This window comes from Pygocentrus nattereri, chromosome 10 (genome assembly GCF_015220715.1).
Source record: "Pygocentrus nattereri isolate fPygNat1 chromosome 10, fPygNat1.pri, whole genome shotgun sequence".
NCBI lineage: Eukaryota > Metazoa > Chordata > Actinopteri > Characiformes > Serrasalmidae > Pygocentrus > Pygocentrus nattereri.
In genome coordinates this window covers 15770114-15914292 of record NC_051220.1, presented here as the reverse complement: position 1 = coordinate 15914292, position 144179 = coordinate 15770114, and the positions used below count along the sequence as shown (strand labels likewise).

General features: G+C 38.9%; 6 protein-coding genes across 11 annotated transcripts in view; 3 read left to right on the top strand and 3 right to left on the bottom strand.

Moving 5' to 3' along the window:
• mis18bp1 (MIS18 binding protein 1) overlaps positions 1-9856 on the bottom strand; it is a 12609-nt gene extending 2753 nt beyond the window's left edge. The window contains exons 1-14 of the mRNA XM_017684734.2: positions 9666-9856; positions 8023-8620; positions 7720-7833; positions 5875-5991; positions 5451-5770; positions 5149-5225; positions 4816-4937; positions 4641-4731; positions 4407-4516; positions 4033-4202; positions 3804-3885; positions 2705-3704; positions 1798-1967; positions 236-375 (exon numbers count right to left, since the gene is read on the bottom strand). Coding sequence (XP_017540223.1) covers positions 236-375; positions 1798-1967; positions 2705-3704; positions 3804-3885; positions 4033-4202; positions 4407-4516; positions 4641-4731; positions 4816-4937; positions 5149-5225; positions 5451-5770; positions 5875-5991; positions 7720-7833; positions 8023-8596 — 3087 coding nt within the window. The 5' untranslated portion in view covers positions 8597-8620; positions 9666-9856. The remainder of the gene's footprint in view (positions 1-235; positions 376-1797; positions 1968-2704; positions 3705-3803; positions 3886-4032; positions 4203-4406; positions 4517-4640; positions 4732-4815; positions 4938-5148; positions 5226-5450; positions 5771-5874; positions 5992-7719; positions 7834-8022; positions 8621-9665) is intronic.
• Positions 9857-10575: 719 nt separating this feature from the next.
• im:7136021 lies at positions 10576-15730 on the top strand. 3 transcript variants are annotated; one of them, XM_017684717.1, is made up of 4 exons: positions 10576-10657; positions 11372-11575; positions 14755-14971; positions 15059-15730. In XM_017684717.1, the coding sequence occupies exons 2-4, from the start codon at positions 11425-11427 to the stop codon at positions 15318-15320; spliced, it is 630 nt and encodes a 209-aa protein (XP_017540206.1). In that variant the 5' UTR covers positions 10576-10657; positions 11372-11424; the 3' UTR covers positions 15321-15730. The 3 variants fall into 3 exon arrangements, with proteins under 3 accessions (XP_017540206.1, XP_017540208.1, XP_017540207.1); XM_017684719.1 differs by lacking the exon at positions 10576-10657 and adding an exon at positions 10664-10923; XM_017684718.2 differs by lacking the exon at positions 10576-10657 and adding an exon at positions 10664-11082.
• A 16372-nt stretch (positions 15731-32102) lies between these two features.
• On the top strand, positions 32103-40993 carry slc25a47b (solute carrier family 25 member 47b). Its single transcript, XM_017713843.1, has 6 exons — positions 32103-32358; positions 33083-33126; positions 33212-33283; positions 33359-33541; positions 34280-34544; positions 39391-40993. Exons 1-6 carry the CDS (start codon positions 32322-32324, stop codon positions 39681-39683), a joined length of 894 nt encoding a protein of 297 aa, XP_017569332.1. The 5' UTR covers positions 32103-32321; the 3' UTR covers positions 39684-40993.
• A 1414-nt stretch (positions 40994-42407) lies between these two features.
• On the bottom strand, positions 42408-47258 carry wars1 (tryptophanyl-tRNA synthetase 1). Of its 4 annotated transcripts, none has more exons than XM_017713837.2 (11): positions 47222-47258; positions 46726-46847; positions 46340-46550; positions 46053-46161; positions 45839-45958; positions 45449-45631; positions 45022-45122; positions 44803-44915; positions 43491-43664; positions 42909-43049; positions 42408-42775 (listed from the first exon to the last, which is right to left on the bottom strand). In XM_017713837.2, exons 2-11 carry the CDS (start codon positions 46837-46839, stop codon positions 42617-42619), a joined length of 1425 nt encoding a protein of 474 aa, XP_017569326.1. In that variant the 5' UTR covers positions 46840-46847; positions 47222-47258; the 3' UTR covers positions 42408-42616. The 4 variants fall into 4 exon arrangements, with proteins under 4 accessions (XP_017569326.1, XP_017569329.1, XP_017569328.1 ...); XM_017713840.2 differs by lacking the exon at positions 47222-47258 and adding an exon at positions 47067-47191; XM_017713839.2 differs by lacking the exon at positions 47222-47258 and adding an exon at positions 47054-47177.
• Positions 47259-52839: 5581 nt separating this feature from the next.
• On the top strand, positions 52840-74863 carry wdr25 (WD repeat domain 25). The gene is made up of 6 exons (XM_017713842.2): positions 52840-53804; positions 61755-61902; positions 69471-69601; positions 71960-72130; positions 73343-73483; positions 74022-74863. Exons 1-6 carry the CDS (start codon positions 53202-53204, stop codon positions 74241-74243), a joined length of 1416 nt encoding a protein of 471 aa, XP_017569331.1. The 5' UTR covers positions 52840-53201; the 3' UTR covers positions 74244-74863.
• Positions 74864-75394: 531 nt separating this feature from the next.
• On the bottom strand, positions 75395-119366 carry LOC108437015 (brain-enriched guanylate kinase-associated protein). The gene is made up of 7 exons (XM_017713836.2): positions 117950-119366; positions 112482-112510; positions 99140-99301; positions 93024-93090; positions 80014-80121; positions 78360-78443; positions 75395-78006 (listed from the first exon to the last, which is right to left on the bottom strand). Exons 1-7 carry the CDS (start codon positions 119354-119356, stop codon positions 76609-76611), a joined length of 3255 nt encoding a protein of 1084 aa, XP_017569325.2. The 5' UTR covers positions 119357-119366; the 3' UTR covers positions 75395-76608.
• Between the last annotated feature and the right edge of the window lie 24813 nt (positions 119367-144179).

Here is a 144179-nt window from a genome sequence, read left to right as displayed (position 1 = left end):
AACGTAGCAAGAAATGGTAAAAATGCATTATAAATGCTTTTAGGTCACTTACTACCCCACTCCCCCAGCCCCTCACTAATATATGAAGAAGGTTTGAAGATATTAAAACAGGCATTACTGCCTATCCTTAATGTGTGTTTGTTACACATCAGCTGTTATTCAAACCTTTTCTTGTTAAAAATCAATATAGCATTTTGGAATGAAACTGAAAACCAGGAGAGCATGGTCTATTCACCTTGATTTGTTTACTGCACATTGGTGAGCCAGCAAAGACATCATCATGATCATCTTTGGACATGTTATCCAAGAACTCCCACATCTGTTTCTTTCTCTTTAGTGTTCCAACCTTTGCAGTGATTTGAGCCGTTTCCTCTCCTGTAAACAAAGTGAGATACATTTATCCATCCATCCATCATCTTCCACTTCTCCGGGGTTCGGGTTGCGGGGGCAGCATCTTAAGCAATGAGGCCCAGTAGGACTCCTTCTTCAGCTTGACAGCATCTCTCACCTGGGGTGTCCACCACCGGGTTCGAGGATTACCAACCCGACAGCCACCTACTATCTTGCGGCCACAGCTACAGTCAGCCGCTTCAACAATGGAGGAGCGGAACATAGCCCATTCTGAGTCAATGTCCCCCACCTCCCCCGATACCTGGTCAAAGTTCTGACGGAGTTTTGAGTTGAAGATCAATCTGACAGGTTCTCACTATACGTTTGGGTTTACCCAGTCTGACCGGCATCTTCCCCCACCACCATCAGGTGGTGATCAGTTGACAGCTCAGCTCCTCTCTTTACCCAAGTGCCCAAAACACATGGCCGCAAGTCTGATGACACGACTACAAAGTCAATCATTGAACTGCGGCCTAGGGTGTCTTGGTGCCATGTGCACTTATGGACATCCTTGTGTTCAAACGTGGTGTTCGTGATGGACAAACTGTGGTTTGCACAGAAGTCCAAAAACTGAACACCACTCTAGTTCAGATCAGAGAGGCCATTCCTCCCAATCACACCCCTCCAGGTCACACTGCCATTGCCCACGTGAGCGTTGAAGTCCCCCAGTAGGACAATAGAGTCTCCAGGAGGAGCACTTTCAAGCATCCTTCCCAAGGACTCTAAGATGGCTGGGTACTCTGAACTGCTGTTCGGTGCATAAGCACAGACAGCAGTCAGGACCCGTTCCCCAACCCGAAGGTATAGGGAAGCTACCCTCTCGTCCACCGGAGAAAACCCCAACATACAGGCACAGAGTCGAGGGGCTATGAGAAAGCCCACACCTGCCCGCCGGTTTCCGCAAAGCACTGAACCGCTACTACTGCCCCTCCCATTGGTGGTGGGTCGATGGGAGTGGGGACTCATGTAACCCCTTCGGGCTGGGCCCGGCCGGGCTCCATGAGTTAACGCCCGGCTACCAGACACTCGCTGGCAAGCCCCTCCCCCAGGCCTGGCTCCAGGGTGGGGCCCCGGTAACCCTGATCCAGGCAGGGTACACAAGTCCCGTTCTTTCATTATTTTCATAGGGGAATTTTGGATCACTCTTTGTCTGACCTGTCACCTAGGACCAATTTGCCATGGGAGACCCTACCAGGAGCTTTGCTCCAGACAACATGATGCTCCTAGGATCATTCAGGCACGCAAACCCCTCCACCACGATAAGGTGCTGATCCATGGAGAGAGATACATTTATAACAGCATATACAATATTACACACAGGGTATTAGAAAGTCTAACAAGCATGTATACTACTATGTAATTGAACAACAACAATGACAACAGTATTATTATTAGTCAAATAATGACCTGGTTCATGTGGTTTAGGAGCCTTTTCCTTCTGTTTTCTTCTTGGTCTTGCATGAGTTTGGTAATGTGCAGTGTACTGTTCCTGACACTCCTCAGCTGAGCGGGTGCCAACTACTAATGCAACATTTACCCAGTAGCCACTCTTGTGCTTGGGTAAGGAATTTACAGCCCTGGAGAGAAAGATAAACACGCTTAGTTTCAAGCTTCTTAGATGTACAGTATTTGCCTCTTCCCTATTTCTTCTACTTCTTCTACCCCCAATTGCTCCCCGGGCGGCGTGGATAGGGCTGCCCACTGGCTCCGGGCAAGTGTGCTCACTGCCCCCTAGTGTGTGTGTGGCTAGTAAATGCAGGAATATTCAGTAAATGTAATGATCATTTAAAATTTAATTGAATGACATGAAACATTTTAAATGTGACAAATATAGGAGAAATAGTGTGAGAGGCCAATACTTTTTCACAGCACTGAACTCCTGACCGATGAGTCTATTTATAAATTCTTTGATGTATAAAAGAATATATATAATTCTTGATCCTATTTGATCTTGTCAAAAGACGGAACAGTTGGCTGACTGAGCTTACATATAGCATACATTCTGAAACATTCCTTCATTTTAAGTGTGTGATTTCAACATGAGGGTCTGACCACTTCAGCCACTAAATCATAAATGCTTATTTCAGTTTCACTGGAAAGTGGATTCAAAATTGGAAAGTGGCTCTGTACTGCATGGCACTCATTTTTATGCATTATGTGCATCTTCGGATAAATAAAACTTTGACAGCCTTATCTTTTCAATACAGTACTAAATGCCTGTACTGATCTATCATTATAAATATAGACAACATATGTCTCTAATGGACATATTAGACAAAGGGAATGACATGTAACTAACCATAAACTGACTTACTCATGAAGTTTTTGAAGTTCTTTCTCTGACCATTTTCCACCTGGCGCATCTTCCTCACTCTCACTGCGTTTTCTGGTTTGCCTATTCTTTTTGTTTCCTGCTTTGCCTCTCACTGATGCCTTCTGTTTCTTACCAGAGTTAATAGGCACAGTTGGTTGAGTATCATCCACCTCCTTTGACTGCTCAGAACGTGTGCTGTCTGGTGAAGTCAGTTCATTTGTGTACCTTTCAGAAGCTCCTGAAACGTTTCTCTGTCTTGTCATGGATGGTGTCTTTTTTTTGTCTCGTCTTCCCAGTTCTGAAAGGACAGCGTCAACATCTGCATTCAAAATGTAAGAATCAAATTTCTGTGTAACTCTTCGTTTACGAGTACTTTTTTCAAAATTTCTTATTTTTTCTTGCTGTATTTGTAAGCCAGGACCCTCTGCCTCCGAAGTGGAAGGTTTAGGCAGAACCTGTTTGCCTTTACGGCCTGCTTTTGGTGCTTTTTGAACATCAGGAGGAGTGAATGCATCATTTGAAATTGCGCTATTCCGGACTCTGGAACGTGTGCGAGATTTGCCATCATCAGAGTCAGAGAATGGAGCTGAGAGTAGCTCACTCTGAATTACTCTCTTGAGAGGCTTCCTTATAAGCCTGGTTTGCTGTCCGTTCTTACAGCCTTGGAGTGGACCATCTTCGGCCGATGACTGAGTATGCAGACCAAGCACAGAACCCACCGCAGATGTTCCTGAGTCAATCTCAGCGACTTCACATTCTGAGCGAGTAGAATTTCTTCCTCTAGAATAGGACCGACCTCTCCTCAAATATATCTTGTCGGGCTGTGTCTGCTGAGTAGTGGGCTGTGTTACTGCATGGTCAGAATTGGAGTTAGCATCCAAGGATCTCTCCTGTGAACCATTCTTCAAGGTTTTGTTTCCCTGAAGGGTCTTTTGACACTTAGAACGCTGTTTGACACGTCTCTTTGGTGCCAACATATCTTCTTCACTAGCATGTGCATCTGTAGGGAAGGGGAAAATGTTGGTTGACTCAATATCATAACACTGTTATCATCATCACATTATATATGATATGTGGCATTTTAAAGGATTAAAGTTACCTTCAGCTGAAGCTTTGGACACACCTGGCTTGTCTTTTGAATTTGTCTGTGACTTTGCAATTACCACCGTGTTTTTTTTTGGCTGAAAAAAACAAACAAACAAAAAAAAAAACATACAAATTATAATACCAGAAAAATAGTATCACTTTCCAAATGTCAGTGAATTGGATTTTAAAACAAACAACCCAAAAACAAAAAAGGCCATTTTAGAATGACAATCATTCACTACCGTTAATAAAATGGAGGCTGTTGCATAATCCTCATGGATAGTTACATTCATATCAGAGTCTACAATAATCCTCCCTCCTCTCCAGTAGTCCAGAGGAGGCTTGATAAGTCGTCCACTGCGGGAAACCATTGCACTATAAGGTCGGACACTGCCAGTAGGACTAACAAAAGCTGCAACAAAGATCATTTTAGCATTTTTGATTAAATTCATGAAAAATTATAGATTCACAATCCATTTTTACATTTAATTTATCCTCTTCTGTATTCAAGACAATGTAAAAATGGAATTTTTAAATTAGGTTTGCACTGAAAAACTTGTTTATTAAAAGGATAAAAATCATTCCAAGCTGACCTTCTTTCAGTCAAAATACTCACAGGTTACAGAGTCCATAGCCTTCGGAGGTTTGGAAATTTGTTTTTTTGAGGGCCATTTCTTTGGTTGTTCGCAAGGTGCAGAGTTGATCCTCTTTCGACTTTTTTCAGACCTGAAATGAACCATCTATAATGTATTACTTAAGCAGTCATTTTGCAACAAACAAGCCTCCCAAAAACTTCACGAGAAAATGCAAAGAGAACATAGAGACAACACAAAATTCATAATGAACATACCCTTCCCGGTCAGCCAGAAATGTATTCAAGTATTCCTTCCACATTTCCGGAAACCCAAAATGAAACTTCCTCAAAAACCACAAAGGAAAAGCTGCAAAGAAAATTAGATTAAGAAAGCACTGAGTTATAGAATAAATTCAGCCTTAATACAGCTTAATATAGCAGTTGCACTTACAGGAGTTGTGGTAATGTGACATCTTTCCAATAAGAACGTAAGTACTGCCAGATGCAGTTTTAACCACATTACTCGAAACTCGTTCAGTGATGCAGCTACTGTGCCAAGGTATCTTGTTGTCTCTATGTAGAAAATATGTAAACAAAGTCTAAGGAAAATATAGCTGGACACAATTTTACCTTCACAGATTCATTTGCAATTAAGTAGAAACAACTACTTAAAGTCTATAAATTTCATACACAAACATAAGCATGCACTTTCTCATTTTCATGACCTTATTTGCTTAGGATGAGATGCATGACAGAATATCTTCTACAAGATTAATTAACTTACAAGCGAACACCATCAACAACAAGATCTTTGTTTTGTTGCAGCTTCAAGATCCATTCTCTTAAATGAATCCCCTCTACCTAAAAATCCAGGAGAAAGAATTGTGCACTGTGATGAAACGAGTAGGAACTAGATAACAATTATAATTACTGCATTTCATAAAATGCTTATTTTCATATTTTGAGCATTACATCACAACCAGAGCCATCTTTGACTGCCAAGTTTGTCTTGGATTAAAAACCAATAAACTGGATTAGATGTCATCCAAATGCCAATCAAAGAAGAGGTTGATGCTCATTACTCACTTCAGTGTTCCTTGCATCTTGACCTTTATCCATTTCTTCCGTTTTGTTCTGTTGTTTGGACTTCAAGACCGCAGCTTGCTTTCGAGGTATCAGGATGCGAGGAGAAAGTTGTAGGAGAGAATCGTCCATTACTCTATGAAAGGCCTGAGGGGGTGGTCCACCTTGGATACCAGCTGCATGTTTGGGTCTTTGTGGCTCTGTCTGACTGGCGTGGCACAGAACTTGGGTGCAGCCATCATTCACTGTACCACTCTCGTCCACCTCAGCTTCATCTTCTAGATCATCTTTTAAACTCATATCACTAAATACACCTCGACAGCCTACAATTCAGCAAGATTGAGAAGCATGACTGATAATGTTAATGGAATAATTTAGTTTTCATTCTTTATTCCAAACAATAATGTATTTGTTTCAAATAAGTTACCTTTGTTTCTGACATGCTGTGATTTGCAAACACGATTCATAACTTGCAGCTGCTTCAACTGTCCCAATGGAGCAGATAACTCTTCAGAAGACATGCACTCCAGCAAAACATAAGGCTCTGGAAAATACAGTAAGCATTATTTACTGATGATTTCATAAATTTTAAATTATATGAAACAGTCACAAAAGCAAGTACAGTACAACAAAACAATACAGACAAAACAGTGAGCCAAATGATGGCTTGACTTAAGTATAAATATTGATTCTGGAAGTAGGGGTGGGTGATATTGCAAAAATATATGACAATACTTCAAGACAGTGTCATGACACGATATTAGGCCTGGATAATAAATAACTAGCATATTTTCTAGTTAAAACTTTGTTTCGATTGCATCATTTTTACTCAGACAGTAAATTACCTGCAGCAGAGACAAGGGGAATTTACTATACAGCAGCCTAGCAGCTTTAGAAGATCCCTTAATAACCCAGTGTTTTAAAAGTAAAAGGGGATAAAACATTTTATGCACATATTATTTATTATAACATTACTTTTTCTGATCCTGTAGACAACCACACATCTCTCCAAGGAATGTGAACCCGAAATTCGCAACATGAATACAAGATATTTAAACGGTAAATCGGTCCAGAAACTGCAAATATCACCTGTTACCCATCGCCATCAATCACTGACGATATGCAATTACAGTTATTACTATAACACAAAAATGGTTTTATAATAAAGATTTTTGCCAATTCGATTGAATACATTCTGATTACAGAATAAGACAGAGTTGTTTATATGCTCACTCTATACAACAATCTAATAGGAAATCTTCGTTTACATGCTCACTACAAGTAATCCTATCCAAAATGATGCTTATGTGAAGAGTACCACTTAGAGTGAATGTTACCATGACAACGAACATCATGTGAGATGAGTTTTCAGTTGGCACTCAGAAAAATGTACGCCACATACTAAAGAAGAGTGAGAGGATGTTAGGTGGACACTTAAATCAACTGAGCTATTAGTTGGATTATTAACAGTTTATTGCATGTATTACTGCATATGAACGTGGCTAGTGTTTTTCAAGTATTGATGATATCCATGATATGCTCTGAAAAGCGAATGATGACATAATTGCCCACTTTTACCTGAAAAGACAACATACAAATCATTCTGAAAAGTACAGTGAGTGCCTCCTTCTGGAAGGCTGACTGGCTCATAACCAAATATCCTCTTCACCATTTACCAAATTAAAATGCATTCAATAATATGTAAAAATGCTTAGCGAATACAGATGAATTATGCACAATTTGTCAAAAAAATACTGCCAGCAAAAAAATAAATGATTCTGACTAACCGGACACAAGTTTGGAGGGATATAATTAAAAATGGCAATACCAGCTATAAGAATTGCACTTGTTTTGCCACTATTCTACTGGCTAACCCAGAAGAAGAATAAGTGCAAGAAATTTGTTTCTTTAATTCTAGATTCAGGAGTTTTACATCTTTACTATCTTTGGATTTCACAGTCTCTTATTGTGATGCTACAATGCCACACAAATCTGAGCAGCAGTTTTGAAATAAGTGAGCTCTAAAGAGCATATCTTAATACATACATGGCTTTGCACATAGACATATTTAACCATGTGTGATTATCATATGACCTTATATAAACTGAAATCCAGCAGTTAACCAGTGATCATGGGCTAATAGAATATCATACTAAACGATACAGCATGCAGAGCTGAAACTAAAAACCTTTACAACATGCACACATTCCCTTGCCTCACTGTCCTTCCTAAGCTTATTACTAAAGAACAGTCATAACGATCATACACATACCTCTGTTTAGATCCTTGGAAGTCCTTACGTTGTTCATCTCCATCTTCTTCTGCCGTGTTTTCATTTGTGTGAATACCTCCTCAGCAGGCATCCTCTCCAGCAGAATAACTGGCTCTGATAAAAAACCAAAATAAATGAATACATAAATAAATAAATAAAAACACATACAGATAGAACTGACAAATTAATCACAACCTGTGCGGTTATTAAAAAAGAACAATCATCAGGCTTAAAGGCTTCTCTAATAGACATATTAGACAAAGGGAATGACATGTAACTAATCATAAAATGAATCAGCATTACCTTTCCCTTCTCGATCTTCATCCACATTTATGCCAGGGTCTGCAGTTGGTGGCAGGTCTCCTACTTGCCAAGTCATCTTCTGGGACTTAGGAGGCGAAAGTGTGAGCACATATGTTTCTTGGCCTTCCTGGACGGTATCTTCAACTTGTGACTGCTGCATCTTCAGGTGGAGCGAGTTGTTTTTATCCATCTGTACGTTTTGTTCATCTTCCTTGCGCTCCCTGAGGTTCTGCAGCTGAACCTTTGCCTTTAGCCTAGCAAACACTTTGGCTGGTGTGTCAGTGAGCAGTCTGGGTGCAGGAACAGATGCTGCTTGGTGCTCTTCCATTGTAGCGTTGATGCTGCTCAGATCGCATGTAATGTGTGGACCAGACTCCACTGCATGCTGCACTGTCGAGTTCAGTACTAAGGTGGCCCGAGGTCTAGTTCTGCCTGTTGGCACAGTGATATCTGACATTGGGGCCACAATGTGATCATGGCCCGTCCTTGCAGACTGTCGGACAGGAGTGCCGTGATAAACTTCTGGTGGTGAATGATACATCTGCTTGGATGTAAAGTGGCCAAACCCAATCATTCAGAGTTCTATAATTCATCAGTCCTGCCAAAAGGTTGAGAACAGAAAAAGCAGAATTAAGGGGCCATTTTTCAATTTAGAGGCCATGTACGGTATAGATCAGAGGTCTTCAAAATTTGGACCATGATCAGGTACAGTCTGTACAAAATGAAAATACGTATTTCACCATTGCTACATCTGTTAAGAACACGCCTACTTACCTATTCATTCTAGCTTGCTAATTCTTTATATGAATTATCCCTAAAAAAAAAAACTGAACCAAGTGCTGCATAACTCATACTGGTTTGCTCGACTGATACATTTTGGTGTCTAGCCCAGGAGCTAGCAGTTAGGATTGGAGTATGGCAGATGCATGGTGGGTATTGTAGTGAGAGAAAGGTGATTGAGAACTCATACAGATTCACACTAAGTTTACTTAGTCTTACACAGCTAGATAGAAGGTTGAAAAATAAACACATGCATAAGCAACTGTAAAATTAAGTTGAGCTATTCACACATCTAAGACAATAAAATTCAGCTAGTTAATATAAATAACTACTTAACTATCTACCTTCAGCAAGTATCTTGTTACCTCAAGTAACGTTAGCTTAGCTAACTGAACTTGTAGGCCTGGCTATATTTTATGTTTACGGGAAAATGAGCTAACGTTAGGTTAACTTGGCTAACGTTACGGGAATCCCCACCACACTGTCATCTGTGCTGAGAAAAAAAAAACAGGACAAACTCTATTCAGAACAATATAAACTATACAAATGAGACACAATCACATTAATTCAGCTGTTTAAATCCTCAGCTACTTTGTGCTTCTGCAAACCTTTTGCACTAACGTTAAAGTTACTAAAATGTATTACGACGCTGGAAGCCATATAGGTTTAGCTAGCTAACTAGCTACCTAACGTTAACATTAGTTAAATGTTGTCACTGGACAGCAAGGAGTCGATCACATTATCACAACACAACGAAGCAAAAAATGGTCGAAAAATAACTACAAAGTCGACCATTGCAGATTTAAGTTTAACAGTCGACGCCGTTAGCCAACTGGTTAAAAACATCCACACAGTAAACTTACCCTTTCAGCCTAACGGACGCTTACTACAAAAAACAAATCCAGCTGGGATACGTGTTAGTTACCTCTATACTGTAAAATAAGCGACTGCGAAACATTTGTTAATGTTTTAATAAAACGGTGACAGAATTTCCTCCGAATTGCAGCGGCTCCACTCTCTACTCGGTCATCTCACGGAGACCGCGTCGTTTGAATTTTCCCCACCACGTACTGGTGACGTCATCTCCGCTGCTGAGGAAGGAGAAATGTTTTCATGATTCAGTTTTACTGAATCGATTCTTTTGAAACGCGTTTTAATGAAATGAATGTCCAACTCTATCAAAAGAAGTTCTTAAAGGGCTTTGAAATTGAATTTTCCAGACTTTATTGAAAATAATTTGATGCGGTGTGTAAATATTGTTAACGCTTTAAATAAAATTCTCCCGCTCCAGTCTATACGGTCTGGACAGAGAAACTAAGGCGCAACAACCCATTTTAAATAGAGTTTTTGTGATGTGGAAAAAACAACAAATTTACATATCTGCTTATTTAGCCTACAGCAGTTTACGGTAAAGATATAAAGAATATTTCAGCACGAACTACTTTTTGAGTGAGGCACAACACAGGATAGCCAAACAGAACAGGAGTTATTTACATATAAAAGAGTTTAAGGCATAGTTTATGGGACCCAGAGAAGACGGAATATTATTATTTACCATTACATTTTGGTACAGTAATCCTCAAAAAAGTTATTAGTGGAGCTCAGACAAAAAAAAAGTAAATTCAAGAAAAGGGGATGTGTCCTTTAAATGTGTACAGCATAGTATTTTAGGCGGCTCATTTTCAATTCCAAAAATGTTATTCGAACTTCATTAACTTACCGTATATGTAAACCCTGCTTACATGTTACAAAAACCTCAATGTAGATGGACACGTGAGTCGTTTGGACGGATTCGTCGAAAAGATCCGGTTCTAAAGAACGAATCGTTCACGAGTCGGACATAGCTGTTCGCGAGGTGTGTGTCTCTGCTTGTGCACATTTGTTAGCGTTGTCAGAGGATTCTATGAAGGCAAACTGAATATAGTTTTAAACTCGTTTGGAAATGTTTTACATGAAGAAGCTGGCGTGTTTAGCTAGCTACAGACTGTAATCTGGAGAAAAACATGGCAGTCACTGGGCTGGTGACCATTAGTTTTTACATGAATGTGTTAATGAGAAATGTCCTGTGAAATATTCTACATCAGATTCTGCAGGATTGTTAGCATCTTTGTGCTCTTGGGTGTGAGTAGAATCTGTTCTTACATCAGAACAAATTCCAAATAAGAAGATTCTAGTAAACCTCAGAATCTTTGTGAAAACTGCATAAGTGGGATTTAAGAAGAAATTTCCTCTTAAGAACGGTTGGTGAATGAGGCCCTTTGGCAACATGTTTGTTTTCAGGTAGGGAGGTGTTGTTTTCTATTACCCAGTGTTGTTATCACATTGCTGAGATGTCGTTTCAAGCAGAACTGCTATTATTGTGGGAGCTCTGAGACTGGCAATTTAAAGGTCATTCAGTCCAGACATTTGTAAAAACTACGGACATAGAAAATTAGTGCTGGGTAAAGCTAATCCAGCTCAAATATGGCTTTAGAAACATTTTCATTCAGCAATGGTTATGGGATTTATAATAGCTGATAATATTTTATATGAATCTGACTTGTACGTAACTGAGTTCTTCTGACCACAGGTGAGCCAGTGTGTGGAGCTCTAGGCCTGACCAGTCTGGAGCTGCTGAACTACATGGACCCCATGCTCTCTCCAGTAGCCCTGCAAGGCCTACCCTCCCTCAAAAGTTTGACTCAGTATAGAGGCTGGACTCTAGATTCAAGCCTGTGTCACCTCAAAACATGGCTGTCAATGCTGCCACTCCTCTCAGAGCTCAGCATTTCTTGTGAGTATTAGGATAACAGACACCAGCAATAATGTTTTACATATAGATGTGAGAAAAAATGTTTGCGATCCTTTGGAATTAGCAGGATTTACGCATAAAAGGCTCAAATGTCAGAGCACTGTAAAGCACAGCTTGTTTATTAAATAAGACAATTTTCCCTAAACCCCAGATGTAGTCAGTTGGCCAAGATATTGGGTGTCTTTAGTGTAGTTTTGTACTGGAGCTCCATTTTAGGTAACAAGTAATGGAAGTGAAAATCTTTTGGGGTGACAAGTGCTCACTGTCCATTTTATATGTACCATATAGGTGTACTTTGTAGTGCTGCAGTTACAGACTGTCTTTTTCTCTGCATAATTTGTCAGCCCCTGTTCAGTGTTAAGGACCCTTACGGGACTGCCACAGAACAGGTATTATTTGGGTAGTGGATTGCTCCCTGCACTGCAGTAACACTGACATAGTAGTTTTATGTTAGGCCTGAAACATACTTCATGCAAGGATGCGAACGTAGACACTTCATACTACGCAGACGGGGTTTCACACGTAGTTGCATTTAAAAATGTGTCAAGACGCATTTCATAACACGATGCAAGTGCGAGCTGCATTCTGAGCGTTATAGCAAGGGGCGCTAAACAACAGCCAAGCCTGACCATGCGGTCTTGTACCCCCAGCATGCTTTCTCAACTGCCGTAGCAGGCGAGCAGTTGAGTCTCATGCAATCATAAAAATATGATTACTATCGCATTTCCAATCCAAGAGAAGTTGTAAAGCAGTTACTGTCCATGTTTAGTTGTTGAGACTGTTGGAATAACAGTAGATCCTGCTCTGATTTCTACTCTATTTCCCCCTTCAGTACTGAGTGTTTTCACCTCCACAGCACTATAATAACACAAGAGTTTGTACAGAAGGACAGAGCTTTGGCATTCGCATTCGCATCCTTGTGTAAAGTATGTTTTGGGCCTTAGTGTGTGTTGCACTGCTACAAGTACATCACACACAGCGGTGTTGCTGGGGTTTTAAAAACTGCGTACATATTGTCCCCTCTATTAGATACACCTAACTTGCATTTATACAGTAGCAGCAAAAAAAGGGTTATTCTGTTGTTACGGTGTCAAGCATGTAACAATAAAAGAACTCTTTTTGGTGCTGTATAGAACCATTTTCAACAAGGTTCTAAATAGAACCATATGTAACACATCAAATTGCAGATTCATTTCACCATGCCACTCCATAGAACCATATAAAACTCATGGTTCTAAATAGGCCCATTGCCTTCACTAAAGAACCCCTGAAAAACCATGTTTTAAGCGTGTAGCTCCATGGTATTTGGACCTGATAAAATAGACAGTGTGTTTACATGCAAAGATTTTTGCCAATCCGATTTAATACAGTCGGATTACAGATTCAGACTGAGGTGTTTATTCTCACTCTGCTCAACAATCTGATGAAAATCTTCGTTTACACGCTCACTACAAGTAATCCGATGCAAAATGACGAGCATGCGTGGAGCAGCTCTGAGAGTAAACGTTACCATGACAGCGAACATCACGTGAGGTCCAGTCGGCGCGAGATGAGTTTCCAGTTGGCGCGCTTGTGTTTTTAATGGCTTTAAACTGATGTCAGACTCAGAAAAACGTCGTTCACATATACTTATAAAGGAAGACGTCGTGCTCTGAGACACATAAGCTGGACGTCCGTCCCACCGCCGTCTTTTAAAGCTCAGAGTATGAACCTTCTGCTCCGGATTTTTCCGCTCTTTACACGGATATTATTCTTCTATTTAACGGATTATTTAGAGGTTTACCCACCTCGTTCAATCGGATAGAAATTGTATTCCGATTGGCCTCAATCAGATTAGTCTATTCCGATTGAGGTGTTTACGTGGATGTATTCTACTCCGATTGATCTATTAGTCGGATTATTAACGGATTATCAGGCTTCATGTAAACGTGGCTAGTGAGTGTAGCTACAAGGAAAGTGTACCAAATAAAGCATGCAGTGAGCGTAGCTTCTAAATTTCATGGAACATGTCTTAGCTGATCAACTTCATTTGGGTTAAGAGAAAATATACTCAGATTGGATTTTTATAATAACCTTTCCAGGTTCTTCAACAGTAAACAAAATCTACACAGTTATAAAGTATAAGTATGATATACTTGGAACATTACTCAAGGAAGAGTACATGTGTAGTGTATTGGAAAACTACTTAAGTTACTTTTTTGTATGTCCGCAGTAACAATCTGCAAATGTTTCTACATCAGCTACATCCGTGTAATAAATCTGTACAGACAAAACTAAGGTAAATAATGGTATTAAGTGAAAAAAACGTCCTGAGATTAATCAGAGTAGGAACATTTATGCATCATTCTGTGAACTGTGCCAAGAACAAAATTTACAATAATGTACATGAATTTCAGTTAGTTGACTCCATATGGCTTCCTAGTTTATCTGTTTCCGACAAAGTAGTTTAGGATCCCTGAAAGGCCGTGCAGAGTTGCCAGCGTTGGCTGTACCCTGGTGTGTCTGAAGGTTCTTTATTAATGTGAAGTGAGCTCTGTTTAGCCTGTGTACAGCGTGCACACGACAAACCCCTCACAGCCTGATCAGATTAGGCCTTTAAACTCCTGAATGATAATCCAATGGAATTAACACCTGCATTAAACTGGATTTACTGTACATGGCCCTCACAGCGATTAAACCAGGTTATATTTTAAATGGGTAAACTGTAAAAGTATGGGGTGACAACAATTCAACTAGTAGCTAGTTGACTGGTACTTGTCATAAAATAAACACATCAGATTTTATGGTTATTAAATAGATACATAATAAAAGTAAGAATAAAATAGAAAACACTGTACCTGCTTAGCTAGGATTAGCTAGCTAGGCATTTGGTCCCTCATGCTGGATTTGAATCTTTTAAATTTAACCATGTTTTCTTCAAATTGGTTTATGAATGATATGCTCCTAATTTATTTATATTCTGTAACATTAAAAATTAGTAGTGCAGTAAACATTTAATTATAAATGAACTCAAGTATGAGTAAATGTACTACGATTTTATTTTTTCATTTTCAAAAAGTACCATTAGAGGGGAAATGTACTCAGGTGTTACGTCTCGGTACGTCTTGTTTTGCAACCTAATATTTCTTTTGCATTTTTACAAGGTTGTTTGTGTTTTCCAGTGGGGTATCAACTTGGTGCCAATGCTAACTCGGTGCCTGGAACAGTGCAGAGCTTGTCGCTTAAAGGAATGGTGGGGGAGCTGAAGGCCTTGAGGGAAATGGCACAACAGGTGCCTGATCTCTTTTACCTTCACTTGGACCTGTGTGGCCATGAAAGGCACAGCTTTATTGCTGAGGTTCCTCAGCTTTTCCCTAAGCTTCAGAGCCTGAAAATGAGGTGAGAGCTTCATCTTCAGTAATAGAATTCAAATCTGTCATGTATGTTATATAAATGCTGAATCTTTTTATGCTTTTGTTCTTTTAGACACCACAGTGTTCCTGAAACAGAGTTTCTTCAGCTTGCACAGATGTCCTATCTTAAGCACATAATGGTTTTAGATGCTCACAATTTGAGCCCCAATTCAGCTCTAATGGATCTGGCTCACAAACTGCACATCCAGACCAACAACAGAGACCATGTGATTCATTCCTCAGAAGCAAAGGATCGAAATGTTTGCTTTTGTGCTTATGAAATTGGGCCTGTACTGCCCTGTAACTTGGACAATGAATTCTTAATTATTCACTGACCAAATGTCTGGTTTGTAGTATTTTACTGTGGTTGCAGATAGGGGTGGGAATCTCTAAGCACCTCACATTTCGATTGATTGAGGGCTGCAATGCGATTATAATACAATTACTGATGCATCTTTTTTTACATACAGGATTTCTTTTTTTTCTCACTGTGTGACAACTTGGAACTTTTGAAGCACAGTGTTTGTATTGATCCACAATGAATTTACCTTTTTTTTAACATCTTTTATTAATAATTTAAACAGAAGTCATGTGGCAAGTCAACTGAAAGGCTCTCATTCACTGCTCTTGCTTGGACCACATGAGACGCAGGCTGCCACTCATCTGCGATTAAATGCCCAGTTACGATGAAATAAGATCTTGTGGCAATGGGTATCCATGCAGCACATTACAGCTATCCTACTTATTTTCTTCAGTGATTCTATAACTTCAGTTTTGGTCTCGTTGTACAGAGTATGTTGTAGAATGATCGAGTGATGGTTTAATTCTATAAAGTGTCTTTATTTAGCAGAACAATAGTAACAAGGCTGGCATGGCATGGGCATAACACACGGTGCACTGAGCTCGCGGTTTTTATCTACCATAAAGCAGTCTAGCGCCTTAAAGCAATACAGTGTCGTAAAGTTGTAGTACACGGTAACAGCTCACAGTGCGCTCTTACTCAAAGCTATATATATATATATATATATATATATATATATATATATATATATATATATATATATATATATATATATATATGATATGACGTGTCGCTGTGTAAGCAAAATGTCTTTGCGACAGGATGCTAAATCTCAGCATAGTGCGAAAGCTGCAGTTCTCAAAGACTAAGTACGAATGCAAATCCTTGGCAATAAAAGTTGTGATAGAGTTTGTACAACCCCAATTCCAATGAAGTTGGGACATTGCGTAAAACATGAATAAAAAGAGAATACAATGATTTGCAAATCCTTTTCAACCTACATTCAACTGAATACACTACAAAGACAATATATTTATATGTTCAAACAGATAAACGTTATTGTTTTTTTCAAATATTCACTCATTTTGAATTTGATGTCTGCAACACGTTCCAAAGAAGTTGGGACAGGGGCATGTTTACCACTGTATTACATCACCTTTCCTTTTAACAACAGTCAATAAACGTTTGGGAATTGAGGACTCGAATTGTTGAAGCTTTGTAGGTGGAATTCTTTCCCATTCTTGCTTGATGTACAACTTCAGTTGCTCAACAGTCCGGGGTCTCCGTTGTCGTATTTTGTGCTTCATAATGCGCCACACATTTTCAATGGGAGACAGATCTGGACTTCAGGCAGGCCAGTCTAGGACCTGTACTCTTTTACTACGAAGCCACGCTGTTGTAACATGTGCAGAATGTGGCTTGGCATTGTCTTGCTGAAATAAGCAGGGACATCCCTGAAAAAGACGTTGCTTGGATGGCAGCACATGTTGCTCCAAAACCTGTATGTACCTTTCAGCATTAATGGTGCCTTCACAGATGTGTAAGTTACCCATACCATGGGCACTAACACACCCCCATACCATCAGAGATGCTGGATTTTGAACTTTGTGCTGATAACAATCCGGACAGTCCTTTTCCTCTTTGGCCCGGAGGACACGACATCCATGATTTCCAAAAACAATTTGAAATGTGGACTCGTCAGACCACAGGACACTTTTCCAATTTGTGTCAGTCCATCTCAGATGAGCTCAGGCCCAGAGAAGCAGGCAGCATTTCTAGGTGTTGTTGATATATGGCTTTCGCTTTGCATGGCAGAGTTTTAACTTGCACTTGTAGACGGAGCGACAAACTGTGTTCACTGACGATCTTTTTCTGAAGTGTTCCTGAGCTCATGTGGTAATATCTGTTACAGAATGATGTTGGTTTTTAATGCAGTGTTGCCTGAGTAATCGAAGGTCATGGGCATTCAGTGTTGGTTTTCTGCCTTGCCGCTTACTTGCAGAGATTTCTCCAGATTCTCTGAATCTTTTGATGATATTATGGACTGTAGATGATGAAATCCCTAAGTTCCTTGCAATTATATGTTGAGAAACATTGTTCTTAAACTGTTGGACTATTTGCTCACGCAGTTGTTCACAAAGTGGTGAACCTCGCCCCGTCCTTGCTTGTGAATGACTGAGCCTTTCAGGTATGCTCCCTTTATACCCAATCATGACACTAACCTGTTTCCAATTGACCTGTTCACCTGTGGAATCTTCCAAACAGGTGTTTTTTGAGCATTCCTCAACTTTCCCAGTCTTTTGTTGCCCCGTCCCAACTTATTTGGAACGTGTTGCAGGCATCAAATTCAAAATTAGTGAATATTTGCAAAAAACAACAAAGTTTATCCGTTTGAAAATTAAATATCTTGTCTTTGTAGTGTGTTCAGTTGAATATAGGTTGAAAAGGATTTGCAAATCACCGTATTAGGTTTTTATTTATGTTTTACACAATGTCCCAACTTCATTGGAATTGGGGTTATAAATAAAGGTTTCATACCGTAAACTATATTATTCAGTACAGGGCTTTAAGTTTTTCTCACACTGACTATTTTCTTGATTTGCAAATATTGTAGTTCCTTAAAGAAATATCAGGTTAATTTAATTTCTTTGGCTAATAATACAACTTTTTTTCAATAGGAGTTACATAGGCAATTGTGCAGTGGTGCAAAGAAGTTAGCACGAATGTTCATCCCAACAGGTGTATGAAGCTCTGGACCACACTTAGGCCTAGACTGCCCAAATTTAGCTCTGAACAGGTGCGTCTTTGGTAACTCTCCTGCTGCAGTTCACCATAAGTACATTTTCCTTTTTTACTCATGTATAATTTAATTGAATGTTTTCATTTATTTACGTACTTTTTAGATTGATGAGCTGTATGAAAAAATTCAGACAGCTTTGTGCTTGGACAAAAAAGACCTCAGAAGTGTTGACTTTATTCTAGATGTTATGCTGCCAGAGGTAGGAAGTTCAATAATTACAGCATGTCTCATTTACAAAATCTAATATTTACACTGCTAAATACAGAGGTGGACGAAGTACACAAATCATGTACTTGAGTTAAAGTAGAGATACCCATGGTAAAATATTACTCCAGTGAAAGTAGAAGTCCTTACTCTAGACCTCAACTTGAGTAAAAGTACAGAAGTATTTGCCTTCAAATGTACTTAAGTATCGAAAGTAAAAGTACTAAAAGACTCTAATGTCCTGTTATCATTTTTATAATTTCTCAAAATGTAGTGGAGTAAAAAGTAAGATATTTGACTTTGAAATGTAGTAGAGTTGAAAGTAAAAAGTCACCCAAAATGGAAAAACTTAAGTAAAGTACAGATACATGAAAAAACTACTTAAGAACAATAACGAATTACATTTACTTAGTTACTGTCCACCACTGGCTAAATATAATGTTAAACTGCTAATAATTTTATTTCTAAACCACTACAGGTGTCTCTAGAGATACTGCGGGAACATGAAGGCTTTCACCGATACCAAGGAGAGATGTCTCTTGCTATTTCAGGTGTCATTATTTGAAGAAGAAAGCCAAAGGGTAGCTTTATATAAGGTGATTCAAAAGTCACAGGACACTGTTTTATTTTATTACATTTTTTATGCTGTCACAAGCCTCCATGATGCAGTGCTGAAGGTGATATTTGTTGCAGAATTTCTCAGCATACACAATTTGTTTGAGATTACCCCAGAGATAAAAGTCGATAACAAAATAAAAAATAACATAAAACGTGTCCTGTTACTTTTGACTCACCCTGTACAGTGTGCACATATGACTGTAATTATTATTTGAGGCATTTTATTTCATTATGCTGCATTCTGAAGTAGTATTCACCTTTTATTTGTTATATTTTAATATTTTTATTTATTGATTTTTCTGAAGTTGGCTTATAAAGTGTGTAATATGTTCAAGTGAACAATTTAATGTTAAATAAATAGCTCATAGTGCAAAGGTTGTTTGATATTTTAATGCTTAGCACACAACATTAATACTAAAAAGTCCATCTTACCTTTCAGAAGGCAAAATAAATGTCACTGTTTACTCAGCTCCAATCATAGGGAATATTAGGATCTCATTCAGCCAGATAACTTATGCTCAAAGTTCAACTGTAAAATAGGAATATTCCTCAGCTCTTCTCAAATTATCAGGGTTAACCTTCAGCCTAAATTATCTGGCTAAACTGAAACATACTGCTAAATACCCCTGCTCCCCTTCCTGCTCTGTATGGTTTTCCCTACTCTTATACACACCTGACCTATATCTTTCACTAAAAATCTCAAGTTTCTTAAGCTAAAACTGTGCATCTACAGGGCAAAGTGTCAAAGCCTGTCCATTGTCTATGTTCCTTTTAGGGTCGCCATAAGTGCAGAACATTCATAACTAACTACATTGTGCACACACTCGGGCCGCTGTTCGTCTGTGTGTGCTGGTCTATAAGCTGTGTGTCCCCTAAGCTGCTCTGTGTACCGGCAGATTGGCCGCTGTCCCGCTGTGTACCGGCACAGTGGCTGCTGTCCCACTGTGTGTTCCGGTATGGAAGCCACTGTCCCGTACTTCTGGCATTGCTGTGAGGAACTGTATTGGCCATTAAAATATCCCGCCACTCTGTTATGACGCAATAGAGGATGACGTTTTTAACGTTTTAAACGTACTGGGCTCACTAAGTATTTCTGCTACTTAACCTTTTAACGCCGAGCGAATCATATTTGATACAGGTGTTTTTGAGACCTCTACATCATCAGTATGATAACTTCTTTTCTTAAAAACTTGATGTATAAAATCAGCTACATGTCTTCTGCCCCCTGGTGGATTATCTGTGCACTCTTTGCACCAATGGACCTTAAATTGAGGCATCCAAGATGGCTGTTGTCAAAGAAATGACCTACCTGTGGTTTTTCATGGACATTCTTACCAATTTTGTAAAGATAAGGTAAGAAAAACACTCAAATTGTTACTGATACTTCAATAGTAATATTTTCTGATTGGATTATTTTCTTATGATTACTTAATATTTCATAATTTATTTTATTATAAAATAGTGTTGAAAATGTGTGTGTCAAATTATATACAGCAGGTATATAAGGTCATTTATCTGTAAATCATCATTTTATTGCATTTCATGCATTATGCATTGCAAAAAGCAGCATATACACTTTTGGTTATTTAAGTAAACTAATTAAAGGTTTACATGACATAATTAGATATATTTAGAGTAGAAACTGAAATATTTATAGCCTACATTGTATTTTTTTATAAATGCAACCTGCTGTATCATGGTGTTTGATGAGTAGTTGGATGATGCCATGGCTCGCTTGCTAATAATTGTCTTTTGCTTCTTGATTTTCACTAAAAAATGACTAATTCAGAGAAATTACACCATAATTTGTTTTGATGTGTATTTTTACACAGTATCATTGGAAAAAAACTATTTGAACCTCCAGCCACTGAATTTGATGAATGTGTTGAGGAAGACTCAGAAGACAGGCTTGACTAGACACCATACATATACTTCAAAAGTTTTGTGACTGACGAAATGCTACAGGAAATTGCAGAACAAACTTATACAGGGTACAGGAAGCAAAGTCAGTGAACACAACTGCCAAAGAAATTGAACAAATTCTGTGTACATGCACATAGGATTAGTACAGATGCCCAATGTACGAGCCTATTGGGAGATGGTGGGTTGGTGGGTTTGTCATTGCTGCACACCTGAACTTTGATCAAACCCATGCTTTATTTCAAGTTTTTTTGGAGATCAAGATGTTTTTTGTTTTTTTTGAAGATCCCAATTGTTCTTTTCTAAGTTTGAAATTACCTGAGTAAAGATTTAAAGGAAACTCAGTTCTTTATGTTTTTGTTTGTTTAACAAAAAAAAGCTGTGAGCAATAAATTGCAAAAAAAAGTCTGCATGTATCAAATGTGTTACAAAACAAAACTCCTGGACCACCTTAAATTTAGCCGCTGTTACATAAGCAAGGAAAGCCTTTTTTTCATAGAAAGCTGCAAAGCATGTTACTTGTTCTCATAGATATACATATGACATGAAGTAAAAAAGAAAACGAGTTATACTGATGGGTATTGCCCACATGGTGAAAAGAATGCCTTTAAAAGCAAAATCAGTCTAACTGTCACTTGAACATGAGGTGGCTATGGGCGAACTATGACTTTCTTATCCACTACGAAAACTGGAAGTGAATATAAATTCTGCATATTAGGAAGTGAATAACCCGCATCGGCCAGCAGGCAGCAGTATAAGACCGCAAACAACATATGAGACCTTCTATTGCATGTACAGACTACATTCAAGGTCTACTGACATAATGACACTTAATTTTGAACCAATGTTATTTTTATTTCAAAGTAAAGGTTTGGTTCAAAATCTGATTGCAACTTCCCATATTGGTTAGTTTCTGACATGAGATAAAACCAAGGGTTCTCAGAGATTTGTATACACTGGCTGAAGCTGGAGGCCTGTAGAGGTCTTGTAAAGTAATTCACTAGAATATATAATCAAGTACATGTAGACTTCCTATTAACTGTCTTAGGCCTTCTGCTTAGTCCCATAGGATGAACGTCTTTTCACTGTATCCATAGTTTAGTTTCAAAATAAAGGTTTGGTGGAAAAGCTTTGAGTTACTGGAAAGGCAGCAAGGCCTCAACTCCAGTCACTTTCCTGGACCAGCCCTGCTTAGCTTGATAGATCAATCCAGCCCAAGGGCTCCCAACCCCATAGAGCCACTGGGTGAAGTGAGCTTCCAGTATTGGCCATTTAAAGTATCCCACAACTCTAGTAGGACTTAGCTGACTTCTTTTTTTTTTTAGTTTTTAATTGTAAGTCAAAGTAAAGGTTAGGTTCATCACCTGACTGGAATTTCTAATGTCAGTTAGTTTTCAATACAAGCCCTGACCAAGTCCCACATTGCTTAGATTCTTACATGAGAAGAGATCAAGGGTTCTCATAGAGTTAAGTTATCCAGCAAGCTCAACACAATCTACAACAAATCCTAATCACCAAACAACAAACAAAGATTCAAACAACAGTTCTGCCAACATACATCAAACAAAGACCTGTGAAAACAAAGGGCAAACACAGGGCTTAAATACTTCACTGGGAAGACGAGGGACAGGTGAAAACAATCAGGGTCACAAAACAAGGGGGCTGGATCAAAACAAACGCACATGGAAGACCAAAACAAAAAGCACACGGAGTGGGGGGAGCCAATCGTGACAGTTGGAAATACTAAAACAAGACATGCACAGGTTTGTAGCTTCATGTTCTATTTGCAATTAATTTAAAACCCCCAAAACCTTACAAGCTTTGAAACTCATACCCCACCTGAACGCCCTTGGTCCCATATTGCTATATATTTCGTCACTGATCTCCCTTTTGAAGGTTTCACCACAATACTTCTTTACTTCTATCACTTCTCTCAAGGAGTAAAATTTGTCCAATATGCAGCACATCCTACAGCTTTTCAGACAGTGGAGACCATATTTACATATTTTCTGACACTATGGAATGCCTGAAGACATATTATCTGACAGAGATGTGCAGTTTACTTCTAAATTATGATCCGGTTTCTTTTAACTCCTGGGTTTTAACATTAGTTCAACCTCTGGTTACCACCCATTTTTAATCTGACTGGTCTATGTTCCTGATTTGGGCAGAGATGGCTCAGAACTCCTTGATTAGTGCATCAACAGGACTGACAGCAATCCCCATTAATTTTTTACTATGTAAGCAAATTTGCAGGCACCTCCAAGTTCCAAGTACATTCTAGTGTCCAAAACTCCTTTACACAAACAATCGAGGGCTATTCCTGGGCAAGAGGATTCATCTACGTCATTTACACAAACAACCCAAGACCAGTCCTTGGTGAGAGGATTTATCAACTTCATTTATATGACTATAACCTATTTTAGTCATTTGAAAGTAGTACTTTTTGAGGAAACTCTCATTAAAACTCCACATTAGGCTGCATTTAACAACAGCAGATGGAGCAATGTCTGTAATGGCTTGGCTGGTTGGTGCTTATTTTTGCATATAATTCTTAAAATATGCTCACAGAAGATTTCACAATGAACCGTTTTGTTCCGTTTGCCAATCACAAACTTAATCGACGGAACATGAAAAACAGTGTAGCTCAGTTAGACTGTTCAAAATGCAAACATAATGAGTCTAAAAGTTAACAAAAACTCTTTCAGATTACTGTATTAGTGAAGATAAATTAACTGAACAAAAACATGACAAACTGAGACACAAAACAAAAATAAAAATCAAGTGTTAGCACAACTTTTTCTTCTGTTACATCTGTCTTTTCCCCTTTAGATAGCTATGAATTTGACTCAGGTATGCTGTTGACTCAGGGTGAGTCTGGCTGCCTCACGTCAGCCATGGGTATATGGGCCAAATAAATGTACCAGATGCTCACCTTACAAGGGCACCATGACACCCCTGCCGGCATTTCAATGTTTATTTATGGTTGAGTTAATGTTGTGAATCAAGATTGAATCAAGTTTTAGTTTTGGTTCATTTTTCAAAAGTGAATTAACCTGTGTGGACAAACCTGAACAATCCATAGTCTGGTGCAGTTCTAAGAGTTTTAATGTGCATTATCATTTATTAACCCAGTATGTAACATACTGCTTTATAAGTCACAGATTCTTAACGCTCACCTCTTGTACTTGTACATCATACTTGTATGCATGCATGAATTTCAATGACAACATAAGAAATCATTTGGAAACAATTGCTTTAATAATACATTGTCTGCAGACACATGATTCTGATCACATATAAAAGTCAATCGCTACAGACCTCCAAACTTCATGTGGCCTTCAGATTAGCTCAAGAACAGCGGATAGAGCATCATGGGTTTCCATGGCCGAGCAGATGCATCCAAGCCTTACATCACCAAGTGCAATGCAAAGTGTCGAATGCAGTGATGTAAAGCACGACCACTGGACTCTAGAGCAGTGGTGACATGTTCTCTGGAGCGAAGAATCATGCTTCTCCTTCTTCCAATCTGATGGACGAGTCTAGCTTTGGTGGGTGACAGAACAGTACTTGTCTGACTGCATTGTGCCCAGTTTGGTGGAGGGGGGGTCCAGTGAAAGGAACTCTTAAGCTTCAGCAGACCAAGAGATTTTGGACAATTTCAATCTCTCAACTTTGTGGGAACAGTTTGGGGATGGCCCCTTCCTGTTCCAGCATATCTGTGTACCATAGCAAGGTCCATAAAGACATGGATGAGCAATTTAGTGTGGAAGAACTTGACTGGCCTGCACAGAGTCCTGACCTCAACCTGATAGAACACCTTTGGGATGAATTAGCCAGGCCTTCTCGTCCAACATCAGTGTCTGACCTCACAAATGCGCTTCTGGATGAACAGTCAAAAATTCCCATAAACACACTCCTAAATGTTGTGGAAAGCCTTACCAGAAAAGTTGAAGCTGTTACAGCTGCAAAGGGTGGGCTGACATCATATTAAACCCTTTGAATTAAGAATGGGATGTAACTCAAGTTCATATGCATGTGAAGGCAGATGAGCGAATACTTTTGGAAATATAGTGTATTTGTATTTATAATCACAGTTGGTTTCCTTATACATTTAATCTGCAGCAACTCGCAAAGCTGAAGTCGCTTCTCGTTCAAATTATCCCGGAACAAGACAATTGAAACAGGCATTGAAGCAGGAGAATGAGAAGCAGCTTCAGCCAAGTAACTTGGGAAGAAGTTTCCTGAGATGCGAGAGAAGCGGCTAGAGCCGAGCTAAAAGGTTAAAGCAGAGAAAAGTAAGTCTGTGTTTGTGTTTATATTTTTAGCTTGAACTCAGACATACGTAGAGCCAAGATGGCAAAATGGGTATAAAATGCTATGCCTCCCAAGCTGTGTTTTATTGAAAGGACAAAATGGCTCTTAACATTTCGTTTGCAACCCCTAAGCTAAGCTTACTATAGTTAGGGCTGGTCAGCGCGTGCCTGTTTGCTCAAACTGTCCACAGCTCAGTCATTACTGCATAATTGCCACCAGCCTGGTTAACAGCTGTGTTCTGTGGTTCACATTTCACGCGGATTGCCTGAAGCCTATATAGATATATTGTTTTGCTCTTCTATTGCAGCATTGGTGCAGAAAAAGGAGTGGAAAACATGCATATGGGCAGATGCTTTTTTACTGGACAGCAAAGAGAAGGAAGGAAGGAAGGAAATAGGAAATGCCCAGCCCAGGGCTACCAACATGAAATATGGTGAGGGAGTATTGTGGGAGGACACTACACACACACTGAGCGTGGACAAGCCCCCACACAAAGCCCACCCTACACAATTTAACAAACAGCTACTTCACTACTCCACTCCCTTAAAAATATGAAGAAAAGTAAAAATCTAAGACACTTATAAGGCAGTGGTTATGGGTTATTTTCAGTGTTTTTTTAGCAGCTTCCAAAAGCTGCAATTATATCTGGAACAAAAGCATGGCTAGTCCTTGCTGAAATGCTGTTCTAGCAATATTGACCATACTTTCTGTAATGGTGCTCATGGGGTCTTAATGAACCTGATGAAAGTTATAGTTCACATGAAATAATACCAGATACCACCAAATCAGAGCCTGTGCAGAACCTCAAAAATCTTATGAGCTTGTCTTCATCAAGTTCTCGAATATATCTTTTCAAGTGTTTGGCAACCTCTGCTTGCTTTGACGTAATTTATGTTGAAAACGTTTTTCGCCACTTTTTTGGCATCGGTTTTAGGTCACTGTATTTTTTGGTCAGTTTCTTACAACTGAGAGTCATCTGTAGCTATGTTATCACTCTTCATCATGCCTGAGAAAAGGTACTTTCAGAGTTGTTTCATGGGTACACCGTTCATAGAATTTTGCCCAGAAGGAGCAGTAATCATCCCTACAGAACTATTTTATGGCAAAGTTAGTAACGACATTTGAGTCCCACTGTGGTGTATCTTCTTGTTTTGGAAGGGGCACAAGTTTTATTTAAAAATTTAAACCAAATACCTACCTAATGAATCCATATCCAAATAGCTCAATATTCAATTTTCTAGCATCTATGGATTTTGACCAATTTACTGTTTTGAATTTACACAAGCAGAAATTAAATGTGGTTAACTACATGTTTAAAATTCACTTTACCATTACCATTTATTATATTTGTACAGTCTGATTGCTCTGTGCTGTTTGACTATATCATCCATTATAATCATAGCAGTGTTAACGTCATAACACAGCCAATTTGCACTGTATTGAAAATTTTCATATACATGACTTCATGTTGCCTGCTGGGAAACTCAGACCACTTGAAAACAGAATTAGAGTAGGGAAATTTTAACGCCGGGGAGCGAGGAGGCGGATTCATACGCTGAGATAAGCGACTTTAATTGAGGGCAAATCCAGGGTCGCGGTCATGACAGCCCAGATTCATATATCCAACACGAATAGCATGAGAGTCAGACACAACAAAACCTCAAAACAGACAAACAGTTCCAACAGAACAAACAGTACATCCAACAAGCATACATGCAGCAATAATACATCCAGGAGCACAAGGAGGAGTGGGAGGAGCCAAGCGTGACAGAAATCATAATATTCTGCTTGACTTGCAATTCCCCACCCCTGCAACAGACTTCTGACATAAATTGTCATTTTGTAGTCTGTCATGCCCATATTAGGAATTATGGCTTTAGGCTGGATCAGCACTAAATCTGCACTAATGTGCCCTATTAAACAAGAATGTTCCAAACCCGATACAGCCCAATGCATTTTAGACCTTACATTTCCAATTTGGATGAATGACGACATAACTTCAGTGGTATTGTGCATTCATGCCAATGTCAGTTCCCATGTCTTTTTTGGGATGTTTTGTGGGGCCTGTTTATACATTTATAACACATTTACTGTTTTCGCAGTTTTCAACATTGTTTCTAAAAACAATATACAGGTGTGTATTTTATTGAACATTAAATATATTAATCAGAAAAAAGAGCTTGAACATGACTTTTACTTTTTTATATAACAAAAACAATTAAAAATGCCTAAGTATTACTTTTCTTTTTAATTAATGAGTTAACACCGGTTGCAGAGGGGACTATTACTGTAGTCCAGTGGTTATAAAACTTTTGTTTATTGCCCTTTTGCAAGACTTATTCAAACATGTACACCTGGAATAGCACATTAAGCTATGTGGACGAAAAAGAAACACAGGTTTGCTCCACTGAGGCATTAGATAAACAAGGAAGACCAAATCAGTTGTCACTTAATTAATCCTTTTAACTGAAGTCTAAGGGTGTATCTATTATTCATAGACATACATTAATTGAAAGTTACAGAAAATTTCCTCAAGCAAAGGTCCGAAACATTATAATGTTTATTTATATATGTGTATTATTATGATTCAGTGCCATACCGAAGTAGCCGCTAAAGTGGTACCTTAAAGGCAAAAAAACATATGCCAATCAAAATAGTAGCAACCTGACGAAATTAAATAATTCTCCATAGTTTATTGGTTATAGGTCCAGGTCCACACAGGACAGCATCTGGGTCTGGACCGCGGTCTGCCTATTAGAGACCTCTGTCAAATGATAATGAATATTAAACAGCTGAGATTTACTTGTTGCCATGTTACGACTGACTGCATATTAAACAAATAATTAACAGTGTTTTCTTGAACTTTCTTTTTAGTTTCTGTTTACCCTGAATTATTTTCTAAACGGTACTGCTGTCTGTTTCACACATGCGCAGACTGAGAAATCCAAAAGAAATCCGGAGTATATATACACTGAGAGATCTGTTTACTGAGTTAAAATCCAGCTCTCTTTATCAGATTTCTTAATCAGATTTACGGACCTTATTCCAATACAAGAAACCCAGAGCTTAACTATTATCCGATTACTCAGGTGCATGTAAACACGTTGATCGGTATACTGACAAAATATAATTTTTTGCAGTTATTGGATTATTAAGTGCATGTAATTGCACTTTTACATGCACTCAATAATCCAATCATAACAGGATTTATACAGATATCTGATTATATCAGCCATCACATTTGTGGATTTTATGACATTTTGCTGTAAAGGTTTGGAAAATAAGTAAAGTTATTTGTAAACAGAAACTAAAAAGTTCATGAAAAACTGCTAATTATTTGTTTAATACATGTTCAATTTAAACTTGGCAACAAGCAAATCCCAGCTGTTCAAAAAAACACAAGTATCTTTTTATAATCATTTTCATTTGAACACAGCAGCTGCCCTTTACATTGTGTCAAAAATGAATGATGAATAGACTGATAGAAATACTCTAGAAGGCATTGGAATAAAATCTCTTTATATTAACTTACATAAAAGGTAAAGAATGCTTTTGTGTTTGAACTGAACTTCTGTGGCCAAATACTTTTGAAAATCATGTGATATTGAAAAATCCCTGTTTAATTTTAAGAACATTTTGAATGTAACCTCTTAGCTACATGCAGTACATCAAAGAATGGCTTTCACATTTCTCCCGCAATGCACACATAAACCACAGCGCATAAACAGCACAACACAATAACAAACTGTTGAGTATCTTTAGTCAAAAGAGCCAAAGAGTTTCAATGTGTGCTTTTTAAGTTCATTGTAAAAAGACAACTGTCAGATCATTATTTAGACAAAATGCAATGTGAAGATCAGTGTGTTGATGGTTTGATTAGGCCAGGTTTGATAAAAAGTGTCTTGAGTGGCATTATATTAAGTTTCTTGCTAAACATTTTAGAAGGTTAACAGGTTTCTGTAGAAATTTTGCAATGATGGAATAAAAGTGCAAGCTATTACAATGTGGTGCTTCCTTGAATGTGATCTCAAGACTGCTAAATACTGGATGGACTGGTACATGCATCTATGTGACATTGTCAGCAACCCAAATAATAGATTTTTTAAAAATTTAGAGCACCGTAATAGGGACTTCTGTATAATTACCTGTATTTTCAGATAGCCTTATGGTTGCTTACTGGTAGGTCAGGGAGCTGGACTAGAAAGATTTGGGCAGTATAAAATACACCCATATACAGTGGTGTGAAAAAGTGTTTGCCCCCTTCCTCATTTCCTGTTTTTTTGCATGTTTGTCACACTTAAGTGTTTCGGAACATCAAACCAATTTAAACAATAGTCAAGGACAACACAAGTAAACACAAAATGCAATTTGTAAATGAAGGTGTTTATTATTAAAGGAGAAAAAAAATCCAAACCATCATGGCCCTGTGTGAAAAAGCGATTGCCCCCTAAACCTAATAACTGGTTGGGCCACCCTTAGCAGCAACAACTGCAACCAAGCGTTTGTGATAACTTGTCTTTTACAGTGTTCTGGAGGAATTTTGGCCCACTCATCTTTGCAGAATTGTTCTAATTCAGTTACATTAGAGGGTTTTCGAGCATGAACGGCCTTTTTAAGGTCATACCACAACATCTCAATAGGATTCAGGTCAGGACTTTGGCTAGGCCACTCCAAAGTCTTCATTTTGTTTTTCTTCAGCCATTCAGTGGTGGACTTGCTGGTGTGTTTAGGATCATTGTCCTGCTGCAGAACCCAAGTTCGTTTCAGCTTGAGTTCATGAATAGAGGGTCGGACATTCTCCTTCAGGATCTTTTGGTAGACAGCAGAATTCATAGTTCCATTTATCACAGCAAGTCTTCCAGGTCCTGACGCAGCAAAACAGCCCCAGACCATCACACTACCACCACCATATTTTACTGTTGGTATAATGTTCTTTTTCTGAAATGCAGTGTTCCTTTTATGCCAGATGTAATGGGACACACACCTTCCAAAGAGTTCCACTTTTGTCTCATCGGTCCACAGAATGTTTTCCCAAAAGTGTTGGGGATCATCAAGATGTGTTTTGGAAAAATTGAGACGAGCTTTAATGTTCTTTTTGCTCAGCAGTGGTTTTCTTCTTGGAACTCTGCCATGCAGGCCATTTTTGCCCAGTCTTTTTCTGATGGTGGAGGCATGAACGCTGACCTTAACTGGGGCAAGTGAGGCCTGCAGTTCTTTGGACATTGTTGTGGGGTCTTTTGTGACCTCTTGGATGAGTCGTCGCTGCACTCTTGGGGTAATTTTGGGCGGCCGGCCACTCCTGGGAAGGTTCACCACTGTTCCATGTCTTCGCCATTTGTGGATAATGGCTCTCACTGTGGTTCGCTGGATTCCCAAAGCTTTGGAAATGGCTTTATAACCCTTTCCAGACTGATAGATCTCAATTACTTTCTTTCTCAATTGTTCCTGAATTTCTTTGGAACTCGGCATGATGTGTAGCTTTTAAGGATCTTTTGGTGGACTTTACTGTGTCAGGCAGCTCCTATTTAAGTGATGTCTTGATTGAGAACAGGTGTGGCAATAATCAGGCCTGGGTGTGGCTAGAGAAATTGAACTCAGGTGTTAAAAACCACAGTTATAGTATGTTTTAACGAGGGGGGCAATCACTTTTTCACACAGGGCCATGATGGTTTTTAATTTTTTTTCTCCTTTAATAATAAACACCATTTACAAATTGCATTTTGTGTTTACTTGTGTTGTCCTTGACTATTGTTTAAATTGGTTTGATGTTCCGAAACACTTAAGTGTGACAAACATGCAAAAAAACAGGAAATGAGGAAGGGGGCAAACACTTTTTCACACAACTGTAGCTAAATGGTCAAACTGAATAACTGTTTTTCTATTTCAGTTATACAGCATAGACCCAGCAACAACTGCAGTATTTTTTAAACTACTCCTCATAGAAATCAACTGCTATTCAGAGAAAATGTGTTTGGTAGTTCCACCTGTATCAGAGGAGGAATGTGGCAGCTGGCAGCCTTCCAGGCAGTGGTGGAGTCAGTGGTATTGGATACAACTAAATAAGAATAAAATTGTCTTCAGTGCAGGTTAAACCAGAATAATCAACTGAGATGTGTAAGATTTCCCCTTCTTATTTTTCATTACAGATCACATCCAAATCAAACCAGTCATCCAAAGCTGGACAATGATGACACTGTGATGCACCAGTTTAATCATCTTAAATACTCCTGAATTTAATTATTTTAATCCATGCTTAGATCATTTAAAATAAAAGTATATCTTAAATAAATCACATAACCTGTAAACGAACTGTTACAATACATTACATAGGATGAAGCTTTGTCTTTGTAAGTTTCATTTTCTTTACCATTTATTAACCATAAAGAGTTCCACGCAGCTTACAAATGTAGGATTGCAGTTTTTGTAGGTATTGCAGTTACTGGAGATGCATTTACAGCACTGCAAGTAGTGCTTAATTGTTTCAATTGCACTCATTCTGCAAAAGGCGTGGGGCGTGGCTTAGAGGCACGAAAGCTTGTAGAAGTGACACCGCACAACACACTGAAAACACACGCGAAAAACACTGAACGCGTAAAGTTAAAACTAAGTTTGGTTTCGGTTGCGTTCACATTCACAGGTGTGAGTGGGCTTAGAAGCTGTCCTGCAGCCAGCCACCAGAAGGCATTAGAGACGTTTTGGTTTCACTTTTCACCTCATATACGTATCAGAGATCCTCTGATACAGTCCGCGGTACATACTGTTGTCGCATCCGTGTCACACGTTGGTGAGTCGTCAGTGTCAGTGCGGAGACTTCAGTCAGTGCCGAATTCGTGTTTACCACTGATTCACCTGCTACATACGGAACTTGTCTGCGAATCGAGGCGCAGCGCCCTTTTCTTTCCTCCTCCGACTCTGTTTCAGCACGAACAGTAAATTTAGTGACACGTTAAATGAAATCAAGGATCAATGGTCACAGCAGCGCTGCATTAAATACCAGTCGCTTTCACGGCAGCTCCATCTATTGTACCTCTAAGACACCTAGTTGATTTAAACATTAAAGCTAGAACAAAGCAAAAGTAGAGCTATTATGCGAGCTCGTTTTGTCACATCGGAAGACAAATTTTGCTCCAGCGTTAGCTCAGGTTAGTTAGCTGACCTAGTGTGTGGAAAGCAGGGATGCAGCTGGCAGACTTCATCGCCGGCTCTGTTGGAGGTAGCTATCATACACTTAACATGATGTCTATGAAACTATCAAACATTAGTGAGATGAAACGTCCGTCACTGGGACGAATTTGACTGGAAGTAACTAACCTCTATAATCGATCTAAATAACTGTTATGAAGGTCAGTGAATGGTACAATGCGGTGACCGTGACAGTACAGACAGCAGCCAGGTTGAAATACCTTTTAAAAAATAAAAATAATAAGATAAAATAGGGCGAGGTTCCGTCAGCCATGTACAAGGAAAGTAAACGTTCTACGTCACGTAGAAATACACTTCCAAGAAGTCTGGACTGAATTTACTTTTAATTGGATAAATGTAATAAAACGCATTCGTGCTCATGTTTTACAAAACGGCAAAGCCTGAACAGTCCGACTAAATTCGTATTTACACAATGTAAGCTTTTGCACCATACTTTATCACGTTATATTTCTTTTTATCTGTAAAAATAGGTTCAAGGGAGCATACAAACTTTAGTACAATTTATTTTATATTTATCGTCTCCTCATGTCTGCAAAGATAGATTTTTCCAAATGGGTGGACGGCTAGACATAACCTCGGTATTGCAAAGACGGGCCAGTTCAGTCTTATGTGTATAAATATGAATGGGTCAAGTTAATTTTCTCTGTGTTCAGAACATTGCCACAAAATTAAAGCTCTTGTATAGTATATAGGCAAATTGAAAGACTGGTTAACATGTCATTTTTGTTGTCTAGGGGCATTTGGAGTGGCTGTGGGGCATCCTCTTGATACTGTTAAGGTAGAAACTACTCTTCCACATATATACATATGTATTACTGCCTGCTGCTTATTAAAACGAATTGCTAAACTTCTGTATTTCTCAGGTTAAAATGCAGACACAGAGAAAATTCACTGGAGTTTGGCAGTGCATTCGCTCAACCTACAGAACTGAAGGGGTATGTAGCTGGAAAATTATTTGATGTATTTTTTACTGTTGTTCGTTGACCCAAAGCTCATGTTCTTCTTCACAGATGTATGGTTTCTACAAGGGGATGTCCATGCCAATAACGACGGTCTCTGTCAGTTCTTCTGTGGTCTTCGGCACTTATAGAAACGCACTACAAGTCTTCCACCAGCTGAGTTATAAAAGTGCAGATGCACCCAGTGCTAAGTTGCATATCTTTCTGTCGGGCTTAGCTGGAGGAATTGCTCAGGTAAAAGACTCAAGTACATCGACTATAAAAGCAAGGTGTGGATGATGGGGTCCTGGGTGCTAATTAACCTTTTTGACCCCCTGAATGTCACAAAATCAAAATTTAAGGCGTCCCTGAAAAATGAATGCTTAAATATAAACTCAAGGAAAGGTCTTTGTTTAGTCTGCATCATTTGCATTCTTAACTAACTAGAGATGCAGCACTGATCTGCCGCAGGGTGGCCTTGTAGCAGATTGGCTCAGCCAGTTGGTTCTTCATAGCCTAGCAACTGTATCTATGCCCAGGATACCTCTGAAAAACGGTATGCTGTAGCAAATGTGTAAATCTGAAAAACAATTTCCTAAGAGATTGGTGTGAATTGCTACTCATTTCTCAAATCAAAGACAAAAGACATGTAAGACCTTGAGGTGTGAAAGTTCTGCATTACAAAACTAGAAAAGCGCATTTCAAGTTTTAATTTCTGTTATATTCATTCATATTATATTTCAATAATGTTATATATGGTTAATATTCACATGTTTTTGGTCAAGTTTTAGATCTGTACTCACAAATATTTAAGAATTAACTGCATTGTGTACAGTCAATATAATCTTAAATAGCTACTCATTAATTTATATTACCTGTTTGGATCATATTCAAGAAAGAGCCAGAAATACCCGGTTTCTACAATATTGTAATAATGGTTGTTATGGTTAATAACTCTAGTTATTACACCTGAGTTCCCTTTGTTTGTGTAAGGTTTCAGTAATGTCCCCTGCAGACATTGTGAAAGTCCGTCTCCAGTGTCAGACCGAGCCATATGAAGGATCTGACCTCAAAGCCAGGCCAAAGTACAGGGGGCCCATGCACTGCCTTTTCACCATTGCGCGTGAGGAGGGTGTCCTGGGTCTTTACAGGGGAGCTGGTGCTTTAGCATTGCGGGATGGCCCATCCTTTGCCACCTATTTCCTCGTCTATAACACTGTCTGTGAATGGCTGTCTCCAGACAACAACAGTCAAGCAGGTAAAAATCATCCAAACACAGGTATCAAACTCTGTTGGATCTGGACCACAGCTCTGCACCATTTAGCGTTCTAGCTCATTAAAGATGTCTAATCATCAGTGTGCTATGGTGCATGTCGCACAATTTTTAGTTAGCATACTTCACATGTTTGCAGGCTTCCGCTCCTATGGGCTACTCATGATGTGCACTGGCTTTATGGACATAACTATCCATCCATCCATCCATTTTCTAAGCCGCTTCTCCGTCAGGGTCGCGGGGGGATGCTGGAGCCAGTCCATCGCAGGGCAGACAGACACAGACAGATGGACATAACTAGATATTTTAAAAAAAAAGCACATGCTAGCTTTTAGAGATTTTACTGACTTAACATAGGTTCTGTCAGATTTAGGGATAAGTGGTTTGCATGGGAGAAGGGTGGGCCTATGGGGCTTAAGCACCAGATGTTCAGTGACATTAGCACTGCCCTGTTAAGTCTTCTTGAGTTGATTTCATAGGCTGTGTCCAAAACCGCATAAACCGTGGTAGTTATGTGCATAGACATTGTGGGCATAACTAGATATTTGAATAAGAAAGAAAAAAAGTCTGTCGGCAGGTTCAGCTATCAAGCTCTAGGGTTAGAGCTATAGCTGCCTAATGTTACATTAATACAACCCCAATTCGTTGTGTAAAGCATAAATAAAAACAGAATACGATGATTTGCAAATCCTTTTCAACCTATATTCAATTGAATACACTACAAAGATATTTAATGTTCAAACGGATAAACTTTATTGTTTTTTGCAAATATTCACTCATTTTGAATTTGATGCCTGCAACACATTCCAAAGAAGTTGGGACAGGAGCATGTTTACCACTGTGTTACATCAGCTTTCCTTTTAACACTCAATAAGCGTTTGGGAACTGAGGACACTAATTGTTGAAGCTTTGTAGGTGGAATTCTTTCCCATTCTTGCTTGATGTACAACTTCAGTTGCTCAACAGTCCGTGGTCTCTGTTGTCGTATTTTGCACTTCATAACGTGCCACACATTTCCAATGGGAGACAGATCTGGACTGCAGGCAGGCCAGTCTAGTACCCGCACTCTTTTACTACAAAGCCACGCTGTTGTAACATGTGCAGAATGTGGCTTGGCATGGTCTTGCTGAAATAAGCAGGACGTCCCTGAAAAAGACGCTGCTTGGATGGCAGCATATGTTGCTCCAAAACCTGTATGTACCTTTCAGCATTAATGGTGCCTTCACAGATGTGCAAGTTACCCATGCCATGGGCACTAACACACCCCCATACCATCAGAGATGCTGGATTTTGAACTTTGCGCTGATAACAATCCAGACAGTCTTTTTCCTCTTTGGCCCAGAGGACATGACGTCCATGATTTCCAAAAACAATTTGAAATGTGGACTCGTCAGACCACAGGACACTTTTCCACTTTGCTTCAGTCCATCTCAGATGAGCTCGGGCCCAGAGAACCCGGCGGCGTTTCTGGGTGTTGTTGATACGTGGCTTTCGCTTTGCATGGCAGTTTTAACTCGCACTTGTAGATGCGAGATGTAGATGGAGCAATGAACTGTGTTCACTGACGATGGTTTTCTGAAATGTTCCTGAGCCCATGTGGTAATATCCGTTACAGAATGATGTGGGTTTTTAATGCAGTACTGCCTGAGGGTTCGAAGGTCACGGGCATTCAACGTTGGTTTTCTGCCTTGCCGCTCACTTGCAGAGATTTCTCCAGATTCTCAGAATCTTTTGATATTATTGACTGTAGATGATGAAATCCCTAAATTCCTTGCAATTGTATGTTGAGAAACGTTGTTCTTAAACGGTTGGACTATCTGCTCACGCAGTTGTTCCCAAAGTGGTGAACCTTGCCCCATCCTTGCTTGTGAACAACTGAGCCTTTCAGGGATGCTCCCTCTATACCCAATCATGACACTCACCTGTGGAATGTCCCAGACAGGTGTTTTTTGAGCATTCCTCAACTTTCCCAGTCTTTTGTTGCCCCTGTCCCAACTTCTTTGGAATATGTTGCAGGCATCAAATTCAATATGAGTGAATATTTGCAAAAAACAAGAAAATTTATGAAAGTTTATGAAGAAAGTTGAACATTAAATATTTTGTCTTTGTAGTGTATTCAATTTAATATAGGTTGAAAAGGATTTGCAAATCATCGTATTCTGTTTTTGTTTATGTTTTACACAATGTCCCAACTTCATTGGAATTGGGGTTGTAATTAACTAATCAGTTCATGTCAACTCAATGTCAGCTTTTTAGTCAGCTAGCTTGGGATGGGTCGTAAATGTCTTTAGTGGTTAGATGCAATAATTAATCCCTTAACCCTCTAATTACATATAAAACATGTGCTGATGTCAAGAGAATATGATGACTTTGACCTAACCTAGGTTTTGTTAGAGTTAGGGATAAATTGTTTGCATGGGTGGAGACAGAGGTGTTCTTCTAAGGCTTAATCCTTGGATGTCCACTGACCCTAGCACTGCCCCTATTAGCAAGGCCTTCATGAGTTGAATTTAGTGATATAAAAGGAAAAAACACTAATTTCTGCAGAGCTGTGACCCAGGAAGTAGTACACACAGAACTTAGTGCAAACAGAAATTAGCAAAAGAGAAAGAATTGCTAGAGAATCAACTTGCCTGTTCTCAGGACTGGAGGCAAGAATATCATACAAAAGCTGGGTGTACACTACATGACTAACACAATCCTTTTTCAAAAAGATTTTGAAAAACGGAGAGCATGTCAAACTCGCCAATATTACAATATAAAGTAGGCTGAAATTTGACCACATTTGTTTGTAATTTAATGCATGTACAAGAAGCGCAGCGTGAACGAATATGGGGTTAGTAAATGCTGACCTCTAGGAAATGCTCATCCTAGCAACAATGGGAGAATCATTTTAGTACTGACAGTCTGAAGTGAAATTGAAAGCTTTGGTTATTTTTAAGGCACTAAGGTTAAAGAATCACTAATGTACTGGCCAGTAGGGGATCATGGTTCGGTAAGAGTTCAGCATAACGGTGTGTATATTTATATATATTTAGTGATATAAAAGGAAAAAACACTAATTTCTGCAGAGCTGTGACCCAGGAAGTAGTACACACAGAACTTAGTGCAAACAGAAATATATATATACATACACACATCCAGTACATCCAGTGAGCGTCAGTTGTGTGAAAGAAAATGCCTTGTTGATGTGAGAGGTCAGAGAATGGGCAGACAGGTTTGAGATGATAGAAAGGCAACAGGAACTCAAATAACCAACCAGAATCTCCACCTTGTTGAAAGTCTGCCACAAAGAATTAAGGCAGTTCTGAAGGCAAAAGGTGGTCCAACCTTTTACTAGCAAGGTACCTAATAAAGTGGGCGCTGAGTGTGTTTGTGTGTATATATATATATATATATATATATATATATATATATATATATATATATATATATATATATATATGAATGACTATATAGTGACTTTCCCTGTCACAGCTAATTCCACACACTACAAGCTGTGCCAACTGAAGTTGCATACTCAGGTGGGACTATACAACACTAGGTGGAACAAACTGTAACAATAGTATATTGCATTATATATATATATATATATATATATATATATATATATATATATATATATATATATATATACACATATACTCACACACACACACACACATATATATATATGCAATATACTATTGTTACAGTTTGTTCCACCTAGTGCTGTATAGTCCCACCTGAGTATGCAACTTCGGTTGGCACAGCTTGTAGTGTGTGGCATTAGCTGTGACAGGGAAAGTCACTAACGGTAACTCATTTGTTTGCTACTAATTTGTCAGGAACAGAGAAAACAGAAAAATGCGTAAGGCTTCGCGCAGAATCTCTTCACAGGCACAAAAATGCTGTGGATAGGGAGGTCTACTTTCATTTGTTTAATTTCGGCTTGATTTTTAATACCCTATTTTCTTTACCTCGAGAGCTTTCTTCTTAACCTCTCGCTTACTGCTCAAACACCTTCAGCTCACAGCTGATCGGGCGGCAGAGTCGAGACGCGGACTAGGCTGAATCATTCGGCCATCATGCTTGCTCGTTAACGGCTTACAGCTTAAGGTTTCCGGGTGGAACTCGCGTTTGTGAAATTGGTTCCGTAGTACGTTTATCAGTCTGCATGTACCGTGTTTTTCCGTACGACTGCATGAATCGAACTATGACGTAAGTAACGTGACAGTTCGGGGTGAACACGCGGACTGTTACACCGCGACTGGCCGGTGCTCAAAAAGCCAACGCGAGAAAATTAGATTAAGTTTCAAAAATCTAAAATTTGAAAATATCAGAACGCTTCCAGTCACTACTGAGGTGAATGACTGACTTCCCCCTTCTCGCACAACTTGATTATCAGTGCCTTAAGTTAAAAATTAGCTTCTTCTTTTGAAAATTTCTCACACTAGGTCAATCAGAGTTGGAATTAGGCAAATGAAGGTGCTCACTGCCCCCTAGTGTGTGTGTGTTCACTAGTGTGCACGTATGTGGGTGTTTTACTGCACGGATGGGTCAAATGCAGAGGTCTAATTTTGTTTTTTTGATTCAATTCAGTTCAATTCGATTCAAAAGCAACCAGAAAAATGACATTCAACTACCATTCTAGGCTGCTTTTGACAAGATTGTCTTTTTAAAATGTAAATGTTTAAACTTTTAATAACTTGTCTCTGATAAAGCTAGTCATGTAAATACAGTAAGTCTTCAGAGGATTCCAAATATGAATTGTTTGAGAACTTGTGTGTATACATAATTCTTCAAGTATGTGAACACTTTACCTTATTATAATCTTTCACCCCTTTACCAGTTGGAAAAAAGACAGATTGGAAGGTGGTAATGTTTGCTGGAGGATTATCAGGAATGTGCGGCTGGTGCATTGGGACCCCCATGGATGTGATAAAGGCCCGATTACAGACTGATGGCATGGACAAGAGGCGGTACAGAGGACTCTTTCATTGTGTAAGAGAAAGTGTGAGAATCGAGGGACCAGGTGTTCTTTTCAAAGGCCTTGTCCTCAACTGCATACGTGCCTTTCCAGTCAACATGGCCGTTTTCGTCATGTATGAGCTGGTACTCAGTTTGATACGAACAGAGTCATAGGCCATACTTAGGCGTGATAGTCATACAGCATGCATCTGCACTGTATAAATGATGTTAGATTAAAGGCACATATCATGACTTTAGCATCAGGCACCCTAACACTGATAATGTGAAAAGACAAGTTATGCTGCAGAACTAAATTAACTTGAAAGGCTGAATGGTTAAGTATTATGTTTTTATTAGTTAATGATTTGTGGTGACTACCTTACATAGCATATCCTCGCTGTCGCGCGAAAACCTTATATCTCCATTCTTGCCATTTTTTTTTACTTCTTTCATAATGTGACATTTTCAGCTTTGCCGTGTTAGAATTTTATGATGAACAGCCCAACATAAATGATCTAAAATTACTTACATTAGTTACATTATCTTGCATTATAAATTAAGGATGTTTTCCTTCTCTTGCAAAGTTCTTGTTCCAATAGCACCAACATGCTGTATCTAAAGGTACACATTAAAAGTTTGAATTACTGTTTTTTTATGTATGAAGAAAACAATGGGCCTCATTCACAAATAATTTGTTTTTAAAGTGTTTTCTTAAATTTGTTCTTGAGAAAGATGCTAAGAAAAAGTCCTTATTCCTTACCTAAGCAGAAATCCCAAATACGAAAACATTGGTGAATGTCAGAATCTTCATGAAAACTGTGGAAGTAGGCGTTAAGAAGAAATTTTATCTTGAGATCAATTGGTGAATGAGGCCCAATGTGTTATTTACATTCAGTGGCATAATTTTCTGTTTGAAGAGTGTACAGTATGCAGAGTTTGAACATTATTTACTTGATTTTTCCATTCACATGAGACTTAATTTAATTATTTCATTTGGAACAGGCAGATTTGAGGTCAGTGTAGACCACAGGGTGCCAAATCCATGATCCAGGTAATCAAGGCCTTTGGGGGCATCTGCCTGTTTGAGCCAGGTGTGTTAGATCTGAACTCTCCAGGGTGGTAAACCTTCAGGACCAGGATTGAGCATCCTTTGTGTAGATTATTTTTCTTCACATTCAGTACGTAGTATTTAATTTATCATGTTATTTATTTTGAGGAGAGTACTATATGCCACTTTGTGGAAATAAGCTGCTATAGGTTGTGGGATTGTAATTTGAATAATCCATTATCTGGCAAAAGGTGGCCCGTCTAGTTGTCTAGTAGTCACAATTTACGCCTACATGCTAACAGCTGATAATAAAGCAGGTCTTTAGATTTACACTTTAAAAGAGCACAATATCCTGTAGCTCCAGGCTGTTTTTGAAATAGTGCAACAATGGTTTTCAGGTAACTTATGTACTGGAATAAATAATCTAAACATCCTCTCTGATGTTGTACCTTTAATGTTGTGGGTAATAAAACAAATTGAGTAATTTGCTTATGTTTTTTTTTTTTTTTTTTTAATAATTTCCATATTGTATGATCATACTTCCCTTCCTGGCATGTCCATTGTATTATTATACAAGTAAAAGGCATTTCCAAGTATTTGCGTTTCTAACTACAGGTTATTTAATGGTATTTTAAAAGAATCAGAAATATATGCCAGTGTGGAAAGTTCTTTTGTGCCTAGCGCTTATCTGTGTCAAGGTTGGGCTCAAGGGAGCTATCAGAGTCAGGCTCTACTCCAACTCACACCCACACCCACACACATACACATGCCTACGTGAAAACCTACCCACACATAGTCGCCCCTATAATCTATCACTCCAACTGACGACATTGACACTTATTGACGATGAGAGTCTGTCTGGTGGGGGTTATTAGTTAGATTAGGTGTTTCTGTGCCTGGAAGCACAGATCTTTACGATGTTCAAGGCTGTTTCTATCAAGGGAAAAGGGAGATGTCACGTACAACTTTAGGTTCCATTAAGTCTGCACATCCAACGCGCGCACACACACACACACACACACACACACACACACACACACACACACAAGTCTGTACATCTCACACACACACACACACACACCTTTCCATTGATTACACTTCATCTTTAGCTTTAGGTAGTATAAAAATCATGCATTACAATGTTCTTAGGTGTATTACAATGTAAGTTTCCTGAGTGTGCAGTTGGGTCGTTCATCTCTGCAGGCCCTGACGATGAGGCTTGTCTCTCTGGCTAATGCTGATTGGGTGAAGGAGATCACTTCAGATACATAGTGTTGTTATAAATTCTTTTGGTAAAACCTTAAGGTGAGGTCGGACAGGAGCACAGAGAGTGGGGACTTGGAGAGATAAGCGGGAACCCTTTGTCTTGGGAGGTGGGAGAAAGAGCAAACCCGAGTACACACTCAGGTTTACTGGGGTGATGGATGCCCTAAAGGCTCTCAAGCCTAATTTTTCCATTTTATCTCATTTTTCTTAAACTTTTTATATTTAGCATGATTTTTCATATTTTCTTCATCATCATAAAAACTATAAAAGTATTAAAAAATATATATTTTGTCCAGTGTTTTTTTCCCCAATAAACTGGCAAAACTCCTTTTGGACTCAGGTTGTGTTTTTTTTTTTACACCACAACAGACATTTTTTTCCATTTTCACAATCTTACATTCTAAACATGAATGTGACCTCTTGCCCATTTCAGATAAATGTATTAAGTGGATAGTGTCAAGTCAGGTGGAAGTTTTACCGTGTTAAAAAGTGGCAAAGAAATTTCATAACACAGCCATGTCTATTTTGTTAAGACACTTGTTTGTCAGTTCTTCCTTAGTAAACTGGTTAGATACTATGGAAAGTGATGTTATTCACTTGTTTTATTTGACATGTTGAACGACATAATTGTATACAAACAAGTTGATGTCTTTTTAGACTGAGTTTTATCTTCTTCATCAGGGCATGCCTGTCACTAGTCCTTGAGGTTAATGAATTGTGGCCATTTAGGCATTGCATGAGAAGTTAGTACATAATTTAGCAGTCCATTTCCCACCTCTTTCTTTCATTCAAACTAGAAGTGGAAGTCTAGCTTCCGTGGGGTCATAAACTGCATGACAGTCTCATCCGTAACTTGCTTGCGTCTGTTTTGGTGGTCTGCGATCAGAGGCTGAAGGATCTCAATCAGACGCTTCTTTAGTTCACCGGTCAGAAGTGCTCCACTGGTATAATCCTAGAGAGAAAAAAAAAAAGAAGTGTTACAATACCAAAGTGTCTGCTTTCTGGAAAACCATTCTTCATGAAAGAGAGTCCCAAAAAAAGTCCCAATGAAAAAGCACTCAAGAGTGAATGCCTAACAATCAAACCTGTCTAATTTTCTCCAGCTCCTCATCGTCCTCAAGGAAGAAGGTCAGGTACATGAATGACACATCTACATCTGGGTTTCCTCCATAGTTCCTGTGTTCCTCTATAGTGTCCTTTCCACCAGAGAATGCGTGCTTATTGATCTGTGTGAATCAGAGTCATTTTGACATCAACTACTTGAGATCAAAAGGGACAATGTTGTTACTTGGCTTTTTTTTAACATAGCTTACATTTTTTTTTTGTATTTTATACTTTCTAGCATCTAATTGTCTTGTCCTAATTCTATACTCCTAAAAATAACGGTCCCAAATAGGGGACCGGTGCAACAGAATAACCCGTTTAAGTTCCATAAAGAACCATTCAATATATGGTTTGTGATGAAGCATTTTTGTAAAGGAGTGTGAAAAACCTTTTTCAAGTTTAAAGCACCTCCACATATAAAGGCTCTTCACTATTTTTGTTTTTTAATAAAACCAAACATCTACACCAAGAAGGAACCTTTAGTATTAAAAATGTAGACAACCTGTACACAGACACAGTCTAACTGTAATAGTTGCTGGGGTTGTGTGTAGCTAGAAGACTACCTTGTTTTTTATCTGTTTTGGTGTGTCTGTCAGGAAGATGGAGGAGTTAGGATCGCTGGCACTCATCTTGGTCTGAGCTCCTTGCAAAGCAGGGAAAAAGGTGGAGTGTAGCAGAGCAGGTTTGAGGTAGCCTATTCGAGGAGCTACATCTCGTGTCATGCGGAAATAGGGGTCCTGTGACAGGTGAACAAAAACTTACATTATCAATGTAGGCCTATGCACTGGCAATATATTTAATTTGAATTTTTTTTTTTTCCAATCAAAATTTACAGAGTCAAGATACTTTTTAAGATTACTTTTGAGCATAATAAACTTCTGATATTTTAGGTAAAAGTACACAATATGATAAAAAGCAGAATGAATGGTGACAAATTCAAAGATTAAAACTAAAACTCATTTGTACTAAAGCATACATTTTGCTTAATGTGGTCAGCAATGTCATTATCACTTCACATGTAGTCTCAAGACTACAAATCTCTGAAATGATTGCATAGCATCTATATTAAGACTAGCTTGGCAATCACAATCATAAGCAACTATTAAGAAAAAGGGAAAATGGTCAGAGTCTCAGTAAGCATCAGATATATTTCAGCCCACCCTCAAACTACTATGATAGTTAGAATAGAGAAATGCAGATGTCTGCTAGCTGGTGTTTAAATACTGTGCTATAATCTGAAATGGAAGCGGTAGGAGTGATGGCAGTAAGGCGGTGTAATCCATCACTGACCTACTAAGCCAGATAATGTTTGCTGTTCATATTAAGCTGACATTGTTGAGAAACTAAACAGCTTAACACTCGTTACCAGAAAACTAAAATAATCTGTTTTCTTTCTTGTGACTATTACAAAAATTCCGGCCATGCGTTACCAGCTGGTAAAAACAGATAACACGAAACTTTCTCCCACTATCACATAACAGATTTGTGAAATGTTCCACTGTTTGGCAAGTGTTTTGTTCTGACCATAAATGATAGTTTTAAACAGCAATTAAGCACTCAGGAGCAAAAATCACCCTTCAAACTTGATAGAAATAATTATTTGACATTTATCACGATATGGATCAACTGATATTAATTTTTTAGCATGATAAGATCTGACCATATTGCCCAACTCAAACTCACAGCATCATGCAGAACATGCAACCGTTTGCAAAAGTTTGCTTCCTTTTGGACATAAAGTATGAAGTATATACATTAAGTGTTGTAGATAGCCTATCAACAATCAGATAGAAACAAAATTTTGACAGTTGTGGCCAGTTTGCTGTAGCAATATGCACATGGAGTGTCTGAGGCTAAAATTACAAACTCACTGACCTGGTCAATTGCACAGGGGATAAGACACTGCAAATCTTTTCTGTTGTTGAAGATCTGTGGGAACGAACTGCTGAAGGAAGGGGCTGCTTGTATTGCTGGGAAACTGATCTTTCCTGAAGAGAAATGTAAGGCAGCAATTAGCTTGAGACACTGCAAAACTTCAAAAGTCAAAATCTGATTACAGTTATTACAACTTTTAGTACTTGGGTTTGTTCTTACCAATGCAGTCGCTATCTGTGAATCCAAAGATGCCTTTAACTTGGTTAAATGTTACATGCTTCTGTATTTTCACGACATTTTTATAGAATGATGGACTCGTGCTGTAGAGAGACAGAAAGTCAATTTTCAAAGCACTAGAGTGTTCTGATGGCCTTCGTCTGACGAGTATTATTTTAGCTGTAAGCAAGGCTTACACAAGTTATTTCCCATAACGATTTGAGAGAAATCATGTGATTGAATGTTATATTTTGGTTCATAGTTGTTATAACTGTAAGACCACAGAGATATATGCTGCTTATAAAACTAACTTTGTAACTGCAGTAAATGTTGGGTAAAATTCTAACCAAACCACAGCTGTTATTAAAAACTAACCATTTATCAATGTATGTTCTACACTGTCCCAGGCTATAGGGTGTCTGTTCCTTACCCCAAATAGTCTAGGTCAGAAAAGATGAATGTCTTGTTGACATCAAATCCACAAGCAATTATGTCTTTAGCATTCTCCACCGCATAACGATGACACTCCTCCTGCGTCAGATCCTTCCATAGATACTTCTCATCATCAGTCAACTGAATGACCAGAGGTACATCAAACATGTCCTGAAGCCATCTACAGGACATTTAAGATTGACATGCTTTATAAAACATGGTAAATGACTTTCTAATGCTTTCAAGCTTTAGGCCAGCCATAAAAGAGCATTTCTAATGGAAACTTGTAGTCCTGACAGTTAACTACATAGGTATAAATTGCTGTCAGACAATGCACCATCACATCATGTAAGAGCTAATTCCTGTTTAAGACAATGAGCACTCTCACTTGGTGAAGATAAAGGGGATAAGATGGCCAACATGCATGGCTTGTGATGAAGGCCCTCTGCCTGTGTAAAGAAAGAAGGACTTCTTGCTCTCGTAGGCATCTAAGACTTGATGCATGTCTCTGGAAGACAACCATCACAAAAAGATACAATGTAACCCTGCAATAAAGTGGATGCAAATGCAAATTACATCAAAACTACTGCAACAAGGCCAACCTATGTGAGAAGAAGACTCCTCGGCGGAGGAAACGGTGTGGTATCTGACCAGTAAGTCTGCCAATTCTGTCAATCAATTGTTGGTCAATCTTACTGCTTCCAAATCTCACTGTGAACAATGGCAAGAAAAAGCCCGTTTTAAGCTTCTGACTGATAAAAAATATCAACATCAGTAAAGCTAAATATTCTGAATGAACTGATCAACTGCAAGTGTCTGTTTAAAACATACAAAGAACTTGTGAGCAAACAAAACCATTTACACTAGGTAAGTGATGACTACTACCAACCAATAAGCTTGTCGTAATCCACTCCTCTGGCACTGGTGGTAGAGACGTTCCAGGGGTCCACCTGATCATTCCCATCCTCTACAGCAGGTCCGTTACTATTTGAAACTATGATGTCAGTCGGTGGACAACCAGCTTTGTAATCCTGACCTGTGATTTTTTTGTAATCTATTTTCAGCTTCAGCAGCAACTGTACAGCAGCATCAATCTCGGTCTTGAGAAAAATATATAGATTAACTTTGTAATTTCTATCCATCAACCGCACAACTTAACAATTACGTAAAAATTATCCACAAAGTGAAACAGCACAGCACAATTCAGATGGTACAAAAGGGCTCTGATGACCATTAACGTGTCAGTTTTAAAGTGCTTAATGCAACCGTACTTACCTTTGCAGCCTTCTCTGATTTCAGGCCTCGGACCTTCTCTCCTTGTGCACTGAGCATCTCGTAAAGTTCCATGGGAGTCAGATCAGGCGACCCATCTTCCTGACAGTCTGCCATCTTCTAGCCTGAAAACCCAAAAAGCCCGGGGTTATGCTTTATATAAAGAACCTGGCTTTCTGTACACTGTTAGTCTGCTAACGCGAAGGATCTGACAAGTCATGTTATTAACGTTAACGGCCTCCGTTGTCGGAGAGCTTCTGTTTCATTAAGCCACATACCATATGCGAACTGACGTTAGCCTTTATGACGCTAGCGTTCTACTCTTACCGACCTGCTCACATTACCTCGTCACTCGTCGACAATATAACAAGACCAATGACACGGAAATTCGCAGTATTTACACAGCTTGAACACCAGTAAAGCAGCTACCTGCCCACCACTCGGAGGTTGAAAGACTAACTACTTTACTCTCCACTTATTCAGCTTGCATCAGACTTACCAACGGCAGTGTTGCAGAAAAGGATTTCCCCAGCGAAACATTTACAAAACATAGTTCCACACCATGAGGACTACTGAGCACTAGTCTATACACCTCTCAGACACATGTAATATAAACATATATTATATATATACACACACACACCATAATAATTAGATTTTATATACACAAGGTGACATTTCTCAGAAAAATACCTTCATACATGACCTTTGTACGCTCAGATTTATGTCATTTTTACATTCGTGAACTGGTGCCAGCAGCAAAATAAGCAATACTGTAAAGACATTGCTAAAGCTTTTAAATTTTATTTAAATCCCAATGTTTTTTTATTATTATTTTATTCTGGTATGCGAAGGTTGTCATGTATCCTATTATTATATCCGTTTGGATGTATATGGTTATCTGCATTAAGTAAATAAACAATCCCATTCGTAATCACGATAGGAAACTAAATTTTAGCCATTTGGCCACGTTAATGTTTATTACTTAAACATGTGAAATTCAAAAGTAAATTCTGATAAGTATGTGGTCCGACAAGTGAACGCCGCGAGAACCAGAGAACTTGCAGAGAGAACTACCACTCTGCAATGTCTTCCGGTTTTCTCCAACGCTAGAGGGCGCTCCCGAGTGAGTGCAAAATGAACGGGTTGATATGGAGCATTTGAGCAAAATCATAGTTTATAAAAGCTTAAACATTTTTAATGTGAAAATATGCAATTTCCTGAACACCGAATATCATAAAACATTTTAAAACGGCTGTTACATTTTAAGAGCTTTTAAACTCTATACAGCTATAGCGGTTTAAAACGGCGCCTCATGTTTGTCCATGACGTCAGTGAGCGAGAACAGCCAATGAGCTGCTCTGCTCGCCAATCAATCATCACGCTCTAGTAATGCCCGCCTCCTGATGCCCCAAACCCGTTTGCTATAGAAAAAAGTAAATATATAGGTAGTGTATATATATATATATATATATATATATATATATATATATATATATATATATATATATATATATATATATATATATTTTATAACCAAGTTTATTTATTAGTTTTTAATTACAAATACGTTAATACAACTGTAACAATAGCTGAAGCTTCCAAGAACTCCCAGGCCCATCCTTTCCCTGAGAAAATATAACCTAAGAGACAAAAATAAATAAATAAATAAATAAATAACAAATATAATAATAATAATAACTTATCAATTTAAAATAAACAACTAATAGATCAAATACATAAATATGCCTAGTATCTGTGTGCACGGCATTTGTGCCTTACAAATAAAAATTGACAATCCCAGCAGAACATACTTGTTTATACCTATAGTTACATTAATATTTGTCTACATACGATCACACCAATACTATACACACACGGACAGAGAGACAAAACACACAAAATAATAAAAATAATAAAGACATAATAAACAATGATAAAATGATAAAACCAGTATATTTTAGTACATTTCCTAGAAACTAACAGTACAGGAGGGAAGACACCCCTAAGGCATCGTAAAGTTCTCCCAACAATTTGTTTCCAAAATTCCTAGTAACATAACCTGATCATTCTACTGGAGCTTAAAACTTCCGGAACTCAGAGACTCAACATGACTAAGGAAAGTTTGCCATATCAATAAAAATCTCTCTGTTGACCCCTTAACTGTATACCTAATCTTTTCCAAATGAATGAAATACACCATGTCCCTTATCCACTGCGTAAACGTTGGGGGGTTACAGTCTTTCCATTTAACCAAAATTTGACTTCTAGCTACTAATGTGGCAAAAGATAAAAGGTTTAATTTGTTATTGTTTAAAATAAGATTTTGTGTTACCACACCAAATAAAGCAAGGGGGGCTGACAATTCTAGTTGCTTATCAATTACAATGGAAAGCATATCAAATATTGATTGCCAGAAAATTAAAAGTTTAGGGCAATCCCAGAGCATGTGAATCAGAGTGGCTTGGTTCTGCTTACAACGGTCACACTTTGTATCAATATTGGGATTAATATGGGACAACTTAACTTTGGTCCAGTGCAGTCGATGAAAGATTTTAAACTGCATAACTTTATGTCTCATACATATCGAAGATGAATGTATCCCCTTCATCATCCTTGACCAAATGGACACTGTAATTTCTATAGTTAGATCTTTCTCCCATTGATCCTTAAGGGGATTAAGACTTGTCATGCTTTCTGTCATTAATAAAGAATACATGTCCCCTATCCTACCCTTCTTGGATAAAGTGATGTCCTTAATTGAATCTAGAAGTGTATCTTGGGGCTGTGCAGGGAATTGACTTATATTTGAAGATACAAAGCTACGGACCTGTAAATATCTGAAAAAATTTGTCCTGGAAATATTGAATGTCTGAACAATCTGTTCGAAAGATGCGAATGAATCATTTATGAACATATCTTTAAATGAACGGATCCCATGATTAAACCAAATACTGTATGCAGCATCAATCTGGCATGGCAGAAAAACATGATTCTTTACAATGGGGGCGAGCAATGAGAACTTATTAATCTTAAAAGACTGTCTGAATTGTTTCCTAATTTTTAATGAGTGAATAACCACTGGGTTTGAAGTATATTTTGTCACAGGCTCTGAACATGGCAAACTAGAATACAATAAGGCACACAGTGAAGTGTTCTCACAGGACCCTCTTTCCAGTTTTAGCCAATCAGGTGCAGAAACTGTTTCACTTTGTTCCATCCAATACGAAATCATTTTGATATTTGCTGCCCAATAATAAAGCTGAATATTTGGCAGTCCCATTCCACCCTGCTCACAAGGTCTCTGTAATATAGAGGTACGTATACGTGGGTTCTTTTTATTCCAAATAAAAGAGGAGAGCTTTTTATCTAGGGAAATGAAAAAAGTTTTTGTTAAAAAAAACTGGTATGCACTGAAACATATAGAGAAATTTAGGCAAAACGCTCATCTTTATTGTATTTATTCTGCCTGCTAAAGACAGGGGTCGTAAATCCCAGCGATCAAGATCTTCCTTAAGAAAGGATAAAAGGGGGGGAAAGTTTGCTGAAAAAAGTTCTTTAAATTTGTGAGTGACCCAAACACCAGGGTATTTTATTTTTTCCATACACACTTTAAATGGCAGAGTGTAAACAAATGAGGACTCTCTTGCTGCTAAGTTTATGGGCATCAACTCACTTTTTTGTGTGTTTACTCTATACCCTGAGATTTTGCCAAAGTCAGATAGGAGATTAAGTACTACAGGAAGAGATGTGGAAGCGTCAGACAAATAAAGTATCATGTCATCTGCATACAATGAGACTTTGTGTTCCCCTTCTGCCCTCACAATACCCTTAATGTCTTTATTAGTACGTAAAGCTATGGCTAACGGTTCAATTACGATCGCAAAAAGGAGGGGGGACAATAGTGACCCCTGCCTCGTCCCTCGCGATAGTGCAAAATAGGGTGATATATTGTTATTAGTCTGAACTGCTGCCATTGGCGATTTGTAAAGGATCTTTATCCATGATATAACATTTGGCCCGAATCCAAATGCTTCAAGAGTGTAAAATAAATAATCCCACTCCACCCGATCAAAAGCCTTCTCTGCATCTAGAGATATGACCACTTCTGGTTTGTCATGTGGAGAGGGACTATAAATTATATTATACAATCGCCTAATGTTGAAGGTGGAATATCGATTTTTTATGAAACCTGTCTGATCTGGTGAAATTATTATTGGGAGAACAGTTTCAAGGCGAGGGGCAATCATTTTTGCAAATATTTTATTATCTACATTAAGAAGGGAAATAGGACGATAAAAGCCACACTCCTGTTTGTTTTTGCCTTTTTTGTGAATAAGTGATACAGTAGCTTGTCGCATTGTTTCAAGCATTAAACCAACGGATAGAGAGTCATTATACACAGCAGTTAAAAGAGGGGCCAGCTGATTGGAGAATTTCTTAAAGAATTCTGCTGAGTACCCATCTGGGCCAGGGGATTTACCCCCTTGCATACTTCTAATGGCATCCTCGATTTCTCTTATTGTAAACAGAGACTCCAGCTTCCCTCCTACTTTTACATTCTGTGCCATGATTCTAAATAATACACATCACTTCTTAACCCCTTATCATTGTAGAAATAATAAAAAAAACAGTACATAAAATATAATATAAAATATAGAAAAAAATACGTATAAACACTGAAACCCTTGTAACCCCATCATTCCCACTTCCTTCTTACCCATCCTAACAGGGTCGAACCCTCCCCCCACTATATGGTATCCACACAGTGTGCTTGTACTAGGGAAACTATTAAGCCAGAAGCTAAACTCTCCAAAACATGAACTTTTTAGACGTATATCTCAAGTCAAAAATAGGGTTACTTCGTCTCATGAAATATTAACAAACTTTTTCCAAACTATTACGGTTTATAAATTAACTCTGAAGGATTAATAATTTTGTAAATGTTTCAAACCAACAACAAGCCATGCCCAACACCAAAATATACATTACACATATCACACACACCTCATAATTCAGCCGTGTCTCGGCTTTTGTATCAATCATATTATTACTAACTCCGCTCTCATCCCAAACTTACCCCAGCTCGAAAGGTCAAACAATCAAAATAGGCTGGTTAGGAACCATGTCCCGTTAATTAAAGTAGACACATTCAGGCTCTGCATCCCCTTTACATAAGAGGAAACTCCGAACGTGCGGCGGTTGTTTATTTTATAATATCTTGTGCGATGTATTTCTGGGCATAAACTGGCGATGTGAAAGTCTTCTCCACTCCTTTGTAAGTGATGCGAAGCTTTGCCAGATGAAGTATGCCAAAACGAAGTCCCTGGACCTACGTCTGGACCTTCCTACCAGATCCTCACATTTGTCCTCTAAGGTTTGAGCGGGGTTATCGGAATCACCCGAGGCGCGTTAGCTTTAGCAGGCCCAGTCGAAGAAATGGCCACAGCACGCCCTTTAGTGGTCCTGCTGGCCATGATTTGCCTTCCCTTTCGTAAAGTATGCATGTTGGATATAAAGTGAAGAGACTTGTAATATGTATTACGCCCAAATATCACTTAAATGACTAAAAGTTCTGGAGACGTCTGCAAAATGCTACCTACACCATCGCTCGCTCACTGGCGCCCCCATATATATTTTTTTGTGTGAAATCCATCCTTCTAATTTCTAAAATTAAAGAAACGTTCTGGGCGAGTGATTAGAAACTATTTAAACTTTTCGTTTTTAGCCGCTGAGCTCCATTTGCTCCCATTCATTGGGGACTCACTCGCGGGCGCCCTCTGCTGTTTAGTAGTCCTGTTTTTGACATAACGGGGAGAATAAGAAGCGGCCGGGCTCCTCATAAACCGGCTCTGGCGAGAACCGCCGCACTCTCAGCTCCGGACATGACGTTATAGGGTTTGAAAGGCTTAGTCGCGACCGTAAGTTTACACCTGCGCGTGCTTAACCGAAAATGTTTTCTCTCGTCTAATAAGAGTAGTGTAAGTTAGCTAGCGCTAGCTAGCAGATGATCAATGCACCGTTTACTCACGGACTCATGAGAGCTCAAAGTGCAATTAGTTACAGTTACAGTTTTTAAACACGGGCGCCGGAAGCGGGATACCACTGGATGGACAGAAGGTGGCGGTATTGCACTTCTAAACGGTCGTTTGCCACCGCCATACAAGTGAAAGAAGAAGCGCCTCTTCCTCATGACAGAAAACAGCCCGAAGGGTTCAGTACGCAGACAAAGCTTGTAGTGAATCGGCGGAAGTTACGGGACCAATCAAATATGAAGTGCATGCATCGTACGTACTAATTTAGCTTTTTGTGTTTTGTGGATTTTTTTTCTTTCGTGATCTGCCTGCATACTCGACTTAGCACGAGCCAGTGTTTTACTGAACCTCCTTAATTTTCCTTTCCGTACAAAATCAAAGCCACCGTGGTGCGGAATACGTTTTGGTTGTGAAAATCTCCGTCAGAGACACATACGTCGTGTCATGACGTCATTAGTGGATTATGATGATTCTGACAGCGAGGAGTCCTTTCTTGGAAAGACTGACATCGTGCTTGAGAGAGAAGAGGAAAGGCGGTGGCGCACAAGTTTTACATCAGATTCCGACCTCCACTACGACAAGGAACAAACAAAACGCTATACAGCCCCCTCATGTCGTCCTAGAGAACTTCTCTCTTCGAACTGGCATCCTCAAAGAACATCTGAATATACCCAACAACCAATCAGCCCTCCTCTTCCAGCACTACACAATTCAGTGGCTGGGAGTGCAAAAAGACCTCAGCCTACCCCAGACCTCAGTCTGAGACCGTACGTGTCAAAGAGACAGAAAGTGACCACACGGGTTGAGACAGCAGAGCTAAATAATGCAAGTTCATTTAACTCACAGGCCACAAACTTGCATCTTCTCTCAGAGGTGTCAGAGAGGGTACGTCCGTTCCTAGGCAGGAAAGACAAAAGAACAGGGTTGCCTAGATACGTCCAACACCATCTTCAGGCCCACCAGGGTCCAGTCAACACAGTGCAGTGGTGCCCAGTGCCTCATCTCAGCCACCTGCTGCTCTCTGCCTCCATGGACAAGACTTTCAAGGTAAGTTTGACCTCGGTTTGGCCAGTCTGAGTTTAGATGAGGGTTCGTTTTAGCTGCCACAGTTGTCCGTTAAAGAAATAGGAAAGTTTTGCAAGTTAAAATGAGGGTTCCTAGGCTTTGGCTTGGGTGAAGACCTCTAAAAAACCTTTATATTGGTATAACGTTAGTACGTTTACGTTAAGTTGAGGTTATTAAAAAGTTATTGAAACTTGCTCATCTTGCTTTTAAAAATGGTTCTTAAAAGGATTTTACCCCAGGTTCCTTAGAGAACTACACACAGTTTGTCTAGTGCACCCTTTACTTTTAAGAGTATAAAAAGGCTTTAGATTTATGTTCCAGCACGTGATCTTAAATCAGCAGATATGGACCTTCTGCAAATACTTTCCGTAAGATACGGAAAACGTGGAGAGGCCCCATTCAGTTGTTATGCTTCTAAACTGTGGAACTCAATTCCACGTTTTAGTAGTCTGTCCACACTTTTAAAAAACATCTAGAAACAGATCTCTGTAACTTAGCATTTCAAGAAAATTCTGTCTTATGGTATTTCTTTTTTTATTTGATCTGTGTCATTTTCACATGACTCTAAATGAATACTTTTATACGTGTGTGTGTGTGTGTGTGTGTGTGTCTGTCTGTCTGTAAAAATGCAAAAACAAAAACCAGAATTCAAAGATTTGCAAATCTCATAGACCCATATTTATTTTACAATAGAACATAGAACAGATGTTGAAAGTGAGACATTTTACGGTTTCATGAAAAACATTAACTCATTTAGAACATTTAGAAATCGGACAGGGCCATGTCTCCCTTTGTGTAGCAACCCCTCTTCTTTTAACAACAGTCTGTAAATGTCTGGAAAGAAAGGAGACCAAATGCTGGAGTTTTGTGAGCATATGTTGTTCTGAAACCTCTATATACTGTTTGGCATTGAAAACAAGCTGGATGGTCACTTTCCTCAGTCAGCCAGACACAGCATCTGTTTTTGTTTTTTTTTTTTTAAAGAATTGAAAATTTTCATTAATCTGACAACAACATCTGGTATTGACCGTCAGCCTTGTCCCTTGCATACAGGGATTTCTCCTGATTCTCGGAATCTTTTGATAATATTATGCACTGTAGATGATGGGATATCCAAAGTCTTCGCAATTTTATATTGAGAAACATTTTTCTGAAATTGTTCCAAAATTTTAGACCCAGTTTTTCCCAGATTGGTGAACCTCTGCCCATCTTTGCTTCTGTGAAACTCTGCCTCTCTAAAATGGTCTTTTTATAGCTAATCATGTGAGTTAGTTGCAAATTGCTCCTCTAGCTGTTTTTATTAGTATCAATTACTTTTTCCAGCCTTTTGTTGCCCCTGTCCCAACGTTCTTTAGATGGGTTGATGCCATCAAAATCTAAACGAGTTAATGTTTTTCATGAAATGTTAAAATGTCAAACTTTCAACATATGATATGTGTCTGTGTGTCACTATGGGTCTATGAGATTAGGTGATTTTGAACTAAATTGATTAACTAAAGCATCCAATCACATGAAGAAAGTGTATGGCAATCTGTCCCTGGCGCAACTAATTACAGAACACGAATGAACTTGCTTGACGTCACCAAGTCAACATTAAAAGATTTTATTTTGTCCAACTGATCTGATAAAATGACTTCTATAGGTGTATTTCATCCTGGTTTTAGTGACATTAGAAACACTAACATAAAACAAGCAGGCTCTTGGATGGTCATTAGAAGAAATAAAAAAATTTTATGACCAAGACTTTTTGAAATGACCTGGAGCTCTGAGACATTCCTTACACTTCTGAAATCCCAAACATAGCATTAGACCATTTTATTAAAATATTCCTGAAGCAATCAACTCTGAAATATCTTCTTTGCTCTCAATGCAATGAATAAAGCATGGGCCCTCGCAAGAAGATTTCACAACCAAGAGCTCTCTTTTGCCTGGGGTCTGGACATTTATAAGTAACTCTAATATGATCTATACTATTTGCCCTAATAACTGTCTTTAATATAATGTCTTCAAAAAGAACTATAAGAATCAAAGAATATCAACAAAATTGAAAAAGGAAAAAAAGGAATGAAAAAAGAATTCGGCCACAGTGTTCTTGTGGAATAAGGATGTATATCTTCACCACTAAGGTCGATTCGATACACATCTCGATACACTGCCACCGATACGATATAATTGCGATACTCTGAAACCCCTTGTTGATACGATGCGATACAAATCACTCCTGTTCACGATATGATGCGATTCAAAAATGATTTGATAACGATATGACTTAATTATATGAGGATTCGGTTTGATAAGTGATCATTCGATACAGTTAGTTGAGGTTTGAGGATGTATTGGCCTAACCCATCAGTTTTCTTAACTCAATAGCACAATTCTACTTTACTCTCTAACAATTTAAGGGATGTATGCATCTGGTTGTTTTCAATGGAGCAAAACCAATACATAATATAAAAAAATGCATAATTCAGTATATTCAGACAGAGCATTAATTTATTCAACTGAATTATTCAGTTATATTCTCCATCTATATTTATACGAAACGTGGAGTTAGCTGCCCGGGGGCGTGTTTTGCCTAAATAAGCTTGCGATAGACCTGCCACCTCCTTTGCTACTGCTCAGTGTGGCTCGTGTTTCAGCAGGATCCGAAGAAAACGAGGGGGTAGCGGCCGCAGAGATGTCCACACCGTGCCGTCTCTTCATGTGTGTCGCCAGGTTCGTTGTGCTACTAACGTATTTGATAGCCCCACGGCATTGTTTGCAGATTGCGCGCGTCTTGTCAAGTTGACCACCTCGCTTAAAAAACCCGAAATGTTGCCACACGTTTGATTTGTGTGTCTTTAAATATCTCTTTGTCATTGCTAATGCTCTCGTTTCCCTCCATCTTTGTTGTGTACGTCTGCGTGCTTGCGTCAGTACCTGAGGACACGATCGTGCATTTATGTTGCCTCAAAAAAAAGAAATCAATAAAAATAAAAAATATGTTGCCTCAGAAAATACGTTAGAATAAGGAATAGATACTGGAAAACAAAACACCCGATTTAACCATCGTATTTGCCAATGCAAAAAGGCTAGAGGAGATGCACCGTAAATTCGCCCGCAAATTAAACCCGATGCACCTTGAATCTACCGGTGCAGTCGAATCACAGACGTGTGCCGACTCACCGATGTGAATCGGTGAATCTCCCCATCCCTATTGTGGAAGGAAGGAAAAGGCCTTCGCTTTATTGAGCATCAAATGGCAAGATGGTTCCCAGTTAACCACAATGCAAATAACATCTCAAAACATCCCTTTTTGTTCCTCTTTGGTGTGATGAGGTAATGTCCCCACCCTGTTTACACATTATTGTACCATTTCAGTTCACATTATCTCCTTACACCTTCTTTGGTAACCTTTAGAACTAAATACCTAAATGCATATAAACAATAAACAAAAACAGTGAGCACAGGGGTCCCCCCCCTTCTGTACACGCTCTTCACGTATGGCTGTGTGGCCTCCCAGAACGACACCAGCATCATCAAGTTTGCTGATGATACTACAGTAGTTGGCAAATTACTGGTGGGGACGAGACAGAGTACAGGAAGGAGGTGGCTGAGCTGGTGGCCTGGTGTTATGACAACAATCTTTCCTTGAATGCAGAAAAAACCAAAGAAATTATTGTTGATCCAAGGCGGAAACAGGAGTTCCACACACCCCTGTAAGACAGAGATGGAGAGGGTGAAAACCTTCAAATTCCTCAGTATCCACATCAGTGAGGATCTCACCTGGTCTGACAACACACACCTCATCATCAGGAAGTCGCAGTAGCCACTGTACTTTCTAAGAAGTCTGAGGAAATTTGGCATGCCAGGCAAAATTCTCAGCACTACAGGACATTTATCACACCAGGGTCATCAGGAGGGCCCACAACATCATCAGGGACAGTACACACCCCCAGTACAGACTCTTAACACTTCTATCTTCAGGCAGACGTTACAGGAGTGTGAAGTGCAGGACTACAAGACTGACCAACAGTTTCTATTCACAGGCAATCAGGCTGGTGAATGCCTCACTTAATACTCTTCCCCCACACCCACTCTGAACTGGTTTAACCTTGCACTCAATAGCTGCACCTTACCTACACTGTTAGAACAGTTGTTGCTGTTAGAACAAAACTGTTTACATCTATCACCTGCACAGAACAATATTATTTACTGTTGACATCTATCACCTGCACAGAACACTACCGTTTACTGTTTACATCTGTTACTCGATGCACTTTATGAACAGCTCTGCTCTACATATTTGCACATACACTCATGTAACTTTAATTTTATTTCAACTTTGCACATGCTATACATTTTTACTTTTAGCTACTGTTTTAGAGTTATTCTTATATTTTCTTTTTTTTTATTCTAAGATTATATTTGGTGACTGGAGGAACAGCAAAGTAAGAATTTCATTGTACAGTGTAACTGCCTGTTCTGCTGTGCATATGATGATAAAACTCTTGAATCTTAAATGTGATGTCTTTTTTATTTATTTATTTTTTTGGACCCACTCTGGTCTGACTCTTACCAGATTGTTCTCTCCTTGCAGGGCCCTCTTGCGCAACATACGTACAAGCGTGTACCTCAGCTATAACTTAAACTGTCACCTGTTACAGCTCCATTCTGTGGGCCCAGAAACTATTTCCCTGTTATAGTACTACTGCATACAGTCCATAGTCTGCTTCCCTATATTACCTTATTGTGGAGGCTCTCTAGTCAGCCAGTATTTAGTATTAATTACTAATCAGGGAATGTTTTATGAAATCTTTCCCATCAAAGAAATGGTGACAGATCAATGGCTTTAGGCAGCTAAGGAATAAATTTACTTTCTTCATTCGAAAAAGCTATAGCAGCACATTGGCCTCAGTTATTCACAAATTCAACTTCAGTCTCCTTTCAATTCTAGGAGAGAATTAGTCTGCTTAAAAACAAATTAGTACCTATTCCAACCCTTAAACAATCTTAAATAATGATTGTCAGGTTTCTGATCAATTAGAGCGCCATCAATCATACTGTTAGACATGGTCTCTTTATCATTCATCCTTTCTCTCCTCACATAGTAGCTAATTCTCTAAACACCAACACTAAAGAAAAGTACAAGGGGAATAGTTTGGACCTCTGTGTTCTAAACCTTGTGAACCCAATCATTTTTGAACACATGACATATTTTTATCTATAACTCTTATCAAGCAGAATTCCCAGTACCTGAAAAGCAGCACATGTAATTCCACTACACAAAGGAGGCGATTCCTCAGACCTTAATAACTATAGAACCATATTGAAATTGTCATACTTAGCCAACATCTTAATCAATTTAAAGAACTGCATTTCTCCCTGGAAATTCAGTTTTGCCAGATTACCAATCTGACTCTCATCTGAAAAGAAGCGTTGCGTAGTCATTTTCATTGATCCCTCTGAAGCCTTTGATACATTTGATCATTCTCTACTTTTAAAAATTCTACATAATATAGGTTTTGACCATAAAGCTACCAAATGGATTAGAAAGTGTCTCTCCAATAGACAGCAGTGTGTGGTCCAAATTAAATCAGAGCTACTACCAGCAACTATAGGGGTCTCTCAAAATTTGGTCCTCAGACCAGTAGTACTTAATATTTATATTAAAGGCACTGCCGCCTCCATTGTCAGTTGCAAAGTACATTTATATGCTGATAGCACCATTTGAAGCAACTCAGTAATACCAATTACTGTCACGTAAACATGTTAAACTCTTACACTCTAACCACCTTCACTCAGTCTACAGCTGTTTGATTTTAGTCAACTTGTAATTTGATTTTTGGTATGTTATTGTTTTATATTTATCATTATTTTTATTTATTTGATAAGCTTTTACTCTTTGCTTACTGTTATAATTCTGTTATAAAATTGGTATAAAATTTGTTATAAAACCGCCATCTCATTTGTGGAGCCTTGTCTAAATGATTCTAAGCGGTAATCTTTCTAATTTTACTATTTTAGTGATAAATACTACATTGACATCTGTTAACTGTGAGCTGCTCTTTTTTCATTCTATTTTATCTGCTACATTCCATTCCACTCATTCTTCTCTCTCTTCAGTCCATTGCCACACTTTCTGATGCTGTGTCTGTGCCAGGCTTTGTTCAGTAATGGAATTCAGGGAAAAAAAAATAGATCAGACTGTCAGAGAGCTTTAAAGCAGTACTCTACCATTTAGCAGAGGGCAAAAGGAAGAATAAATCATTAGTTAGGCCTCTGCTACAGACCACGCTCTCAGTTTAGTCCCTAAGGGTCTGTTGCAGTGCAGGCTTGTTGTACACTTGAAAGTTCTTTTTCTTAGTATAAAAATTTTCATCTTACTCCAATCTTACTCAAATCCTTTAAATCATGTATTTCACTGTATTGTATAATGGTACAAAGACAACAGATTAACTGTTAAAACAGAGATTTTATTGTTTTTTGAAAAATCGAGGCCCATTTGAATTTGATGGCCACAACGTGTTTCAAAAATGTTGGGCCGAGAGCAACAGAAGACTGATTAAACACCTGGTAGTTAATTGGCAACAGGTCAGTAACATGACTGGGTATAATAGAAGCATCCCAGAGAGGCTGAGTGTTTCAGAAGTAAAGATGAGTGGTAGGGTTCACCACTCTGTGAAAGATTGCACAAGTAAATAGTGCAACAATTCAAGGATAACGTTTCTCAAGGTCACATTTTCCCACTCACCATAAAAACTACTTAAATAGTAAAGTTATTTAAGTTAATCTTAGGAAATAGTTTTCATGTTCTTCACAAACACAAGTGATTGCTTTTAAAATAGTAATTTATTGATACAAAGATGTGTAGGTAATCATACTAGAGTAATGGATATGCAGAGTAAACTAAACATGAGATTCACCTAAAGTCTAACTTTTAATAAAAAGATGAGGGAACAGGGCAGGACCTGAACTTCAGTGCAGGTATTGTGCATAATTTAATTGATTCCTGCAAACCTAACACAATGTGGGAAATTCCCGCAGACATCTAAAGTGATGTTCAAAAATGTTTAGCCAATGTTTGAACCGGTGTGGAATGCAGGATGACTGACCAAATGGACTGACTTCTGCTCTGGACAACACACTTGGCACGCTCTCTCTCCCTCTATCTCTGAGCTTACCAGCACCCCCTGCTGCTGCAGCACCTCTCGCTAATGTTTACAGACAGGTTTCAATGATGTGGACTTGAAGGCATGTAAACATGGACGGCAGGCTAAAGCATAAATGTACATAATCTGAAATGTTGCTATCGAGGTTTAAAGCTGTAGATAAATGGTTAAAGTGATGTCTGATGACTGTGGAGTGTATTAAGGCTGTTTACTGAAATTCACTGGTAGACCATGCCTTAAATTCACTGGTGCCTTAAATCCAATCGAACCTAATTAGGTATAGGTTCTACAATCCTGCAGTTTCATTGTTCTAGGTAGAAAGCTGCTGGATGTGAAACATATTTTTGAGTGTAGAATAATAATTAAAAAGGGAAAGTTTGTGAACTAATTTTAAGTTGGCTTGTCAAAGCCTGCTAATTAGATAGATAGATAGATAGATAGATAGATAGATAGATAGATAGATAGATTCAACCTTATTGTCATTACTCAGTACAAGTACATGGTTGTAAAGTTACATATGTTGTAAAGTTAAACATCGTGAACTGACTTAGTCTCATGGCTGTACAGCGTGTTAAAGCTGTAGTATGTTAAATGCACTGATACCTTGAATCCACTGAAAATGAAGTTCACTGCTGTCTTAAATCTCCTTCCACTGATATCTTAATTGCACTGGTAACTTAATACGCTTAAACCTTATGTTCACTGCTACCTTAAATCCACTACTAACTTAAATTTCTTTCTACCTTAAATCCACAGTTTTTTTTGTTGTTGTTGTTGAAAGGTTTGGGATGGTGCAGCCAGTGGGCGGTGCCTTCGCACTTGTTCTGTACACTGTGGGGCTGTTCGAGATGTTTGTTGGCTGCCATGTGGACGACGCATCTTATCTGGCTCCTTTGATAACATGGCTGCCGTGACCGATGTGGAGACAGGTGTGTTATTATATACTTGCCCACCTAGTGTTGTCTGCTATACAGAGAATCTAGATCAAGATGTTTTTAAATAAATATTAATATATGGGGCCATTGGGAAATTAACATTATCTGCTCTTTTAAGTCAAAAGTAGAATCTGAGTGTCCTGCTTCTTCAGCAGTAATCAGTTATCTTGATACTGCTGGGAGGACCTTATACTGTAGCAGTATTCATAGCTATGTAGTTTCTGTACAGTAAATTATCTTTACGTATGTGATGCAACAAACATGAGCACCATCATCATAATCATTAACTGCTTAGTCCAGATACGGTCGCGGTAGCAGTTGGGAGAGCAGAGAATCCGAAACGACCCTGTCCCCTGCAACTTCCTCCCAAGCCGCTCCCATTCCAACTTGGAGATATAATCCCTCCAGCGGGTCCTCGGACAACCCCGGGGTCTTGACCCAGTAGGCCGTGCCTGGCACACCCCTACCAGCAGGCGTCCAAGGAGCATCTGGATCAGGTGCCCGAACCACCTGGCTGGCTTCTCTTGATGTGGAGGAGTAATGGCTCTACTCTGAGCTCCTTACCCTATCAAATCGAGCGTAGTCCGCCACACTGTGAAGAAAGCTAATCTCACGATCCCTCTTCCCATCACTCATGAACAAGACCTCTAGATACTTAAACACCTGGGGCAAGTCCTTTGACCTTACCTGGAGTGGGCATGCCATCCTTTTCTGGGCTAGAACCATGAACTCGGAGGTGCTGATCTGCATACCAACCACTTCACACTCAGCTGCAAACTGCACCAGTGAGCGCTGGAGGCATCCACGTGATCCAGCCAAGAACAAAATCATCTGCAAATAGCAGAGACTCCACCCTCCGGCCTCCATACATAACACCCTCCTGACCTCAGCTATACCTTGACACCCTGTCCATGAATATCGTGGACAGGAGTGGAGACAAGGCACAACTAGTCCAACACTAACACTGACACAGTCTGACTTAATGCAGAGTAATGCACAGCTCTCACTCTACCATACCTAGAACTATAAATTTATATAATTAGTATTTCAAATAATGAATCTCATGCAACTGGAGATATAAAATTACTTTAAATTAGTACTTTCAATGTTTTTATATTTTAATACAAACCTATTTCTAAAAAAGTTGGCACACTGTGCAAAATGTAAATAAAAATGGAATGCAGTGATGGGCCAATAATTGAAAAAATTATTGTTTTTTGAAAAATATGTGCTATTTTTTGTATATTTTAAATATTTTTAAAAAATTATTTGTCCAGAAAGTGCAAGTCAAACATTGTCCACAATCGGCAAACATTACAAGACATCGGAAAATGCTGTAAGCACTTAATGCTCAGCCTATTGTTTCACCTGTATTTTTCACCCCTGAGGCCTGAAGTTGATCACAGCCGTGCCACAGATCGGAAGACACCAATGACGGCCTTGTGAATATAAACCAAGAGTCAGACTTGCAACAAAATGCCAAACCAGTACCTGTTGTGTTTTTAATGAAATTATTTGGAGTTCATGATGGTATGATGCAGGCTCTATTACCCTCATATGGAATTTACTGTGGTTATTACTGTTTACATCTCATCCACTCATCATTGAGGGCCTTAAACCAGACTGATCATCAGCACGTCTCCTGTCTGACGTTAGGGGAAAACATGCTGGTTCATGTCTACACAAATGTCTAGGAGGTCTACATGAGTGACCACATCTCTCTACTGTGGAAGCCCATCTGTCACTGGATTCATTAAGAAGGGTATAGATGATCTGACTCAAAATAAAGCAAATTCGCACAGTTCTAAACTAAAAGCCATGGATGTACAGTGCAGTGCACAGTCTGAAAAAAGGACATGATGTAGCCTTCAAAGCTGGCAGCAGTAAGCAACCTAAAAGGCTGACATCAGGGCTGCAGCACACAAAAACAGGGCACAAACTGCGCCCTACTTCAACACCAACCAGGTCCTGAAAGCGTGTGCTAGCCAGGTTGCTGCCACCTTTACAGACAACTTCAACATTTCCCTAGCACAGTCTACCTTTCCCACCTGCTTTGAAGCCACAACAATCATTCCAGTCCCAAAGAAACCATCTCATCCATAAACGACTACTACCTCATCGCTCTCATGCCAAAAGCGACAAAGTGCTTCAGGAGACTGATCTTAGCTCACATAAAGTGCAGTCTTCCTAGCCCCCTTTGTTTTGCTTCACACAGACAGAGCTACTGATGCAATGTCCTTGGATTTGCTCGCTGCTTCTAGCCACCTGTAAAGAACGAACACCTATGTCAGAATGTTGTTTATTGACTTCAAGGCTGCCTTAAATACCATCATTCCATCCAGACTTGTCTCCAAGCTAAATATTTTTGGAATAAATCACACACTGTACAGCTGGATCATAGATTTACTCACCTGCACACTTAGCACAGAATGGCCAACAGGGCTGTGTCCTTTAACCAATGCTCTATTCACTGTACACAAGGATGAAGTAATTCTTCTTACTGTGTGGTGCACTGCCAAGAACCTCAATTTTAGCAAAACCAAGGAGTTGATTGTTGAGTTCATGAGTAGAGTGCACACACCACTGCATATTGAATGGATGGATGATGGTGGAAAAAATGAGCAACTTCAGGTTCTTTGGTGTCCACATAGCCGGGGATCTCATCTGGTCACTCAACACATTTTCTTCAAGACCCAACAACACCTCCACTTTTTCCAAAGGCTGAAGTGAGTCAGCTTATACAGGTCCACTAATATGAATTATGCTCCCCCTTTTAGCCCAGAGGGTGTGATGTCCATGATTTCCAAAATTAATTAAAAATTTTGATTTGTCAGACCAAATGTCATTTTTCCATTTCACCTTAGTCCAGCTTAAACAAGCTTGACCCAGAGAAGGTGGCTTCTCTGGTAAGCTCTTTTGATTCCCAATCATATTATTGATCTGTTGCCAATTAATCTAATTACTTGTGCGATTTTTTTTTTTCTTCTCCATAACACAACTTTACCTGTTGTTGGCATCAAATTCAAAATGTGCACATATTTTTTGAAAGAACAACCAATGACCATAACTTTTACTTATTAAACTGTATTCTCTGGCAGATCATCACCAAGAATCTTTTTAATTAACTTGTAAAATGTGCAGTTACTTTTTTAATTTGACAAGAAGATTTACACAACACAATATGCAGCCATTCAGCATTATTGATTGGATATTATTAACTAAATCATAAAAAACAAACAGTGTAACGGGAAGCAAAAAAAAGGAAAGAGAAAAACATCAACAATTCTTCAATAATGCCACTCTTAAAGCACTCTGTGCATTTCATTACATCACTGTTAGGTTCAGTGAACCTTAAATGTTAAAGCAATCAGTTCACATTTTAAATTAAAATGATTATTGTATTAAAGTGGAGCAGATTTCCTGTTTTTACAGAGATTTCAGGCACTCACACGTACATTCTTTCTCTCTGCAAGCACTCACGCATGCCTTTGGTGTATCACTATTTGCATGAGCCAAGACTTAAAACTTATGATAATATTAAACACGGTTGATTTTGTCATAGTGTCTAGATGAGAAAAAGACTGTCATCTTGACCACTTCCAACTAAACGATCCAAATGACACGTGCATGACGCGACTCTAGCAAGATCCTCATGATTTTATTCTGACATTCGATATTTGTGTGCAACAGTGAAATCCCTTGAAAAGTCGTTTGGTGTAAGACCAGCATTAGTTGCAAATTGCTCCTCCTCCTCACTTTCAACATCTGATATGTGTTCTATGTTCTATTTTGAATAAAATATGAGTCAGTGACATTTGCAGATTATTGCATTCTGCTTTTGGTTACATTTTACACAGCGTCCCAACTTTTTTGGAATTGGGGTTGTATATCTACGGCTAGCTAGCAGCTTTAGGTTTCCTTGAATGTCCGTTGCCCTTGTTCTTGGTACATAGCTAACTGCCCTTGTTCTTGGTACATAGCTAACTGCTATCTCCTTGTAAAGGAGAAGGAGAAGCTGTAAAATAGGGACACATGAAGAGACACATGGGAGAGGAGTAGTGCTTGTGTATAATAGCTGTAGCTTTGCAATTATGTTGCCGAGACATCACGCACTGGCCCTGCTGTGAGGGCTGTGCTGCTGGAGTCGTGGGTGTGCATCTGGAGATTCTAACAGCAAGAACCCAAAAAGTTGGTGGTTGTAATTAGGAGTTAAATGGTTTTTTTTTTATTTGTGAGGTGCTGCATATGCTTTATGTATAACTTTAATCTTATATGGAATTATTTTGTGTGCTAAATTACTGGTCAGATGCTTATGTCAATGGAGTATGGGGTGTTATGGCAGTTGGAGGGAGGGCCATTGGGTGCAAGGTGTTATGGTAGTTAGAGGGAGGGCCATTGGGTGCAAGGTGTTATGGTAGTTGGAGGGAAGGCCATTGGGTGCAAGGTGTTATGGCAGTTGGAGGGAGGGCCATTGGGTGCAAGGTGTTATGGTAGTTAGAGGGAGGGCCATTGGGTGCAAGGTGTTATGGTAGTTGGAGGGAAGGCCATTGGGTGCAAGGTGTTACGGTAGTTGGAGGGAGGGCCATTGGGTGCAAGGTGTTATGGTAGTTGGAGGGAGGGCCATTGGGTGCAAGATGTTATGGTAGTTGGAGGGAAGGCCATTGGGTGCAAGGTGTTACGGTAGTTGGAGGGAGGGCCATTGGGTGCAAGGTGTTATGGTAGTTGGAGGGAGGGCCATTGGGTGCATGTTAGTTTCCTTAAACCTGTAGTTTCCTTAACCTTTGGAACTGGGAAGTAAATGGTGTTGTGTAAAATTTTGCAGTATTATACAGTAGAACAAACTTTTAGATTGACTTAAATTTTTTTCCATACTTTTACCTGCTTACTTACTTATTCCTTCATTATTCAGGTGCATTTATAAAATGAAGAAAAATGTATAGATTGTAATGGATAGGTAAAGAAGAATAAAGAGGCTCATTTTTGTCATGAGCATAATTTGTTTAAACATTATTATACCAGTCATAGTTACTATAGTTTTCAATTATAGATTCTATATTTATAGAATTAGTTGATTGGTTGAACCTTTGTCATGTGAAGCATGTTTGTAAGTTGCTTTCCTTGATGAAAACATAATACATCAGTGCATCATCGTAAACAACACCTTTAGCTGATGTCTTTAGTTGCAGTTCATAACTGCAGTTCTACCGTTGAGCATGTTGGGATCTTGCTGTTTTGTTTGTGATATTTATTTACTTTCTGACTGCCAGAAAGCACAGAGGTAGCAAAAAGACAGACTTAAGAGTCAGATTTGATTTATTTAAAGGGCATTACTGACAATGGTGGCTGAACTTTGTTTGATGCTGTTTTTGTGGAGAATAAGGCCATAGTCACAAGGACATTTTGGTCTCTCAAAAGCTGACATTTTACACATTTTGTAGATGCTAATGCTTACAAGAGTTGTGCTTGTCACCAGAGTTGAAATTTTAGGAGAAAACACTGATGTATTGATGTAATCATGTGCCTACCAAGGGGAGGGACTTTAGTGAATCACGTCAGTGTGCAAGATGGTGCAGGAACTAATTGCTGTTATTACCTCATATCCAGTGATGTATAATTCAACTTTGAAGGTCTATAAGGACAATTTATGATTTTGTTTTATTTTTTGCTTTTTTTGGTGAAAAACAGTAGGAACTGGCAGCAGTAGAGAATTTTACAGACTGCTTATGTGCATACCAGGTTAGAGATACGAAGACATTTTTATCCCATATCCTTCATAGTTGAGCTAATTACATTTCTTAATTAAAACATTGGGGAGCTTATTAATTATACAAGGAAATCCTCATCTTCTCTCCAAACTTTAGCCTTTGAGGTGACAGAATTCTCCCTCTTTCTGCACCATCAGAAGAAACCAATTAAGTCTCAAGCGGAGTGGAGTGGAGACATATTCTAGATTGCTCAGCTCACTATAAATGCCTCTCTGTAGGCTTCTTCATTGTCACTGGAGGTCAGGCTTGCAATTGTGGTGTCATCTGCTAATTTAATAATGACATATCTGTCTGTCCGTCCATCCATCCATCCATCTTTGGTACTGCAAAAAGAGAATGCATCATAAAAGTATAATGTATATTAAATTCTCCACTGTATTTTGTGTATTCATCCAACTTCAGTTTTATGATCATTTGCTATATTCCAGAGTGCAGAGGCACTTTGGAGTGTGAACATTTGTGTTATATAAAAAATAGTTTGAGTTGTTCTTTGTATATATTAAGTATAAACATAAAAAAAAAACAAAGAACACTGAGGCAGTTTTGAAAACAATTAAAATGAAATGTAAATGAAAAAAACTTCTTGACTCCAGGATGAAGGCTCATTTTTAAAGTTTTAATAGGACATGACAAAGTATTTTTAAATTGCTTTAAAAAAATGAGTGCCTTAAAGTTTTGTTTAGTTTTTTTTTGTGTTATATTGACTGTTGCCTCTGCTTTGACAGGTCAGCATTAGAGTATTAAAGTCTACATTTTAGCAGTGTGGCATAATACCAGATTCAATTACTAATTAAACATTATGCAGGCCAAAGACCATTATACATTTTTATATTATAAATGAAATAAAATTATATGTGTACATCCAAATCACTCAGTAAATTTGTTCCTGTCATGAATTTTCTGGCAACAGTGCCACAGTTCTTTTTGTGAAAGCATACCACATATAAGTAGATAGTCAAAAACATTTTAGCTAAAACATTTTTTGGCGTGGTCTCCTATATGTCTCTTTCAGTATCAGTATTTAGGTACTTAGATGCAGCAACTAACTCAGGGGGTGCACCTACAGGCAAAGTTGTATAGTAAATAAATTCAATACACACACACACACACATATATACATATACATATACACATATATATATATATATATATATATATATATATATATATATATATATATAGTGTGTGTGTTTAGGGTGGATTTTTTTTTCTCGACACTAGTATACTGCAACAATCTTTCATTTAAATTGTTTATTTAGACATGTATACCTCATGAACACTGATAGTAAAAATAGCATTAATGAAAAAACTACTGGTAAAAAAGAATAGAGCTGCTAGTTTAGGGCATTTTCATTGTTTTCAGCTCACTCAAATGGATTTCCTGTCTCAACTGTTATACCAATAAAAGTGCTTGGGCAAGACTCCTAATATTATATTTACATACAATTGGGAGTGGCTGTGGATAGCTGTTTGCTAAATAAAATATACTCATTCAAATATGAATATATGAAATTCATTATAAAATATGAAAATTTTAATTTACATAAGCGTAAATATTTAAAATACTCAATTTTAACGCCCATGACTTTGAAATGGCGTGGCCAACAAGTTCATATAGGTATGATAGTCAGGTATCCACATAATTTCATGTTGTAAAAAGTGGCCATGTACTACATATGCATATTTCAGATGAAATCCAAAGACTTACCTTAAGAATCATACATATCTGTGTGCATTGGACATAGCGTAAGTATGCCAGTAAAAATTCTCTTGTGTTTTTTTTTTTTTTCCCCTCAGGTCAGGTAGTTGCCAAGGTGGAGAACAAATTTAAGGTGACTTGTCTTGCCTTTCAACCATTGGATCCCAGTATTTTCCTATGTGGTGGGTTCAGTTCTGAGGTCAAAGCATGGGATTCCCGATCCTGCAAGGTCAGTTTGAAGATTAAGCCCCAGTGTTTTAAAATTCCAAGAGTGTTCTGGATTACCAGGGCAAAGTGGTTAAACATTTAACATGTATGCAAGTGTACTCTGCATTTGTGCAGCAGGGCCGTAGGGCTATATATGCTAAGAGACAAAAATATAGCTGTTGATAAATATTTTGGACTTGTTATATTAATAGAACATGTTTAGAATTCCTAGTTTTTAGTTGTATAGACCGAAACAAGCAGTAATGGTAGGATTTTTGTAGTGTGAGAAGTACGGTGTTGGTAATGGCTGAATGATTTTCCCCCCTCATAGATAACACTGTTTCACTGGAATGTGAAATTTTTGAAAGAACACAAGAATTAATAGGGGTTCATAATCCCAGTCCTAGAGACCCCACACTGCTCATTTTTTATGCTTTGGCTCATCTAGCACACCTGATTGACCTAATTTACAAGCTCCTTGTGTGTTGGATTGAGTGTATTAGAGAAATGCATGAGAATTATAAGAGCATGAGGTCTCCATGACTGGGACTATGAACCCCTATTTCATCTACTTTCAGAGTTTTCACTTTGCAGTGAAGTTGACTTTGGGAACCTCTGACATATAAGTAATAAGATTGTTCCAGCTTGCTTTCAGAACAAAGGATAATGGCACCAATTTTGAAATGGCAAAATGTGCTAAGAAAGAAACTCATGCCTAATGATACATTTACATTTACAGCATTTAGCAGATGCTCTTATCCAGAGCGACTTACAAGAAGTGCTTTGTCAATCTAGAGAAAGAATCTTTGCTAGTTACCAATAGGTTAGAGAAAAAGACAGTCCTGAGCTCAGATACTGCTAGAAACCTATGTCACTGCAGACACCAAGAGAAAAAGAAACAGAGTTGAACGCAAACTCTGTGCCATTCAATGCAATACAATAACAATAAGATACAATACAATAAACTACAATACAGAGTGCAGTACAATAAAAAAAGTGCAGCTTATAGTTCAATGCTCATTTAAGTGCTGTGTATGATAAAACTAGTGGCATGCTTTAGCTTAACAAATGTGGAATAATGTTGACAAAATGGCTGTTATTCATCAAAGCTATGTAAACAGAGCACAGATTTGACTGCCTTTAATGATGTATTAACTAGTCATCATCCAATTCATGAAACTTTCAAAGAACATGGGAAGAAGTGGAGATTTGATTTTTTTCAATTAACATGCTTTATTGAACAGTGTATAATGTGCATACAAAGGGGCTGACAATTCAACAACTAAGGGCAAAAGAGTTGGAAAATAAATGTCAGATTTGAACAGAAATGATGAATCGGGTTTAGCGCATGAAATCAAACACTGACTATTTTTACCGCATTTACATATCATTTACATAACATGCTCTGTCTACTGCCTAGACTTTATAGCGTAAAAATTACAGTGACTAGAAAGAATATAATGTAAAAGCAACAAAACATCTTAGTTTTTAAAGATGGTGGAATGATGTGATTGTGTATTTGAAATAATGTAAAATATTTAAGTGCTGCTTTTTTTTTGCAGTGTTTGAGTTGCATAAAACAAAATCGCAGTGTAATGTCTTTAAATGAAAAGTAGTGTTTTTATGTCAGTGTGCATGCAAAATAAGTACATCGAGTTTTACACTGGACTGCAATGTGGATAAATGATAAGTATTATTCTTATTTTGTAATTTTTTTCTTATTTATGTTATTATGGATGATATTGTTGATAATTTTGGTTAGTTAACTCAGTTAACTAACTCAAGCATTCTTTTAGGGTATTAAACATTTATGCTCAAATGTAAACACTTTCCTAGCAGACGTGAATTTGATTGTACATGCAAAATATGAAATGAATGAATACCAAAAATGTCTGTGAAATTTGCGTGTGCTCATTTTAGGATAAGATTTGAGCAACTTTGATGAAAAAGGGCCATTATGTATGCATGTTAGTGGAAAGAGATTGCAAGAGGTATGATTCACTGCATGCTGAAATATCTCAATATATCTATATCTTCTGGAGTTATTCCACCTCGGTCTGCTCCTTGAGTGAATGAAACAGGATAGTCTATCCTTCAGGCAGGCATCTAAGTTTGAGTGTTTTGTGTGCAGTTCCTAAAAGAGAGGAGTTTTTCACTTTCCAGGCCATGCAGCTGCATTTTGAAAGCTTGTTGGTGCTGCCACATCATGACCTGCATAGTATTAATGTGTTGATCTACAAACACAATTCTTCAAACATGAGTCATTAACTATAGAGTCTAAAAGTATTTCAAAGCTACTTTAAGGGTTCATTTACATGACCCACTGTGTTTGTTAATAATGTGATTGCAATTTATCATCTCACTTATTTTCTTTATTCAGGTGGTCAGCGTATACAGGGCTGGGATACAGCAGACACTGGACATCTTATTTCTGAGTGAAGGGAAAGAATTTGTGACCAGCAGTGACGCAGTCAGTCGAGACTCTGCAGATCGGACCCTTATTGCTTGGGACTTTAGGACTACAGCCAAAGTCTCCAACCAGATATTCCACGTATGAACAACCAACAGCTTAACCAGTCACCTTTTAATCATCCTAGGGTCACAAGCTCAAAAGTAACCAATTGCTATTGGTTTCCTCTTTCCTCTATATCAGTACATTTGAAATGCAAGTGGCAATAATAAATAACAACTGAATGCTTTTGACGATGAAATCTCAACAGCAATTTACATGCCTGGTATTCAAATTTAATGGTAATTTCAATGATAGAATTCCATCTAGCTTAAAATTCACACAGGAATCATTAATGGTAGCTTTAAAATAGCCACAAGAATAAAATTATACACTTGTAAAACACAGTGATACTGGTGATGTAGCTTAGGTAACAGCTGCAAGTTTAACATAGTTTATAATTTTTATTTACTTATTTGTCGCTTTTGGTATTAAACACTCTTGTATTCAGTGTTGTCAGTGGACTGAAATATATACTTTCCATATATGCATCCCATGGCACATAATACATGCATTCCATAGAAGTTCACTTAGGGCCTCATGGATTTACAACAAACAAGCAAACTTTTTATTTTAATTTATGCAACAATTCAAATCTTTTAGTTATGGTTTTTTAGTTTATATGCTTTAAAATTGCAAATACATTAAGAATATTTAAATATTTTAAGTTTAATTTCTCATAGAGTGAATAAATTAAGCTGAGATAGTAACTTGGAACAAATACAATACTAAGAATAATGTTTTGCTTTAAGTGAACTAGGTTCATCTTAAATTACTTTTCATTACTAACAGGTTAATTGATTGGACGTTGCATATTTTATGTCAGTTCAGTATTTCTTCTTTGAAAATTCATCCTTTAGTCAGTTCTCAGATTTAAAACTTGAGGTTTTATGTAGCATTCCTGCATGCTTATTAGATTTGAATGATTAATTTTTGCATTTACTTTTTGAAACTACACTATGTTCCAAATGCAATTTAAAACTTGATGGAGCAAAAAAATCAATCAATTACTTAAAAAAGACTTAAACTCTATTACTAAAAATTTCTGAAATTTAGCAGAGCCGCTAATAAAACATTACTAGAAGATATTACCTGCTTCCATTCAAAGTAAATGCGAAATAGGAGAATGTATACATAGTAATTGCTAAAGACCCTGAAATTGAAATCACACATATGAGAAATTTACAAATAAATGTAATTTTTAAGGATTTCTTTTTAGGAAAAACAAATATTTCTTTGCTTGATTTGCTGCAGGAGAGATACACCTGCCCCAGTTTGGCCCTGCACCCTCAGGAGGACTCCTTTGTTGCTCAAACCAATGGGAACTACATTGCAATCTTCTCAGCCCAGAAGCCATATCACATTAACAAGAGGAAGCGATTTGAAGGACACAAGGTCAGTGAGTTTAATTCTCTGTGCCTGCACCCCATCAAAGTGCACTGAGTTAGCAACTGATTTACACCAAATCCATACCAGGCTTTGTACAGTCTCCCCCCTCAGTTTTTCAGCATTTTGCTGTTGTCGGTACAAAGCCTTATATCTCCAAATTCTCTGTACATCAGGTACAAAACCTCATATCTCTAACTTTACAGGAAAAGGAAAAAAAACGACTTTAATGTATGCTAATGGAACCAGACTTTTTTCTAATTTATTTTGTACCATTTCTTTTGGCTCATTCTTTGAACAGAAATGATGAATCCGATTCAGTGCATTCTACGCTTAATGTAAAGGGCAACAGGCATTTTCAAATTATGTGAAAAACTGAAATACAAATGGAGTTTTCTTCTGACAGCAGTGATTTATTCAAATTATAATTTATATACAAGTTTAAGCTTGTAATTTCCAAACAGTTAGATAGACGGTCAGGAAGTGATAAAATAATAAAAAATGATGGCAAAATAAAATATTTCCTCCTGATGTTTCTGTGTCATAGGTGGAAGGTTATGCTGTGCGGTGTGAGATGTCTTCAGATGGAACAACGCTAGCTTCAGGTTGTTCTACAGGATCCATGCACTTCTATGATTGTCAGAGTGCACACAGCTTGCTAAGACTTCACGCTCATCAGCAGGCATGTGTGTGTGTGTCTTTGCACCCTGTACTACCTGCTGTAGTTGCCACATGCGACTGGGGAGGAGAGATCAAAATATGGAATTAAGGATATCATTTCCATTTCTTGCAGAGGACAATTCTAAGATTGTATTTCAAAGATGAATTATTTTTAGCTGTCTTTGACTATTTGTTAACATATAGAGTATGTATAAACCAGTATAAGCATTTACAGATGTAATGCGTCAAAGTAAAGTTTAACGTAAACCTCTCAATGTACTTTTCATTTACAAAAAGGCAGCAGTAGAGTTGGTGCAATATAGAATTAACATATACTTATACAACCATATAAAATAATTTAATGAAGAGCAGTTTTATTATGCAATGCAAAGTTAGCATATAGTGTCTGTGTGGTTTATTCATTTTTAAAACCATTCTAGGTTTTGTCAGACTACAGCCTACCTATATTGCTGTGTTAGATCAGTTCAGTGTCTTAGTTAAAGGCACCAGTTGAATTTATATTTCAGTAGATGCATCTTCTGAGTTAATGTTTTTTATTAACTGTCCTTATTATAAAAGAAAAAAAAATCACATTTTTGTGAATGTTATTATAGTATTGTATACACCATTTATATATCTGTGTGCATTATGTAAGTTCTATGTGCAAACCTTTCTGCTATTATCAGATATGGACTGAGAATCACATTAAAATGAGTTCCCATTTATGAATTCATATTTATTCATTACAGGAACATACAGCAAAATTTAGAAACATGCATCATGCAAACAACTGACTGGTTGTTTCAAGACTCTGAGGTCTGAACAGGACAGGAAGGTTTGTTAGGATCAGAGAATCCAACATAACAAGGAAAACACCAATCTTGTAATAGGAAACATAAATAATTGTATTAACTTTTTAACCTAAAAGAAAATTTTAACCTAAAAATTAGGTTTCTTAGTAAAAAACTTTGAGGGCTTGCCCCTTTTTAGGCATTTTTCACATACCGAATTTATTTCCACCTAAAACTATATACTTTCACTGTTGTATGTGTTAACATCATACTAAATAATGAACATAAAGTAGTGAGGTCCTGTCTTATTCTCAGTGAATGCTGGGATATGCTTCAGCACCCACTGCAACCCAGGAGGATAAGGGGCATGTGTGTGTGTGTGTGTGTGAGAATTTTTTTTTTTATTTCAAAATCTAAAATATTTTAAATGTTTTGTTTGCATACATGGTCATATTGAACTTCTGCAGTATCTATGTATTTCATAGCCATTGCTGATCCACTCAGCTGCAGATGCAGCAGATTTTCTGAGATTTTCTGAGGTCAATCAAATGTAGAATAGAAATTTGATATGTTCGTCATTTCAGGTGAGAATTTTTTGCCTGAATTTCGCAGCGCCTGGGAAAGATTAATTAGCCAGATAAAAAGCCAGAAATATGTCGGTGTTAACATTAAGCAAAACAATGTCAACCATAGAACTCCAAGTCAGTGCACTTTTTTCTGTGTTTAATCACAATAATGTCTTTGTAGACCATCAGTTCAGTACAAACGTTTATAAAGTAAGTTTAGAAAACATTTGAGAATAGCTATTAACTGTTTGGCAGAGGGTATACAAGCAAACGTGCTGTGGTTTTTATTTACCTAGCCCAGCTGTTTGCTGCATTTATAAACATACACTTTAAACCTGCAATATTTTTTTCAGCATATTCCTACATTTATTACAGATGACATGCCTGTTTGATAGGAGTTCTGTAAATGTAGTGTTGGTGGTAAATGACAAAGAGAGGAAGTGACAGAACAAACAGGAAATTTATTTACACTGGTCCAGTGTAAGGCAAATGGCTCCTCGAACTTTGAAAACAGGTGAAATGAAAAGGCAGATAAATAAAATATCAGAGGAAAGGATTAATTTCTTGGAAGAATAAGTGCATTCATACCTACCTTTCAAGACATACTGAAAAAACACTTTATAAATACACATTATTTTGACAAAAGAAAGATCTACATGTTACGTTATGCCACAAACTAACTTTGTAAGCCAGCGAAACTTAAGTGCAACAGAGCCTCAATGTGCAGTTTATCTGAGGGGCAAAACATGGTCATAATTATGGCAATTATGTTTCAAATCCACAAGGAAACTGATGCTGGAAACTTGATTAATGATTGCTAAGGACAAAATAGTCTAAGGAGGTGAAATTTGTATAAAAATCCAAAGTCTATTCTAAAATATTGTACATTTTACAATATGATGGCTTTTAAATTGGGAATTTCAAATGTAAATTTTAGCTGCCCTGTGTCTGTCTATCACATATACAGGGTCAATTAATAGCCAAACTCTTATTTTATTTTACACCATTCATCATAAACCTTACTTAGGTATGTTTCAGAATGCTTAATTCACAAGCTGAGCATTTGTAACTGCCAATATCAACACTGGTAGTAACTGTTGGATCACAGAAAACTGGCTCAGTTAAGCAGTGTTCCATACAGCTGTGCCTTAGTGAGACTGTCCTTTCTACTTAGTCCTGTGGTTCCAAGTTTTTGGTGCTGCGGAGAAGTCTTTCTCTGTGGCCCAGGACTTTGGAGCTTGTAGTGCTGCATATTGGATGCCTCCAGTGGATTTTGGTGTAATGACTCACCTGAGCTGATGGGGCTTGCATCTGTGTATTCTTTGTTTACATTTCCCTCCGTGTTCACCTTGTTATTTGAGCTTCCGTGAAGAAAGACACTGTTTTTGGACTTACTGCCTTCTTTTGATTGGTACATTGGTGCCTTTTCAGGCTTATACAGACCAAAACCATGTTTGGAGCTTGGTGATGGGTTCAAGTCAGGCGAGGTGGAGAAGCAGGAATTGAGCATATGGGCATGGAAGACGTCATCTCCCTCCTGAAAGCTGCTGTATAGGGGTTTCAGCTTAATCGTAGGGCCCATTGCAAAGTGCCGCTCAGAGATGCTGTAAGGGGAAATGCGGCCAGGACTCTGATAGGGGAAGGCATTGATGTCCTCAACGCTCAGCTGCCTCCAGCGCCCTGACATCTCCTCCTCAGGGATGTGGATGCTGCTGTGGGTTTCTCTTGCAACACCAGAAGAGCTCATGCTGTGGAAGGCAGTGAGCTGTGGTGAGTGGTATGGCTCACTGTAGCAGGATGCTGTTTGCATATAGGCTGGAGAGTTGCCCTTTTGCGGGCTAGCGGCCATGTGCTGGAAGCTGTGTGACCTAGGAAACCCAGGGTTGTCTTTGTCATTTGAGGATGTGCTCTTCCGCTCATAATCACCCTCTCGCCAGTCCATGTACAGAGCTAGGTGAGAGGAGGAAAGGGTGCTGCTAGGAGCTTTGCCCTTTTCATCTGAGGCTGTGCTAAAGCTTGAGTAGGAGTTGGAGGCTAGAGGGGATCCAGCTGTAAATTCATGTAAAGGAACATCATTATGGGAAAAGCTGGGGTGGAAGGAGTCCTCCTCTGGATTGGTGTCGATGGAGTTCTGGGCTTGGAGAAGGCCGGTCTCCTTGCCATGGAAGTCCACGCTTTGTCGCCGCTGTTGCCAGCGGTCATGCCGCTTGTCATCTGTGGGACAATATAGTGCGGTGTCGCTACAGTACAGGTCAGAAGATTTGTAGACCACACGGCGGTGAAGGGTGTCCACAACGCCCATTCCGTTGTTTGTCTGGATGTCCGAGTCTCGGCTCTGTGGGCTGGATGAACGTGTCGCTGGGCAGCTACTACCTGGCTCAGGCTTCTCCAGTACCTTGGCAATGACTGCAGTAGGCACAACGTCAGAGTAGGGAGTGTGGCACAGGCCCATGCTCCTTGCATGTCCATGCTTCTCTATGTGAGAACTCACCCTCTCTTGAAAGTCAGTGGGCAGCTGAGACATAGAGACTTAGAGAATCAGCAAGGAATACATGGAGCTTACAAGTTAAAAACAATACAAAGATAATTGGGTTATTGCCTGTTTACTGGTGTTGTTTTTACACCTCAGAGAAGATTACAGGTACAGTCTTTAGATACAGTGTATAAAATTATAGTTGTCCTGTAATTCCTCATTCACTGTCTACATTTTCAAGGCAGTATCACTTGATTGTTTCTGAGCCAATAAACTGCACATTTTAGGTGATGAACAGTGATGTCCTTTCTCTTGTTCTTTTGCTAGATTACTCTGATGAAGCTGCTCTTCTTGTGAAGTGTTTTCTATTTCATGTGTGGAGAAAGTGGAATTACCTCAGACAGCTTGTGTGTTCTGTAATGGGATTTTCCACACTGCAGGAGCTGAGCAGCAAGGTTGCAGTCCTTCCTATACAGGTCCTGTGGAAAATGTACATATATTTACTGTGACCTATCAGGGACAAATAATTGGAACATGAAAAGCTTAAGTTTGTAGTGCTTATGAAATATGTGACCAGTGGCATAACAAGGGGCTTGTGGACCCCAGTGCTAAAATTGTTGTCACAAATTATTTTCGATGAATAAAAAATGCCCAGATAAATGGCTCCACATAGCAGTTTCTTAGATGCCTAAGACATTTGCAGAGTAGTACATTTATTACAATATTGTTGTTTGTTTACAATAAGAAATGCTTCCAAATCTATTTGTACCTATCTGTAAAGTATCACAGTGACATAATCAGCTAAGTCACTTAAATCATTCCAATGTAAAAATGTAAATTTTGTGAAATGAATAATAATGGAACAAATTTGATTTCCTGATAGGTGCAACATAATTTACTACTAACCACTCTCAACACAAGATGCTGGAACTGTAGTAATATTGGAGTTAAAAAACCAAAACAAAACTATACAGTGATGGTTGGTTATATCTGTGGAAAAGGAAACGTGCTAGTTATCCCTGGCTTGATAGCTATTGCAATTATAATAATAATAATGTAATAATAGTTGTGTAGTACCTAAACATGTTATATATTTATGTACTCTGTTTTGTAAGTCCACTAATTATATACTTGGCTGAACAGTATGTTAACAAAGTTTAGCACGGAATAATGACGTTTCAGTGCCTGACAAGAACTAACATTAAAATGCTATATAAAGATAGTATCATTATTGAAATAATCATAGGAATAATGTTTTCCCAAAATGATGTACCCACTTAGTCTCTCAAAGCAAACAAAGACAGACATCATCTTTGGAAGTATACACTGAAGAGACCTTTATTTTAGTTTCAGTGTAGTTTTAATGCTTTCAGTACCTCTCTCTCTTAAACACAGCTCACCCATCAGCTACAGTGTTAAATCTGCCCACGAAAAGCATACTGCTAATAACACAATCTCATTAGCATTGAGATTTACCATTGCAGGAATTCTGAATCCGTGCCACTGATTATGTTGTGATGAAATAGCCAGCTCTGCTCTTTAATCTATCCATAGTCTAATAGCCTTTCTCTGATGTATTCTTATTCAGTCTATCCAAATTATTCACTGGGCAACTCCAAATATTTTGGGCTTTTATGCGTTCATGAAAGACACTGTATCAAAGCACATTTCCCTCAAAATCTGTCATTTTGTTATACTGAATCAGGTAAATGCTATTTGCTTGCACATGTGTCAATTCATTCACAGTTGTTCTCCGCTCAAAGCAATGATATTGCTCCAGATACCAGTTCATTCCTTTCAATCTGGTAACTGCAAACATGTTCTTTCCACTCATGTTTTGTAGTCACTGTTATCATTTATCATTTATTTATTATTCTGTCATTGAGTTCTGTTTTATGGTACTTGATACAAGCTTCAGTGATCATTATTATCTTATTTGTATTAGTGCATACATATACTTTCTTAAACTGATAATGAATTTGAACTATTGTATTATTAAAACTGAGAAATTACGCTCTCTTTAAAAGCATTCCTTTCAATAAGACTCACATTGTCTTCTCTTAGCTTTTCAATGGTGATCTTGGCCTCCATCAGGTGGTTATTGAGTACGATGATCTCACGACTGAGTTCCCTTTTCTCTTCCTCATATTGCTGTGTCTGATAAAGGGAGAGGCAAAGCACTGTCAATTATTTTATGAATTGCAACCATATTTCAATTCAACATTGGTTCTGCTGCTACAGAACAACATGGAGTAAAATTATAGGTTAACACTTTTAACCTAAGCCTTAATTCATATCCATTATTCATCAGAAAACATCAGGCCTGCACATAATGTCTCTGTGGTTTTCCACGTTTGTAGAAATTGTACAGCAAAACCTTTAAAAGGGCAAAATGAAGCAGAGTCATCCAGCACACCACTCTTTAATAGTTTATTCAGTCAACTTAGGCAGTCAGATCGTAGTTTAAATATTTGATTTACAAAAGAAAAGCTAAGTGGGTGTTCTTTTAGACAATTCCTTATCATTGTTACCACTCAATCAAATTTAACAATGTTCAACTTAAGCTGAAAAACTCCGCTGGTCATGTGTCACTTTTAATGAGGCAACCAATTAAAAAAGAGGGTAAAACTGAACTGAAGAGTGAATGTGGACTGTACAGCAGGACAGATTTATTCACATTCATGAATAAAATGCTCAGCTCTAAGATAAATATTTATTCACTGGCGTATGTATGATCCTAGAGAGTGTTTAAAAACTCCAGCAGCTCTACTGTGTCTGATCCTCTCAGACCAGAGCAACACACACTAACACACCACTACCACATCAGTGTTACTGCAGTACTGAGAATGATCCTCCACCCAAATAGTACCTGCTCTATGAGGGTCCATGTAATTGTAGAACTACAAAGTGCACCTTTATAGTAAATGGAGCTGATAAAATGGACAATGAGTGTAGAAATAAGGAGGTTGTTAATGTTTTGACTGATTAGTGTATATAATCATTCAATTGGCTTTAAGGAGGTTCTGGACTGCTGTCCAGTGACAGGAGTGATCGGGAGTGGCTTTGCTCAAGCTGTACTCAACAGGGATGAAAACTCTGACTTTGAATGACAATGATGTCAGCTGGTGGAAGGAGCACTTTGTGGAACTCCTAAACCTGAGAGACATGCCTCCCTCATGGAAGTCAGGGTCAGATGCCTCTGGGGTATCAGACTCCATTTCTCTGGTGGACATCACTGAGGTAGTTGGCAAGCTTCATGGTGGCAAGGCACCAGGGATGAGATTTGCTCAGAAATGTTTAAGGTTCTGGATGTTGTGGGGCTGTCACAGCTGACATATCTCTGCAATATTGCACAGACAACGGGAACAGTACTCTTGGACTGTCAGACTGTGGTGGTGGTCCCTATTTTTAAGAAAGCCTCCCTGGGAAAGTTTATGCCAAGGAGGTAGAAATGAGACTCTGACCAGTAGTCAAATCTCGAATTGAAGAAGAACAATGCGGATTCTGTCCCGGCCGTGTGTTATGAGTCTTTCAGTGACCATTTTCTGTATTTCCCCTACTGCTTTCCCGTAATGTGCAGGTCTGTGATTGGCCACACAAGGGATACATTCAGGGCTCTCTCCATGCAACCTGGAAAAACACCTGTCTAGACCAACCTGGCACTCGCAGCATCACTCTTCACTTTTGCTTTGCTTGTAAATTTTGTGAATGCTTTGTTAGATTCTGTGAAAGTCTCTCTGGACATTTGGGAAGTAGGGACCAAGAGCCATTATGATCACTTCATTGTTTCTACGATTATTGTACAATTTATCATCTCCACTTACTGTATTAAGTACTATATATACGTTTTTAAACACCTCATCTCGGATTTGTTTCTCCGAGATGAAACACTTCCCTTCATCTTGGGGTGTCCCTTGATCTTGGAGTGTCTCAACTTGGTAAACGGACAAAGAGACTTATATACATCTTTACCAACAGAATGCCTGAGGATCTTAATTTTATTTCTTACAATGCAGCAAAGCTGATGGCTGCATTGATAACTGTTGTGACACACTTTTATTAACTTCCTCTCAGCAATGTACAATAATTAGTTGTTTGCTATACAACTTAATTATTGCTGTGGTGTGATGCATCATTGCCATGGAAACATCTGTTCAATCAGGGAATGCATTCTGCACTCTGCCATCCACTGGGACTTGACAATGATTAACGTGTAATCTGACTGGGACTTCAAAGCTTGTTTATTGCAGGTAAGATCAAAATATTTTAGTAGTGTATCTGGTGAAAAGAAACTGGGGTTGTGTGGGTGTGTAGCTGTATGGGTATATGTTTGTTTTCTGGTTGGTGTTTCAGATTCTGAATCCCCTGAGAGGCAATTAGTTTGCAGTTGGAGTCACACAGGGCTAATGCTTAAATGTTGTTTTTCTTCAAAACAAATCATATTTACCTCAGAAAGACAATACCTAAAATGGCTACAAATCAGCATCAAAAAACATGCCAGCAACATCTGCCAGTGTGCTTTCTGAATATGAATTAGTGCTTATTTATTTACCAGCTGCCTTTTATATTGACCAAGAGAAATTGTTCTTGGAATAAAATCTTGTTACGTTAACATGAATTACATTGAAAGTGTGTTTGAGCAAGAGAACACCAAAATGTAAAAGGCTCTGCCCTCCAGGACCAATATTGCCTATTCCAAGTTTAAATATATTGGTTGATCAGCAACAACATTACTGTATAAATATGTCTCAGGTTTCCTGGCTGTGTCATTAAAGCCAGATGTATTAGTTGTATTAAGTCAGCTTTCCATCCTGTCCTGTTCCTCTCTGACTCTAGGTGATTCCACAGCATACACATTTTGTAGTTATTAAAATTATATACCTTTGTGATTCTTTCATTCAAGAAATATACTGTGTGCCCTGTTTGAGTTATCTTCTCACAAAGCTGATCTTTGTTGCTGCCTTTTTATTAACCATATTTTTTTAAATGACAGGTCAAAGGCAGTTATTTTGTTCAAGTTGCGTTTTCCTGCAGTATCCATTTTTCAGTGTGCCCTGCACTAGAAACAGGGTCCTATTGAACTAGCTTTGCAGATCATCAAAAGAAGCTGCAGTCCACAATGAGACTAAAGTAAATTGTTCCAACAGGAACCACAAGCTGGAACGCAAAAAGTTAAAAGAATGAAGAGAGAAAAAAGAAAAACACACAAAAAGGCATTTTATTTTTCAAATTCCTTAAGTAAATCTTCATATTCTTAATATGCAGGATCACATTGTGAATGTCTGATTTTGTGTATAATTTCATTTAGTGTCTTTGAAAAGATGCATATACTGATGTATTGTGTAATACTGAAATGGCCAACTTTGTTCAGTTGTTTGTTCATAATAATAAACATGGAAATCCCCAAAATGTAATGGCTTCAGTCTTTGAAGTTTATCTGATTTCATTCATATTTTTTAGAATCTTATTCATTTCCACTCATTGTCTGTTTTATGGTAACCTAAAGGATGCATTTGAGAGGTAGCCCACCATTTTCTATTAAGATGGCTTCTAGGAAATGACTCAACCTAACCAGACAGTGAAGTGTTAACAGTATTGCCAGTTGTCAGAGAGCAAAATTGCTGACCTATTCACACATTCCTTAGAGTTATGGCTCTGTAACAAGGTTTCATCACAGGCCTAATGCTTTAGCAATTGACTGTATTCCATCTTTGATCGTGTAATTGCTTTGAGAGTGATGAGTACCCAGCACAATGAGGCTGCTGGTACTATTGATCATAGCACTCACTTGACACAGTGCAAAAGCCATTCTCATTCTGCCAAATCTACTCCTTGTCTTCTGTTGCTGTGCCAGTGTGTCAAAACTCAGCTGTTCTGGTTCTCTTTTAGCCTTTAGCTTGTTACTTTGTTTTGTCTTATATTTGATATAAGCTGCTAAACCTTTTTTGGTAACTAGTGTCATTTAAGTAATTATTGTTATTACTTCATGTATACTAGTTTTGCATATGCATAACTTGTACCTTCATTCACTGACCATTTTATCAAGTGCACTTTGTAGATATACAGTTTTTGACTGTTGGGAAGGATGCACCCCAGGACCACTGCTGACCAGATATTATTTGAGTGAAGGGCCATTCCTAGCACAGAAGTGACACCAACATGGTAGTGGCTGTCATGCTGGTATGACTGCTCCTGGCACAGCAGTGTTGCTGAAGACACATCATTGTTACTGTTGGATTAAGAATAGTCAAAGTCAAAATTTATGTACGTAGTGCCTTTTATAACAGGTGCTGTCACAAAGCAGCACAGAAAAATCCGGGTCTGAACCCCAATGAGCAAGTCAGTGGTGACAGTGGCAAGGAAAAACTTCCTAAGAGCAAGAGGAAGAAACCTTGAGAGGAAACAAGACTCAAAAAGGGAGCCCATCCTTCTCTGGTCGACACTGCATAGGAAGCATTAGTATAAAATATAATACAAAAAAGACGGAGTAATGATTAATTTGATTAGTTTTGGTTTATGGAGAAGCAGCAACATCATCAGGAGGGTCAGTTCATGAAGGTGAGGTTTGTACAGTATTGTACAACATGAAGCTCAATGGTGGTCAAACTGGTTAGAAGGCTGAGAAGAACTCAATCAAGGCAGAAGAAGCAACAGTATCAGACTACACAGGATGGGGAGTTATTCAACTCGACAAAGTTAATGAAAACACACGGAGAGTCAGTTCTGTAAAGAGTGACTGATCACAGATTACAGTACTAAGAGAGTGCAGCACAGACTCCAGCAGGTCTAGTTATTTCAGCCTAACTAAAAGGAAGACACCAGAAAGGTAACACAGACATGAGGGCTGTACAAAGACACATTTCCTTGGTCAGAGAATAATAAAAGATCATTTACAATATTCACCAGCGCTGTCTCTGTACTATGATGTGGCCTAAAACCAGACCGAAATTTATCATGTATATATTCCTATGCAAATAGGAACTTAATTGTTTTGTCATAACTTTCCCAAGATCTTTGATACAAAGGAGAGATTTGAGATAAGACTATAATTTGATAGTTTGCAGGGATCAAGGTTAGCTTTCTTAATCAGAGGTCTAATTATTGCTAGTTTATGAGCTTTTGGGATATATCCAAGGCTAAGAGAGGAGTTTATTATTGACAGAATATTTCTGGCAAAATTTCTTTGAGTAAACCTGTAGGAGTCAGATCTAACATACAAGTAGAAGATTTTGTGGAGGAAACAATTTTAACTAGTTCATTTTGTTGAAGTAAGGTATTATTCCAACCTCTCTGCAGTAGTTACAGTATTCTCAAGATCTAGACCAGCACTGTAAGGCCATATAATAGCATAATTGTGCATTCTGAATTTTCTGCCTAATTTATTAATTTTTTTATCACTAAAGAAATGCATAAAATCATTACTGCTATAGGCTATAGGCATCTGGGATTCAGTAACTATTTGGTTCTTAAGCTACGTTCACATTATAAGTCTCACAGCTCAAATTGGTCAGAACCAAATTGCTGCAAAGATAATTAACTCTGATCAGCTCTCAGCTTCATTATTAGAGCGAGATGAAGGCAAAAAAGGTGCGATGTGTTGCTTTTCCACCGTTTAGAGGCTTTATCTTCTGTTTGGTGCTTATGCCATGGTAACACTGAATGACGGCGCATGCGCAGTGAAAAAAAGCACATGATTCCAATCTGAGTGTTCAAATTAAGGTCGCATGGCCACAAATCAGATACATATCTGATCTAGGACCACATATGAAAGTGACTCAGGTCGGACTTGAAAACATCAGATTTGTGTGTCCACACAGCCCTGAAAACATCAGATGTGAGTCACATTAGGGCAAAAAAATCTGATTTGTGCCACTTCAGCATGGTAACATGAACATAGCCTTAGTTATTTTCTAAATTATGCTAAATAATAATCTAGGATTATTCTTATTGTTTTCTAAGAGAGGAGAGAGAGGCTGAGTGTGCTGCAGTAAGTGCTGTTATATAGTCTATAATGCTCTCCCTCAGGTCAGACTGGAACACTTCTAGTTTAGGTGCCATATCGTTCTAGTTGTCTGACAGTCTGTTTAAAAGCTTGAGTATGATCATTATACCATGGGGCAATTTTACTTTTTAATGGAGCCACATTATCTAGATTAAAGTATCCTGTAAGCACTTGGTCATAGTATCTAATTTGGTAGGATTAGATGGACAGTTGATAGAAGCTGATAATTGAGGAAGGTTTCTGATAAAGCTACCTTCTGTGGTGGAAATTATAGTCCGCTTTACACAATAGCATGGTGATGAACATACATTACCACTAAAGCGAATTTCATATGAGTATAAGTAATGATCTGATACTTCTGTGCTCTGGAGAGAATGGTTATCTATGTTTACACCAAAGATCAGAATTAAGTCTCAAGTGTGGCTGCAGTAATGAATGGGCCCCTTTATGTTTTGAGTGAAACCTACAGAGTCTACGAGAAATAAATGGATGTTATGTATATGTATGTACACTGCTCAAAAAAATAAAGGGAACACTCAAATAACAAATAAATCCTAGATCTGAATGAATGAAATATTCTCATTGAATACTTTGTTCTGTACAAATTTGAATGTGCTGACAACAAAATCACACAAAAATCATCAATGGAAATCAAATTTATTAACCAATGGAGGCCTGGATTTGGAGTCACAGACAAAATTAAAGTGGAAAAACACACTACAGGCTGATCCAACTTTGATGTAATGTCCTTAAAACAAATAAAAACGAGGCTCAGTATTGTGTGTGGCTTCCACGTGCCTGTATGACCTCCCTACAATGCCTGAGCATGCTCGTGATGAGGTGGCGGGTGGTCTCCTGAGGGATCTCCTCCCAGACCTGGACTAAAGCATCCGTCAACTCCTGGACAGTCTGTGGTGCAACATGGCGTTGGTGGATGGAGCGAGACATGATGTCCCAGATGTGCTCAATCGGATTCAGGTCTGGGGAATGGGCGGGCCAGTCCATAGCTTCAATGCCTTCATCTTGCAGGAACTGCAGACACACTACAGCCACATGAGGTCTAGCATTGTCCTGCATTAGGAGGAACCCAGGGTCAACTGCACCAGCATATGGTCTCACAAGGGGTCTGAGGATCTCATCTCGGTACCTAAAGGCAGTCAGGCTACCTCTGGTGAGCACATGGAGGGCTGTGCGGCCCTCCAAAGAAATGCCATCCCACACCATTACTGACCCACTGCCAAACCGGTCATGCTGAAGGATGTTGCAGGCAGCAGATCGCTCTCCATGGCGAATTTGCCAATCCTGGTGTTCTCTGGCAAATGCCATGCCCCCATCTGTGGATGTCGGGCCCTCATACCATCCTCATGGAGTCAGTTTCTAACTGTTTGTGAAGATACATGCATATTTGTGTCCTGCTGGAGGTCATTTTGCAGGGCTCTGGCAGTGCTCCTCCTGTTCCTCCTTGCACAAAGGCGGAGGTAGTGGTCCTGCTGCTGGGTTGTTGCCCTCCTGCGGCCTCCTCCATGTCTCCTGATGTACTGGCCTGTCTCCTGGTAGCAGCTCCAGCCTCTGGACACTGCGCTGACAGACACAGCAAACCTTGTTGCCACAGCTCACATTGATGTGCCATCCTGGATGAGCTGCACTACCTGAGCCACTTATATGGGTTGATATATATTTATTTAGTTAAAATTTTCCTCTTTTGATGAATCCTCTTTTGAGGATTGATTTCTGTATAGCTTTCTTCCTCTTGCTCTTATAGAGATTTTCCTTGTCACTGTTGCCACTGCCTTTGTTATGGGGGCTTGGACCTGGATTTTTCTGTGAAGCTGTTTTGTGATGCCTGTTGTAAAAAAAGTACTATATACTATATAAACTTTGACTTGACGTATATTCTCAGCTGTAGGTGATTTCAACCACTGTGATTTACTGACAGTACAACCCAAATCACCAATTTGTGAAATTTCCCAGAGAGGAACTCTGGATCAAATATACAGCAATGTTTGTGGTGTCTACAAAGCTATGCCATGACCCTACTTTGAACAGTCAGACAACATCTTTTTGTTTCTAAACTTGACATAGAAACAACTCCTCAAGCAAGTTCCTCCAGTAAGAAAAAGAGGATTGTGTTACTGAAATAGAGGAATTATATTGTATTGAATTATATTATTGTATGCAGAAATTAATTATTCATAGGTTTGACAACATTTAGGGACACTACAGAAAAACTAAATGTTCTAAGAATACTTTTAAAAACTGACGAAAACATCTAATTCTATAGATTAAAATCTATTTTTAGCAGTGAAATATTATTATTGTTGTACTTATACCCACTTGTGGCATCCCATTGCTTCACCTATTGGTAACGGTGTCATTGTTACTCTGATACATATTCTATGCCTCATGCTGCATCCTTGCCCTAGCCCAACAGTTGGAGTAAAGTGAGTTGCTCGGCTACATTGAAAACGAGGGTTGCCCTCAATGTACTTCCGAGTCAAAATAAAGGTTAATTGATTGATTGAAAAGGGTGGAGAGCCCTCTCTGGGTCGGGGATAGGCTCTTGCCTCAAGTGGAGGAGTTCAAGTATCTCGGGGTCTTGTTCACGAGTGATGGTACAAGGGAGCGGGAGATTGACAGGCGGATTGGTGCTGGGTCAGCAGTGATGCGGGCTCTTTACCGGTCTGTTGTGGTAAAGAAAGAGCTGAGCCATAAGGCAAGGCTCTCGATTTACCGGTCGATCTACGTTCCCACCCTCACCTATGGTCATGAGCTTTGGGTAATGACCGAAAGAATAAGATCGCGAATACAAGCGGCCGAAATGAGTTTCCTCCGCAGGGTGTCTGGACTCTCCCTTAGAGATAGGGTGAGAAGTTCAGTCATCCGGGAGGGACTCGGAGTAGAGCCGCTGCTTCTTCACGTCGAGAGGAGCCGGCTGAGGTGGTTCGGACATCTGGTTAGGATGCCTCCTGGACGCCTCCCTCGGGAGGTGTCACAGGCGAGTCCACCTGGGAGGAGACCCCGGGGAAGACCCAGGACACGCTGGCGCGACTATATCGCCCAGCTGGCCTGGGAGCGCCTCGGAATCCCCCTTGGAGAGCTGGTGGAAGTGGCTGGGGAAAGGGAGGTCTGGGCTTCATTGCTTAGGATGCTGCCCCCGCGACCCGAACCCCGGAGAAGCGGAAGATAATGGATGGATGGATGGATGATTGATTGAAGTGCTGCACTTTATTGCCTTGTCTTGTGATTAATCACAGCCAAGCTGAGGTACTGTAGCTGTAATCAAGAGAGTGTTTCCCATGTCAAGTAAACAGCTGTTCAAGCCTTTCCCTTTGGGGAATCATCAGTCTGCTAAACATGAGTGAGGCCATGTTATAAGTCAGGTATACTGCTTTATAGTATAATAATACTAATACTAATACTAATACTAATACTACTACTAATAAAAAATAATAAGTCAAATGCACATTGTTTTGTGAATGTTATGAATTCCAAACCACAGACACACACAAATACAAAACACACAAAGTGGATATTATCAGCCTCAAACACATCAATCTGGAGATTAACAGCACAACACTCACTGAGCTCAGTCATAACTTGTTCAAAATCAAAACCAGCTCATTATTCAGCCATAGAATATCTGACATTTCCAAAATAAGACAGCCTGGAACTGCTATTTTTCTACATTGTTGATTGGTAAATGTGAGAAGCACCTCTCACAAGGTGCAGTGACCGGTGCCCAGCAGTGCGACAGATTATAACTGTTGGGAATGTTTTTTTTAATTAATTTTCTGAATTCACTTTCCAAATTTACAGACACAAATCAGCATAATAATGTATTTAGTAGAAAAAGTCATACTTTAAAAAAATGTCATATTTCATATTTTGCTTGTGGCAACAAGTGGAAGGTGTCCAGTGCTCTTATTGAACACAATACGTCAATTAATATTATTTAACCATATTTCAGCTCAGTTTAGTCATAAGCTATTACAAACATGCTTTATGACCATTGTTCATGTAGTGTAACTTAAACTAACTTTAAGGCAAAGGCAGCTGCCACCTAATTTAACATTTATTAGAACAAATAAACAGCTGTAGGGCTAATAGCTAGATAATGAGATAATGAGCCAACTGACAGCTATTTGGTCCTTATGAATGATGGTCATTAAAGTACTCAAGCATTTGTGGCGACAAACTAATGATGTTAACTTCTGTATCCCCTGATACACAATGATCCAAGCTGGGATGCTCTGCAGTGTTGTAATTAAGACTTGTTTGTCAATCAAACAATCAAGATTTGTATCTGTTCACCCTCTATAATCCTTTATAGTACAACCCCATTTCCAAAAATGTTGAGGCGCTCTGCAAAATGTAAATAAAAACAAAATTCAATGTTGTGCAAATCATTTAAATCCTGTATTTAATTGAAAATAATACAAAGACAACAAATCAACTGTTAAAACTGAGAAATGTATTGTTTCTTGAAAAATATATGCCCATTTTGAATTTCATGCAAACAATATGTTCTAAAAAGTTGGGACGGGGGCATGTTGATCACTGTTTAATCAACCCTTTCTTTAAAAAACTGTATGTTTAGAAACTCAGGAAAGTTGTAGTTTTGAAAGTAAAATGTTTTCCCATTCTTGTTTGATAGAGGATTTGAGCTGCTCATCAGTTCAGGGTCTCCTTTGTTGTATTTTTCATTTTATAATACAGTAAATGTAATCAGTAGGTGACAGGTCTGGACTGCAGGCAGGCCAGTTTAGCACTTGGACTCTTTTACTACAGAGCCACGCTGTTGAAATACAGAATGTGGTTTGACATTGTCCTGAACTAAGCAAGGTCTTCCTGAAAAAGATAGTCTGGATGGCAGCATATGTTGCCAAAACATGCATATGCACGCACTGTATTTCCAAACATATTCGCTCATCTGCCTTCACATGCATATGAACTTGAGTGACATCCCATTCTTAATCCATAGGGTTTAATATGATGTGGGCCCTCCCTTTTGCAGCTATAACAGCTTCAGTTCTTCTGGGAAGGCTTTCCAGAAGTTGGAGTGTGTTTATGGGAGTTCTTCCAGAAGTGCATTTGTGAGGTCAGACACCTCACCTGATGTTGGACGAGAAAACCTGGCTCTAATTCATCCCAAAGGTGTTCTATTAGGTTGGGGTCAGGACTCTGTGCAAGTTCTTCCACACAAAACTTGCTCATCCATGTCTTTATAGACCTTGCTTTGTGCACTGTTGCGCAGTCATGTTGGAACAGGAAGGGGCCATGCCCAAACTGTTCCCACAAAATTGGGAGCATGAAATTGTCCAAAATCTCTTGGTCTGCTGAAGCACTAAGAGTTCCATTCACTGAAACTAAGGGGCCAAGTCCAATTCCTGAAAAACAACCCCACATCATAATCCTCCCTCCACCAAACTTTACAATGCAGTCAGACAAGTACCGTTCTCTTGGCAACCGCCAAACCCAGATGGAGAAGCATGATTCGTCACTCCAGAGAACATGTCTCCACTGCTCTAGAGTCCAATGGTGGTGCTTTACACCACTGCAATGGATGCTTTGCATTGCGCTTGGTGAGTCAGCTGCTCAGTCATTCATTACATGAAGCACTCTACGCACCGTTCTTGGCCACATGAAGTTTCGAGGTCTGTAGTGATTGGCTCTACAGAAAGTTGGCGACCTCTGCCGCTATCTGCCTCAGCATCCACCGACCCAGCTCTGCCATTTTATGTGGCAGACCACTTCATGGCTGAGTTGCTGTTGTTCCCAATCACTTTCACTTTGTTATAATAACACTGACAGTTGACTGTGGAATATTTAGTAGTAAGGAAATTTCACAACTGGAGTTGTTGCACAAGTGGCATCCTATCATGGTACCATGTTGGAATTCACTGAGCTCCTGAGAGTGACCCATTCTTTCACAAATGTTTGTAGAAGCAGTCTGCAGGCCTAGGTGCTTGGCTTTATACACAAGTGACCATGGAAGTGATTGGAACACCTGAATTTAATGATTTGGATGAGTGAGTGAATACTTTTGGCAATATAGTATATCCTTCAGCATTAATGTTGCCTTCACAGATGTGCATTGAACTGTATTTTGATAACAAGCTGAGTGGTCTTTAGCCCAGAGGACACAGAGTCCATCATCTCAAAAAAGTAATTCAAATGTTGATTTGTCGGACCACAGAACACTTTTTCACTTCCCCTCTGTCCATTTTAAATGAGCTCTGGCAAAGAGAAAGTGGCACCATTCCTGGATCTTGTTTCTATATAGTTTCTTCTTTGCATTTAAGAGTTTTCATTAGCATTTGTGGATACAGCACCAAACTGTTTTCATAGACAATGTTCTTCAGAAGTGTTTCTGAGTCCATGCAGTGATTTCCACTACAGAATCATGTCCGTTTTTAATGCAGTGCTGTCTGAGGGCCCAAAGATCATGGCCAGCAAATACTTTTTTTTTTTGGCCTTGTCCCTTGCATTGATTTTTCCAGATTCTCTGAATCATTTAATGTTATTTTGTACTATAGATGATGAAAGGCAAAAGTTCTTTGCTATTTTATTTTGAGAAACGCTATTCTTGAATTGTTGTACTATTCAATCATGCAGAGTGGTGAGCCTCTCCTCATCTTTACTTCTGTAAACCTCTCTGGGATGCTGATTTTATACCAAATCATGTTACTCACCTGTTGCCAATTCACCACCAGGTGTTTTTTTAAGCATTACACAACTTTACCAGCCTTTTGTTGTCCCTGTCCCAACTTTTTTGGAACTTTTTGCTGGCAACAAATTCAAAATGGTCATATATTTTTGAGACACAATAAAATTTCTCAGTTTCAACATTTGATATCTTGTCTTGAATATAGAGTTTAAACGATTTGCACATTATTGCAACTTTTCACAGCGTCCCAGCGTTTATGGAATTTGGGATGAAGTAATGTCTTCCTTTAAATATATGGTTACTACATATGTCAGTAAGTTAGTGTGTAAGGTCATGCATATTCACTCATCTACTTTTCAGTATTTGTTGTGTTATGGCCAGGACTCTTACTGTTCTGTGAACCTTGTCCTCCAGGTCCTGGTTTATCCTCTGCAGTGCTGCATAGCTGCTCTGGATCCTGTGAGAAGTAACAGGAGATGGTCTTCTGTAACACTGCAAGCTTCAGTTACACACTGAAGACAGACTACATTAAACTGTGGCATAGATATGAAAGTTTAATATTATCATTAAAGTAATTTGCAAATGATATTACAAAACAGGGACTGTAATTATTTTTCATTTATACAGTACTGTGAAAATATATAATGGCAGTAATGGATGTTTCATTTACAAAGCACATTCTCCTTTGCTTGGGTTCCAGCACATTAGTGTAATAATGACAGAACCTGCTTTTTAGTACGAGAGAATCACTGTCATCATGCTAGGTATATTCATATTGATATATCTTTCTTGTAAACTGCCAACAAGTGAGCCTGCACTGGTTTTTAGGTGTTTTCTCCAGAGAAATCTGAAGAGTCGACAAAAAAGCATTACTAGAATTTTGAACACAGACTGCTAAACACTGGTCAAATATAGGTGTAAGGTGACACAGTAAAAATATCATATTCCTTTTTGATGCTATATAGATCCCTTTCCAATAAGGTTCTATATATCACATTCTCCAAAGAAGAACTCTTTCACAATCCTTTAATCATTCAAAGGGTTCTTTAAGCATTCATGGTTCTATACAGAACTGTTTCCTTTATTAAAAAACCCTAGAAGAACCATCTTTTTTAAGTGTGAAGAGTGGAGTAAATATGGCCTGATACCTTCTGGCCATTTTCATGACCTTGTAAAAGAAATGGATTTTTGAACATCAACCATTCTCATAAGGAATGGCTAATGTTCAACTGTGAGTCATAGGATCCACATTATAAAAAAATCCTATGAGTAATAACTGAAAAAGAATTTCAGATATTGTGGTGTGAAAGCATATGACCCAAAAAATAGAACTTAATACAAAGTTTTCTTTGCTATACTTTACTGCGGTTCTCCCTTCCCCTCTCTCTCTCTCTCTCTCTCTCTCTCTGATCAAAGTATAAAGATAATAATAGTGAAAGTCTATCTTAGTGAAAATGGGTTATTGTACTGTGTTAACCTTTTTTCCCTGTCATATTCTATACCTGGGCTGCCTTCTCTGACGTGTCATGTCTGACGTGTCTCTGACGTGTCATGACGTGTTATATTTTCATTCCATTGGCAGACTGTTAGCGTACAAAAATAAATCCAAAGTAGCATGAATGAAACGTTTACTTATGGCCTCTGAACCTGTTCACCTCCTGGAATGTATGGGGACTAAACAAACTTCTCAAGCTAAAGCAGGTAATGAGTAGGATAAAGCAAATAAAAGCCAAAATAGTTTTTCTTCAAGAGACCAATTTAAGTCATGAGGATGTCGTTAGGGTGAAGAGAAAATGGCCAAGGTGGGTGTTTTCGAAATCTCTCACCTCACATTCATGAGAAGTCATCACTCTCATACATAATCTGTGCCTTTCTAGTGCTTTAGTGTTACTGAAGATTGATTGGGAAGATACCTAACTATTTCATGTAAAATTCTTTCAGATTAAATGTGGTTATTAAATAATAATTCAATAATATGATGAATAATAATTCAGCTTTTTATTTCTAATTCAGATTTTTATTTCTAATTCTTGTTAACTCTGCACTAGAACCACAGCTAGATAGATCCGCTGGAATATATGCATCCTCAAGCAAGACAAGAGCTACTTTCATGTGTATCAAAAAAACTTTAACCTGCTTAATGTGTGGAGAAGTAAATACCCTGACCAACTAACATTCACTTCAGTACTTGCAAGACTTTGTCCAGAAATTATACTTATCAAGTCTCAGCTGATTTAATATCCAAAATTGCAAGGTGTTGGAATCATAGCATTATGATCTCAGATCTCATGCTTCTGTTTCATTATTTCTTAACTTCCCTAATGTTGTGCATCACTCTGTAGAGGAAATAAGCAATTTAATTATTATTACATTGACTTTGAATGTGAGTCTAGGGTAACCCAAGTCATCTATCCCAGACTGACCACACAAAGTAAGGGAAACATGCTCACACAAAGGATGCTTCAAATAAAGGACAATTTATTGGTTTAAATATCAAATATATCTGAGTATTTCTAAATTTATCTGAGTGCAGAATCTTTTTGCTTTTTGCTCAGGTTTTGTTTGGTCTAAGGCCCTCCCCCTGGGAGGTGGAGCCCAAGCACTGATACACCCTTCTCACGCAAGGGTAGCTTCTCCAGCTGTTCACATCTCCAGCTCTGATTGATGTCACACAGTCCAGAAGCACCTTGCCCCACAGGAATGTCATAACAGACAGTTTGAATGACAAGGTATCGGGAACCAATACACACATGAGAAGAGACACAGGTATGTATTCTGTATAGTTTCTAGGTACAGTTCCTTATGAGTAACTCTACCACAACATGATTGTGAACTGAAGAGAACAAACAAAACCACAAATTAAAAGATATATATAACAACTATTACTGTAATGACACTTTTCACTATGCACTTTACACTACAATATTGATGCATCTCAAGGTTAGTCATGTCTATAATATGTGCTGTTAGACTACCTCATACCACTCAGTGCCTGCTGTCTTGTAAATACAGTGAATCTGTCTCATATGCCATGGAAAAATGTAAATATATACACTTTTACACTTTATTTATTTATAAATACACTTTATCTTGTACTTATGTCTAGATTTATTTCCATTTTGCATTTTTCTGCATAGTTTATGTAAGTTTATGTGTAATTACATGTCTTCTACCTATCTACCCATGTGCTACTTGATGGCTCAGTGACTCCCATCGCCACCATCTCCTTTATTTTCTGCCCCAAATCTTCTTTCTTAGCCAGTGAGGAAAGAGCCAAATTAGGGTAGGATCACCAGTACTGATGCTGTACAGCACTAAGTTGGTCTTCCTGTATAGCCACAAAGATATTGCTGTAATGGAGCAAGAGCTCCCACAGCCTCTGCCTCTGTTCTTCCATTACACCCGACTCACTCTGCCGCTAGAAGTCACACACTATTTACAGCATCACGCAAACCTCCTCTGTACTCACTGGTGCTGCCCTCTGCACCTTCTGCCGCCTCAGAATGCATCCTCGACACAGATAGAGAGCTATGGTCAACACTGCTTGGTAGCTGTGTTGTTCTGTTGGCAGGCCTTTCCTTCCCAGGCCAGACACAGCTAAATTGTGGTGACGGCTGTGTATTGTGGGTGATCTGCCATTGTGGCAGGGTACGTCAGTATAGGCTTGTTTAGAATAGATAAAAAACTCTAACTTTTCTAACTCCTTTCTTTGATTTTGGCTGGTCCATAGCTTATAGTCTCACTAACTACATACAGTTAGTATAGTATGTGTAGTTCTTGTAATCTATTACTGTCCTTTTACTGTAACTGTAATGGAATACAGTTACATTTTTTTTTGTGTTATATTACATAACATTGTTACATGTATTCTGTTACTAACCAGCCCTGCTATTGTGCTGTATTACATAACACTGTTACATTTATTCTGTTACTAATCAGCTCTGCTAGTGTCTGAGTGAATAAAGTGAAATCTGCTAGGAGCTGAGTGAAATACGGCAGTATGTAAATTAAATTTACAATAGTTGCAGTAGTGAAAGATGCAAGTAATTTAACTGGATTAAATCTAGCACAAGGAAACTGGGAAACCTCTGTAAACTGTACCTATTATAATATCCATCAGAGATGAAAACACAAGGTGCTTATATTAGACTTCTACATATCACTTTTGTATCACTAGTCCCATTAAAGTCAGAAAATCAGTGGTCTGTGTGGAAATGTTACGCATGAAGCCTAGAAACTACATTGCAATTCGCGAAAAGCATGCAAACATTCAGGAGGGGACATCATGTTACCAGTTAAATTGGAATACAAAACTAACCAGGTGTTTATGTTCTTGTGCAACCCAAGGCTTGAAAACATTATTGACTGGAAACCTGGCATTGAGCAAAGACAGATATTTTTATTTATGTTCAAAATGATGTCTACTGTGCAATCATGTTGGAATTGGCAAAAGTGACTGTGACATTATGAAGGTGGAGTTGGTGGAAGTAGTTATTCTAAGTGGAGGGTGAGGCAGTACTTTGCTGCGACACAGAATAAGAAGAAAATCTCAACAATCTTTCGAATCTCACACTTTTTTGAAAGAAAAAATGGCAGAAACATCACGTTTCCATTTTTTTAGCATGCATTGGAAAACGTCATATTTTAATACAAGTATCCAAACTTTTGCAAACATTTGCTGGCTGCTGATTGATAAGATGAGTAAATGTAAATTAAACAAATGCATTTCTTGAATAGTTCTTTATATAGTCCCAGGACAGTGGGAAAGCGTTAGGGCCTTAGAAAACATGTAGGAAAATCAGATGCATTTTTAAGTGTTATCTAATACTGTGGCTAGCTAATGTTGCCAAGTAAGGTAACTAGCTTGCTAAATTGTTTAATAACATGTTAATCAAAAATATCTAGCTATCTCTCTTACTTATTAATGTTAAAGATTCTATGAACATTTTTGTGGCTGTTCATTAATTCAAGCAAACAATGGAATAGCTTTATAAAATCAAGGTTAATCCAAAATAAAATAAAAAAACAATGTATGCACTGCAGGTGAAGTGAATTCTGGACTCTTCTTTCTTGTTCGTTGTGGATTAGTAGGGATGGTTACTGAGTGGGTTTAAAGTTTATCGATAGGCAGGGATCTAATGTTGATCATTAAAAAAACATATCATCGTGTTAATTTTTTTTTGGAAATTTGACCATAAGTTGTTGCTTAGTCACTCCAAAACATATTTTGAGTCATATCAGCCCTTTTGAAGGAGTCGTATACACTCCCCAATAGTGAGACAGTGATCATTGGTCCAAAACATATGACATAATGTAAGCAGGCAGGGCAGAGCAATGCCTGAGTACACTGAGCAAATTTATCATTATGCTGTTCACCTTTTCATCATGTGGCTTTAGCAAATACCAGACAATAGTTAGTTGCAGCATTAACATTTATTTAAAGGGCAATGAAAAGTATGACAAAATGGCTGAGACTTGTGTTCATCAGTATTTCAATCTATTAGAGCAGAAATAAGCAATGTTTTCTTTTTGTCTTTTCTAAACTACATTGTAAAAAGGTCAATAAATGAATGAAGATGGGCTCAGCGCATGCCATGCTCATGACATTTCTGCCAACTCTGAAGATAATTGTCATAAAACTAAGGGGAGTGTTACTGACATCAAAGATCCAATATGACCTGCTTGCAACATACAAGGGTTATGACTGGGCATGGCATTTTTTAAACAATGTGGACAATTACTGGCTACTTTCATAGACCACTACTTTGTTAGTACATCTTGAATGGGCGCAGAGAGACTACAGTTCATATCATTTCATGTAATTTTTATGTAGGCACCTGTTTCTTTTTTCAAAAGCCCTGAAATTTGTATATCACAGTGCACTTATATTAATTGCTAGACACTATTTTCACATGCATCAATGTAAGCTTTATATTAAAGCGAGTTTATTTTAAAGTGACCGTTGGCAGTTAGTGAGAAGCTGCATATTTTAAATTGGCAAAACTTTCATTGATCATTTTACTTATTTCACAAAAAAGACTTATTTTAGCCATGACACTTAGTTTTGCCAATTTTTTAAATAGTTCATTAGTTTCAATTTTATTTGTGGCTGTATTATTTTAAAAGGTTATTAGTTTTTTTTTAAAGAGGCTGTTATAATTATTGTAATATTTTATGCATTTTACATTTAATTTGATACTTTTGTATTTTTTTTTGTAACAAAAATTGTATCAAACACTACTGAGACACAGAGTTTTAGTCCATAGGCTGAGTCTTACTCTAGCCACAATGCTGGATTTTAGTGTTTTAATGAAAAGTATTTTTTGCAAATGAATGTAACTGTATGTGCTCAACTACTCAAAGCTGTGTTTACTAGTTATGTAATGCCTAGTGTTTTTGAATTATGCTAAAACTTTCACTACTGAAAAAGTCACTAACAAAACATTTGGCAAATAGTAGAATGGTCAATGTAGTTTTGGGGATAGCAATCCCACATAACTTCTAACCTGTGCAGCTTGTCAGTGAATTTCTCCAGCTCCTCCTGTGCACGTCGGAGCTCAGTCTCCAGGTACTGACGAGTAGAGTCAAACTCACTCTCCAGCATCTCCAGTTTATGGGTAGTGTAAGACAGACGTTTTCGCAGGTCCTCCTTCTGCTCCTGCATAGAACTGAACAGACAAAAGATTAAACATGTTTCATCACATGATTTAGTCATTTCTTTTGCTCAGCAGCTGAAGACATTTTCGGGCAGAAGTAAGTAAAAAGAAAGCAGGGCTAATATACTGTATATATTCTGTATGTTCAGTGTTAAATAGAACAGTTCACAACTTCAGCAGCAATAAAATGAAGCTAATACACAGTGCTGCCATGAATTGCAGCCATTGTAGTCACAAATGAACAAAGACACTAAGCCAAAAGAAAACATATTTACCCGAGATGTGATTTAAAGAAAAGCTGTATTTAAGCAGCATAGGAAAAGCCAGACCTCAACTGGATGGCAGGTGTCTGATGATCAATAAAAACTGGATGGTAATGATTTTCCCTTAACTGGGTGGAAACAAAGACACTGAAATGGAAGAATCCTCCTGACTCACTTCTTGCTAACTAGGAGGTACATTTTGAAGACTCTTTTTCACAGGAATGTCTCTGTATCATGAGAATTTCAATTGCTCATCCTTGTGTAGAATTTAAGTGACTGAATGATGGGTAGTTTTATTGCAGTTTTGTATTCAAATGTTTCAGGAATGCCTGGTAAGCGTGAGTATGTGGGAAAACACGAGAAAGGCAGAATGAGAAGACAAAGGCATGAAAGAGACAAATGCAAAATTAGGCAAAGGGCAGTATGTAGTAAGCATCAAACAGTCATGGAAATTGATATGAAGTAGACAGGGCTTTGACTTTGATGGTTTTTGGAACAGAGACAGTAACCCTGGAGCTGCTCAATATAACATTACTCTGCATACACAAGATCCTGTGACTTCCAAAAAGGCAAGGGGCAAAAAACAGCAGAAGAAAGAAAGAACACAATATACTATAGATGTAGCCCCTAGCACACTGTAATTTGCCTTTGGGGACAAGTTTTTTTATGGTAAAGTGATTTGTTGACATTATATAGCATAACCACAGGAAAACTTTAGCTAAACCCGGGAAATAGCCCACATGCAACTATGGTCTGATTAGAAGCAACAGTACTTTTTAGATTCAAAATACACAACACATTTACCTATCTTGCAGTGTTGTTACAGTACTGCTGTTTTATGTCTATGTACTATGTATGTCCTGGTACCTTGATTTAGATTTTTTGCTAGTTGGTGAAAATACTATACCAGTCCTTGCATGGAGCATGTAAACTATCTGCCCTATTGCTGTTATGTTGTTGTGAAGTGTGAGAATCAATGATGAATATCATTTGAAATTGTCATTACTCTTACTGTGACATCTTTTTTATCTTTTTTTCTGATGTATACAATGATTTCATGTGGCTTTTAGTGTAGTTTTCCCAATATATCATTTTTAGGTTGTTTTTCTTTGCTTTGTGTGTAATTGCACTGGAGGTTGGTGATCAGAAACTGTAAGGACCCTAGGTTTTCTCTGGGGAAACAGACAGTAGTTGCCTGTCAGTGTAGATTCTGATGACAGAGTAGAGAGAGAAAAGCTTTACAGTCACACAGATCATGACTCCCAATGATGAATTACGAATCACCAAAAATGAATAAGCATGCCCCCTATAAAAACGTGAGAATAAGAGATAGATCAAATTCAGAAATAACTTCCTTGCTCAATGTAAAAATAAAGCATGGGCCCTAGCTAGACAAAATGGTGACAGAGACCATTGGCTTATCTTCAGGCAGCTGGGGAATAAATGTACTTCTTACATCAGAAAAGCTAAAGCAGAATTCTACCTCCAGATATTTACAAACTCAGCTACAAATTCCTCTAAATTCTGGAAGACAATTAATTTGCTCAATAATAAATCAATGCCCATTCCATTTCATGTTCTAATTAACAATCAACAGTTTACTGATCAGAGATTTGCCAAGCATTTAATACTCACTTTGCAGCTGCTGGACATTTATTCAATAATATTATCATGGAAGCACCTTTCAATGAAACAGATACACCCTCTGCTGTAAGACATTGTCTCTTCACAATTCACCCTTTTTTTCCTCACGTAGTGGGTAGAATTACAGTCCAAGGTCATCGTCACAAAACAGGTGAGGGCCAATTCCAAAAAGCATAAGAAAGACAAAATTACAAACATAACACTAGCCAAACAGTCCAAAACAGGACAGGAAAAAACGTAGTTAAAAATACAAGGTCCGAAAATCAATAACCAGGCAATAAATCCAAAGGGCAGTGCAAAAAGGGCAAACTCAAAACACAAAAGCAAAGGTCAAACACGAGAAATATGTACAGAAATAAACGCTCAGTAGATCACAGATCGGATACAATACCTCACAACTTCTCTAACCTGAAGTCCAGGCTTATATACTAAACTATGTTTGTCATATGATGCATAAGTGACACAATTTAGTATTCGGGAGAGCTAGAGCGCTGATAGGAATGCGAAGTCATATGAAGATGAGTATGACTTCCCTGATAGTTCAGATGACTATCATTGTTGGCCGGTGGAGTGGAAATCATGTGATCTCCAAGAGGATTCTGGGAGATCAAGTCCAAATCCAACGAGGCACTCAGAATACGTGCCAAGCCTCCCTCATCTCTGGGAGTCCAGCAGCCTACAAACAGTGTAGACTGATGCTCCATCTATCACGTCCAGGCAGGGATGGCATGACATCCAGTGAAGCCTCGTCTAAGGGCCCTGCAATAACAGGTTTAAGCAAAGAGACATGAAATGAATGTGAAACCCTAAATTGAGGGGGTAAGTCTAATTTATAAGTGACCTCATTGATTCTTTTAACAATTTAGAAAGGTCCTATGTATTTTGGGAGAAGCTTCCTACTTCCCTCTATATTTTGGAAGTCCTTAGGAGCCAACCAGACTTATCTCCGGGCTGGTAGACGGGAGTCTCATTCCTGTGATGATCAGCCTGCTCCTTGTTTTGTCAAAGCACTTGTTCAATCCTCTGATGCATCTGTTGTTCACTCCTCCGCATCCAGGAATCTACAGTTGGAACATCAGAGGAAGCCCCAGTCCTAGGTGCTATGGGAGGTTGATATCCCAGAATGCACTGGAAAGGAGTCAAACCCATTGCAAAACTCGTGAAAGAATTTTGGGCCATCTCGGCCCAGGCTAAGAATCGTGACCAGTCTGTGGGATTCTCATGGCAAAATACTTGTAGGAATTTACTCAGTTCTTAGTTCATCTTCTCACATTGACCATTAGATTGAGGATGATACCCAGAGGTGAGACTAATGGATACTCCAATACTCTCAAAGAAAACGGTCCAAACCTGAGAGACAAAATGCGGTCCCTGTTCTGACACAATGTCCTCAGGTATCCTGAATAAGTGAAAAACATGGTTGAACATGACTTCGGCTGTCTGGAAAGCACTAGGAATGGAGTTGAAAGGTACAAATCTGGCACCTCGGGAAAATCAGTTGACAATTGTGAGGATGGTTGTATAACCTTGTGATTCTGGTAAGTCTGTTACAAAGTCTATAGCAAGATGTGACCAAAGTCGATCTGGTACTGGCAAGGGGACTAATTTACCCATGGGCAATGACTTATGTGTCTTGCACTGAGAGCATGTAGAGCATGAAACAACAAAAGAATGTGTCTTTATAGATGGACTCCCACCAATATTTGTATATATATAGCTGACGTGTTCTCATGTCTCCAGGGTGGCCAGAGGTGCGAGATGAATGGGCCCAACTAATAAGATGTGTGTGGAAAGAAAGGGGTAAATAAATCTTATCAGGCGGACATTGGCCAGGAATTGTTATGTTGGCTAACTCTTTATTAATGGCTTCATCTATCTTCCATCTAATGGAGGATATAGGTACTTCCAGAGGAAGAACGCGGGTAGCGGTAGCTGGTTTAGGGACTATTTGGTCATCTTGATATATCCGAGAGAAAACGTCTGCCTTAGTGTTTCTATAGCTTGGTCTATAGGTAATATTAAAACTAAAATGGGAGAAGAACAGGGACCACCGGGCTTGTTGGGCATTCATATATATAGCATTATGTAGATATTCTAAGTTTTTGTGATCTGTCAACACCACAAATGGATGGTTCGCTCCCTCTAGCCAATTGCGCCATTCGTCCAAAGCTAGTTTAACAGCAAGTCATTTTCTATCTCCTATTCCATAATTTTCTTCAGCGGGAGATAATTTATGTGAATAAAAGGCAACCGGGTGTACTTTCTGAGGATTTCCTGTGCGTTAGGATAATAGATCTCGGAGGCATCTACCTCTACGATAAAGGGTTTGGATGGACCTGAGTGTCTGTGAATGGGAGCAGCTGTGACAGCTTCCTTTCATTTATGAAATGGGTCCTCTGCCTGTTCTGTCCATTTAAGCTTCTTGGGACTACCCTTGAGTAGTGACATAAGAGGGGGTGCTGTAGTGCTAAATGTATGAATGAATCGGCGGTTGAAATTAGCAAAACCTAAGAATCTTTTTAACTCTTTCACTGAGGATGGAGCAGGCCATTGGAGAACTGCATCTATCATTTGATCACCCATAATGACTCCTTGCACACTGACTACATATCCTAAAAAGGAAACAGATTCTAGATGAAAATCAGACTTTTCGCCCTTCAAATAAAAGTCATTGTCTAGCAACTTTTTCAAGACTGACCGAACATGTTGTACATGGGTATCCTTATCAGGCGAGTACATGAGGATATCATCTAAGTATGCACTAACATATTTACCGAACATGTCTCTTAGGACCTCAATGACGCTTGAAAGACTAAGGGGGGGCTTTAGAGAGTCCAAAGGGCATCACTAAATATTCATAGTGGCCCCTAGTGGTCACAAACGCAGTCTTCCACTCATTCCCCTCTTTGATTCTAATCAAGTTATAGGCACTCCAAATGTCAAATTTCGTGAAATAGCTGGCTCCTTTGAGTTGTTCTACGGCTACCAGAGCTAAGGGAAGAGGATAGGGGTAATTTTTGGTAATCTGATTGAGGGCATGATAGTCTATACAGGGATGCAAACAATCATCCTTCTTCTTTATGAAGAAGAAGCTAGACGCAATGGGGGAAGTAAAGGGTCTAATGAAGGCTTGTTCTAGTGCTTCCTGAATGTAAGTATTCATAGCTTTCTCTTCTTCTTGGGTCAAAGGATAGATCCTAGCTTCGGGAAAGGTGGAGTTGTCTACTAGTTCGATAGCACAATCATAGTCTCTGCGTGTGTTTGGTAGTGTTATTCTTGTTGAAAGCCTCTTTTAAGACTGAAAGCAAAATTCAAACCATCTGAGGATTGTGTGATCAGACCAGGAAATGGAAGGGCTATGTCTTTCTAAAGAGGGCAGGCCTAAAATTATTTCAAAATCAGACTGTTCAATGACTAGGAATGATAAGGTCTCTTCATGTATGGCACTGTTCTGTAAATCTATAGGTTGAGTCACTTTAGAGATTGTCCCCAAGCCTGCTGGTCCTCCATCTAGTGTAGCCACTTTCAACAGAGTGAAAGTGGGATCTGTAGCTGCTCCACAAGTCAGGCGTGAATTAAATTCCCTTCAGCTCCAGAATCTATTAGGGCTGAGAAAACAACAGATTGGGGATGACAGTATACAGTCACTGGTAACATGAAGGATTTAGAAACCAACCCCTTTGTGAGAACATTCACCACATTAGCACGTGGAGTATACTCCATGTGGTGTCCAGGGGTCGGCGTCTTATGCGTTTGTGGTCTGGCTCATCACTCACGAAGTTGAAGTCTGGCTTTACCACAATATAAGCAGAGTTGATCTCTCATCTGACGCTGTCTTTCCTCTTCTGAGAGACAGGAGGTATCACACTGCATGGTTTCCGATGTCTCTCTGTGCTCAGATGTCGTTCTGACTCTGGTAGCTAGTCTTCTGACATTCTTTTCTGTTTTAGGCTTGCTGTGTTCATGCAAGAGATAATCTAAGCGCATGGCCAGAGTGATGAGCTGATCCATGTTTAGGTTGTCATTTTTACTTGCTAGTTCCGTTAAACATAACTAAAAATGCTGCCTCATTTCAGCCACTGCTAGCAGCTAACATATGAAACTCAAGGGAATAATCTGCTACCAAATGGGTCCCCTGATGCAACTTAGCAAGTAATTCCCCACTGACTTTGCCTTCATACTGATGGTCAAACACAGTCTTGAATTCTTTAAGAAACTGAAGGTATGAGAAGCGATGAATAAGCGATCAACAAAATATATTCTTAACAGTGTCTAAATAGCTGTTAAGCATCTAATCCTAATCCTAACCCTTAATTTAATTGTGAAAATTGGATCAAATAATACCAATTGTAAATGATCAGCTTCCATTATAATCTTTACCTAACAAACTATTTCTGCAAATTCAACCAATACCAGCTTATCAATACCCAACTAATTAAACAGTTAAATAGCTAGTTAAATAGATGACAGAATGGGAGCATCTCATTTTAGGCTTAGTAAGATTGAGTACCATGAATAAAAAGGCTTATGTACTTACCATATTCTAAAAATGCTGACTTTACAGTACAAGACAGCATGACCTACAACTACTGCAACCAGTCCCTACCAGATCTGGTGATATTAGGTATAAAGAGCCAACATCTCAAATGACAATAATTTGAACTAGCCAGTATAACTACAGTTTAGCAACACATACAGAAAAAACATTTCCTAGTGCAGGCATTTCTGAACTCCTTCTTTATAGATATGGAGGCAAATTTATGCTAATTTATCCATATCTTGCTCTGAGAATCAACATTTTTTTTAATGATCAGCGTAAAAGTCCATTCCTTGAGGATGTTAACTTGCACAACAAAGCTATTTCTAAACATCAGCTCAATTAAGGAATGTCAGATTCATGTAGTAGTAACTAGCACTTGTTAAAGCATTTGACTTAATGATGCTGTAACATACATTTTTATTATCTATCTAGGTTTTAAAAACAAAAGAAAGTAAGATATTTAAGGAAGATATCATAGCAGCTGAAAGCTGTACTGTCACTGCTAAAGTCTTAAAAACGTAAGAAAAGGCTCTAAACAAAAGCATAGTACCCCTAAAAACAATCAAATAAACAACAATGTTTACATAAACCCCCTCTGTTTCTACATGAAGTTAAAGCAATAAATGTACAAAGGCTTCCTGATGCCACAGAGTCTTACAAACTACTAGAGCACAGTGGGCATCAGTTAGGTGTTTGAAGGATATTTAATTTTTTAGCACTGTTACATGTTCTCAAAACAACCCTTCACAGAATCATACAACCGTTGATTACTGTCTGCTTCCCTCTGTCCCCAGGCCTCTCCTTCAGTTAAATCCATGTTACTGTCAGACTTAAACTTGCACACACATTTACTCAGGGATCCACAGTGTTGTTGCCTGAAGCAGTTCCAGTTTTTGGGTGTTAAAGTAAGGATTTTGCAGTTGCCGTGTAGGAAAGTGGAAAGGCATGTATTGTATTCCTGCCTTCTCAATAAGAGGCAAGATCTCAGAACCTGGCAGGGTGACACACACTTTTCCAATTCAGCCTCTAGCCATGTGCTCTGAATCCAAAGGTCAGCTCAACCACACAGACACAGGTGTTCCAACAGGGTGACTAAAAGAGGCTGCAAGAGGTACTGACTAGCAAAAAGGTTATGACAGCAAAATCACAACCTGGCCTGGAGAGTTCTGTGCACATTACTGAAGTTGATGTGCTCAACCCATAGAGAGTTCAGCTGTGTCATATGGCTTTGATTTGTGCAGTCAAGTAAATTCATAAAATTACAAAATTAATATTGTCATTATCTGAGCAATACCTTGTACTTCCTTTTTTATTGTTTTTCATTTGTATTAAAGGTAACACTTTACAATACTGTTTCACAGGTAATAAGGAACTGATCAGGAACTAAGCAGGAATGAATGAGTAGTGCTACATTAACCCTTGAATAACTTAAATAACTACTATTAACTACCAAGGACTACTAGTTAACCACTCAGTAGGTAATAATGAACTAATGATTAGGGTAGTTTACTATTCTAGTCTCATAGAGAATCACTTAGTAACTATGGTTTCTTAGAATAACTATAAATTACAGATCAATTCAATATTAATTGCTCAATAGCTGAGTTTGACAAGGTTCCTACTGAACTACTAACTGATTTAGTGTATTCTAACACTGCTAACAGTAGTGTGTAGTTTCTACAATGTAATGGATTATACCCTCGAATTATATTCACAAAAGCAGGTATCTTCAGAGAAGACTGGAGCATGAAACCACACTGTAATGACTGGTGTTCCTCATGCATTTGTTCTGATCAGAAACCTTAAAAGGCTAATTTACATCTTCATATTTGGCAGTGTGAACCAGCTTGCACATCAGCCTACAAATGGGACGAATGCTAAAACACTTGTACTCAGATTAGTCTGCTTAGCTCTCATCATTAGAAAAGAAAACACCATCCTTTTTTGCAGGAGCACATGTGCCAGTGTTTCTTCTGTACAGTAGCTCTCCTTTAATGTCCTCTTGAGGGCAGGGTCAGTTGAATAGAAGGCTCACAGAAATATCATTAATATCATTAATACCACATAATATCATTATTATCTACTGAGTAGTTAACTAGTAGTCCTTGGTAGTTAAGAGTAGTTACTTAAGCATTAATTCAGAACTACTACTATTTGTTCCTGCTTGGTTCCTGATTAGTTACTTATTATCTACAAAACAGTATTGTAAAGTGTTACTGTATTAAAAGTTAATGATGAATGGACCAGTGAAAATTGTCCACAATGTTATAGAACCTTGCTCTAGATCTTGCTCTATAAACTCATATTTGAGTGTTAGGGACATTTTTTTCTTTCGGCTGTAAAGTTACCTTTTCGGGATATGAGATGTTCTTCTGGCAATATGTAGCCATATGCCTCCATAGTGTTTTCCTGTCATCACCTCATGGTTTTTGAGGTTTGTCTACAAAACCAATTCATTAAATCCAAATCGTCATCTGATCTAATTAACCAGAATCATACATGAACTAAATTTATTCTAATCAACCATACTGCATCTTTAGCTTGCAGCATCTCTCCTATGGTCCCTCCTGCTCACTCTCTGAAACTGATCCACAGTTCTAAGACAGAGGCTTTGTTGCTCTGGCACAGACTATGCTAGATGTGAGTTGCATAACTTTCACTGGACAAGGCAGAAGTATATCTTTACAAAAAACATGAGCAGAATTCTAAGTATAATTAACATGGACCATTATAAGTAAAATGGTTATTTACCAGTCCTTGACAAGTGGCTTACTTGACTACAGGTTGTATTAACTTTGTACAGTCCTAAAACTTCAACATGTGGAGAAATTAGGCACCTAAACCACCAGCACATAGTAAACAATGGGTTAAGTGACCCTTATTAGTCCCACAATGGGGAAATTCCACCTCTGCATTTAACCCATCCGTGAAGTGAAACACCACATACACACTAGTGAGCACACACACACTAGGGGCAGTGAGCACAATTGGAGCGGTGGGCAGCCCAATCCACAGCACCCAGGGAGCAGTTGGGGGTTAGGTGTCTTGCTCAAGGACAACTCAGTCATGTGCTGTCGGCTCTGGGGATCGAACCGGCAACCTTCCGGTCATGAGGCTGGATCCCTAACCTCCAGCCCATGACTGCCCCCATGTTGCCAACATTGTCAAAAGCTTTATATATTGGCCTGCACATTATCTAGCTCCAGCAGTTTTTTTTCAAGCTTTGCAAGATTTCAGAACTTGTAAGCTTCTCAAATTCTTCAGCAGTGTAGTGATCTTTTCCTGCAGGATATTTATTACATTTATTTTCCTCCATATAATTACTGGACATACATAAAACTAAAGTGTAATGGTAAATTTGTACTGATGCATTATGATATGTATAGTAAGTCTGTATAAAATTGGAGGTAATAATTCATCATGTGCATAATAAAGATAGATTCATATTTACTAAACTGTCTCAACAATCAACAACTCCCCAAGGATATCTGTTGCTTCACCTGTAATTAAAGACAATACTAATAATAATTAATAGTAATCAAGTATGAAATTATGTAGCATTAACTTAATGGGACATTATGAATGATTGACAGTGTTTTGTTTAAGTGCACTTATGAAATCTCCATAGACACAGAAATGCATAATATCTTTTTCCAGACCTTTCACTACTTTTAGCCAGTGGTGGACGAAGTACACAAATCATGTACTTGAGTTAAAGTAGAGATACCCAATATTAAAATATTACTCCAGTGAAAGTAGAAGTCCTTACTCTAGACCTCAACTTGAGTAAAAGTACAGAAGTATTTGCCTTCAAATGTACTTAAGTATCAAAAATAAAAGTACTAAAAGATTAATTATGTCTCTAATGTGCTGTTATCATTTTTGTAACAAGACTCGCTTCATGAACTCATTTAGGTGAAAAATCCTCCAGTGTCTCTCTTGGTAAACCAGTCTTTTAAAAGAATGTCATTAATTAGTCTGACACCGATCTCTATTAAAATGATGTCATTGTGAGACACAAAACACTGAAGGCAAACAGTTTCCATCAGGGAGAACTGAGCGGCTGTGAAATCACTTTTAACAAACAAGTAAAGTTTCAGTTTAAAATTACTTTTGTACTTAGTTGTAAGTTGAATAAAAAATTGCTTTAAACTCAGGTTCACAAATACGTTTTCCTTTACTATATTGATCTGTAGGTCTCTGTTCATAAACTAACCGAAACTAATTTACTATAAAATGAAAGTGTTTGTATGAATTCAGAAAAAAAAGAAACATGCCAGTAACGACTGCATGTGTGTACATATTTCTATATTTTGGTCTATTTACACAAAGTTACATTAGTTCCATCATTTAGGTAGACGTATGTGCTCCCAAATATTTACTTACCAGTTACATGTAATTATGCATAATAATATACATAGGTTTTGAGCAAATATACACTGCTCAAAAAAATAAAGGGAACACTTAAACAACACAATATAGCTCCAAGTAAATCAAACTTCTGTGAAATCAAACTGTCCACTTAGGAAGCAACACTGATTGACAATCAATTTCACTGCTGTTGTGCAAATGGAATAGACAACAGGTGGAAATTATTGCCAATTAGCAAGACACACTCAATAAAGGAGTGGTTCTGCAGGTGGGGACCACAGACCACTTCTCAGTACCTTTCTGCTTTCTGGCTGATGTTTTGGTCACTTTGGAATGTTGGTGGTGCTTTCACACTCGTGGTAGCATGAGACGGACTCTACAACCCACACAAGTAGCTCAGGTAGTGCAGCTCATCCAGGATGGCACATCAATGCGTGCTGTGGCAAGAAGGTTTGCTATGTCTGTCAGCATAGCGTCCAGAGGCTGGAGGCACTACCAGGAGACAGGCCAGTACACCAGGAGGCGTGGAGGAGGCCGTAGGAGGACAACAACCCAGCAGCAGGACCACTACCTCCGCCTTTGTGCAAGGAGGAACAGGAGCACTACCAGAGCCCTGCAAAATGACATCCAGCAGGCCACAAATGTGCATGTGTCTGCACAAACAGTTAGAAACCGACTCCATGATGATGGTATGAGGGCCCAACGTCCACAGATGGGGGTTGTGCTCACAGCCCATCTCCGTGCAGGACGCTGGGCCAGAGAACACCAGGATTGGCAAATTCGCCACTGGTGCCCAGTGCTCTTCACAGATGAAAGCAGGTTCACACTGAGCACATGTGACAGACGTGACAGAGTCTGGAGACGCCGTGGAGAGCGATCTGCTGCCTGCAACATCCTTCAGTAATAGTGTGGGGTGGCATTTCTTTGGAGGGCCGCACAGCCCTCCATGTGCTCGCCAGAGGTAGCCGGACTGCCTTTAGGTACCGAGATGAGATCCTCAGACCCCTTGTGAGACCATATGCTGGTGCGGTTGGCCCTGGGTTCCTCCTAATGCAGGACAATGCTAGACCTCATGTGGCTGGAGTGTGTCTGCAGTTCCTGCAAGATGAAGGCATTGAAGCTATGGACTGGCCCGCCCGTTCCCCAGACCTGAATCCGATTGAGCACATCTGGGACATCATGTCTCGCTCCATCCACCAACGCCACGTTGCACCACAGACTGTCCAGGAGTTGGCGGATGCTTTAGTCCAGGTCTGGGAGGAGATCCCTCAGGAGACCGTCCGTCACCTCATCAGGAGCATGCCCAGGCGGGAGGTCATACAGGCACATGGAGGCCACACACAATACTGAGAATCATTTTGACTTGTTTTAAGGACATTACATCAAAGTTGGATCAGCCTGTAGTGTGTTTTTTCCAATTTAATTTTGTGTGTGACTCCAAATCCAGGCCTCCATTGGTTAATAAATTTGATTTCCATTGATGAATTTTGTGTGATTTCGTTGTCAGCATATTCAACTTTGTACAGAACAAAGTATTCAATGAGAATATTTCATTCATTCAGATCTAGGATGTGTTATTTGAGTGTTCCCTTTATTTTTTTGAGCAGTGTATTTTGTGTGTAGGCAAATACACAGCAGTATTTGGCAGGATATGCTATAGTTTAGGGGTTTACATTAACTTTTAAAATGTTTGTGTGTGTGATCTCTGATAAAGGAAGAAAGGTGGGGCCTTTGCTGTCATTTAAAGAACTGAAATGGCACCACAAGAACACACTGTAAAGCGAACTCTGTACACAAAGGCAGTGTTTCTCTTTTTGGACTAAGATTCATTGTTCACAGAACTTATACTACATAACAGCTTCTCAAATATAAAACCTGTAAGATTAAGAGAGCATATTCATATAGTCATAGACTTCAAATAAATACCATCAAAGAAAATATAGGACCAACTCCCTAATTCATAATGGAGTGCAACTGCCTGTGTGACATACATCCTTAAAACAAACACATGTACACGCATTCCTGCATGCATGTTTTCCTGAAGACCTTATTGTCTTACCGTTTGTGGGCTTTACGTCTCATTTTCAGACCAGATCACTGTGCGCATGTGCCTATATCCTTGCTTTCAGCAGTAAGCATCGCAATGAACCATCCCCAGTCCCTCACCAGAGAGAGAGCTGCTCTAAGCAAACAGTGAACACCTCTGCGCAGACTAAGGCACAAGCAAACAAAAGAAAGCACGTAAGAGGGAAATGAGTGAGAGGAGGGAGGGAGTGAGAGAAGGAAGGGAGGGACGGAGTGAGAAAAGGGAGGGAGTGAGAGAGGGAGGGAGTGGGATAAGAAATGAGCACATAAGTGGAAGAAAGTGACCTACCTTATGGCATGTGTCTCTCCATTGGAGGCCTGGGAAAAAAGAGAGGGAATAACATCTACTGCTTGTGAATTGGCACAGTAAGCATTTAATAACACAACGATCGTTCATTTTTAATACCAAATATCAGAGTTACTATTTTGATAATTTATAGATGTTTGTACCTTTTCATAATCTAATGTTTAAAAACAGAATAATAAAATAAAAAGCCTGTAGACCAGACGGGGTGCGGAGTGAACACAAGTTAGAAAATATGATTTCAATGGATTATGGTATAATAATGTAGTACTAAAGGTACTGAGATGTGCCCCTGAGGGTACCACCCCAGCAACAAGAGGGGCATTGCAGTGACAGTTTTGTTTTAAAAAAAGAGGCATGCCCAAAAGGCACTGTAAGCCAACAAAAGCTCTTTCTTGTCCAACACACATTTACAGCATAGAACTGAAAAGGCTAACCAAGCCAATTGGAGGCCACTAAAAGGAATATTCTGGCTTAAAACTAGGGTTCAATGTATTTGTTGTGTTGTGCAGTATTCTGTAGCACAGCATTGCATCTCTAACCCATCATCAGTTTGGTAGAATTCATTATTTAGTACTTTTGTTTTTTTTATCCGTTAGTGTTCTCTCAATACACTACTGAGCAAGCATTGCACAAATACAACATAGAACCTCTGGAAATCACTATGGCGTAAATCAGTCCTAACTGTTAGCATAACCACATAACCACAAAGGTGGCATTAGTATAACTTTGTCAAAGAAATTGTGAAGAAAATAGTGATTCTGAATTTATTTAGCACAAGATGGATACCAGAAGTTTTTTTTTACCTTTTCAGCCAGAGTAAAGATTGCAAACTAGATAGCCAGGTAGCTCCCTTGCTAACCTTAGCTATAATAAGATGTCAGCATTTGAAACAGCCTGCCCCACAAAAATCCACTCAAAAGCAGTTTTTGTTCTACAGCTTTTTCAAGATATGCCACAAGAATTTGATTTTACTAGTTTTTAAACTAAACATGTAATACAGCAATTCTGTATTTTGCAAACAAGTAGATTTAAAACAAATGTAGCAATGGTGACATTTTTCATTTTGGAGAAAGTGTTCCTTTAAAACTCTAAACAGTAAGTGTAAAAGCCACAACTACATGAACTAATAGGCAATGCATACAGTTTCAAACAGCAACCACTAAATCCAACAAAAAGCATGAAATGCCAGAAGACCAGCAGCCCACAAGGACTTGGGGGACATTTAATTTAGCAGTTTACATAACTTCAGCGAATGATAAACTCTGTATAATGAGGAATTTGTATTAAAATACAAAGATTTACAATATGTGAAATGTGATCATAAAAATGGTGGAGATGACACAGAAAAAATTATTGCAAAAATTATCAATGGAGAAAATTCTGTAAATAAAAGTCCCACTAAAACTTCACATCAGTATAGTCCCTAGCACTGGTGGTGAAGATCTATGAAAATTGTAAGCATAAGATACATATACACACCACACAAGCATAGTAGGATGACTCACTGGTGTACTGACAGTGCTGTCATGCTCGGTGACAAGAGAGCTTACTCTGCACTTTGAGTAGATCCAACCAAAACAAAATCTTTCCCTGTATTTGTCTGACAGTACAGAACCTAGACTTCAGTGTGGGAAGGTGGGCAAGGTCTTGTTAATCCCCACAACCTTTTATGCTTGAGTGTATTTCTGTATTATATTGTAAACAGTGATGGTAATTGTTGTACTAAATCAAGCAATATGCACATGTGAGGACAGCAGATTGCAATATACATTGATCAGAAGAGTAAACAGACTTTTCAATAACACTTATACATACACTAATATTTCCAAAAGTATTTCCTCGTCTGCCTTCACATGCATATGAAATTGAGTGACATCCCATTCTTTGTGCACTGGTGCACAGTCATGTTGGAACAGGAAGGGCCATCCCAAAACTGTTCCCACAAAGTTGGGATCATGAAATTGTCCAAAATCTCTTGGTCTGCTGAAGCATTAACATTTCGTCTCACTGGAACTAAGGAGCTGAGCCCAACTTCTAAAAAACAACACCACACCATAATCCCCCCTCCACCAAACTTTACACTTGGAACAATGCAGTCAGACAATTACCGTTCTCTCTAGAGCCCAGTGGTGGTGCTTTATACCACTGCATTCAATGTTTTGCATTATGCTTGGTAATGTAAGGCTTGGATGCAGCTGCTCAGCCATGGAAACTCATTCCATGAAGCTCTCTATGCTGTTCTTGAGCTAATCTGAAGGCCACATGAAGTTTGGAGATGTGTAGATATTCACTCTGCAGAAAGTTGGTGACCTCTGTGCACTATGTACCTCAGCATCCTCTGACCCCACTCTGTCATTTTTCATGGCCTACCACTTCATGGCTGAGTTGCTGTTGTTCTCAATCGCTTCCACTTTGCTATAATACCACTGACAGTTGTGGAATATTTAGTAGTGAGGAAATTTCACGACTGGACTTGTTGCACAGGTGGTATCCTATCATGGTACCATGCTGGAATTCTCTGAGCTCCTGAGAGTGACCCATTCTTTCACAATGTTTGTAGAAGCAGTCTGCAGGCCTAGGTGCTTGGTTTTATACACCTGCAGCCATGGAAGTGATTGGAACATCTGAATTCAATGATTTGGATGGGTGAGTCAATACTTTTAGAAATATAGTGTAGATATGTGAATATATACAACCTCTAATTCAGCTGTGACCGGGGTACCTTCAAAAGCACCTGCTGGACCATGGCTACTAACTACAACCCCAATTCCGATGAAGTTGGGACGTTGTGTAAAACATAAATAAAAACAGATTACGATGATTTGCAAATCCTTTTCAACTTATATTCAATTGAATACACTACAAAGACAAGATATTTAATGTTCAAACGGATAAACTTTATTGTTTTTTTCAAATATTCACTCATTTTGAATTTGATGCCATATCATATATTTTCTCACCGTTTACCTTTGAGAATTGCACTATAGCATTCAGCCTAGTGGATAAAACAGACACTATGTCATACACTATGTCATACCATATGTACACTCAATGAATTAAAGATACATACCTCAAAAGCTTGCTTGTCTGTCTGCCACTACCTTATCCATGCATATACACTCTCTCTCTCGCTCTCTCTCTCTCTCTCTCTCTCTCTCTCTCTCTCTCTCTCTCTCTCTCTCTCTCTCTCTCTCTCACACATACACACATTTTTTGAAGAGTATTAAAGGCTACGTTTACACAGCAGGTAAAAGAGGCCCAAATTCGATCGTTTTCCTCATATGTGACACTGATATGTCATTTGTGTGTCAGTGTAAACAGCAAAATGCGCATTGAATCTGACATTTTCAATTCCGCTTTCCTATGTGGTACTGAAATCCGATTCACATCCGATCTGCGGCAATGCGGCTCAGTCTGAACAGCCAGATCGGAATTCATGCGACTTTTACGTCAATCCAACTCGACATTCGTCATCATTTCGTGGTGCTGAGACTCATTAACATTTAGGCTGATGATTCTGTACAAAACAATAGAAGAAAGTCATCGCAGCCGCTCCGAATTTGAAGAGCTGAGCCTGAGGCTGCAGCGTTTAAAGAATTTGAGGACACGAACCAAAGAAGTGGCCGTGGCAGAATAACGTGCCCTTTTTACGGCGAACTCAAAAACATTCTGGGTGATGAGCCCAGCTGTCAACTACTGGAACTTCAGAATCGCTCCTGTGATGCTGGCGAAGAGACACTGAAAGCTCCGGAGTGACAGGTGTTCGCTGGCCGTTATGACTGTTTACCTCCGCCTTGTGAAGTATTGTTCTTTCGCGCATGCGGGTCGGTTTAAGAGCTGATCTGTTCAGATTGATGTCGCACACAGATCACATTAGTACCAGCCCTTGCACCCCCCCTCAACACACACCTTCCATTTTATTTCTCAGAATTTGTGGTATTACACTATTCATTCTATGTACTTACACAGTAAATGACAAAAATTTGCATTCTAAAATGAAGGCTGTATTGTAAAGTGCTGCTCAGAAGTCTAATCCAGGAACCCATCCTATTGTGGTATTAGTAGTAGGTGTTAGTAGTTCTGCCACTTGTGAACAGGCTACCTTTGGTCAATGGCATTTAGGTACGAGCAGTTCCAGACAAGAAACAGCACCATGTGAATCATTAAACAGGTTCTCTTGCTTTGCAGATGGGTAGGGTTGGGATAGCTACTGAAAACTTTCCCAGAATTTGTAGCTAGCCTCAATGGATCTACTTTTCCAGAAAAAAGTAGTGGCTAGTTTTCAGCTATTTTTTTTTAAATAGTGCACTAAATTTTAGCTACTTTCAAAGTGTGATTGTCAAATGTTTGTGAATCTCCACCTGACACATCAAACAAGACTGACTGACAGTGTGAACAAGACACTTCAGTTAATCATGTGCCAGAAATGAAATTAAAAAGCTGCAAATATACAAAAAGATAATCAAAAAGTGAATTTAAGTGTAACCAACAATCAAATTTACACAACCAGGTGCGACATCTAACAAAAATGTAGACATTCATTCATTCCAGGTTTTTCCTAACAAAAATCAACAAAAATATCCACATAAAACAAAATAACTTCGTACAAAGCATTGTCAACTGTTGAAATAAAACTACTCCAATTTAGAGACCTTTGTTAAATTTCAGCAACACTTTAGCCTGTAGTGAAATTGTAGCAAAAATATTACTATAGCTACACAAAAATTTGTAGGCACTACAGCGAATAGCTACATTACACAAAACTGTAGTGGCTAAAATTTGTATTTAACTACAAAAAGTGGCACTCTACTTAACTACTCCCACATCCCTGCAGATAGGAGAGGTGAATAGGGCAAACACGCCCCATCCCTCTTTGCAGTCCAAAGAGTTGACTTTGAATGTGTAATTGGAAAAGGCAATGTATTTTTAACAGATATGGCCAAAGTAATAAATAATAAATAGATATTTACAGTGCTGAAGTTACATAAATATCAACACTAATAAAGCTGCCTTGTGAACCCTTATAATTTTTTTGATTTTTTTTTTTTGGTCTTTCAACTGGAACGAGGCTTCAAACATTAGTAAACAGAACAACTAAATATTTGCTAATATTGACATCTGTCTAAGCAGAATTTAGGGAAAGTAGTGCACTAGTATTTACACAGGTGATTAAATTTGGAATTGAAATTGAAATTTTGAATTACCAAAATACTATATAGTAAGGAAACATTATTAACTATGACAGGATTATTTTCATCATGAAAAGCATTTTACTATCAAAACACGGCACATTTAAGGTATGCAGCACTTTGTTAATGCATTGCTATGTATTCTCCTCAGACAATAATGTAATTACCATTTATATGTCATTAACAACATAACATAAGGCTATTTAGCATAACTTGAAAAACATTTTTATCTCATAAGTATTCCACCAAAAGAGTACTCACCAAATTGCTGCTAATAGGTCTGGGTAGAGATGTAGAGCGGTATGACATTTTAGGAGAGCCTTCTGAACTGTTTGACACTGCACTCGGACATTTCTTTGCATCAGAGTTTCTTTGGGATCGGTTGGGACTAACCAACAAGGTTCTTCTCTCTCTCTCCCGTTCTCTTGAATGATCCTTCTTTCCTTTGTTCCTTTCTGTTGCCTCTGCGGAGTCAAGCTCATCTTCTCTCCGTACGCTATCTATGTCAGTCTCTAAGTAAGTTCTTTTTGATGGTTCCATAAAAGTTTTTTCTTCATGTGCTCTCCTCAGGGCCTCACTGCTATCCAAAATCTTACAAGTTGGCATACACTTGTTCCACTGGTACATGGGTGCAGCCATGTTACACTTCCTGGAATTCCTGCTAGTGGGCAGTGGGTCCCCTGCTGAATCGAACCAGGAGTTTGCATGCACTGAATGCTGACAAGAGGTAGAAGATGTATGGGAACAGTTAACAAGAGATGACTGTGGGCTGGGAACATGTGCATCTTTCTGGCGCACCGCACCAAATGCCTGCAAGCACTCAGGATCCAGTACCCTGCAGGTTACTTCATCCAGAAACTGAGAAAACTTGAGCTTAGCCTCAATCTTCTCCTCTATGGCTGCTGATGCAGTTGAAGAAACAGTGGAACAGTGACTTGAAATCTGACTCTGCAAAGAATCTCTGCGTCCCAAAGGCACCTTCTCTGCTGTTTGCTGGCTTTCTGGTTGCCTTTCACTACTCTGGCAGCAGTCCAAGTTTTGATAGCCAGCTTCAGAATCACTTGCAGACTCGGGTCTACTTACTGAGTTGGCACGAACTCTGAAAACCTCTTCGCTGTGTTGCTTGATGGAGCTTCGCAGCAGGCAGGTGGCTCCTGAGCTCCAACTGTTGGTATCCCAACTATCATCCTCACTTGAGGTGCCGCTCAGAAGACTGGAGCTGGAGCTTCTGAAACTGGTAGATGAACTACAGAAGCTGGTGGTGGAGCTGCGCAGGCTCTGATTGGAGCTTTGAAGTTCAGAAGAAGTAGGAAAGCTCTTGAGATTTGATACAGAACCTTGTAAACTGGGCAATGAGCCCTGTAGGCTTGAGATTGAGCTCTTGAGGCTTAAAGTTGAGTTCTTGTGACTGGGGATGGATCCAGATCCATGCTGCTTAGGAAGAGAACTCTGTAATGTTGGAGAAGAGAGGCTGGATGGACAACGTGGAGGTGGGTCCTCCCCTGGATCCCTCCGTCGTGCTGAGAACACAGGACATGAAGCAGTGGAAGAGCAGGAACCGCGATTTTGCCGGTTTAATGCTGTTTTGGGTCGTTGCTGCCTCTGCAATGTGGAAACTGAGCCGTTTACAGTCACACCTCGGACGGTTTTTGATGATCCGTTCTGCATTTTTGGCTTAGAAGCTACACTATCCACTGCATGCATGGACAAGTGGACCATGGTGAGCTGGGCTGCACAGATTTCAACACCTTCCCACCCCTGTCCTCTCTGTCAGTCTCCCTAAATGGATTTGCTGCATGTGCTATGGAGCAAGACTCTGACTGTGAGGCTGACACACTTTCTCAATCCCCTGTCCTGTTCTGTCAGGACCAATATGTAATGACCAATGCATCATTTGGATAAAGAGACATACTACATGAACACATACAGTAAATATACAATAAATGTTTTTTTTCTGATAAAACATTCTGATGTACTGTTGTATTCAGTCAGTATTACTAATTAATATATATATTGATATGGTCTAACAGTGCTGCCAGTTGGCTTTCCAGGTCACTTGCTCATTGGTGCAGCATATTGATTCTGGATACCACGTGATAGAGAGGATGTTAGCAGTGGTGCAGAACTGGAGTGCCATAAATCAATTATTCATTGGAAATGTGTTGTTTACAGTGACATGCTGCAATGCTCTCTGACAGTGAGACAGACACTGCCTAGTGATGATCTCTTTATATTTGTAGTTCTGTCTGTGGACCTAACTGATGACCTAATTATACAGGAAGCAGCACAGAGCTACCTTCTTACATTTACATTTAATTTACAGTTACAAGCTTTGAATTGATCTCCTACTGTATAAAGATTGGTTTCTTAAGTAATTCTTTTAAAAAGTAAAATGAAAACTCTGATTTTTGGATGTAACAGGCCAGGGTTTATTTGTGAAGCTCTGCTTGGAGAACTGCAGGTAGAAGTCATCTATACTGATCTTCTGATATTGTCCACCTGTTTTGAATCCACCTTTCTGCACATCCAGCAGTGTGAGAACTTCAAAAAAGATATGGAAGATTACTTTAACTCCTTTGACACATGACTGGGTCTTGTTTAGGGAGTAATCTATAATGCAGCATCATCTTGGTCGATAAGCAGGTTATTTAACTATACTGCAATGCAAAACAATGTTAGAATGCTACATAGAGGGCTGCTGTTACAAAAGTGCTATTACCATTACCTCAAAATTTCTGCATTATTCAATCTTTAAGATGAAAGCATTCAGAGTGATTTGGTGTGAAATGCACCATTCTTGAGAAACTTGCTGAATCAGAATTTTTCAAAGTGGTTCTGATGGGAACCAAATATCCAAAATGTTTAATGCCTCTACAGTCTACATAATAATATATTTACACGAAACATTAATGAATCTGCTGCCTGATGCCTGAAACATTGCTTTATGATAGTTTTAAGATAAGGTTTTTGGTCCTAAAATGTGCGTTATTTTTCTTTTAACACATTCAGGGCAGAGAGGTATTATGAGGAAAATAGTTCTCATAGAAAATGCTTTTTCAGATGTACCACTATTTTTTATCATCATCAGCATTACATATAAAATCTCAGATACATGTAGGTTCACTGACTGGTTTAGATGGTAAATAAAATGGTTGTATTAGTGTTGTAGACATCACAACCCCAGGTTTCTGTCACCACCACTGTAAAGAAATCAGTGAGTCAGTCAGTGATTTTTTTATATCCCAATGATTGAACTGTAGAGAAATTTTGAAAAATCTGTGGAATTCCCTTTCAAAATGTCCAATAGTATTTGACAAATAGTACAACATGATTTGTATAACACTACAGTTAAAATGTGTGTTTTAATGTTACTTTCATAAAGAGCTACATTTTTAGTTTTGATAGAATGTCTCAGAAGCAACTTACTCTGCTTATAATCTGTTCAACAGTACATCATAGCCTCATTAAGATCCAATCATTGTCTGTGGTTTTAGTGTGTTGTCTAACACACAAATGTCATAGTGACTGACAGCAGACAGGAAGTTGTGAAACATGGTTGAGAGTTTATTATTGATGGAAAGTTGGAGGTAAAAGTTAATTCGAAAAAAGCCATCAATTCCTACAATATGCAATTTGTGAATGCAGACCACACCTTGGTAAATGAGATAATGAGAGGAGGAGAACTCAGGAATTTTGGGAGTTCAGCATGACTTCTGTGGGTCACGAGAAGGCCGACCCACTTTTATATTAAAGATCAAGTGCAGGCATGGACAAAGTGGAGGAGAAAGAGGAGGAGGTGGGGTGCGAAATTTCATTACGAGTAGGCGGAGTGAAGGACTCCTACTTGTCTCAGCAGTTGAATTGTTTGATCGTGGAGCTCTTAGCAAGAAGCTACTCCGATTCTGAAGAAATTAGTAGAAAATTGCACTGGAGGGTAAATGGATAATGAAAGAACTAGGCATAAGAACCAGCAACAGGTGACCACAGGGTCAGTTTCTGTGATGAAGAGTGAGTCTGATTGCTGGCATTTTGAGAGAGCCTGAGTTGGAGCAGCTGTGTCAGAGGTTCATATGGGCTGAGATAAGAGTTAATTTTAAACAAGTATAGAGGAATGCTTTTATCAAATTTGTTTTTTTTCCTGTGTTTGATATTATTATCATAGTATTGGAGTTTTTCATGGTTAAGTCTGAGAGTCTGATATAGATGTAGAGCAGGGTTGAAAGTTTCTGTTTAAGCTGTATATTCTGAAGAACACAGGAATCCGAAGAAAGTGGGGAAAAAAAGGGCTGCTAATGTAGTGGATAGATCATTGGGGAAGAGATCGCCACAGAGTGTCTGGATGCAGTAGTGGAGGATGTTGGAGGTTAAGGGCAGCTGACGTGGTGGAAGGTTTGTTTCTTTGGAATCCTTTTAGTAAAAGAATGATCTGAGGGTGGTTGGCTGCGGTGTGTTAGGTTCTGTTGATGAACAAATGGCTAGATATAGACTGACAAATACAAGGAATGCAGCTGTCATTGATAGACTGAAGGGAATGGGATGCTATGGAGAGCATGAAAGCACTGGAAAGATTTCCATCTAGACCAATAGGTTGACAGAGTACAAGGGGCAACCATGCTTATGGTTGTTTCTTGAGTTTGTAGCAGGGGCTGAATGAACTGCTGGTCAGTTGGGGGATGAAGTCCAAATATGGAGGAGTCAGCATAGGATGAGAGAGAGAGAATCAGAAATAGCATTTGAATAGCCTGGGATGTGATTGGCTCAAAGAATAAATTGGATTGAATTAGGGTAGTCTGCAAACATTCAGCAGGATCCAACATAAGGCTTCAGCCAGGGTATCAAAACTCTTGGGGCTGCTCTTGTAGCCGAAGGTGAGATGAACTGCAAACTAAAATCTGCCTTCTCAGCAAACTCCAGATGCCAAAAAACAGATGCCAAAAATTGAGATGCCGAGCAAAAGACAGTGTCAGCCTTGGCAAGCCAAGCTCCATGGCCAGCCTGGATAGGGATGTAGTGGAAGCAGAGGGTATGACAGGTTGGGGAGTGGGAGGGAGTGGAGTAACGAGAGTACAGGAGTAAGCATGTTGAGATGGGCAGCCACAGAGCTCACAGGAGAGAAACGTCCGACCAGCGAATACACGACAGTAGAGCTCAAGATCCAGGTAGCCCCAATATGTAGAAATGTTCCACTGTGAAATTGGGGCAGTGCGTGGGCTGAGAACAGACAATAGTAATCATAAAAACTCAACCCTCCAAATCAAACGTCGAGGTCAAACATGATGGAAAAATAATCAGTATCAGTGGTGCACCTTGGAGGATCCATGTACGCAGGGTAAAAGAGACAAGAGGTGGATTAAATAGGCAGGCATCACTGGGTGGGACAGCAGGAGGAGCAGTGCAGAGGGAAAATGAGGAGTCAGTGAGGAGGGGCCATGGCTGAGCCAGCAGTGACTGCAACTGGAGACCTGGAACAGGAACAGAATATGAGTCAGAAGGGCAAGCAGGAAACACCATGAAAGACTGAGGAAATGGGTATGAAGAAAAGGGGAGGGGCTGGGATGATGAGGGACGGGGAGGGCTGATGAGGGAATGGGAAGGGATGATAAAGGGAGGGGTTGGGATGATAAAAGGAGGGGCTGGGATGATAAAGGAGGAACCTGAGAAGAAGAAGGAAGAGGCAAAGCCAAAGGTAGGGGAGAAAAAGGCTGGGGAAAAATAGGGGGAGAGAGCAAGGCATGCAATGGAGTGACCACAGTGTTGGCCAGCAGCAAAAGCAGCGTCCAGGGAGCCGGTGACATTGAAATTTCAATTCTGTTGAACGTCAACAGTGTTAGTGTTAATATTAGTACTAGGGTGAGGCTTAGGTTTTGAGTTGAGGTTCAGGTTTAGGATTAGTGTTAGTGTAAATTGAGGTATATTTAAAAGATAATTAGTAAAATGTAAGTTACATACAAGATAAGAATCTACAAATAAAGTTTTTACTACAGTTCTACTATTAAATTATTGGTAACAGTTAATAACAGTATTTCTTTTTCAGCATTTCTTTTTATCTTACAGCAAAAGAACTTCGGAATAGCTTGTTTAGTGTCATAAAAAACTTTTAAAAAATTTTAAGAATCCAGAATATTGCCAAATCAGTTTAGAATTTGTATCAGTGTGCCATAGGCTGTTCGATGCTGGGATAATGTACTGATGTGCCTTGAAGTCTGAATTTACAATCTGTTCCATATTAATGTCCCATAATATTGGTTAATCCTTCTCATTAACACATATATTGTTTTTTTATATTAAAAAAAGCTAAATGAATAAAAATAAAATACCATGCAAATTTTTTGTTGACAACTGAAGGGGAAATTTAATGGATTTTCAATATTTCTGCATAATTAAATTAATAAATCATTTAGAGTGTAATTATTGTGAAATGGTCTTTAAAACAGGAGGATAAAATTAAACACATAGCTGTGCAGTCTCCATAGACAAACACAGGCAGTAACATGCTCCCTGACTTTAAACATGGCACTTTCTGTCCTGATAGATCTGCGCCTGTCAACTGTAAGAGCTTTCATTGTGAAATTGAAGCATCTAGAAGCAACAACAGCTTATCTACGAATTGGTAGACCCCACAAACTCACAGAGTGGGGCCAGCGAGTGCTGAAGCGCACAGTTCTTATCCTCTGTTGAATTACTCACTAATGAGTTCCAAATTGCCCCTGGAAGCAATGACAGCAAAAGAACTGCACAAAATGGGTTTCCATGGCCAAGCAGCTACACACAAGCCTACAGGAGGGGAGTGGTGTAAAGCGGAGGGGTGCATCACAGTTCTCTATCTAAGAGAAGTGTTTCATTTGCACTTACGCATACTGTAAGCTTACAATGTTTAGCCTTTTTGTTTACATGGGCCTAGCTACAGACATGCATAGCAACACATAAGCTTCATAGGTACCTAAAATATTAATCTAGATCTGGGGTCCTCAAACCCAATCCCAACAATCCCACTCTAGCTCTAGCTCACCTGATTCAGCTCATTAACTATTTAAAAGCTTCTTGTGCTAGGTCTGGTGTGTTACTATAGAGAAAACACAAAAAATGTGAAGAGCATATGGTCTCCAGAAGTAGAATTAGGAATCAGTGGGTTAGTGCACTCTGGAACATTGCTGTTACACTGTGTTTACACTGTTTTACTCTGTATGTATGTCATCTGACTGCGTGACTCACAGATCACAGCATGTTAAATATCGCTGCACCTAATTCCACTACTTCATGTTCAGAATGTGTGCTGTGTCGGGGCTGCACTGCCTTGTCTGTTTACTGTGTCTAATGTCTGTTTAATTTATCGTATTTATTGTTTCTAGTTTTTTGTTTGCATACTATGTCTGCACGTTTGCACTTTGTACTGTTTGTTCCTTGTTGCACTGTGTTGTTCCTGGAGGAACTTAATTTCACTCCACTGTGTACTTGTACATAGATGGAATGACAATAAAAGCCTCTTGACTTGACTTGAGTTTCTATTGCTAGCTACATATACCTTGTAGAAAATCTTTGATCTTGCCATCAAAAAGATTAAGAAGACCAGGGCAGAAATAATGACGGTTTTATTCAGTTGAGAGTGCTCAGTATACCTGCCTTCGTCTCACCCCAATCTGAACAGCAGCTCAGACACACAGCTTTTATGCTGTGCCACCCCCCATCCCCAACAGAGCCATACAGAACAGAACATAAATACCTACTGGGTTCTGTACCAGGACATCCTCCTTGTGGGTGTTGTAAGGCCATTTGGTGTAACTGTTCAAACCATGAGAACAGAAATGGAACCCTTAAACCCTCCAGCTGCTTAACAATGAATAACAATTAAGTAAAGGAAACAGAAACAAAAAATTAGAAAATAAAACAACAAAGCTATTTTTCTTCAATTAGCTAATCAGATTAATTAATTAAAGAATTGATCATATCTCAGCGGTTCCTAACCCTGCCCAGTCATGATCCTCGGAACTTTGTACTCTGCAGATTTTTCTGTTTCTTTAACCCAGCAAATGAGGAGTTTGTTAATAATTAATGAGTAGAATCAGCTGTGCTAAATGAGAAAACATGCACATTATAGTGTCGCTTGTCATATTTAAACAACATACCTTGTACTAGTCAACTGGTCCACTACCATAAAAAGTTTTACCAGTTTGCTCTTCCAATCTGTTTTTATCCAGAGGGTGAGAAGAGAAAGAACTCCAAAAGTTTGCTTTCTCGTTTTTTTGTGTATATAACATTTTAGGCTTCATTCCTAGGATAGGATGTCCGCATGGCTAGCTATATCTGATTCCAGGTCAGATGCTGGTTTAAATCAAGCTTAGTAATGTGAGTCTTAATTCTTGATAGTTCAATTCAATTTCTTGACGTATAGTGCATTTTGATACTGTGAACATGTGAGCTTGTGATTTGCTTAAATGTTAGTTATGCCATAAGAAGGATATATTTCCCAAAAAGTTGGTACGCAATGCAAAATGTAAATAAAAATAAAATGCAAAGATGTGCAAATCATTTAAATGATTTTATTGAAAATAGTACAAATTTTTGTTGTTGTTGTTTTTTTTTTTTAAATATATGCCCATTTTGAATTTGAATTTTTAGTCCAGCCCCATTGTTTTGTGATTCCGCCCCTGATTGTTTCCACCTGTCCCTCATCATCCCTGTTGTATTTAAGCCCTGTGTTTGCCCCTTGTCTTGGCTGGTCTTTGTTGTTCGTTGTTTGGGAAGATGTTTGATGTTTGTTGGATGTATGTATTGTATTCTCGTGTTTGGTTCTTGTTTGAGGTTCTGTGTTGGTTATGTATGCACCCCGATCTGTTGGCTCTCTGACCATGGACCGTTATGACCCTGATTTTGGATTTGCCCACAATAAAAGTTGCTTATCTCAGCACTTGCATCCGCCTCCTCGCTCCTGTTGTTGTAGGATTTCAGCTGCTCAACAGTTCAGGGTCTCCTTTGTCATATTTTTCTTATCATAATGCACCAAATGTTTCCAGTGGGTGACAGGTCTGGACTGCGGACAGGCCAGTTTAGCACCAGGACTCTTTTAATACAGAGCAATGCTGTTGTAATACATGCAGAATGTGGTTTGACATTGTCTTGCTGAAATAATCAAGGCCTTCCCTGAAAAAAAATGTCTGGATGGCAGCATATGTTTTCAAAACATGTAAATATACTGTTCAGCATTAATAGTGCCTACACAAATGTGCACGTCACCCATGCTTTGTGCACTAATGCACTGCTACACCATCATGAATACTGGCTTTTGAACTGTGCACTGATAATAAACTGAGTAGCCTTTAGCCCAAAGGAAACAGTATCCATGGTTTATTTAAAAAAAAAAAAAGCTAAGAAATTATGATAACCATTGTATTATCTTACAACCCCAATTCCAATGAAGTTGGGACATTGTGTAAAACATAAATAAAAACACAATACGATGATTTGCAAATCCTTTTCAACCTATATTCAATTGAATACACTACAAAGAACAAATATTTAATGTTCAAATGGATATTTTTATTATAATTTTTTTTTTACAAATATTCACTCATTTTGAATTTGATGCCTGCAACGCATTCCAAAGAAGTTGGGACAGGGGCAACAAAAGACTGGGAAAGTTGAGGAATGCTCAAAAAAAAACATTCCACAGGTGAACAGGTTAATTGGAAACAGGTGAGTGTCATGATTGGATATAAAGGGAGCATCCCTGAAAGGATCTGTTGTTCACAAGCAAGGACGGGGCGAGGTTCACCACTTTGTGAACAACTGCGTGAGCAAATAGTCCAAATGTTTAAGAACAATGTTTCTCAACGTGCAATTGCAAGGAATTTAGGGATTTCAACATCTACAGTCCATAATATCATCAAAAGATTCAGAGAATCTGGAGAAATCTCTGCAAGTAAGCGGCAAGGCAGAAAACCAACACTGAATGCCCGTGACCTTCGATCCCTCAGATCACCGCATTAAAAACCGACATCATTCTGTAACGGATATTACCACATGGGCTCAGGAACACTTCAGAAAACCATTGCCAGTGAAAACAGTTTGTCGCTCCATCTACAAGTGCAAGTTAAAACTCTGCCATGCAAAGCGAAAGACATATATCAACAACACCCAGAAACGCTGCCGGCTTCACTGGGCCCGAGCTCATCTGAAATGGACTGACACAAAGTGGAAAAGTGTCCTGCGCTCTGATGAGTCCACATTTCAAACTGCTTTTGGAAATCATGGACGTCGTGTCCTCCGGGCCAAAGAGGAAAAGGACTGTCCGGATTGTTATTAGCGCAAAGTTCAAAAGCCAGCATCTCTGATGGTATAGGGGTGTGTTAGTGCCCATGGCATGGGTAACTTGCACATCTGTGAAGGCACCATTAATGCTGAAAGGTACATACAGGTTTTGGAGCAACATATGCTGCCATCCAAGCAACGTCTTTTTCAGGGACATCCCTGCTTATTTCAGCAAGACAATGCCAAGCCACATTCTGCACATGTTACAACAGCGTGGCTTCGTAGTAAAAGAGTGCAGGTACTAGACTGGCCTGCCTGCAGTCCAGATCTGTCTCCCATTGGAAATGTGTGGCGCATTTACGACAACAGAGACCCCGGACTGTTGAGCAACTGAAGTTGTACATCAAGCAAGAATGGGAAAGAACTCCATCTACAAAGCTTCAACAATTCGAGTCCTCAGTTCCCAAACGCTTATTGAGTGTTGTTAAAAGGAAAGGCGATGTAACACAGTGGTAAACATGCCCCTGTCCCAACTTCTTTGGAACGTGTTGCAGGCATCAAATTGAAAATGAGTGAATATTTGCAAAAAACAAAAAGTTTATCCGTTTGAACATTAAATATCTTGTCTTTGTAGTGTATTCAATTGATTATAGCTTGAAAATTTGTAAATCATTGTATTCTGTTTTTATTTATGTTTTACACAACGTCCCAACTTCACTGGAATTTGGGTTGTAGTTTAATGTCATTTAAATGTATTATGGTCCTTTTCTTCATAATAAGTACAAAAAATATTATGTATGATGTCTTTATAGCTAGCTAGCCAAATGTCCCATTCCATTTACGATGTATCAGAACAAGAAGCTATAATGAATAGCGACTTCAGCTTCATATCACAGAAGAATTAGATGTGTGCGATAATAAACAATTGTTGCATCCTCTTCTTTGCAGGCATATAATTCCCTTAATTTAACTAAAAGATCAGAAACAAAGTTACTGAGCTTTACTGCTTTCTCTGTTATCATAGCAGACTGTAGGTTTGCCTACAGAGCACCACTAGTAACCTGTTAATGAAGTAATGGTCTTTTTTATTTGAGGGTTATCTCATTTTGTAGGGAAAGATTTCAGCCACTACCCATTGTACCTCAGTTGTAAGAGGCAAGGTGACACTCAAATAAAGGGATAGGGATTAATAAGAAATGGTATTGGGCCTTAGTGTGCTGATTCTTCCCAATACTTCAGTAAAATCATCAACGTGTAGCAAGAGTTCTCCCAGTGTTAAAGCATTTCTATTTGATTGGCAAATGTATGCAACAAATTGTTCACTTCACTTCACTTCACTTCCATATTAATTTAGCTCCCATCTCAACTCATCACTCCCTCTGGCCAAGAGAGGAAAAATAATCAATCACTGAGAATGCACCAGGATCAGCTGATCACCAGTTCGGTACAACCTCACTACCACTGATTGACACAATGCCTTGTCATTCTGACAATATTTCATTTTGAAATTAAAATCTGTGTTGGGAAAATGATAAAAACAATAAAACTGCAAAACAAAAAACATTCTTTAGGAGAGAATCTTATTATGAAATGCAATAACATTACTATCAAATGTACTGGTATTCATCAGCAGGAGTCTATATTTTATTCTGTATATTGTTATATATCATATATTTTTGTGTTAATTGTTTCAAAATAAAACAAGGAATGAATTTGTTTGTGGATTTATGTATTATAAAATTATTTCTATATATTTATTTATTATATTTTCAGCAACGATGGAACAGATTAGCACTCACTAGTGATTAAATCACTTAGTGATTAAAAACGCTCTGCTCAAACATAAATGTTACTTCACTGACATATGCACCATACTAGAAATTGTTTTCACAGAGGTTTGCTTGAAGAATTGATCCTTTAGAGCTGTGGCTTGGTGAGTAATTGTAACAATTGACTCCACAGTAGATATTAGCAATAAGTAGCAGATTTTTTTAGACAATCAGAAAGGGTATCAGTTATGATGGGCAGAGTCAAAACTGTCAAGGCATCACAGAACAGCAGGCAAACAATCCAAAACCTGGAGCCTGTACTCACAAAAGAAACATGAACACAAGGGGCCATAAGCAGACTAGTCACGTGGGGCATACAATTCTCAGAATTGTAGGGTCCACCAAAACAACACTTTACACAGAAAATATCCTCAAATCCCCTTACACACCACAGGTGCCTGTTAGGGGCTCATTACTTAGAAGAGTGAGACCTCCGCTGGCGAGGTGGAGAACTAGTGGAGTTCAGGGCACTATGGAGTTAATTTTGTGCCAAGAGTAGTAAAATCCACAAGCAAAATGTTTAGTATCAAAATGTCCAAAACATCATTTTGCCAGTTTTTGCTGAAATACACTGCTCAAAAAAATAAAGGGAACACTTAAATAACATAATATAACTCCAAGTAAATTAAACTTCTGTGAAATCAAACTGTCCACTTGAAGCAACACTGATTGACAATCAATTTCACAGCTGTTGTGCAAACGGAATAGACAACAGGTGGAAATTATTGGCAATTTGCAAGACACACTCAATAAAGGAGTGGTTCTGCAGGTGGGGACAACAGACCACTTCTCAGTACCTCAATGCTTTCTGGCTGATGTTTTGGTCACTTTGGAATGTTGGTGGTGCCTCGTGGTAGCATGAGATGGACTCTACAACCCACACAAGTGGCTCAGGTAGTGCAGCTCATCCAGGATGGCACATCAATGCGAGCTGTGGCAAGAAGGTTTGCTGTGTCTGTCAGCGTAGTGTCCAGAGGCTGGAGGCGCTACCAGGAGACAGGCCAGTACACCAGGAGACGTGGAGGAGGCCGTAGGAGGGCAACAATCCAGCAGCAGGACCACTACCTCCACCTTTGTGCAAGGAGGAACAGGAGGAGCACTGCCAGAGCCCTGCAAAATGACCTCCAGCAGGCCACAAATGTGCATGTGTCTGCACAAATGGTTAGAAACCGACTCCATGAGGATGGTATGAGGGCCTAACGTCCACAGATGGGGGTTGTGCTCACAGCCCAACACCATGCAGGACACTTGGGATTTGCCAGAGAACACCAGGATTGGAAAATTCACCACTGGCGCCCTGTGCTCTTCACAGATGAAAGCAGGTTCACACTGAGCACATGTGACCGAAGTGACAGAATCTGGAGACGCCGTGGAGAGCGATCTGCTGCCTGCAACATCCTTCAGCATGACCGGTTTGGCAGTGGGTCAGTAATGGTGTGGGGTGGCATTTCTTTGGAGGGCCGCACAGCCCTCCATGTGCTCGCCAGAGTTAGCCTGACTGCCTTTAGGTACCGAGATGAGATCCTCAGACCCCTTGTGAGACCATATACTGGTGCAGTTGGCCCTGGGTTCCTCCTAATGCAGGACAATGCTAGCCCTCATGTGGCTGGAGTGTGTCAGCAGTTCCTGCAATATGAAGGCATTGAAGCTATGCACTGGCCCGCCCGTTCCCCAGACCTGAATCCTATTGAGCACATCTGGGATATCATGTCTCACTCCATCCACCAATGCCACGTTGCACCACAGGTGCAGGAGTCCAGGAGTTGGCTGATGCTTTAGTCCAGGTCTGGGAGGAGATCCCTCAGGAGACCATCCGCCACCTCATCAGGAGCATGCCCACGCATTGTAGGGAGGTCATACAGGCACGTGGAGGCCACACACAATACTGAGCCTCATTTTTACTTGTTTTAAGGACATTACATCAAAGTTGGATCAGCCTGTATTGTTTTTTCCACTTTAAAAAACCCAACATTGTTCGGACTGTATTCCTCCAAGTCCACCAGATACTGTAAACACCCGCCATGTCTTCTTGAGTCCAGCAGCCTGTGGATGGCATAGACCGGGTCTCCTTCTATCATCATTGGTGGGGGAGGTGTGACATCCGGCGTAGCCTTGTCCAGGGGCCCTGAAACAACAGGTTTGAGTAGAGAGACATGAAAGCATCGGGACACCCGGAAACGTGAAGGCAGATCAAGTCTATAGATTACATCATTTATTTTCTTGAAAGGTTGATATACTTGGGTTATCATTTATGACAACTCCCCTCAGTGTTGCGGAAGTCCCTGGTAGACAACCAGATGCGATCCCCTGGTCGGTAATTCGGTGTGGCACCCCGGTGATGATCAGCCTGTTCCTTGTGGCGCTGAATCACCTCCTCGATTAATTGGTGGGTGTCCTCCCATACTTGTTCACTCCGGTTCATCCATTCATCCACCGCCGGGACATAAGTCTGGACTCCAGTCCAGGGAGCAATTGGTGGTTGAAACCCCAGAATACACTGAAATGGTGTTAAACCTGTAACAGAGCTAGTGAGAGAATTCTGTGCTATTACTGCTCGTATCAAAAACTTTGACCAGTCAGATGGATTCACATGACAAAATTACCTGAGGAACTTTCCCAGTTCTTGATTGACTCCTTCACATTGTCTATTAGACTGTGGATGATATCTGGAGATCAAGCTTACTGAAACTCCTAAAAGTTCAAAAAAGCCAGACCAAACCTGTGAAGTGAATTGTGGTCCCCGATCTGATAATATATCCTCTGGGATACCGAATGTTCTGAAAAAATGTGAAAATAGGGCTGTAGCAGTTTGGAAGGCACTAGGGAGAGACTCAAAAGATACAAATTTCACTCCTCTAGAAAACCTATGCACTACGGTCAGTAGGGTTGTAAAACCACAAAAGTGTGAATATCATTGGACATTGACTCCCACTAGGGCCGCCACAAACGATTATTTTTATAGTCGACTAATCACTGATTATTTTTTATGATTAGTCGACTAATCAGATCATACGTTAATTGAATATAAAACATACAGCTTATCGCACTAGAATGCAGCTGCTATTATATAACCATCATTAGATTTCAGCTATATGCTAACTAAAAATAAAAACAATAAAGATCATAGTCCATTAAACCTTTAATGAAATATGCAGCTTGTTGCAACAAACAATTATTTAACTGTTTAGCATAAAGTGTAAACAACTGTGTAAAATAAGAATAAGGCACTGGCTTAAACAACACAAATACATTAATAAAGAAATTATTTTTTTTAGGTTCTTCTTTCTTTCATTTGTCTCTGGCATCAAACTTAGCTGCATTTAAATCAAATTAGGTACGTACCTGAAACTAAGGAATTATTCACAAAAATAAAGTTTTGGTCTCACTGACTCAAATATAACAAAAGTGCATTTTCTGCTCAGTGCTCACAACTGCATTCAACTTACTACACTCTGACTATACAATCCCAAACTGCACAAGGCTCTTGTTCATAGCCAGGAAAGTTAGCATTTCCACATGTCTTGGAGAAAGGCTTGCTCTCTTTTGAGAGCAGATGTTCCCTGCTGCAGAAAAAATCCGCTCTGATGGGGTTGAGGTTGCAGGGATGCACAGAAGAGATTTAGATAGCTTTGACAGCGCAGGGAAACGCCCCTCATTTTCACTCCACCATTGGAGAGGATCATCCTTTTTAGAGAGTGGGGCCTCTCCAAAGTACAGCCGAACTTCACTTATCACAACTTGGACGTTACAGAAAACACATGTATGCGTGCTAAGGTTAATGAAACAAATCACCATTGTTAATGATAACTTTTACAGCTAGCAAGATGAGTAAGTACTAAGGTAACGCTCTGTTTACGCTAATTACGTCTACTTTTAGCAGCTAACTAGCAATTTAGCTTACTGAGATGACGGTCCCTCTTCATCATTGTCACAATCAGCCACAACATGCTTCCTTTTCAGGTGCTCGTGCATCGCGGTTGTTCTGCCTTGCAGATATTGCATTCTCTTTCATTTTCTTAAAGTGATCCCACACTTTTGAGAGTCAATTAGTGCTGTAACAACAACACAAATAGACTGAAAGTACAAAGTACTGAAAGTAACTGGTAATACTAAAGATTTAGAGACCAACCCCTTTGTGGGAAGACTCACCACATTAGCACGTGAAGTGTTCTTCACGTGCTTTCCAGGGGTCAGTGCCATGCGTGTTTGTGGTCTTTCTCTGCAATCTTTCACTTGGTGTCCAGCTCATCCACAGTACATACATAATTAATTCTGGAAGCAACATCTTCTTTCCTCTTGTGATAGATGGGAGTAATCACATTGCATAGGTTCTGATAACTCTGGTGGTTCAAGTGTAGCTCTGGGACGGGTTAATGGTCTTCTGGAGGTAGGGTAATTCTTGTGGGGATTACGATGGTTAAGCAGATGGTGTAGTTTAATGGCTAGTGAAATCAATTGATCTAACGATAGATCCTCATCTCTACTAGCTAGTTCTGACAATATCTCTGGTTTAAGTCCTTGTCGGAAAGTAACCAACAGCGCTGCCTCGTTCCACCCACTGCAAGCGGCTAAGGTATGAAACTCGAGAGAATAATCCACCACAGATCAATTGCCTTGACGTAATTTAGTCAATTCCCCACTGATCTTTCCCTCATAGGGATGGTCAAACATGCTCTTGAACTCCTTGAGTGTCAAGATGAACCTTGAACTCCTTGACTCTGGAGATGAGTTGAGATAACTGCGCTTGTTGCTCCGTTTGTCGTTGTGCCAAGGAATCCAAAGACTGTGTTACTCCGGTTAGCACCTGCTGATGACATCCCAGCAGCTGTCCCTGCTCAGACAGGGCTTTCTGAAACGCTTCGGAATCTGCCGTCGGCATCTTAGGCGAGGTATTCTGTAAGAATTCAGTATCAGTCAGATGAATGCAGATATTAGTGAAATGACTGGATTTATTTATGTGAAACAGTGGGGAAGTCCAGAGGCAGGTGTGGGTCGAGACCCAAACCGTATATATGATCATCAGTGTGATCATGACACCAGGCAGACAAAAACAGAAGGATAATCCAATACATGAGGTAATCAAAACAAGCAAAAAGGTCAAAACCAGGAATCCAAAAACAGGCAAACAAAACCAAAGGGGCAAGGCAAAAGTCAAGGTCCAAATGTACAGGCAAAGGGTCAGGCACAAAAACAAGATCGGGAGAATCAGGAAACTGCTGAAAAGTTCATAGAAGAAACAATACCTCACAATGAGAGCTAGCTAAAGCCCTAGCTTAACTACCATCTTAGCTAGTCATGTGATCACCTAACACAGGTGCAGAAAGTCAGTAATCTGGTGATTGTGATCGGAACCAGGTGCGTGGCTGATCACCAAAGCTGTGATCACTCACTCCTGGGAAATGGAGTCTGCTCTGTCCGTGGGGTTGTAAAAAGTATTAAAAGGTAGTAAATTCAATTGGCCAAAATTAAGGCCATTAAAAAGTAATAAGCTTCATCTGACGAGGTATTAAATTTTCAAACCCTCATCCAACTGCCTAGACGTTTTTGAATTTGTGTTAAGTGCAGACCTTTCTCCCAAAATTCCTTAAATTAGATTTATTTTTATGTTGCGTGCAGGTCCTGAGTGATATGACGTGACGTGACGTGATGTTTGTTCGCACGCACGCCAGTCACCTGAATACCTGGCTGGCTTGCCACCAAACCTGTTAGCGAAACACTATCGGAAAGTGCAAGTTTTCCGACGTCTGGCTTGACGACCCAAGATTTAAAGACTGGCTTAAGCCAGTGGTTAGCAACAACTGAGAAGCTTTTTGCCACGTTTGCAAGAAGACCATCAACATACTCTGTATGGGGTTGAAGGTGGTAAAATCGCATATGGAGTCCGCTAACCACCAAAGAGGGATGCACAGGCGTGGGGAGCAGCTTCCAATTTCAATGTTCTGTGGTACATCGCCGACATCAACCACCACTGCTTTGCCGTCAACTCCTCTCCCTACCCGGACTACTGCCAGCAGTTTTCCAAACGATAGCATCGTCAACAGGTGCTCAGATGTCAGACAGCAGCAGACCCAATGCCCCATCACCACTGCCGCTATGTTGCGAGCTGAGGTGCTGTGGTGTTTGGACCTTGCAACGAAACACCACTCTTTCAGTTCTAACGAAGGCATTGGAGAGCTTTTTCGCAATATGTTTCCAGACTCCGACATAGCAAAATCCTTCGCGTTAGGCACTTTAGGTTAGGTTAGGTTACTTTATCAAATTTGGTATAGCGCCATGTTTCAAGAAGCAACTGGTGAAGAGCCTAAACAAAGCTGGGCCCTTCGTTCTAATGTTTGACGAGAGCCTCAACCAATCCTCAAAAAAAAAAAACAGATGGACATACATATTCGTTTTTTGGAGGATGGCTGTGTCAGGTCAAGATATTTTGGCTCAGAATTCCTGGGACATGCAACAGCTGATGACCTATATATATGTGATAATATATAGACCGATATATTTTATTTTTACATTTGTACATGTATATTTTATTTGGTTATTTGGGTAAACCGCAGTGTCTCCAAGAAAATGCAGCCTGATTCACATGAGAGTCACACAGGATAGCATCTAAATGTAACGGGGAATTACTGCAGGAGACTGGTAGTAGAGAGAATAGGGAATTTGTAGGAATTTACACTCCCCAATACATTTCCAACCCTTCTTGAGCGGAGACTTTGGAGCTTTTAACTTTCTTTTAAGTTAATTGAAACCCAGAAAGAAAGAAGTCAGATAAGATAAGATAGTTAAGATAGTACTTTATTCATCCCCGTAGGGAAATTCAAGCATCCTGTAGAGCACAGAGAGATGTCCAGCCATCTGATTGTAAGGTAACTAAAATGCAAGCAATTGCCATGGTAATGCTTTTAAATGGATAAATCGCCATCTCAATAAAATGTCACCTTGCTAGACAACATCACTACTGTCAGTTAAAATGAACATTTCAATCTCACGTTCATTTGAAACAATATGCAAGTTGAAGTCCTGGCATGCTAGCGAGCTAGCTCGCATACTAGCCATATGCCCATTTTTACGCAGGCAAAATCGATTGATGTGCTAACGTTAGCAAGCTAGCTATCTTGGTTAAGTGTCAACTATCTGTCTCGTGTATAAATATAGGAGCCGTTGGCATCACACCCACGCAAAAAACAGAATTATATTTATAGAATTATATTTATATAATCTCACTGGTTATTTAGAGTAAATATTAGGACATCTAGCACTCCTATTCAGGAGACCGAAGCTGTATCCTGCTACAAAAAAGTCTGTGTTAGAGATGGCAATACGTCAATATTGCACTCTCACCTCAAAGTATGCCATTCTGCAACATAAGACAGTCATGGTAAATGTAAATACCGGCAGTCAAGAGTACACCACGCTATGAAAAAATATATCCCGTCCAAGCCTTGTCCTGACATGTCCTGACTTATCCAAGGATAATTATTCTTGTAAGGATAGGCTAATGTTGTCTAAATGTTCAATTTGAAGCATACATTACTGTTTGTCTGTATATGCAGTTTACTTCGACAATAAGTGTTTATTCATCCAATCTTTCTTCTGTGTGATGATTCACAGGAATGTGTTGTGCAATTGAACATGAGGCAGCTTCTGTTGGTCGGAAAGGATGGCCCCAATGTAAATTTTAACTTCTTAGATCTCCTTCAAAAGGAGCATGCTGAGCTTCATGGAGGTGCTCAAGTGATAATGGTTCAGAGCTGTGGACTACATACCCTCCACAATGCCATGAAGGCAGGCTTTATAGCCTGGCAACTTGAAAAACTTCTGCGAGCGATGCATTTTCTGTTCCACAATGTTCCTGCCCGGAGAGAGGACTTCACGAAGCTCACCAGCTCCTCTTGCTTTCTTCTCTCCTTCTGCGGCCATAGATAGGTGGAGAATGTTCCGGTGGCAGAGAGAGCAATCGAGATTTGGCCCATGATTCAAAAGTATGTGGATGCTGCAGAAGATAAGAGGGTCCAAAAACCCAGCACGGCCTCATATTATGCCATCTTGGCAGCACGAGGGGATCCTCTTATCATCCCAAAACTGGAATTCTTACTTGCAATTGCAAGAAGTTTTATCCCATTTTCACAGAAATACCAGACAGACGAGTCAGTGTTGCCTTTTTTGGCAAAAGACCTAACTTAGCTTCTGATGGTAATTATCACTATAAAGATTTTGATTAATTAATTTGAATGATTAACCTGTATTAATCGATAGGAATGACTCAGTTTTAACTGCCTGTTGTCATCATTAGAGTTTACTGCGGTGGTTCATCAAAAGGGAACTCCTACGGGACCAAATGCCCTTGCAGCTGATCAAAATGGACATCTCTGAGGAGAAGAGCTGGGTCTCCCTCAAAAGTCTTGACATAGGCTTAGGCGCTGAATCTGCTGTCAAGGTAACTTTGTTCTAGTTTATTTTAGGTGCCTGCACAAATCAATCATAATATAATTTTTTTGGTGTTACTATTATCATCATAAGAAATTCTGCAAACATTTTATTTCTAAGCATTGATGTGAATGTTCCTTATTGTTCCTTGATACGCACTTCAGGGCAAAACAGGAAGCAAGATAGGGGAACTCTCTGTTCTGAACTTCAGGAGAGAGTGTTTGCAGTGCCTTGTGAAGGTTGTTAGAAAACTGCAGGACAAATGCCCCTTAAAATTTCCTGTGGTTGATTACCTGGCAAAACAGGAAGCAAGATAGGGGAACTCTCTGTTCTGAACTTCAGGAGAGAGTGTTTGCAGTGCCTTGTGAAGGTTGTTAGAAAACTGCAGGACAAATGCCCCTTAAAATTTCCTGTGGCAGATTACCTGTTTGGACCCGACAAGGATGAACAGGGACCCTGAGTGGTGCATCACTCAGATGAAGAATTTAGTGCAGACATTCATCCAGGGGAAGCAGCTGGCAGGTGGCATTGCAGCTGGTAAGAAAATATTGTATAGGGACAGTAGAAGTGGACAGGTTATTCAAATTTAGTATGGTCTTGAGCTAGGATTCAGAATCCCATTTGTGGTTTTCTACCTTTTCTTTACTCTGGGAGGTTAGAAAGTGTCTTTGGCTTTTGCCAAATTTCACTATTGAGATCTAAAAAATGTATATGCACTCGTAGCTCTCAATATAGATAGTGTCATGTGTATCTGTGATGTATGCACTTGGTCAAATGAATGTAAGTGGTTGACAGGAATGTTTAATGACATGAATGTCATCCTAATTTTCTTTTCATTATTGTCATTTCAACCAGTGTCCTTTCAACCCCTGATCTGGCGTCTGGATGTCTTTCTCCATTCAAAACGGCACAAGTCCCACCCTGACCTGCTTAGGTTCTGACCAAGGAGCTCCTGGCCTCTGCTGCTACAGCAAGGTCACAGTACAGGCTATACCTGGACAATGAGCAAAAAAAGAAGGAGAGTGCCACACAAGAGCTGAAGAGGAAAGAAGCAGAGAAAGTGCTGGAGGACCTCTGGAACCAGGGCGGGTACTCATTACTGTGTGCGATTCACTTAAAGTTGATGCCGACAAGTTTGCAGAGATGGCTAAGGGAAAGGCAGGAACAAAGATGGCTGAGCTCATTACAAAATCCAACTATCTTCGAAGAAGACACAAAGACAAAAAAGCTGAACTTATCCAATTGGACAAAATGATTGAGGAAAAGGCCAAACAGCTCAGGCATTAGTTACCTTGATGAGTAACTCAATTTTACTGTTTGTTTAAATGTGTGCATCAAGGGTACACACACACACACCCCTCTCTCAATTTATGTTTTAGACCATTTTTGAGTCAAGTTAGAAAATGTGTTTATCTTTTAGTAGTAAGGCATAACAAAGAATTTACATACCCACTCAATTGCTCAAACACACACACACACACCCATGCACATACTCACTCACCTTACTCTACAGAGTTCTCTTTCTGGGCAGTTCTTGAGTCCAGTGATTGTTGTGACATTGTTATAATTAAAACTGTGTTATATCTTTGAAAAAAAAAATTGTTATTTTTCTTTATTTACTTTTCACTTAAAGCCACTTCAGTAGCCGCTTTAAGTCATGCTGGTATTAAAAAATATTTTGTAGGTATTAAAAAGGTATTAAAAAGGTATTAAATTCAACTTAAGAATCTCTGTATATACCCTGCTGAGGTCATGTGTTCTCCCAATGTATCTTGGGAGATGGAGTTCTGAACACTGAGAGGATCTGTCTGAGGCGTGACACTCGCCTTAAAACACCTGATCAAGTTCATCAACAGACAAGCTGAATTAGGAGTGGTGGGTCAGGAAATTGTTCAATCTGTGGTGCTGTGGATCAAGGGACATATTAACATAGTAACAGAGTGGAAAATATCTCTGATTACTTCCAGCTATAAGTTACTGCTGGTGCGAGATTTCTAGATTATAATGTTTAATCATTACAGAAGAAAATAAAGTTGCCATGTCATGGTTGGCTGTTATGTTCTGGAGGTTATGAATGCTGATTTTTCAGTCTTTTCTTGTTTTAACATGTACCTCTGTGCCAGACACTGAAACAGGCTTCCTAATTCAGTATGCCTGTATACAGAAAGAGGTACTCCAAATCACTGTATTCACATTAGATATTTAAGCAGATAAGTTTCATTACTAGGATGACTTGCCTAGTTAGCCATGCAGGACACTGCGAGGTTAGCTAGTGTTAGTATCTGAAAACTCAAAAGGTAAAGCCTTATTTATTTATAAACAGCAAAGTTTGTGCTCTTCTGTGCCCAGTTCTATATATAATAAGTTCTATATATATTCTATATTCTATATTCTATATATAATAAGTTATATCCTTTTAAACAGGTCAACACAGAACCCATGGACCTGTGTTACATTATGAACTGAAATAGAATATGACAAACATTGCTCATAATGTCAAACATGCCAGCACAACACTGCACTCACAGCAGCACTATATGTTCCGCTATACTGGGGGTGGTTCATGCTGAATACCTATGTGGTCAGAAGGCCTGTCAGCCCAAATCAGTTGACCAATGGGAAGTGCAAATGAACACCCACTTCCAAAATCCTCCCCCCTGTTAAAAAGTGCCAAAACACAGAGGCAAAGGAAAGACTTCAGAGACAAAAAATATATATCAGTAAAATCAGCAAAAAAAGCAAAAGCTTGCAAAATGAGTAATAAATTTATATCAGAATGAGTAGATTTTTTTCTGTTTCATAAATGACTGTGCTGGTTATCTAGCGCTCCAGAGCAGCAGCAGAAAATGTATTCTGTGCACTGTGGTGTCTATTAGAAAAAGTTGTATATGTATGTCTTGTGGGTGGTGAAGCACAGAAATTAATAGGTAAGTATGAAGTACTTTTAAGTAATTTTTGGGTCCATAATTTGCACATACTTAGTAACTGTATGAAAAATATCATGTATGTACAACATTATTTATGCAGAATGTAATGATAAATTTGTAATTCTTACAAGTAATATTTGGTGCACAATTTACAAGTTCAGTATGTAATTACAGAGTATCTAAAGTAAGAATGGTATATTTTAGGTTTTAATGATTCAGCGTTTCACTAAGTAGGCCGACATGAAAGTGAAGTACTGAATAAGATAGAATAAAATAAAGTAGATCTTCATTCAAGTAAAGTAATTCATTCCATATTACTTGGTACATTTACTGGTAAGTTATCTGTAATACTGAGGCAACACTGTGGTAATAGAACATACATAATTATTACATCATATGCAGAAATGAACTAGATATATTACCAGGTACTGCTAAGTTCTCTGTAACATTATGGGAACAGGACTGTTACATAGTGTAGCTTTGTACATTGCAATTATACAGGAGCTATCTATTCTTTTATTGCCATCATATACAGAAATTAACCAGACATACTACCAGGTACATACTCTGAAAGTCTCTGTTATATTATGGAAAAAACTGCAACTGCAAAAATGTGATTTTTTTATATATAGTAATAACACAGCAATTATTTGTTTTCTTGTCTTATTCAGAAGATAACCATACAAAATACTACAGATGTGATCTAGGATAAAGCAAAATAGTGGTAAGTAGCATCTATGTTGTAGTGTGAAATATGGATAAATAAAGGAAAAACAATACACAGGATTAAAGCAAAAATGGAAATGTATTTTACCAAAGCAGTGAACTGCATTACACAACTATCTGTAAATAAATAGAGTTCAGGTTTGACCCACATAACAAAACACAAAATTCCAAACTACCAAGAGGAGGAACACTGGCTTATCTACTCAACAACAAACAAAACACATAGAAAGTTGTCTCTGTCTCTGACTACCATAAACACACACACACACACACACACACACATACACTCCTAAAGCCACAGCCATACCAGAGAGACAGACTTGCAGACAGATTCCAGAATCCAAACATATAGAATCAATAAGTCAAAGGAAATCCTGAAACACAGATAGGAGCAGTAGTTTTTTTGCATTTACATGAATCAGATTATGTTCTGAACTCTATGGTAAAATTATTACTCTTCTATTAGTCACGTCAAGTCAAAGTTTATTTATATAGCGCTTTTTACAGCAGGTGTTGTCACAAAGCAGCTTTACAGAAAAATCTGGGTCCATTCTGAATTTTCTCATTTTTTAAATTTTATCACTAAATAAATTCATAAAATCATTGCTGCTGTGGGGTAATGGCTTCTGGGTTTCAATAACTGTTTGGTTCTTAGTTATTTTAGAAATTGTGCTAAATAATAATCTAAGATTGCTCTTATTGTTTTTTTTATGAGAGAGGAGAGACAGGTTACATGCCGCAGTAAGTGCTCTTCTATAATGCTCTCCCTCCAGACGGACTGGAACACTTCTAGTTTAGTCAGGCACCATTTTTGCTCTAGTTGTCTGACAGTCCTAGTATGATCATTATACCATGGGGCAATTTTATGTTTTAATGGAGCCACATTATCTAGAATAGATTGAAAAGTATCCTCTAAGCACTTGGTCATAGTATCTAATTCGGTAGGATAAGATGGACAGTTGATAGAAGCTGATAATTGTGAAAGGTCTCTGATAAACCTACCATCTGTGGAGGAAATTATAGTCTGATCAACACGATAGCATGGTTGGTCCTCGATCACTTTTATTAATAAAAAGAACTTCAAAAGAAGAGAATTTGTATCCTAGTTTCTGGAGCATGCCTAAAGCTTTTGTATGGTGTCGGTGAGACACAGAGCATCAAAATCATGATCAGTAATCATTTCATTTACAACAGTGGTTTTAGATGTAAGAGATCTTATGTTAAGCAGTCCTAGTTTTAGACCAAAGGTGCTGTCATTGCAACTTGTGTAATTAGTCTGATATTAATCAAGCAATCAAGCTAGAGTAAACTTTTCGAGGATGTTTGATGCTTTGTTTTGTTCGGGGAACAAACACAGGCTTAATTGGGTGGAACCTACACTATATTGTCAGAAGTATTTATTCACCCACCCAAATCATTGAATTCAGGTGTTCAAATCACTTCCATGGCCACAGGTGTATAAAACCAAGCACCTAGGCATCCAGACTGCTTCTACAAACGTGTGAAAGAATGGATCGCTCTCAGCAGCTCACTGAATTCCACTCATCAGTGCTGAGAATGATCCACCAAAATAACGATCCACCCAACTAATAACTGCGGTGTTCCTGTTGGTGACCTGGCCAATAAAGAACAGGGTGAAAGAAGACTAATAAAGTATGCAGAGAAGCAGATGGAAAGTGCATCTATATGGTAAAAGGAGCTGATAAAATGCACAATGAGTATAGAAACAAGGATATACATATTTGGTTGTAGTACAGGCACCTAAGTACATTGTTGAGAAAGGTAAGGGGTAAGTAAGGGTGTTTTTCGCATGTAAAACAGTAACAAGAGTTTCTTATTTAAAATAAAATGTAATTGATGATATCTTGTAAGTTAATTTAAAAACAAATTGGTTGCAGATGTCAGTGACCGCGTGGATTTGATTCCATCACCAGCACACCTAATTTCATTTAATGAGGTATTGATTAGATTAACAGGTATTGGATGACATCCACAAGTAATACTGAGCTTCTACAATAAGAGGTTTGAAAAGGGTTAAATATGAACTGTGAATCAACAGGCTAATTAACCATGTAGGTAATGTAATGCTTGTCTGGGCCAAACAACTTAGTGACACCACATTAAAGTCCAACTTTGATCTCTGATGAGTGAGTGAGTTTTCTGTTATTATAGATCGCTCCATTTCATTTTCGGATTATATGAAATAAATATGCACCCTCATTAAATAATAAAATGAAGAATTAGAATTTGTGTGTACTACAGTGCCCTCTAGTGCTTATGTAAACACAGTTAATAAGTTTGACTCCTCTCAATTGGCCACTGTTCTCATAGCTTCAGGTG

Bases quoted from the DNA above. Each gene is read 5' to 3' on its own strand.
- im:7136021 (XM_017684717.1), top strand. From the start codon at position 11,425: ATGGACCCCATGCTCTCTCCAGTAGCCCTGCAAGGCCTACCCTCCCTC. The intron at 11,576-14,754 runs GTGAGTATTAGG...TGTGTTTTCCAG, and splicing joins CTCAGAGCTCAGCATTTCTT to TGGGGTATCAACTTGGTGCC. The intron at 14,972-15,058 runs GTGAGAGCTTCA...TTGTTCTTTTAG, and splicing joins CTTCAGAGCCTGAAAATGAG to ACACCACAGTGTTCCTGAAA.
- slc25a47b (XM_017713843.1), top strand. From the start codon at position 32,322: ATGCAGCTGGCAGACTTCATCGCCGGCTCTGTTGGAG. The intron at 32,359-33,082 runs GTAGCTATCATA...TTTGTTGTCTAG, and splicing joins CATCGCCGGCTCTGTTGGAG to GGGCATTTGGAGTGGCTGTG. The intron at 34,545-39,390 runs GTAAAAATCATC...CCCCTTTACCAG, and splicing joins AGACAACAACAGTCAAGCAG to TTGGAAAAAAGACAGATTGG.
- wars1 (XM_017713837.2), bottom strand. From the start codon at position 46,839: ATGGCAGACTGTCAGGAAGATGGGTCGCCTGATCTGACTCCCATGGAA. The intron at 44,916-45,021 runs GTAAGAACAAAC...ATTTCTCTTCAG, and splicing joins CACAGATAGCGACTGCATTG to GAAAGATCAGTTTCCCAGCA. The intron at 43,050-43,490 runs GTAGTCTTCTAG...TGATTCACACAG, and splicing joins CAAAACAGATAAAAAACAAG to ATCAATAAGCACGCATTCTC.
- wdr25 (XM_017713842.2), top strand. From the start codon at position 53,202: ATGACGTCATTAGTGGATTATGATGATTCTGACAGCGAGGAGTCCTTT. The intron at 53,805-61,754 runs GTAAGTTTGACC...TGTTGTTGAAAG, and splicing joins CCATGGACAAGACTTTCAAG to GTTTGGGATGGTGCAGCCAG. The intron at 69,602-71,959 runs GTCAGTTTGAAG...TTCTTTATTCAG, and splicing joins GGGATTCCCGATCCTGCAAG to GTGGTCAGCGTATACAGGGC.
- LOC108437015 (XM_017713836.2), bottom strand. From the start codon at position 119,356: ATGCAGAACGGATCATCAAAAACCGTCCGAGGTGTGACTGTAAACGGC. The intron at 93,091-99,139 runs GTTAGAAGTTAT...TACTTCTCACAG, and splicing joins TTCACTGACAAGCTGCACAG to GATCCAGAGCAGCTATGCAG. The intron at 78,007-78,359 runs GTAATTCCACTT...TCTATGTCTCAG, and splicing joins GAACACACAAGCTGTCTGAG to CTGCCCACTGACTTTCAAGA.